The sequence below is a fragment of the Tasmannia lanceolata genome, unplaced genomic scaffold (genome assembly GCF_043159265.1).
Source record: "Tasmannia lanceolata isolate RefF3 unplaced genomic scaffold, GAP_Taslan_0.1 ptg000023l, whole genome shotgun sequence".
In the NCBI taxonomy this organism is placed as follows: domain Eukaryota; kingdom Viridiplantae; phylum Streptophyta; class Magnoliopsida; order Canellales; family Winteraceae; genus Tasmannia; species Tasmannia lanceolata.
Window position 1 is genome coordinate 1,918,301 of NW_027518700.1, and position 123,912 is coordinate 2,042,212.

At 39.0% G+C, this 123,912-nt stretch overlaps 5 protein-coding genes, 1 non-coding gene and 2 pseudogenes across 17 annotated transcripts; 5 read left to right on the top strand and 3 right to left on the bottom strand.

Annotated features, from left to right (window-relative positions):
• The first annotated feature begins 580 nt into the window (after window positions 1–580).
• LOC143856106 (WEB family protein At1g12150-like) lies at window positions 581–13,710 on the top strand. Of its 10 annotated transcripts, none has more exons than XM_077366174.1 (6): window positions 584–743; window positions 877–977; window positions 1,169–1,279; window positions 10,246–10,287; window positions 10,720–10,904; window positions 11,679–13,710. In XM_077366174.1, exons 5-6 carry the CDS (start codon window positions 10,734–10,736, stop codon window positions 13,452–13,454), a joined length of 1,947 nt encoding a protein of 648 aa, XP_077222289.1. In that variant the 5' UTR covers window positions 584–743; window positions 877–977; window positions 1,169–1,279; window positions 10,246–10,287; window positions 10,720–10,733; the 3' UTR covers window positions 13,455–13,710. The 10 variants fall into 10 exon arrangements, with proteins under 10 accessions (XP_077222282.1, XP_077222285.1, XP_077222284.1 ...); XM_077366175.1 differs by having other exon boundaries at window positions 1,214–1,279; XM_077366167.1 differs by having other exon boundaries at window positions 581–977.
• Window positions 13,711–18,721: 5,011 nt separating this feature from the next.
• On the top strand, window positions 18,722–27,309 carry LOC143856374 (tropomyosin). 3 transcript variants are annotated; one of them, XM_077366569.1, is made up of 14 exons: window positions 18,722–18,737; window positions 19,285–19,341; window positions 19,446–19,532; window positions 20,961–21,094; window positions 21,800–21,858; window positions 21,949–22,003; window positions 22,091–22,123; window positions 22,423–22,450; window positions 22,751–22,800; window positions 22,879–22,992; window positions 23,809–23,856; window positions 24,894–25,013; window positions 25,268–25,334; window positions 27,116–27,309. In XM_077366569.1, exons 2-13 carry the CDS (start codon window positions 19,293–19,295, stop codon window positions 25,328–25,330), a joined length of 840 nt encoding a protein of 279 aa, XP_077222684.1. In that variant the 5' UTR covers window positions 18,722–18,737; window positions 19,285–19,292; the 3' UTR covers window positions 25,331–25,334; window positions 27,116–27,309. The 3 variants fall into 3 exon arrangements, with proteins under 3 accessions (XP_077222684.1, XP_077222683.1, XP_077222685.1); XM_077366568.1 differs by lacking the exon at window positions 27,116–27,309 and having other exon boundaries at window positions 25,268–25,533; XM_077366570.1 differs by lacking the exon at window positions 27,116–27,309 and having other exon boundaries at window positions 25,280–25,533.
• A 480-nt stretch (window positions 27,310–27,789) lies between these two features.
• On the bottom strand, window positions 27,790–27,862 carry TRNAF-GAA (transfer RNA phenylalanine (anticodon GAA)). The gene has a single exon. It is a non-coding gene; the product is annotated as a tRNA-Phe (tRNA).
• Window positions 27,863–38,919: 11,057 nt separating this feature from the next.
• Window positions 38,920–55,542, top strand: LOC143856285 (phosphatidylinositol/phosphatidylcholine transfer protein SFH9-like). Its single transcript, XM_077366467.1, has 11 exons — window positions 38,920–39,160; window positions 39,260–39,288; window positions 42,089–42,172; window positions 42,261–42,314; window positions 43,515–43,592; window positions 49,299–49,352; window positions 52,116–52,175; window positions 52,245–52,340; window positions 54,206–54,307; window positions 54,626–54,706; window positions 55,027–55,542. Exons 1-11 carry the CDS (start codon window positions 39,106–39,108, stop codon window positions 55,345–55,347), a joined length of 1,014 nt encoding a protein of 337 aa, XP_077222582.1. The 5' UTR covers window positions 38,920–39,105; the 3' UTR covers window positions 55,348–55,542.
• Window positions 55,543–56,192: 650 nt separating this feature from the next.
• On the bottom strand, window positions 56,193–63,857 carry LOC143856624 (oligopeptide transporter 5-like). Its single transcript, XM_077366893.1, has 7 exons — window positions 63,779–63,857; window positions 62,122–62,567; window positions 61,562–61,659; window positions 59,890–60,462; window positions 59,276–59,537; window positions 58,414–58,596; window positions 56,193–57,231 (listed from the first exon to the last, which is right to left on the bottom strand). The coding sequence occupies exons 1-7, from the start codon at window positions 63,855–63,857 to the stop codon at window positions 56,608–56,610; spliced, it is 2,265 nt and encodes a 754-aa protein (XP_077223008.1). The 3' UTR covers window positions 56,193–56,607.
• A 24,593-nt stretch (window positions 63,858–88,450) lies between these two features.
• Window positions 88,451–89,080, top strand: LOC143856625 (protein TIC 20-v, chloroplastic pseudogene; annotated as a pseudogene).
• A 4,853-nt stretch (window positions 89,081–93,933) lies between these two features.
• LOC143856627 (oligopeptide transporter 1-like) lies at window positions 93,934–101,243 on the bottom strand. Its single transcript, XM_077366895.1, has 7 exons — window positions 101,165–101,243; window positions 99,509–99,954; window positions 98,773–98,870; window positions 97,168–97,740; window positions 96,552–96,813; window positions 95,746–95,928; window positions 93,934–94,557 (listed from the first exon to the last, which is right to left on the bottom strand). The coding sequence occupies exons 1-7, from the start codon at window positions 101,241–101,243 to the stop codon at window positions 93,934–93,936; spliced, it is 2,265 nt and encodes a 754-aa protein (XP_077223010.1).
• Window positions 101,244–114,974: 13,731 nt separating this feature from the next.
• LOC143856628 (protein TIC 20-v, chloroplastic pseudogene) lies at window positions 114,975–115,616 on the top strand (annotated as a pseudogene).
• Window positions 115,617–123,912: the final 8,296 nt, after the last annotated feature.

Consider the following 123,912-nt stretch of genomic DNA (forward strand, 5'->3'; position numbering starts at 1 on the left):
CTATGGAGGAACTGCATATTATTATTTATGGAAACCTCTATAGATCCGAGGCTAGGATCATCCAATGGAAATGATTTTTGATGGGTGGCATATTTATAGTGTGTTCCATCACATGGATAGTTTAGAACATCCTATGATGTGGTTAAAATACAGGACTATAAGGGCTTACACCATATAAAATCTCGATCATTTTTTATTGGCACCCACGGGTCCACTCGGCCCGGCCCAGTTTTGACGGGTCAAATGCCTACCGGCCCTATGGGCAGGCCGGGTGGACCTGCGGGACTGGGTCATGTTTTGCCAGGTAAAATGCAAGTGTAGTGAAAAAGAAAAAAAGCAATAGGGCCCACATATTTGGGTGATCTTAACCATTCATTTGCCGGGCTCCGACATAGATATGCTGTGCCCCGAAAAATCTACTTCATAGGGTGATCTAATTGGAGGGTGAGGATCATCTTATGAAGAAGAAAATACCCTGGTCTGAGGGGTATTATAGACATTTCATTTATAAAAGTAACTAATTAAGAAAAGTTACTGAAAAACTAGAGGTTCAAACCTCTTGTTTTCTGTGCTGGCATTCTCTCTCATCCCTTCAAAATCGACATTTTTGGACGGTGGGAAAAGTAGTCCTGGCGCTGCTCCAGACTTGCAGGGATAAATAATAACCCCCAAATACCACTTTCAAACTTTCAAAACCCCCCCTTTTTTCCTATTCCCACCCCATAATTCTCTTCCAAAACCCCGTACGTTTTTTTCTCAAGCTTCAAAGACCTCGATTCCTCCTCTGCTTTTTTGTTTCCGTTCCCACTTTTCGTTTCGATTTCGAAAATTTCTAGGGTTTTATATTTATCAGAGCTTGGTTTTAGGGTTTGACAGATGGTTTTGAAGCTGAAAAATGGAGATTTTGGACGTATCTAAGGAGCGAAGGATCATCATTCGAGGAATTTCCTTTGCACTCAATTAGGCGATTTTTTCAGGTAGGTTTTTATTGGATTGCTTGAGATTTCGATTCAATTTGATGATCAGAACAGGTTAGGGTTAATATACGTTTTGCCCTAGCTAGAAGAATTGATTTTTTGAAGTTAATGAATTGATTTTTTGAAGTTAATATTTACTAGCATCCTCATCTATTACTTGCCAGTTTATTAGATTCTAATTGCAAACGCAGATGGTTTCTGGAGCTCTATTTACTTCATTGATTTCTGTTGGTTAGGGTTTAGGGCTCGTCGCATTTCGCTTTTTTATGGTGCTTTATTAGGGCATTGATTGATTGTTTCAGGTATGTTTCTTGTTTGTTGTTTTATACCACTATAGTTACTATTTGTTGTCTTTTCTTTTCTTTTTTAATGATATTATTTGTTGTCATTAGTTCTTTAATTTTTTATTAATTGCTGCATTAAAGAGGGAAATAAGATGCTGTATTCTAGAGGGAGAGAAGAAAGTGTGCTTGGTTAAAGAGTGGAGAAAGAGAGAGACATGTTTATTAGGGTATTATGTGAGCATTTTTATACATGCTAATTTTTTCACACCAAAAGACAAAAATACCCTTCATCACTGCTCCTCAATCTGGACCATAGATATTGATCATGCCCAGTTTGCCACACGTATATTGAAAAGGACCAACACCCACAACTTTCCACAACTTTAGTAAATACATCACCCGGTTGATCGTCTGATTTTACATGAGGCATTACAATCTGAAAGCTTAAGCTGTTAGAGTTGGTGTTATTTAATCATTTATACTTTAACATTAATAAAAAGATCGCAATGTAAAAGCCAATATGGTTTGCTGTTAATTTTAATCCATCAATTGTTTGTTTTTCTGTCATCCTTGCCGTCATTGTTGTTGATTTTAATCCATCTCTTGTTGTTTTATTATTGTCCATGTTGAAACTGCATGTAAGAAATATCTATAGGTCAAAATCCGTACGAAATATGAACAGGTTCTATTGGGATATTTTAGTTAGGTGATCCCAAGTGTCGCACCTTCTGATTGAAGGGTTTGGTTTCCAAGACACTGGTGGACGGTTTGACACGGTAGTTAGCTTAGCAAGCTACCGTCACTACATTAGCTTTCCTGCTGGTGCGAACTATGAGAAAGTCCCCTATGTCTTTGATCAAATCCATGCTCTCTGCAAAAGACTTGAAAACCCATATACAGTATCTCATTGTTTGTAGGGCCCATCAAACTTTGTTGAGTAGTCCACCAACATCCCATTTAATCAGTATCATTGTACTTCTCTCCTCTTCCAACCTAGAAAAGGTTGGGGAATTGCCGCCTCAATGGCTCACATGTCATCACACCAAGCATCAAGTCAAAATAGGATAATCTACCATCACTTAACCTGCCTGATAAAGATCTCATAGGTTGATCGACACCTCATCCATTGGCTAGATTTTTTTCCTCGTCACCTTCTTAAGCTAAAAGTTGCTTCATCCACTCTGCTTCTCTATTAAGTAGTTACCTAGTATTGATGTTGCTTTGTAACCATCACCATCTCTAACGTGCAAGTTTACGAGATCTTATCTTCCAAACCCATGTCATTCCAACTTCAACTTGAAAGCCTCATCCATGCCACCAAATACACTCTTTCTTAGTCCTTGGCTCCAACCTAACAACAAACTCTTTTGCCGTATTTGTCAGCTTTTGCTATTAGAATCATATAAATTGACAAGTAACGATGAAGATGCTAGTACTATCAACTTTGATATCTGAATTCTTCCAGGCTAGGGCAGAAGAATTGAGACCAATTCAATGAGTGAGTTGTGGTTTCTATTGCACATGCTATGTTGTCAAATGGTGAATTTCGAAATTGACCGAAATCCGGAACAAAATGGTATAATACCCCATTTTGTTCTGGTTTTCGGCTGAAACCGAAAAGTTTCGCACATTTCGAACGAAACGAAATTTACAACTAAGACTCACCCCCTTCCTATTTTCTATCGGTACTGAGACTTTGAGTCGGATGATTGACATAGCTAAGAGTTTTGGGTTGGTTGCTGGTTTTACTCTGGGCTCCTTGGCCGTTGAGATCTCTCGCTGATAGGATGATAGCTTGCTTTTTAGCAATGCAGATGTGTGGAAAGTGATGCATCTCAAGGCTGTTGTGAGGTGTTACGAGGCTATTTTCGGGAAACAGGTTAGCTTTTCCAAATCTTTGGTGATGGGCATCAAAATGGAAGAGAGCAACTTTAGTAGGCTGGACGAAATTTTGGGGTTCCACATTGGATTGCTGCCCAATTCCTACTTGGAGCTTCCACCATGCATCGGGTGGCCACTGGCCGCCAAAGGTCCTTTTTTAATGACGGCACCCAAAGGTCTTTGCAACCCTGTGGTGAAGAGTGGAAAATAAACTCTCCCTTGGACGAAATGTTTCCTATCCTTTGGAGGGAGAATCACATGCATCTAGGCAATTCTGGAAAAAGATTACCTTTTTACTATATGTGTCTCTTTCGGTGCCCCATTATGCTATCCGATGCATCGAGCAGCTACAGAGGAGGTTCTTGTGGAATGATAAAAGGGCAAGAGATACCATCGAGTCAGTCGGGAATATATGTGCAAACCGAAAATTGTTGGCTGTTTGGGCATTCGTAGTCTATGAACTACGAATGGAGCTCTCTAGTGTAAGTGGTTATGGAGATTTGTGGAGAAACAGGAGCATCTGTGGGGGAAGGTGATTGTTGAGAAATATGATGCTAGTTTTGAAGATTGTTCCATCAAATCGATAATATAGTGGAGTGGATTGTTCATTTTCGCAGGTTGTTCTTCGATAGAGAGACCATTTCTATGGTGGCTTTGGTGTCTCAATCGGAGTATGCAATCTTTAAACGGATGGGGGATGATCAAAGAGTTTGGATTTGGAACATTGGGTGTGTTCACTGTTATGTCTTATAGGGCGCCCTATTTCAGCTCTCTAGCTGACTAGGCGTGCCTGATCATCTTTGGCGCCTCCTAGGGTGTGTGCCTTTTGCTGGATCGTCTGTCTTTACAAAATTCTGGGCATGGACCACTTGCATAATAGACACAGGGTTATATCCACTTTATGCAACATGTGTGGCTCAAAGGAGATGATTGACCATTGGTTTATCATCTCAAATTTGCAAGAGATGTTTGGGATTTCATTTTTGACCTCTTAGCCACATTGCCGAGTTGTTTGATGCCTGATCTTTTGTTCCGTAGTCATCTAGAGGGAAAAAGTTGTGTGGTCTTTCCCTTCCCACCACCTTGTGATTGATTTGGAAAGAAGAGTTGTTTTTTCAAGGGCTCTAGCATGAATCTTGGGCACACTCAACAACGGAGTTTTTTCCACTCATCCAGTGGGTGATGAGCATCCCACATTTCAAAGCTTTAGATTCTTGCACTCAATTCTCTTGGGATGAAATCAAGCACAATTTTATTCACTCTCTTGCCAAACCTTCTTGATGGATCCCTCTGTTGTTGGGGTTCTTCAAACTCAATTTTGATTGCTCGAGGTTGGGGAAACCTTGGCCCTGCTAGAACAGGCTGTCTTCTACGCTTTGTGAAGTTTGAGGTTAAGTGGGCCTACTTGGGCCCAATTGGTGTGGCTGACTCTCATGTCACAAAAAACGGCGAGAACATGATTTTGGTTCAACGATAAAAATAATTTATCGCGATATCTTCAATTTATCATGAGATATTGATTTTCTCATGAATTTACCGCGATATAAATTCGCGACTTGACTTTAAAAAAAAAATTCTTCATCTCCTTCACTCTAAAATCGTGATTTTAAGAAAAAAAATCTCAAACATCCAAAAATCTTCAACCTAACCCTAATTTCAGGTTAAAAAGTTTTATATTTTATATTGGGCAATGATATTTTCACCCCCTCTGCATTACGCATGCGCTCCCCTTATAATGTGATTTGACGTCAAAAAGCGTTAAAGTTACCCACTTTTCACGTCAAATCACGTTATAAGGGTAGTGTGCGCGTAATGCGGGGGGAGTGAAAATATCATCTCCCTTTATATTTTTTAATATTTTATTTTTACCGTTTTTTTCCAATATAAACTCAAAAAAAAAAAAAAAAAAAAATTGAAATATCCCGAGATTTTCCCTTGCCAAGAAATTCCCGAGAATGATATTTCATATTTGTGACATAGGTTGACTCTAATAGGGCAAAAGCCCTTGCACTTCTACAAGGCATTCATCTTATGGACCGTTCTCTTCTTGATTCTTTGGTCGTGAATGGGGATTCTCTCAATATTATTAGATGGATTAAGGAATAGAAAGGTTTTCCATGGAGGTTTGTAGATGCGATCGAGGAAATTTTGGCACCTATCGAGGGCCATGCCACTTCTTTCTAGCATGTTTATCTTTTATCGAAATGTGAGTTAGATGCTTTGGCCCACAGTGGAGTTGGGAGAGATGCTTTCTTTATTCTTTCTTAGCATGCCACTTCTTCTCTTTTTCTTTTTTCTCTGCTTGTTTTTTGCTCTTTATCTTTCTCGACCATCTTGGTCTTGGGTCTTGTTCTTTTGTTTGATTTTAATACACTTACGTTAAAAAAACAATTTGTATTTGTATTTAAGAGAAATGTGAAATCAAAGTAGGTGATAAATTAGCCATAAGCTTTTGCATGGGAATAAAGGATTAAAGGTACCATTTCAAAAATTGGAATTCTCTAGATAGAATATGCGCCTGCTTGCGATAAAGTAGCCAGATGCTTTTGCATGAGAATAAAGGCTTAAAGATGTCACTTCAACAATTGGAATTGTCTAGATCGAATATGGGCATGTTAAAGAAGATGGGTACTGAAGGGACAGTAGAATTCCTGCAAGAGGTACGCTCCTTTAAGGTGGAATTCTCTAGATAGAATGTGTGCCTGTTTGCGATAAAGTAGCGAGATGCTTTTGCATGGGAGTAAAGGCTTAAAGGTATCACTTCAACAATTGAAATTGTCTAGATCTAATATGGGTTGTTAAAGAAGAAGATGGATACTGAAGGGACTTAAGAATTTCTGGAAGAGGTACGCTCCTTGGCGGAAAAAAGTAAGATATTGTGGAATATATCTTTAGCCGACCCCAACTAGTTTGGGACAAAGGCTTTGTTGAGTCAAGTTGAGTATTGTGGAATATATCTTTCCTTGCAGTTATCTGGGTGTTGTAGAAAGAAATGAATGCTAGAATATTTTAGGGGTATGGTAAGGGTTCCTCATATTTATCCTCTAAGGTGGTGGCGCTAACTATGTTCTTGGCTAAATCCCTCTCATGCTTACTGGAAAGCAAAATCAATTATTGTTCAAACCCCAAGCGTAAGCTGACTGGAAACATTATCCAATGCCTTTGATGCCTTTTCTTGTTTCAGTCGCTGCCACTTCTTCGCCACCTTGCTCCATTTTCCTCCCTCCCTCTACTATTCAATCATTTTTTTTTGAAATTTTAATCAATAAGAAATACTATTCAATCATTTTTAAGTGCTTTGAATACGAACCATTGGTGGCTCCACCTATTTGTGGGCATGGGCTTATCAACATCCTTCAATATTTGAGGAGAACCGTTTTTGTTTTTTGCCTCCAGTGCTACTGATTCTTGTTTTCTTTGAGAAAGAGAGGAACAACAATTAGCGAAGCATACTTCATTTTCTTTGGGAAAGAGGTGAACAACAATTAGCAAAGCATTCTTTGAATGACGGGAAGAATGTGAATGTAGTACCCACAAACCCACAAAGGCATTACACAAAGTAGGGGATTTGCACGTTCTGTGTCGCCTAAAGAGAAAACAGAGAGAAATGATGGGGCCACGCATCATTTCTCTCCAATGTGGGTTGACAATTCAGCTAAAATGAACACGACGTAAAACCTAAACGGAGAAACTCCAACTATGAGATGTGCTATCCTATGAGGAATGGTTTTAAATTTCAACCAATTTCGGATTTCGGTGAGGACCGAAACCGAAACGTACTGAAACCGAAATTCTCAAAATTTACCAAATCTCGTTCGAAATTTTGGGAATTTCGTCGAAATTTGTAATAAAATAATATTTTTTATTCCGTTAAAGAATTTCAAACGAAAAATTCGGTCGAAATTTCGCCCTAAATTTCAGGATTTCGGCTGAAATTTCGGTTTCGGATAAGTCCGAAATTTTAGCCGAAACCGAAATTTAAAACCATGTTATGAGGTCCATAGGCATCTCTTCGATAATTTTCTATTTGTCTTGCAACGACTTGAAATTGCCTATTTGTAGGTGAAGCTAAGTAGAGAATGTTCGTTAGAGTTTCTGCAAACCAGTTGCTAATCCAGCGCTAGAAGCTTCGGTCGAGGTGAGATCTCTTTTAAACTTAACTCAACTAAGCCTTTGTCCCAAACTAGTTGGGGTCGGCGAGTTGAGATCTCTTTTAATATTTCTAAATTGGCAAAGGGAATTAGACATTTTCTCACTCAATCTTTCTATCCGCAGGCGTTGTGAAATGATGCTAACATTAGGGTTGATATACAATTCCTATATTATCTTCATATTAAATGCCCTAGAGCATTAAGCACGTCTCCTCTACCGTACTGCTCCGTCCCGCAAAGGGAATTCCTTTGCATATCTTCACATTCAGTTGGGGCCACTGCTCATTTTGCATTAATTTTACCTATGGGGCTTGGTCAAAGTGAATGCCAGGTAACTGATTCATCAGGGCCACTCCACATTTTATGAGCTTCGAAGGGCAAATAGGTGTTAGAGTTACACATTCTTCCAAACACCCCTGTAAACAATTGCCAATTCCATGTCCTTGTTTGTAAGTGATTCATCAGGGCCACTCCACTTCACATTTTATGAGCTTCGAAGGGAAAATAGGTGTTAAGACTCACACATTCTTCCAAACACCCCTGTAAACAACTCCCAATTCCTCATTTCCACCTCATTGTATTCTTTCCTTGAAGGTGGTGATTTTGCCTCTTGTGCTAGGGAGGGAGAGAAACTTTATTGCTGAGTATCGAGAAAGGGGTGGAATGACCAAGTTAGGGGGTGAAAATACAAGCGGATGGAAAAATGAGCACCCGTGTTTCAATTTTGTCATTTAGCTACATGAAATTGTCGGCAAGTTGGATCTTTCCATGATCCCAAAATCTGCCCCTTGTGTTTTTCTGATACCAGCACATTTCCCAATGTAAGTCTCATAGCTTGATGCATATCACGAAAGGGACATAGGGTGATTTTATTCTTTTTTGAGTTAAGTTAGTCTAGGTTGGTTTTTGTTTATGTTTTGGTAAAATTCTTATACTTTGTTTTATGTTTATTTATGTTTGAAGGATGGGGCACATCATTAATGTGCCTTAGTGGTATTTTATGTAATTAAGTGAAGTTGAATCTTATAAAAGGAATGGAAGCCGTGGGGTTAGGTGATCAACTCGCATGAAATATTTCCCCCCTCTCTTTGTTATTTCTTCTATTCTACTCCTTTCTTTTTCCTTCCTCTTCTTCTATAAAATTTACTTGTGAATGGTTAATTAAAAGTTCAACATGGTAACCCTAGCCTTACAATAACTACATCTTTCCACCTATAGAGTTCCTAAAACTTAACCCCAATTGTTTCTCTATCCTAATTCGAAACCCTGGCCATAAAACGAGTCAGAATCCTAGCCAAATCCTTGAACCCTAATTCCTGCCATTTTAAAAAATTCATGCCATTCTTGTAACTTAATCCTAATCCAAATCCTTAACTTCATTCAAACCCTAACCCCCTTCTTTTACTTGAACTCAAATCCACCCTTTGAGCCATTTGTGTTTGAATGCAGGGGTTTTAGTTTCGGTTAGATTTTGATTTTGGTCTCCACGGATACAGTCATACAGACACGTTTCGGTTTTTGTTAGAAAATTCGGAGGAAATACTATAAAATCACGGAAATATATGGAGACATATGCGTATGGTAGAATTTTAAGATCAAATTTCATGAAATGCTAGAATAAGCACAAACACACCCTTAGAAACCATCACATAAGCAAGATCACCATCCATAATGGTTTAACAAAATCAAACGCCTAGTTTGTTTTTTTTAGAGCTGTATATTCTTGGGTTCCATTATTGAGTTTCAACAATTTTTTTCCCGAACCCTAGCCTTTATCCTACCATTCCATCAATTCCCTTATTCTTGAAACCGTAGCACTTTTTCTTCTTCTGTGGACCACTCCTTTGTGAATTCTTGTGCTTTTGTTTGTGACTGTTGCACGTTCCTGAAGGGTGGAATGTTGCACATTCATGAAGTGTGGAATGTTGCACATTCGTGAGGATGCTATTGTCTCTTTCATGGACGTTGTGTTGTTGTATGAGGATTACTACACCTTTATGTTTGGACTGTGGACTACCCTCATGTGGAGTATACTACCTTGCTGCCCCAACCCATGACTGTGTTGTGTATATGAAAACTTGACCGCAATGCAGGCTACTTCGCTTGTCGTATGGACCGTTATGCCTTTGGATATTTATTTGTTCCAAGCTGGGCATAGATAATGTCTATGCTCCAGCTTGAGGGGAGTGTAGAGAGTTTAGTCTAGGTTTGCTTATGTTTATGTTTTGGTGAAATGCTGGTACTCATTATTTTGTTTATTTATGTTTGAAGGAAGGGCCCCATCATTAATGGCCCTTTGTAGTGTTTTATGTAATTAAGTGAAGTTGAATATTATAAAGAAATGGAAGTCGTATCATTCAAAAAAAAGAAAGAAAGAAAGAAAGAAAGAAGAAAGAAATGGAAGTCGTGGGGTTGGATGAACAATTCCCAAAAAATATTCAATCAATTAATTCCCTCTAATTCTTTCTTCTTGCTTCTCTTCTACTTCTTTAGTCATCTCCCTGTCTCTTTGTATATATGATTTGCATGTTGATTCATAATTAAAACTTCAACAAAATTAATAACTTACATACCCAGGCATTACCTTCTCTGAAATCAAAATGCAGTGTAGGGCACATTGTTTGCCAAATTTTCACCCATAAGAACGATGAACTAATATGTATGCTTGTGCTTCCATGATTCCCTTGTCTAACACTTCATGTACATTAAAGACAACACATGTCCATGTCAAAGTTACATAGATAGTGTAACAAATCATGAAGGGAACTGATATCTCGTATGCAGGAATTGCCTTATGGTAAATCAAACATTGTTTTGCGAAGCTCATTCTAACCAAATTTTTGGCAATGAGAAATGACTGATGTTTACCTAGTAATTGCAACTGTAAATTCCTTTCTTGATTCCATGGGATGAGTTGCAATTTGCTAACTGTGAACCTGAATGTCAAAATAGGCAACAGTGGTCTAGCCCATTGAAGCAGACTACTAGGCTGGGGTAAGCAAAACTTTCTTGGTCCGTCCAATTCGTCATTGAATGTCTGTCTGTGCCTATTTTTGTTAGCTGTCTATTCTCTGGCAACTGATTTGAGAGTGACAATAAAATTATTAGTGCAACTTTAGCTTATGGCCCGCCCATGGTGGCTCATGAAATGGATGATCTGGATCTAATACTCGTGTACCACATGCACAATTTTGGACTGAGGGGACATCAATATTTGGCATCCTTCATTGATCCCCCAGGCCGCCTTGTGTTTTTACTGCGTAGTATTCTGGAATCAGTTTCTCCCATTGATTGCTTCCCCTTTTTTATTCTAAAATCTGAATTAACTTGGGAAATTTAATATTCTAGAGTACATATAATTGTTATATTTTCCAATATCAGCTGACGATGCCGTGTTCTGATCCATTTGGCTGGTGTGCTTTGTAGAAAAAGAGCAGATAATGGGTATAAAAGCTGGTCAAAATGCCAATGATTCTTCAAAAGCAGTGGTGGGAGAGATTGACACCAGAGCACCATTTCAATCTGTCAAAGCTGCTGTCAGCTTATTTGGCGAAGGAGCCATTTCAGCTGAGAAAGCTACTGTGAAGAAGCCAAAGCCTCTCCTGACGGAGGTATTTTTTTATGCTAAAGTAATTTGTTGAAAATTGTAATAGGGTCAAGGTGTTTTTTAATCAATGTTTAAAAACTTGGACTATAACAAGGACTCGGTAAAACACTAAAACCTAGTCTACTCAGGCAAGTCGATGAAGTCAACTTTTCATTAACCCGTGCAGCTCAAAGGAGTTTTTGATTGACTCGGTAGGGCCAAACTTGTACTTTAATGAGAACCTGGTCAAGGCAAAACTAAGTTGACTTGGTTGAGTGACTAGCGGAGTTTTTAAATAATGTTTCTAATAACGATGCAGCGATCTGTTAGGTTTGTTACCACTGATTGGAAGGAATTAGTGAAATCACACTTGGTCTAAGAAACTGACAGAGATGCCCCTGGATGGCAATGAAAATATATGAACGCATTAGAAACTTGTACAGGCCCCGCTAAATAGTTCTTTCACTTCATCAGTGGTATGACTTGACACATCATCTAATATCAGGTCTAATGAGGTATTGCTAAAATATCCGATGATTTTGCAGGGTTTTCAGCAATATAATTGGTTTATAGATAATCAAATTACTTTGTTTGCTAGATAACCAGATTTCTTCATTGGCTAGTTTGCTCTTAAGTTTTCAATTTTATAGGAGCCATAAAACCCAAAAAGCATTTTACACTGGATTTTCCACGTACTTTATCCGGCAAAATAGTTTGATCCTGGAATTTTATGAAGTTTCTAATGAGGTACGCATGGCGTATAATTTCTGTTTCTTAACTTCTGATTGATTTGTAACAGAGAATATTGGCAAAGGAGACACAGCTCCACTTGGCTCAAAAAGAGCTAAACAAGTTCAAGGAACAGCTGAAGAATGCTGAGACCACCAGGGCCCAAGCACTTGTCGAGCTTGAAAAGGCTAAAGGAACGGTCGAGGATTTGTCCAACAAGCTTGGAACCATAAATGAGTCCAAAGAGTCAATGATCAAAGCCACGGAAACAGCAAAGAATCAAGCCAAGCAATTCGAAAATGCCAACTCTGGTGAACCTACAACCAATGGTGGTTCCTGGAAACATGAATTAGATAATGCAAGAGAACAATACTCAGTTGCCATAACTGAACTCAATTCTGCAAAACAGGAACTCTGGAAAATCCGACAGGATTTTGAGGCGTCCATGGACGCAAAAGTTTCTGCATTCCGTCAAGCAGAAGAAGCAGAGCATGTCACCGAGGCAAATGAGGAGAGGACCACTGAACTCTCAAAGGAGATTGCCTCTGTGCAAGAGTCACTTTTGCACATCCAGCTCGCGTCTGTTCAAACCCAACAAGAGCGCGCAAATATTCTTTCTGAAAAAGATGCTCACCGACAGTCCTGTAGACTTGCTGTGGAAGAAACAGAAAAGAAGTTGAAATCTTTGAAGAAAGAGTTTGATCCTGAACTGGCCAGGAGTCTAGAGGAGAAGCTCGCAGAATCGACGGCCGAGATTGGAAGTTTGCAGAAGGAAATGGAAAAGGCCAGGGTTTCTGATCAAGATGTGGTCCAAATTGTTACCACAGAGCTTGATGATGCTAAAGGGACTTTGCAGAAAGTTGCTGAAGAAGAGAGCGTTCTCAGAAACTTGACAGAGTCCCTTAAGCAGGAGATTGAGTGTCTGAAAAAACAACATTTGGAACTGAAGGAAAAGGAAGCAGAAGCTGAGTCCATTGCTGGGAACCTGCACGTAAAGCTCCGTAAAAGCAAGGCCGAGCTCAAGGACGCACTTGCTAGAGAAGCAAAGTCAAGAGGTGCGTCCGAAGATGTGATCTCAACCCTCCAACAGCTCTCGGCAGAATCTGAGAATGCGAGAATAGAAGCTGAAACAATGAAGAAAAAAGCCGAGGAGCTGAAAAAAGAAGCTGAATCAAATCGAATTGCATTAGAAGAGGCAGAGAAAAATCTACAATTTGCCATGAAAGATGCAGAAGAGGCGAAGGTTGCTGAGGCAGAAGCCCTCAATCAGATCAAAATCTTATCTGAGAAAACAAATTTAGCTCGATCATCTACATCGGAATCTGGTGCCCAGATCACCATTTCCACAGAGGAGTACGAGTCTCTAAGCAGGAAAGCTGAGGAATCAAATAAGTTGGTGGAAATGAAGGTTGAGGCTGCGTTGGCTCAGGTGGAAGCCATTAAAGCGAGTGAGAATGAAGCACTGAAGAAACTAGAAGCCACTCAGAAGGAAATTGAAGAGATGAAGGCTTCAACTGAGGAGGCCTTAAAGAGGGCAGAAATGGCAGAGGCGGCAAAGAGGGCGGTGGAAGGGGAGATGAGGAGGTGGCGCGAACGAGAGCAGAAGAGGGCAGCAGAGGCTGCCACTCGGATTCTGGCCGAGACCGAGACGTCTTCAGAGGCCTCTCCGCCGAGGTCCAGAGTTCTAAAGGCAATCCCATCAGAGAAGGGAGAAGGAGTTCAGACGATGGAGAGGACAGTCACAAAAAAAACTCTTTTGCCTAATCTCAGTGGCATCTTCCAAAGGAAGAAAAACCAGGTTGAAGGTGGTTCACCGTCTTATCTTCCCGGCGAGAAACCAATGTGAGTTCTATTTAAACAAGTTTAACTGTTTGCAGGTGTGATTGAGTAGGTAAAATTGTGTAGGCTTTCCTTGTGTATAGTTAAGGGCTGTAGAATCTCCTTCTGTTCTGTTTTTTGTATTGTGTAATTTAAATTCAATGCTGTTTTAAATCCAGATGAAGTAGAAATTGGTTCTGCCAGAATGAGAGCTCAAGTTTCTAAGAAGAAATGTGATGTAGGACGCTCTTATTATTGTTTTTATCTCCTTTTAGTTAGTTTAATTTTTGGGTCTCTCTAATAAATTAGTTTATTTTTTCCTTAGGCAATGTTCACTTGCCTTATTGAGAAAGCCATAGAAAGGAAAGTACCCATTTTTTTCCCGAGAATTGGGTTTTCCCACTGTTCTCTTCTTTACTCGGGAAAACTTCAAATATTAGGTGGCTTTTAATTATACTAACGTGGAAAATCCACTTTCTCGCCAAATACGAGATTCACTTTCTCGCCAAAACAGCAAGAAAATCATTTTCCTTTCCCACGCGAGAAAATTTGTCGGGGTTCACTTGAGTGAAACTCGTTTTTGGAGAAAAGAAACCCTAAACCCACATTCGTCTTCTCCGGTCAACCTCTCCGGCGATCGCCTCTTCTCCGGCCAGACTTCTCTCCGGCAACGCCCCCTCTCCCTCGAGACTGGTTTCCGTCAGGAGGTACTCCCCCGCTCGGTCTATTTGGAATATTTCTCCATATCTACCTACCATCACATTTTTTCAAATTTTTTTTCCTGCAAAAATGGGGGATCTGCCTCTCTCTCTCTCTCTCTCTCTCTCTCTCTCTCTCCTGTTTTTTGGAAACCCATTTTTTCATGAAAAGAATATAGTGTTTTTAACACAGATTTTTCCAGAAATGTGGTTTGAGTTGCTGCCTCCTTCGGCAATGGCAGAAATGGGGTTTGAGGTGTTGGGAAGAAATGGGTTGGTTCTATTGGGAAGAAATGGGTTGAATCTGTTGGGATGAAATGAGTTGGCTCTATTTCAAGAATGGGTGACTTCTTCTCAATGGCAGAAATGAGGTTTGAGCTGCTCTCTCCTTTGGCAAAAATGGGGTCCCTCACTGGTTCGCGTACATTTTTTTCTGAAAAAAAAATCCTCGGTTCACTTACATATCCCTCGCTTTCTGGGCAAGTGAACAGCTAGAAAGTAAGGAAAAATCAGTTTCTTTTTCTTTCTTTTCCATGTTGCCACGTCAGATTCCTTTCCTTTGTTGCAGCGGGAAAACAAGTGAACAGAGCCTTAAGAAATTGGGTTTGTCTTTTCCTCACGCCTCCGCTGCGTCAAAATCTAACTTGGTTGAAGAAAAATATGAAAGTGAACCGAAGAATGACTAACATTCACCAATACCCGCCTTTTCGCCTTCGAAACATGGACGGCAATCTACAAATCCTTCGGGGTTATGTGGGTAATGCATAACCGAATAACGAAGACACTCATCCACTGGAGTGGAATATTCAATGGATGCCTTGGACAATTGATGTGGTCTGCTGTTCCTATGCAATTTTGTGGCAATTTAGACTGAATGTAATTCCAGAATTTCCCATGGAAAGGTGAGGACATGGCAGCACGTTCTATTAGATATCAAGCTATTTATTATAGCGTGGGTCCGAACTTTGAAGAAATGGCAGAATTCCTTATTCAGTGGGGACGGTGCTACGACAGTGGATCACGGTGACCAAGGAAAGAAAGGTATCCTCTCAAATCACACCGAGAGGTGGTAGCTCGCTCGGTAATCCGAGTATGGCGGGTATCGGTGGATTAATCAGGAACGCTGAGGGGGACATTGTCATGAGTTTCTCGGGTCGGCTGGGATTTGTGAGGCAAACGTGGCTGAGGCTAAGGCATTATTAGTCGGCCTACAACGGTACATACCAACAACATTTTGGGGCCGTTGATCGTCGAAGGTGCTTCCGCTAATGCAATTTGCCTGGGCGCAGAATCGAAGTGGTGGGCCGTGGAGACTCCACATGATCCTTGACAAGATTTGGGATTTAGTTCAGGATTTACACGCTCAGTTACAACATCTGCGGAGATCTGCAAACTTCTCGGCTGATGTTTTGGCGAATGAGGGGGTGAATATACCTACCACTTGCTTTACCTACCGTCAGGGTGCTCCAACCGATCTGGATAATGTATTTACCATGTGAAACCTGTGGCTGTTGACACTGTAGTTCGTCTTATCATTCGGGACCTCTTGTCCCCTTTTTTGTAATGTTGGGCAATGCAAAAATAAATCTGCTACTTTTCAAAAAAAGAAAGAAAAAATCTGAAAGTATGAACCCGTACGGGGTTAGCATGTTTGCGGGTGTTGTGGGTTTGCTCCCCATAGATGCGAGTTCGAGTTCCCCGGACTTACCCGATGCACCTGTTTAAGGGTGTTTGTGTGTATCCGTAGTGATAAGTCCTGCCCTAAATGTTGTGGGGATACCAAGTCATAAAAAAAATCTGAAAGTGTGAGGTGCATTCGCAAACATAGCTTGAAATTGAAATATCTGTCCATGGTATGGGCACCAGGGATTTAGGCTATGTTTGACAACCTTGAGAGGATGGGAGTGAGAGAACATGAAAAGCTCCTAAAAATCAGGAAACTAAAAAATAATTTTATGGCTTATGTTTGGCAACCATGAATTTTTTTTTCAAGGAATATTAGTTTGCCAAATGGGAGAGGGAAAGGATGGGAGGGAGAAAATTGGGAGGGCAGTAGTGCAAAGTGCCTTAAAAACTAGGAAAAAATAAAACTCAATTTTGAGTATAGTTTTTCTTTTCCCTGCGTCCCCCAAAAATCAGCCTTTCATTTTTTTGCCAAGCGTTTTTCTTTAACACCCCCCCTCACGTGTGACCCCTGATTGGCCTACACGTGGCACAAATAGCCCTTCTTTTGGGTTGGCCGTTACATGTGGATTTTTAATATCAAGGAGTTTTGAACTCAGGACCTTTGTTTTGAAACCATGTGAAACAGCCAATTACTCCAGGAGCTTAAGCTTTTGGAGATGGATTATTTAATCTTTTATACTTTAACAATTCAAGTATAATTGTGAATCATTTTTTAATAATGTCAAAGCCGAATCATGGTGAAAATTCATAGGTCTAACAATATCACTCCTATTTATTCATTGATCATGAATGAAAAGGAAAGGAAAATACATATATCACTAATTGAGTACATACAAACATATACTTCCATAGGAAATTCAATTCAATTCAATCTCTATGCCTGTTAAGTTCTCCGGCAGCCTCGAAAATGCTGTGTGCAGTGAGCGCTCGCGGAGGAGGAGGTCGAGGGTGTTGGAGGCAATCAATCAGTCGTCGGACAAAGTCGAAGGCCGGCCGAAACCTCATTAAAATGAAACCAATTTGTCCGATCACTCCTCCGGTACATGCCATTATAGCTAGAGGCTCCATGCTTTGTAATGTAATCAAATCTTTAGAAGAGATTAGAGAGAAATTTAGTTGAGTTGGGAGAGATAGAGAGGTTTGATAAGTATTTATAGTGAACTGTTAAAAGGTTTTAAACTGTTGGGATAAAGGAGGTTTTAGGCTGGATAGCGTTTAAGCCTCTAAAGAGGTAACATCTTAGAAGAGCGTTGGTTTTATGTAACAGCTTTCGGTTTTAGGGTGTGTATAGTTAAAAATAGGGGGGCACGTTAGTTACTATGCCAGTTTTTACTACTAGCTTTTCGGTTTTGTTTTGTTTGGTTGTTGGGGCCCCAAGGTTAAGTAATTCAGTAACTAAATCTCTTGATTGTCTTATCTAGAGCTTCTAAATGGACGGCTCAAATAAAATTGCTTATGGATTTGGGTTAAAAAAATCTATTGGTTAGATAAGTAGGATCATCGGACATATTAATAAGGGTGTGATTCAGCCCATCTTACTAGTGGTCCTCCTAAATGTAGCAATGTAAGGCCCTTAAACACTGTCAAGCCTATAAGCCATTCTCAGAATTGCCCTGATTCTTCTACTCCTGGGCGTTTAGAAACATGGATTTATAAGGGAAATAATATCCCCCCACAATGGTTTGTGTGAGAATGGTTCACTGCTTGAAGATAAAATCACCCTCTTTAACGTTTTTCTTTGCCTTTAAAACTTATCGAATAACGTTAAGAGGGGGATATCATTTCCCTTTTATAAAACCTGGATTTTACTAGGGCTGCAACTCGAGCCGGATTTCACCCGATCCGAAAATAGCCTGGGTTGGGTTCAGGTTTCATGGGTTTCGGGTCGAGCCGGGTTGAGCATTCAAAAGCCCGCATGAATCTCGGGTCGAGCTGGGTTTGAAGGGGCCCGACCCGACCCGAGTTACATAAGTTATAGTATGTACATTTTTTTCTATTGTTAGTTAAAAGTTAAAAGTGAAAACCTAGGCATCCACTCTTATTGTATGTGAGTGTAATTTTTGCTTCTATGAGTTGAGTTGATTCAAGTGTTTGATTCAGCATTGTTTGATTGTAATTACAACATTGTTTGATTACAGCATTGTTTGATTCAAGTGTAATGTGAGTGTAATTACATCATTGTTTGATTCAAGTGTAATGTGAGTGTAATTTCTGCTTCTATGAGTTGAGTTGCCTTGCCAAATAAGAATTTTCCTTAAAAAATTGTGTCAACATGAAAAAACCCGACCCGACCCGGCCCAACCCGAGATTTATCATGGGTAGGGCCGGGTTTGGGAATCGTGGGTTTTCCGAAAAAAAACCCAACCCGACCTGACCCGAGATATTTCTCGGGTAGGGTTGGGTTATCCAAAACCCGACCCGCCCGACCCGAGTTGCAGCCCTAGATTTTACATACCCCAGTTTGAGAGGGCCTCAATTTGGATGTTGGACTAGATTCATTTAATTTAATTTTTGGTAATTTTTTCAAGTAATGTTTTTTAAGCAATTTTATAAGGGCTAATCATGTTGGCGCTTCCATGTTTTGATAATTACACCAACTCATTTGGTCTTTTAATATTTAAATAGACGTCAAAGGTCATTACAGTTATCAAAATGATCTCATTAAAGAAGAAAAGACAAGCTGAGTTTGGGCAATTATTAAAACAAGTTAGTGCCAATATAAGTATCTATGTACCATAGCAAATTGGTGAAATGAAATCACTCGGCTGATGTGCTATACGAACTTTTGATAGGCAAAAGGTACGTATGTTATTTCACTAATGTTGAAGGGTATTTTAGTCAAGATAAAATTACAATGAAGCCTATAAATACAGGGGCTTCTTGAGAAATTTTCTTTTTTCTTCCCCTTTCCGTTTCCAGAATTCCAGGTTTACATTTCTATTCTTCAAATTCCTGCAAATTTCACATACACCGATGAATTTATAGATAATAATTGAATTTTCCACCTCTTATTTTCATCAAATTCCTATTATTTTCTTCTTTTTAGTTTTAGTAAAATCGATCGATCTAAATTTTATCTATTGTTTTCTTCAAATTCCTGAAAAATTCAGATACATAGATGAATTTATAGACAATGAGTTGAATTTTCCCTCTCTTATTTTCTTCAAATTCTTGCAAATTTCAGATACATCGATGAATTTATAGATAGTGAGTTGAATTTTTAATCTCTTATTTTCTTCAAATTCTTGCAAATTTTAGATACATCGATGAATTTATAGATAATGAGTTGAATTTTTAATCTCTTAGTTTTTTTTTTCAATTTCTTGCAAGTTTCAGATGCATCGATGAATTTATAGATAAATATGTTGAATTTTTCATCTCTTATTTTCTTCAAATTCTTGCAAATTTCAGATAGATCGATGAATTTATTGATAATGTGTTGAATCTCTTCCGTTTTTTTTTTTCTTAAATCAGGACAAAAAATGGAGGAATATTTGCAGAACATGAAGAATTTACGTTCTCAGATGAATGGTGAAGCTTATATTCTCAAATTACTTCAACTTTCCGTAAAAAATAATTCCGTGTCTTTGCGATCTTTGAAAGGAATCTCTTGTTTTGTGTTTCTCGTGCTGTAGATTTTGAAGATCAAGCCACAAACATCTCCGTCGAAGAACAGAAACAGAAAACGGCAATTCAAACCATGGAAAATGACCTCCAATCAGGTTCTCTCTCTCTCTCTCTCTCTCTCTCTCTAAAAGGCGCGGGAATTTGATCCAGCTAACGTGCGCGGATAGCGCATGGGGTAAAACAAAAGCTGGAAGATCGTCACCGTTAGATCAGAACTACTTTGCACTGGTGCGGTGAACTCCTGTGTACGTTAGCAACTCGTCTAACATGCGCCCACTTATGATTTTTTAATGACACTAAAATGTCCTCTCCTCGTTAATGGCTGTCCAGCGACTGTTTTTTCCGGGAATGTGAGGGAAAAGGGGCGGGAATTTGCGTACAGCTAACGTGGGCGGATAGCGTATGGGGTAAGATAAAAACCGGAAGATCCGAACCGTTAGATCAGAACTGTGTGCACCGATGTGGTGAATAGTCCTGGTGCATGGTAGCAAAACACCTAACATGCGCCTACTTTGATTTTTAATGACTAAAATGTCCTCGCCTCCACTAGATGGTTGTCATGGTAAATATTGGCGTCTGTTAATTTTTTCCTTGAAAATAAAAGCTGGAAGATATGAACCGTTAGATCAGAGCTGTCTGCACCATATAAGAACTCCTTGAGAGGGTTGTCATGGTATATTTTATCTGTTGTAAGCCCTTTTAGTCCCATATTTTTCAAAAAGTACTATAGGGACCACACTATAGGATGATCCAAACCGTCTTGTGCCCCAAAAATCATTTCCATAGGATGATCCTAACCCTCTGATCTACATAGGTTTTGTTGGAATAACTTCTTTATGAAGGGGAATGTGTTAAAAAGTCTACTAATAAAAAAGATTTTAAGTGTGACTATGGATATTTCATAGACTGAATATGGGAGGAGAGATAGAGGAGAGGAATTTTAGGTGACAGAGTGGTTGTGAGAAGTCCCACACAATTACCAATAAAAAATTCTGACAAAAAATCCTGGAGAGTGAATATGTGATAGGAGAGATTCTAGGAATTTTTAGACTGAGAGTGGACATATCATTAGTGAGGGAGGGATGTGTGTTGGAGAGTGGAGGAAGTTTAGGTTTGGAAGTGAGGTCCCACTCAATAAACCATTCAATTTTTTTTTTCTTTTTCGACAAACCTGGGAAATACGATAGAAAAAAATGACAAATTGACACCTGTCAAACAAAGAGTTCAGTGCAGAGATCTTGATCCTTTCATCTTAGTATAATCTTACTATCTCTTCTCCATGATAGGGCGTACTAGATGAGGTTATGGATCATGCTAATTTCATGTGGGCGGGCTTAATTTAGGCTTCTTATAGTATCACTTTCAAAATTAAAATAGATGACTAGGGGTAAGTCACTTTAAAATTTGATGGCATTTTGGCGATTGTCACAAGATACATGTTAGAAGAGGAATTCATAAGCACCCAGCACTCCATGCTTTTGTTAGAGTTTCTCTCTATAAATTTCTGATGGTTTCCTTTGCAGTGAAATCCGAAAGCAGGCGTCTGAGAGAGGAGACGGATCGGATGCTGACAGCAAAAGCTCAGACACTCTCTCAAATAGTAGAAAAGAAGAAGAAAATCCTCAGTCTAGAAACTGAATCGTCGACCCTTTCGCGGGTTCTGCTTATGCTCCCTTTCTTATGCATGGATTTAACAACAATCTTTGTTGCTTTTAATAATTTCTTACCATAAAAATAAAATATAGCATCGGATTTAAATAGAGGCTTCCTATGATTTAACACAAAGTTACATACATGCATACAAATCTGCATGTGCGTGCATGCATATAACTATGCCCCATTTTCACAGCTGGATCCCATTGTAAGTCCATCAATGTGCTCTTGGATATGCTTGGCCATCTTTATTTCCAGCACTTCTGTTGCTTACTGGACCGAAAATTATTTGGTCCCTTGTCTATTATTGGTGGAATAGTGGGACTCATCACTCTCACACATGAACTGATAGAGACCGCCAATGTTCTATGTGCATCCCCAAGTGAAATATATCTCACTTATTAAGTACTTGATCCACTGCTTGATAAAGATCTCCAAGTCAAAACAACCCAATCAAGACTTCGGCGAAGGCCTTAAGAGCTTGATTTTATGTGACTCAAGAAGGCTTTAGTTGTAATAAAAAAGCTCTATGGATTATCTACAAACTCGACAGAGTACTTGACAATCTTGATTGAGAACTCAACATCAATTCATTTCATTATTTTGTTAGATATCCTAAACTGGCAATTTCTTCGCATGCCAAATATGATTTTAAAGCATGGTGATACTTCTATTCTTAATTTTGTTTTATGATTCTCTTAATGTGCAGACTTTGGAGCTTCTTCAACAAGAAAAAGTCTCTTTCTCTGCCAATCTCAAAGATAAAAGGTAATTATAGGGAATGAACCTTAAGAGTGTTTCATGAGTTTTGATTCTTTAGCAAGACCATGTTGGCTGCTGTTGCATATACTGGAACAGGACTTATTATGCCAAAGTCAAGGAGGACATAAATGCCAAATTACAAGAACAGCAGGTTAAATTCCTACTCATATGCACATAGCATGTAGGTTCACTTTCACAAGGTAAATGATTGAATTTTGGCTTTTACTGAATTGTGCAGGACTGGCTCAGCGCACAGAAGATCAACAGGAAGGTGAGAAAGCTCACATCAGTATAATTACCATCCTAGGGTCATGCTTATGTGTGATCCTATTGCAATAGAAATCACCGATTTCACGGTCATTGAGCACTGTGGAAATGTAATAAAGAATCTAACCAACAGATTCATGAAAATTTCATTTGTTCGATTTCCTCACTAAGTAATGAAGTCTGTATAAAGTTAAGGTGATTTACATCAAGTTTTTTGTAATATACTTCAAAATTCGCAATTTTGTTATGTAGCTCATGAAATTCGTTATGATCTCACTGATTAAAGAATGCAAATTCATGCAGGTTGAGGAAAAAACATATGGCCAAACTGGTATGACCTGTAACAGTTTAATTGTATATTGAATTCAGTGTTCCAGCTATCCTCATCGGGACTAACTGTCATGATTACAATGATCATGTGTTCTTTCCAGTTATTAGACTATATGCAGCAATAAGTTATAAAATAAAAGGGAGGAAGAATTTCATGTATCCCTTTCTCACATAGTTTGATACACATATTAATGTTAAAATACAAAGCATGTTAATAAATTTAACCTGCGGTAAATTCCTCCCTACGTTGGTCAACTTGAGAAGCACAGGTGTATTAAAGTATTTAAACTTTTTTGTGCAGGGAAGCAAAGCTGCGAGATACACTCCATCAAAGGGGATTTTGGCAGTCAGGTATGAAGTTTTTGGCAGAATTTATTGGATTTTTTTACTTGTCTCATTATTTTTAATGTAGTGGTAAAAATATAACAGGGAGTTGAAACAAATGAGAAGTACAAGGATCTAATGACCCGATTGGAGCCAGCAAAAGCTAAGCTTGAAGATATAACAACAAAAACCTCCAAACTTGCAACGGAGAACAGCGAGGTTTGCTTTTTATCAAATCAACATAGCATTTACTTCAACTCAACTCAACTCGACAAAGCCTTTGTCCCAAACTAGTTGGGGTCGGCTGAATGAATCCTTTAGAAAAAAAATTCATAAATAGCATTTACTTCAACATACTGAATATTATGTCGTATTTTAAATTAGATCTAATAGAAGGAAAACGAAAAATCAAATTTTAAGTCTGAAAATTAAAACTTCTTTCCTTTATTTAGATTTACTTATTTTATTAGCAATATTCTTTAGATATTTATAGAGGCATAATCACTGATGATGGCCATGTCCCTCATGAAAGGCTATATTAAAGGAATGATAATGGCACTATTCACTTTGTTCAACGTTTTTTTGACTGGGTATATTGATATCTTGAGTATCGAAACAGCAGTGAAAAGCTAATTATAGAAGTGTAAAACAAAATGATTGGTGCCATTATTAGTGCGGATATCAGTCTCCTAAAAGAAAATGACATCCTAAAGAACCCAAAAGGACTGCAAGCTATTAGACACCTCATACTCTACTGTAGGCTCGATAATTTCATAGTTAGTAATTGTAGGGGAACCAAAGAATATACACGGTATAGAAATTCAAATCATAATAATTACATAGAGTAAGCTATTGGACACCTTCTAATACAAAATCTTTGATCTACCTCAGAGATATATCCTTATAAGACCTTTGCAAGAAGGAACAAATCTCTGATCCTAGATCAAAATTCGAATTAATGTTTGTGGGCTTTAAGGCCAAGTAAGTTTTCCATTTCATGCAAAATTGACAATTGAATTTCTCATGTTCTACCAGAAAAAGGAGATTATCGAGCAATTTAAGCTTAGACTCCATAATTTTCCTGTAAGTAACGATCCCAAGTTTAGACTCCATATGAGAAAACGGTTTCTACACACAAGTGTAAATAAGTTATCTACACACTAGCTTAAAATACAGCGGGGGCCCACATTGTTTGGGTGATCCAAAGCATTCATTTGATGGGCCCTCACATAGATAGGGTGTGCCCAAAAAATCAGCTTCATAGGATCATCCTAACCATTCGAACCGTGGAGGCAAAAAATGGACAGATTTGTGAAGATTTATACACGTCCATTTTACCTCCACAAAGCATAGGGTTGGGATGATCCTATGGAGCTGATTTTTTGTGGACACTCTATTTATGTGAGGGCCAACCAAATGAATGGTTTGGATCACCCAAACAATATGCCCTCCACTGTATTTTAAGCTAGTGTGTACATATCTTATCTACACTTGTTTGTAGAAACCATTCTCTCTCTCTCTCTCTCTCTCTCTCTCTATATATATATATATATATATATATATATATATATATATATATAGAGAGAGAGAGAGAGAGAGAGAGAGAATTTATATGACGGGTGGCCGTGAAAACACGTGAAGTCTAAAAGAGTAGGTACGGCCCACTTTTTTTTTATGATCCAAACCGTTCATCTGTTTGGGCACAACGTAAATAGGGTGTGTCCCAAAAATCATTTCCATAGGATGATCTAACCCTCCGATCTGAACTGATCTTAAAATGGAGATTTCCAAAAATCATTTATGGAATCTTCTACAGATCGGAGGATTAGGATCACCCTATGGAAATGATTTTTGGGGCACAATCTATTTACGTTGTGCCCAAATAGATGAACGGTTTGGATCATTGAAAAAAGTGGGCCGTACCTACTTTTTTCAGACTTCACGTGTTTTCACGGCCACCCATCATATAAATTCTCTCTCTCTCTCTCTCTCTCTCTCTCTCTATATATATATATATATATATATATATATATATATATATATATATATATATATATATAAGTTTATTAGTCTTTTTATTTATTCATGGTTTCCTTTATGTCATGGATGTGTCACAATAGCCAGAGCTAAAGGCTATGGACATAGAGGCTTTGGAAGAGGAACACAAAGCTCTTTTGTCTGACAAAGCTGGAGAAATGGAGTACTTGCTGTCTCTGCTGGAAAGGATTGAACAAATCAAGGTAAGGAAATCTCACATTTCAAATTAGAAGGCTTTACTAGGAAAGGAAAAGAATTCTCATAGAGCTTCAATAACTGCAATTGATCTGAAAATCCTCGTTTGATATCATTGTAGAAAAATCGTAAGCAAACAATCATCCGATTAATCAATCATTTTAAATAGGGGGACTAATATCCGCACTACCATATTTTGATAATGGTACTACTCACTTTGTTTTACACTTTTCTAATTGAATGTTGATAGCATCTTTTGCAGGGCATTTCACAGGTAATTAACTGTCGTTGTGGGAAGAAGTACACGGTGCAGCTTAGCAGTTAGTTAGGTGAGTTGAATTGGGCTTTCTGTTACTGTATGAAAGTAAAAATTTTACTAAAACGAGTGAAAACTAAAGTAGAGGGGAATATCTTCAAACCCATTTGAACAGAAAGGTAAGTTTTTTTTTTCTAACTGTGAGAGGTTCCACGGTCTAGTAAGTTGAAATCTTGCCTTTGAAACCGGGTAATTTTTTCTCTAAATCAAAACCTCCCTGATATCTTCACTACCATATTTTGATAATGACACTACTCACTCTGTTTAACCTTTTTTATTTGCTTTTAACGGCTGTTACAATAGTCGGATCATAAAGAAAATGTAAAACATTTAGGGCTACCATCATCACGATATGATAGTGCAGATGCACGAATTTTTAAAAAAATAAGTACACGTGTCCACATTCAAACAATGGCCCAGCACATAGGAAGCAAAAGGAAAGATGTAGGGAATTTAACCGGGTAGAATTCACCCCTAAAAGCTAGCCGTTAGAGGGAGGGTGCCCATTCCCTTATAACCCATTCCAATCCATTTCGCTTATCCGATGTGGGACTATTTTGTGTTTGCAAGCAACGTGGACAATCTCACCCCTCCACGAGGTGGCAACGTGGGAACCACGAGATAACTACACCGGAGTATGTTCCCAACACATTATCCAAGGCAATTTTGTATTTGGTGAAGGGGCAATTCTGTAATTCCAAAAAAAATACTAAAGGGGTCTCTTGAAAGGGAAATGATATCAGCAAAACCATGTTTTAATAATTGCACTAACCCATCTTGTCTTTTATTATTATGAATCCAGGAGCTCAGTAGAGTATGTTCCCTATATATAAATATGGTGAACGGTCCATAATCCATATTCCATGAACAAAAGGATATTTCCAAGATGTCAAGAATCTTCCGTTTCACGTCATGTCTCTCTAATTTGCCATTTGGATACATGGATTTTATAATCCAGGATTTTACAAGCTAAAACCTAGATTTTACAAAAGAAGAGGAGTGCTACTATCAAAATAGGGAGTGTGGATATCGTTTTTAGAGTATACTACAAAAAAGGCCTCAAGATTCTGTTATTCGGGTGCATCGTATTATGAAAATCTTATGGCTACACTAACGTGCATGGTGCTGGATGCATGCATCTCAAGGGCCCACCATGCACCGTGATCATATTTCTATTACTTAGTAAATTCTGACACTGTTATTTCATAATTCAATCAAAATATTAGAAAAAACCTCAAGACATGACTGCACTCCTACATGCCAAGTTGTGATCGAGTTTCCTCAAATATAAAAGTAGAGACAGAGGAATTGATATTTCCACTCCATATTTAACCACCTCAGCATTTACCATCCATTGGATCCCTAATATGGCAACCCCTTGCATTGGCTTTATCTTTCGGCATAATGTGCTTTTGATTTATGGAAAATGATATGGTAGCCATGGTTTTAAATTTCGACCGAAATCTGAAATTTCCGATTCCGGTCAACCCCAGAACATGGTCAATCCGGAAACCGAAATCAGGGATACCCAAAACGTTACAGGATTTCGATCGAAATTCTGATCGAATTTTATTTTATTTTTTTCTGAAATTTTGTCCGAAATTTAAGTAAAATCAACTAAAAATCTCGTTTTTTTTTTCTAATTATTTAATATTATACCGAAAATTCGCCGAAATTTGATATGAAATAAAATAGATTTTTTTTAAAGCAGCATAGAATTCGATTACAATGTTCGGCGCAAGACCTAAGGGGCTAAATTACAATGAGCTTCAAAGAACTGTTCTTATGAACCAGGTCCGACAAGTAGCAGGTCGAAATACCATGGCACGAGATGGCTCGTCGGATGCTTTAACATGCAAAGCGGAGGTCGAGCCGTGAATCTGTAAATGCCCTGGGCTGAAAATCTTTTAAAGCAAATTGTGAGACAATCAAGTATAGAATGATCAAATTGTAACGAACTGTTATTATCAATATAAATTGAGCAAATGATGCGAGGTATTGTGTGAAATGGACAAATATTAATACTCAGAGATTATGCAATGTTTAATGAAATAAATAGATTAAGGGCTTCCCCGTTTGAAGAGATGACAGCCAAACTACGCCCTGTGTCCGACCTAGGAGAAGAAGGGAATCAGATGGAGGTTTTGTGGGGATGTATGAAGACTTTGAAGGCGAAGTCCAAGCCGCTGCCCGGTGTAAATGGCGAAGAAAAAAATGCATAGGCAATGGTGTTGGTGCCGTGATTATCCACAACAATTCGTACACCATATAAAGACTCTATGTACAAGGAAATGATATCCACACACTGTTTTAGCAACCTTCGATAGTTAACTGGAAAGGTGCAAAATTAATAGAGAACAAGAAATACAGGAATGGTCTAAGCCTGAGATTAATCAAAGTCTTTATAATGGCACTCTTTCTGTTATTTACTTGGATTGGATTTTAAAGAAAAGAGTAGTAACTTGTAATGCGGTGAGCGTGGATCGAACACGCGACCTTCAGATCTTCAGTCTGACGCTCTCCCAACTGAGCTATCCCCGCTTATTTGTTGTTTCGTAACAATCATAAACAATTAACCGACACATCATCTTTCAGCGTAATTTAAATTTTAGAGAGAAGCTGATTAGTATTATTAGGCGTATCCTAGCCATCCATTTGCACCCTACTGATCTAATCTAGGTGTTTAGATCATCCGTTGTGTGCAGAAACTTTTAAGTCATGCCATCTCCAGTGGTGCTAAGTGGGACCCATCTTTGGAAATCTTGGATTTTAGTCAGCCCAATTAGTGTTACTAGGTTAGTTTCATCTCTCTCTCTCTCTCTCTCACACACATAATAATGGTAAAAACCAAAGAGAAGCGGTGATTTCATCTTCCAAGAGACTTCCAACTAGTGCAATAAGGCTGTTTTCTTTCTCGCGAATCACCGGAGTAGATTATGTCAAGTGAGCAAGGGAGGTTTTGGGCGTGTTTGACTACCATGAATTGTTTTTTCACGATCTCCGAGTGGAGATGAGGGTGAAGTGGCTAAAAATCAGGAAACCAAATACATGAAACTAGTGTCTCCGTTCAGGGACGGAGCCAGGATTTTGCTCTAGGGGGGGGGGGGCAAAAAATAGTTGTTACACAATAATAAGCAAATCATTATAAAGTAAAAAATAATAATTTAAAATTTGCACACAAATTTTAATTCAAATTAGTTTCAATTTAAAAATCATTTATATTGAATTTAAAAAACATGTATATTTTTTTTTCCTGCTTGCAGACAATTTATTCAATTATATTCGGCAATTTATCATAGTTAAGAAGATTAGATTTGTGAATAAATTTGTGAGACGAATGCTTTTTTATCGTATTTATGAAGATGGTTGAAGAATATTAAGAAAACTTCAACTATTTGTCCATTTAAAGCATATTTATTCTTAATACAATGTTTCTCTAGGACCTAAAAGGCGTGCTTTTAAGGTCATGTTTGGCAACCATAAAAAAAAATTTCCATGAAATACAAGTGGGGGCTGTTCTGAGAGATGGATGCCAGGATAAATTAGAGAGAGTGGGAGTGAGGGGAAGCTGAGAAGAATTTTTTTTTTCTCAATGTTTCTTAATTATTTCTCATGTCTACTATCCTCTTGTCTCTCTAATCTGGTACCCTCTTTTAAGTCTCTTCCCACAAACATTCCATGAAATAATTTTTCATTTTTGTCAAAGATGGCATAAATGATTAGCCGACCCTAACTAGTTTGGGACAAAGGCTTATTTGAGTTAAGTTGTATGGCATAAATGATTCTTCCATGATCATAGATTTAGTTTAGGAAATGCAAATAGAAGTTTGGAAATTTATGGAAAGGGGTACAAAACTAGAAATATCATTTCCCTTGTATCATTTTCACTCCATTTTCTTACTGGGGACAGCCCCCTCTAGTACATTTATGACTCCTCTTTTACACTAAATGGGCTGTCGCAAGTAATAAAATGGGCCGATCTATCATACCCCCTATTTTAAATCGCAAACTTCTCATCTGGGAACCGAAACCAAGTCCTCTTATTAAGCTTATCACACGTCTTGATTTTGGGGAACAACTTTTCGTCCAAAACAGGAAACAAATTAGGCTACCTAAACTCGGATCTATCCAAATCCCTTAAAACAGGAAACAAAAATCTCTACTCAAAATCCTATCAACTAGTGTCAAGATTTTTAGCCACCCCACCCTGATCTCCACTTGTAGACACCGATTTATCATGAAAAACAATTCATGGTAGCCAAACGTGCCTATCAAGAAAGGAAAATGATATGGGAACCGACGGTAAGACCGAGAAGGCAATCAACATTTTCCATATATACCAAAAAATTAACTTTGTGGCAATTTGCCAATTTAACTTAAAATTGAGGGAAGCCTTTGTTGGTCAAAAAGGGATTTGCTTGGGTTCGTGAGTGATTATAAAACCGGTTTCCCTAGCGTTATGTCTGCTTGGGTTCTGCCCTTGTTTCTCATCCTGGTTGTGGTTCCAGCCAACAAGGAAAAATGCATGAGTGGGGCCCACCATTTTACACCTCGTGTTTTGAAATGTTAGGGTCAACCATCTCTATCCAAACCCTTGCATACGGTGGAGCACACCATTTTAGACCCATTAGGGGGCCCATATAGGGGTGCAACTTGGGTCGGGTCTGGTTGAGCTTTTGCTAAAAGTTGAATAGGAATCAATCCAAACCCGCCCTGATTTTAAGGTAAAAGCCCAACCCTAATTCCAAAAAATCAACCCGAGTTGCGCCCCTAGGCCAATCATCTTCACCCAAATCAATGCACTATGTGGCCCTCCATTTTACCTCATGTTTTGATGGTGTTGGTCCTCCGATCTCCACCCAACCCACATACAGGGTGGGGCCCACCATTTTACACCTCATCAAGCCACGGGCCCATTATTTTACAATATGCATGAGATTCATAAAATATTAAAATGGTTTGAACGCGTCAATCAAACATTTCCCCACACGGTTTTGGGTGTGATGTATGGAGCCCTCTAAAGTTGAAATCTACCATGGAAAGTGATTATTCTCGATAACTGTTCAACATCTGTTCAACGTGGGGCATCTTCAAATTCGCCAAACATAAAGAAAATTCGATTCCCCCCTTTCATTTTTTCTTTCCACCTTAAGAAAAGTGTTAGATCTTGACCTTTCCTTGAAAAGTTTCTACATTTTATATATAAATATGGTGAACGGTCCATAATCCATATTCCATATTCCACAAACAAAAGGAAATTTGCAAGATGTTCTTATGTCAAGAATCTTCCCTATCATATCATATCTCTATTATTAGCCATTTGGGTACATGGATTTTATAATCGGGGATTGTAAAATCCTGGAATTTACAAGCTAAAACCTTTTTTTTTTTGGTAGGCAAGCTGGGGTTAGGCGGACCCCTACCATAGGTAATTATAAAAGAACTGAACAATACATAAGGGGGGCCACGAGGGCAGCTACAAGGGAAATAAAGAAAAAATCATACAAGTTCCCAATACCACAATAACCTAGTCAAAAAACAGACTAGCCAAGGCACAAACAGCAGCTGGAGGGCGTTATGAACGAGTGTAAATTGTGCCGGAGAAGTCGGATCTGATGATGTTTATCAGATCAAGAGGGAGTGTAACTATCAAAATAGGGAGTGTGGGTATCATTTTTAATTGGGGTGTAAGAATTGGAGTATACTAAAGAAAAGGCCACAAGATTCTGCTATTCGGGTGCATTATATTATGATAATCTTATGACTACACTAACGTGCATGGTGCTGGATGCATGCATCTCAAGGGCCCACCATGCACTGCCATCATATTATATTACTAACTAAATTCTTTTTTTTTGAAGAAAGCAACAGAATATATATTTATATATATGAATAAGCAGAACCGAGATGATCCTGTCGGAACAATGAGCAAATAAAATAGCAAGACAATGACTCAAGGGGGGAGATAGTCAAAACACTCCAATTCGGCCCGGGAAACACCACTCTTAGCCAGAGAGTCGGCTGCCACATTGGCCGATCTCCGGACATGCTGAAAGACCATGGAGTAGCCCTTTCCTCTATCCTCTATCTCCTCAAAGAAATGCACAAATCTCCAAGGGGGAGAAGCGTCTCCCGAAAGCCAGCGAATAACATATTACTAACTAAATTCTGACAATTATATTTCATAATTCAATCAAAACATTATAAAAAACCTCAAGACATGGCTGCACTCCTACTCATTTACAAAATAAAGTCAGGGTAAAGTTGGAAAGTCGGCCTAATACGTGTTTAATACTTTCAAAGCGCGTTTCAAACTTGTTTAAAACATTTTCACACCTTAAAAGTTTTAAACTGCAAACCAATAAAATGTGTTTTTTCGAAGAAAAAAAATACCGTAACAGGGCTTTGCTAACTATAAGTCAGCCCGACACCTCAACCCGAACCCGACCGACTCGAACACAACCCGACCTGTAATTTTTTCGGGTTGAACCCGACCTGAGTTAAAATCAAAATAACAATAAAAAAAAAGGTACAGGGGTGAGGAGCCTATGGGATCGAGGTCAGGCTCAGCGTTTGTAATCATACAGTAGGGAACTAATCCATCGTTAAAATCAATTGATCTGATAGTTAGGATCATACAATATGGCATGAAGAGGATGTACAATATAGTTTACTATAAGCAACATAACTGGGGCTGCATCTTTCAGATTTCCAGTAATAAATCCAATAGTACTACTTGTGAGTTGTAACTCATTCCAGAAAAGAGTGTCATTATCAAGATAATAAAGAATTTCATTGTCACGCCTCATTTTCTCTATCCAGCTAACAATCTGTCCTAAAATGTAAGATATTGGTATATTGTAGATAAAATACAGAAGAAACCAATGAGAGTACAGAATTATAACAAATGAAATGTAAAGAGAGAAGATCTCTACTTTTAAAACTTCAGTAAGAAAGTGATGTTGATCCTTGATATATTTTACTTAACCAAACACTAAATAGATTTTGGAAAATATAACATGGCTAGTGGCAAAAGTTAATCACAAACAACACAGGGACCAAAAATCTCTGGATAATTGCTTCGTGTAGCCAAGTAAGGTGGTGGAGGTAATTATTGACTAACGTTTGGTTGCCGGATTTTTTTTATTCTTGGGACTTTTGTGGAATTTCCGCAGGAAACCCACGTTTGGTTGGTGGGCCCAAAATAATCTCAGGAACCAAAATAACCCCGCACGAAACCTCAGGAAGGAAAAAAAAATACTCCCAAGAATCAAAATAGTCCAAGGAACCAAAAATAAGCTTGCAGAAGAATTTTTTTTTCTTCCCAACAGTTCAAGCAACCAAACAAAGCCGTTAACATGGGAGTTTTATTTTACCGGATACTTCCAGGGAGTTTTTTTTCCCACCAATCTCCCAGGAAGTTTTTTGTTCCACAAAAATTCCAAGAAAAAAAAAATTCCGGCAACCAAACGGATGATTGAGGTTTGGAGGAGACTTGACACATTATGCGTGTGGAGCTTAGTCCTTTAGCTTATTGATGCTGCAATCCATATTTTGCAAAAAAAAAAAAAGGAGGAAAGAAAAGAAAAGAAAAGGTGGGCCAAAAACTTACTTTTCAAGGTCAGCATATAAAGAAACGCAAAAGAAACGCATCTATTATAATAGATATGAGAGAGATTTTAGGAACCTGAGAGAGAGAGAGAGAGAGAGAGAGAGAGAGAGAGAGAGAGAGAGAGAGAGAGAGAGAGAGAGAGAGAGAGAGAGAGAGAGAGAGAGAGAGAGATTTTAGGAATATATGTGAGGAGACTTTTTAGGGATATAAGTTTTAACGGACCATAAGGAAGGGTACTCTAAACGCTTATTTTGAAAAGGCAAGGCTTGTGAGAGGATGCAACGTTTGAAATTCTCAACCACATGTAGGACAGAAATATCAACATGGCAGGAGGAGGGACTGTCCACATCAGCCGTGAACAGTAAACCCCCTTCCTCTTTATTATATTCTAGTAAGAACCCCGTGCGAGGACGATTTTCAAATATTTTACAAAGCCAAGAAAGAACAATGAATGTGTAACTTTAGTGTAAATGTTGGATTATGTAAGGATCATTCAGACCCCAAAAAAAGAAGTAAAAAAAATCAAGGAATCTAATAAAAAAACCACAAAAACACCATGTATAACGCCTTGTATGTCTTGCGAGCAAGGGCGGAGGCACATATAGTGTGGGGGTGGCCACAGAGCAACCCTGCAATCTTAGTAAGCTACGTGCAAACCCAACAACCACGCCCCCCCTTTCAACCCACGCGCCCCCACGCACCCACACACACACACGACGAACGCAGGCAAAGTGTAAATTAGTCACCCCGGCCCCAAGTGGAAATTCCTGGGTCTGCCCCTGCTTGTGAGACCTTGAAAAGTATGTTTCCGGCACAAACTTTTTTTTTTTTTTTTGGGAGCACTATATTTCACACAAAGAGGGTTCTAACATTCGGACGGTGTCATTTTAATGAGATGATACTTTTTCCTGTAGGCATTAAAACTATACACCACTACTCATAGACCAAGGACCATAGGGATACTTTTCCAAACACCCGTTGTTTCGAATGCAACTGCCTTCAGGCTATGAGGAACCATAAGGTCACTCCAAGTTCTGAACTTCACGGAAAAATTTCTGAAGAAAATGTTTTCTTTAGAAAAATTTCCCCAACATTTTTTGGCTCTGTTTGAACTCCAGAAATTTTATGAAAAGTTAGGAAAGGAAAAATATTTCTAAAAGTTTGTACTTTTTTCACATATAAAAAATGTCTTGAAACCAGTATGGTGTCGCTCTTTGGCTTAAGTCAGTGGTATGCTCTCCATTGACGCGAGTTTAAATCCCCCCGGCCTTACCCGATGCATGTGGTTTACGGGTGATTGCGTGCAACCGTAGGGAATAGTCCCACCCTAAAAATTAGTGTGGGGATACCTTATGTCATAAAAAAAATGACTTGAACCAGCCTTTTCAATTTTTACTTAGAAGGGCCGTCAATTTAATATAATATTCCTTTAAATGAAAATTTAGTTGCAGGGTCAGGATCATCCTATGGAGAAGATTTCTTGGGCACACCTTATCTATGTCAGGGCTTAGCAGAGGAATGGTGTGGATCACCCAAACAATGTGGGCCCCATTGTATTTTTGGGCTTTGATGGGACATAAATACGGCGCTGCTCTCAAATCTCGCCACGTGTTGTCCATGCACCAATAAAGCCTAACCATCATGAAGAAAGGCGTTGGGAAACGGCAAGACCATACGATCACGACACGTGTCACTCTCTCGACGTCCAGACCTCATCATCACAAGTTATGGAAGAAATTATCCGGCAAAGCCACGCGCGCCGACGGAGCAGGAGAACGGCCCAATCTTGTAAAGGAAGGTTTTCTCTCCGTAATGATGAAAAGGTCCGCACGCCACCCTTTAAAAGGGAGGGGAAGGGAAGAAGTTGAGATCCGCATTTTCTTGAAGACTTCCTTTTTTCAGCTACCACAAAACAACCGGAAAAGAAAGAGGCGAGGCAACAACAGAGGAGGCCGGGAACTTGATCCCACTCTCTCTGTTAGTCCCCTCCGACCCATCCACCCACACACCAAGAAAAGAACCTGCGCCCTGGCCTTGGTAAACCTGATCAAACCCTCTTCTCTTCTCGCTGTCCTTTATATTGACTGGTCGAAGAATCTGACTTGGGTATCGAAGTGGTCATCCGGGACCCACCCCGGACCCCCCTGACCCCATTTGTTTTGTGATTGCAGACCCCGCAGAGGCTCTCTACCGACCTCGCGATTGCAGACCCAGATTCAGACGCCATCAGGCTTCACGTTCATGCACCGCCGTCCAACATATAATTTCTCCTTTTAAATTAACTATAATCATATCATTTTCCTGTAAATCCTGGAGACAAAAATCTTCCCAATAAAAAATTTTCAGTCAGAAATGGTTTTCTTGCAATCGAAATAGGGCATTAAGGAAAATTACGACACGTCCCGAGCCACAGCTGCTTTTGGCGGGTCGTATCCCGGATCTCAGGAAAATTACGCCCGAGGCCATATCTGGATGCTGTGGATCTTCTCCCGACAGTATTCATCAGGATCATGCGCATGCAATTCCCGCCTCCTCTTCTTACTGATAACGCCATTAAATGCAATAATAAGTGGATTCAGTAGGGGTGCAATGACCAAATTCTCCTAAAATTGTCTTGAAATAACATGATATACTTACTGTTGTGTAAAGTTATGTTACCACTTCAAGTGAAATGGCACGGCCCATTGCCTCCAATTGCATTGTGATATGAAGGCCCTAAAAGGTTGATTAATCCATTGATAAAGAAGATGTAATTATAACTTATAAGAGAGTAAGACCCAATATGGAACTAAACAAATAGCCTCTTCACACATTAGCAATCTTAGTTCCTTTTTATTATGCTTCTTTTTAACCTTGAAATGGCAAAACTACCCCTCCTCCTATGCCCTTGTGGCATGTAGCGATTTGTTGGGATCCACAATTGGTTAGGTAACCAGTTTCCGTATTAGCACTCTTGATTTAATTGTTTTTAGGGTTGTTTTTAGTGTGAATTGCTTTGGTTTATTGTTTCCTTTTTTTATATATAGACTCTCACCTAACTTCAAAAGGAGTAGACAATTCATGTGGAAGGGTATTTTTGTCTTTGATTATGAAATTAATGAAATAGAAGAGAAAACGTCAAACCCTTGGAGTTTTTTGGATTACAAAAAAATAAAACATTTCTTGTGAATTGTTTTTTTTTTTTTCTTGTTTTCACAATTTAGAAGGAACTGGTATGGGTAGGGGTGAGCATTATTCGGTTATAACTGAATAACCGATGGTTCGGTTCGGTTTCGGTTAGTTTTTTTTTTTTTTTTTTGGAAATACGGTTATTCGGTTCCGGTTTTGGTTATCTAAAAAAAAAAAATTCGGTTAACCAAAATTATGATAAAAACCATTTTTTCCAAAAAAAAAGGGCTATATGTGCACTTCGTAGGATCATCAAAACCGTCCATTTGATTGATCACAACTTAATTAGGTTGTGTTCAAAAAATCATTTCGATCAGATGATCCTAGCCCTCCGATCCAAACCAAGATTTTGCTTTTTTCCCTCTTTTTCTCCCACAATTCGGTTATAACTGAATAACCGATTTAGATCATCAAAACCGTCAATATAATTGATCACAACTTAATTAGGTTGTGTTCAAAAATCATTTCGATCGGATGATCCTAGCCCTCCGATCCAAACCAAGATTTTGCTTTTTTTCCCCTTTTTCTCCCACAATTCGGTTATAACCGAATAACCGATTTTTTTTTTTTTCGGTTCGGTTTCGATTCCCGAAATTATTTCGGTTACCAAATTTCAGTTATTTCGGTTCGGTTATAACCGAATAACCACCATTAGATATGGGTATGGATTGTTTAGAGAAACATCATTATTTAGAGGGGAAAATGGACGGGTTAGTGGGCAAATTTTTAACCGCCCATTTTCCCCTCTTTTACCTTCACAGGTCGAAGGGTTGGGATGATCCTATGGAGCTGATTTTTTGGGCACCCCCTATCTATGTTAGAGCCTATCAAATGACCTGTTCGGATCACCCAAAAAATTTGGGCCCACCATGTTTTTAGCGTTCACCTCATATAGGGGCCGCTCACAATCACTTTCCTCTATTATAAATTGTAGGTCCCTATAAATAAAAATTGAGCTACAGTAGCTCAAGTTGCTTTAATATGCGTAGTAAAAAAATAAATAAATTGGAAAATCAATAAATTCTATAGAAGTTCACTATTTTCAAACTTTATAGAAGAACTTTTCAAAATTTTATGGATTTCCATTGGTTGATTACACAAGTAAGAAACTAACTTGAGCCACGAGAGATCAAGTTCTATTTATAGATATTTACCCTAAAGTTTTATCATTTTTCTCTAAATGATAAACTCTCGTGCTTTTCTTACTCAATCCCTTTCTCTAGTGTTTCAATAGATTCCTATTTCTCTTCCATGGTCACATCTCTCTTGCTTTTCTATTTGGTATGAAATCAATTCAAAAAAAAAGAAGTGAGAATTATTAGATTTCGTGTCCAATGTATAATGCCCATCGTGAATCACATGCCTATTGTACATTGCCTAATTTATTCTTCCACATATGCGTTTTAGGTGCAATAGGTATCCCTCAGGTGACCAAATTCTATAATTAGGTTGTATTTGATGCGAATCACATGCAATAGGGGGAGGACAAATGGCCCTATGGATTTTTCGGGAGGATTTTTCGGGAAAATCCTACCTTCGGTTGTAATCTTCCTTTTCTTTAATATATTCTGGTTGGGGTCTACTTAACCCAAAGTACTTACCAAAAAAAAAAAAATGGCCCTATGGACGAGATTTTTCGGCCACATGAGATCCAAAGCCTAAGTCTGTCATATGGACGGTTAAAATTACTCAAATGTAGGACCTACTACATTTGTCCCTTCTCTCTTTCCTTTCCACCAAAGGGAGGCAATGAAACCCGTACAGGTGTGGCTCTTTGGCTAAAGTCTTGGGGTATGCTCTCCAGTGACAAGAGTTCGAATCGCCATGGGCTTGCCCGATGCGTGTGGTTTACGGGTGATTGCACGCATCCGGAGGGAATTAGTCCTGCTCTACAAAGTGGGGTGGGGACACCCTACGTCATCAAAAATAAAAAAGGAGGCAATGAAGCGGAGGCATAATTAAGATCTCCTTGACAAAATCATGAATAAGTTGTTCACTGTGGGTAGAACAAGCTGGGCTTTATTTTTATCCTTGAATAGACTTACTTTCCTCCATTTATCTAAGACATTTTTCATGGATAAAATATTTCTAGAACAAAATTGGTGTACAACGAAACAAGTAAATTTTAAGATAAACTTATCCAAGCAGGATAGTCAATCCTTTTTTGGTAAGTAAACAGGGATTAAACACAGAGCCTTCATGAACTGAGCTAGAGGCCCAATCCCCAGGATAGTTAATCCTGAGAACAACTTATCCGAGAATTTCTATATCCGCATGAACAACACCCAAATCGTGCCTCCAATCAAGGCAATAGATTGGACTCAATTGACCCGACCTAATTTCCTACCACGTCTTTACACGTGGCAATTGGGCATTAATGTTAGTACTGTTCTCCGAGAAATCCTTGGATTTGGCTATCCAGGCTGGATTATTTTTTCTCGACTAAATCTTTTGGGTTCTGCCAATCCAAGAATAAAATAAACCCCAGATTGGAATCCTCGTGAAAAAGGGCATATATTAGGTGCGTCACCAATGCACGTAGGACCGCCTTTGCTTCCAAATACCGACAAATTACTATTTTCGGACAGCAGTTTATTTTTATATTGTACAATAATTTTTTCGCCCTCCGTAGGATAATGCGCCCCCCTCCTTAACGTGATTTGACCTCAAAAACCGTTTAGTTGATTCCTGGGAGTATTATTAATTCACGCCAAAAGTGGGGCGCATTATTCTACATTGGGGGAGCGAAAAAATCATCTACCTTTATAATTTATCTCCTTTTTTGTTTTAATTTATTTCACGCGCTCTTAAAAAGATGGAAAGCCCAGAGCTTCAATTTCAGAGGGAAGAAAATCTCTCTCTCTCTCTCTCTCTGTCTCTCTGAAAATTTTCTGTTCTTACTGTAAAAGAGAGTTAAAGAGACAAAAAAGGGGAAGAAACCAAAAAATAAAAATAAAAAATCTAATTTTCCTTATTTTGGTTCTTTTTAATCGAATTTTTGAAAATGGGGATTGTATCTCAAGATGCAATCAAGCAGTTCAAATCCCTGATAGATCAAGGTCAGTTGCAATTTCCTTTCTTTTTGAAAAAATAGAGTTTTTTTTTTTTTGGGTTTCATTTACTTTTTGATCTTCAAATGTTATTTTTCTATTTTGCAGTTGAAGAACCGTTGCAGAACACGTTCAAGGTCTGCATTGCTCCGATCTCTGAAAATTTTACATAAATTTTGTTAGAAATGAGGATCTGGGATTTTTTTTTCTTTTTCTTTGATGCTTTCATCTGTCTCTAGTGTGTTGTTCAGCTCTAAATGTGTTGTTTATTTCTAGGGTTTGATTTCATATTTATTTATTTTTATTTTAAATTTGAAGTCTCTCAGTAGATGGACTAGTTGATTTTAGCTTTGAGAGCAAGTCAAGTTTTTTTTTTTTTTTTTTTTTTTTTTTTTGACTATTTCTGTAAGAAAAAAAAACCATGATGCTGAATGTTGCAGATCGTTTCTTGGTTTGTTTGATCTATGTATTTAGGTGCATTTTGGGTCCCTACAGGTTTTTTTGTGGATTGTAGGTCTCAGACATTGGATTTTTTGATTTTTGGTTACACAAGTCTAGAAGAATAAATGGCATATTTGGTTCGGATTAGGCTTCATTGCCGTTTCTTAAAGTCTTAAACCAACCAAATGTTGGCATAGTTCTCTCAGCTGAATTGGGTCATTGGATCCATTTGTGGTACAGTAGGTCGATGTAGTACATGAGTACCTGATTTGGATTACAATCAGTTCTCGTGGTGCAAGAAGGAATTGAGTCATTCCTTTGGAGTTTTATTATAACTTCTGCTACTTTTTGTTGGGTGATTTGTTACTTTGTATGCTTCCCCTTTCCTCCTGGTGGGTAAGCTTCAGTAGTCCCACCTGAATCATGTTTCTTTGGTCCCAAAACGATGGCTGTGGTGCTAACCTCATTGGTCTTACTGTCTTACTCTTACCAGTGGGCTAATAAGTTGATACTGTATTCTTCAAATATTTATTGATCTTGAGAATGTAGAACACAGTTGGTCTTTTCCTCATAGAAGACTTGTTAATGATCTTGAGGATGTAGAATACGGCTAATTGGTCTTTGCCTTATATAAGACTTTTGCTTTGTGGGAAGAGTTCCCCATCGAAATTCAGACTGATGGTGCAAATTTCAAGTGCGAATTTGAGTAGCAGCGGATCTTAACGAGTGTGATTGATAAAATTTAAAGTGGAAATTTGAGTAGCAGTGGATCTAAACAAGTGTAATTGATATAATTTCTAAAAAATTTAAATGGTATGATCTTATATGTTCCTTCACATAGGGTTAGTGAAGTTCTATAGTTTTGGAAGGAGGCGTTTGTTTGGTATTGCATTTTGTTTATACTTTATACTCACCAATATTCATGGATCAGTAAACTAGTCAACACCCATTGGTGATTTTCACTGTGTATGGTTAATATGTATGCTAATATGGTACAGATTAAGTTGAAGAGTATCCTTAAGTTTGTCACCCCTCTTCCCTTAGCTAAAACAGCCAGTGTAAAAAGTCTAAAAACCTCCCTATATTTTTCCACATAAAATCCACAATGTGTTTTGCAAGATGTCGAGTATAAATGCACTCGCTCTTTTCCATTGGAATATTACTGGTGGATCCCATCGAGGGCATCTTTACAAAAACAAAGCAGGCAAGAAAAAGAATTGTAATAATTGTAAATTTTAAGTTACATAAACAAAAAGAAAGTAAACAGAAGGAGAAAGGTAGAAAAAAGGGCAATGATAAAGAAAAATAACAAAGATAGTAACGTATCTAAGATCAAGTCTTCAAAAGATTGTTGCAGTTTGTTTGAATCTTCCTCCTTTCATCCAAATGAACTCAAAACAACTTTCCATCGGTGTTTGGATGGAAAATATTCTGTTGAAAAATTGATAATGACTTCTTCGACTTTCCTCTAAACCACTTAAACAGAATCAACATGATGTTGAACCATTAAAGTTCCAAAGATTTTAGAAATCTTGTTTTCCTAGTTTAGAGGGGTAACGAGTGAAATCCCCAACTCATTTCCCATAATTGTTTTATACAAACTAGGGGTGGCCATTCTTGCATAGATTTGTGGAGACTCGTTTGAGCACTAGCGGTCACTAGGTGACCAGGTCAATTATGGTATAACCTTAAACCCTTGGTGATTTCCCAGGTCCATTATGGTATATTCAGCTTAACACGAGGTGATGGACCCAAGTCTGATGGTCTACGACTCTACACAGTCACCTGTGACAATAGTGCTCCGAAAGCTTTCCTAAATTCAAATTAATAGAGGCGATGCGGATACCCTGTCTAGCCCAACCCTTGACAGGTGTTCTAGGGTCACATTCTTTTCATATCTCCTTTTGCAAACTGATTGCATGCGAGAATCTTATCCTTCATAGCGAGTCACACGACAAAAGGTTAGACATTTTGAGATACTACAGAGCTTCAAGTGCTGCTGACAAGGGGCAATAAGGCCAGTATTTGCTATCAAATTGTACAAGGATTTACCCGGATGGGGTTGGCACGTCAGCTGGTGTCGTGGGTTTGCTCCCCATAGACGTGAGTTCGAATCCTCCCACAGTTACCCCCAATGCATGTGGTTTACGGGTGATTGCGTGCATCTGTAGGGATTAGTCCTGCCCTTAAAGAGGGTAGGGGATACCCTATGTCATAAAAAAAAAAAAATTGTACAAGGATTTCACCAAGATGATCCCACTGGATGCCTTGGTCCAGTTTGTGTTATTTGGATTGCCCCAATACTACATAAAATGCTTGTAGTTCTTATTAGATTAAGTTCCATTAATTTTCTAAATGATATGTTTAAGGTGCTCACATAAAGTCTTCTATCAAAAGTGTTTAATGTTGTGCTTGGTTAAATCTCTTTTCTATTTATGGGAAAGGCCATTTTCCACATGGGTTGGGTACCCACGACCTGGTTTGCTTGATTTTCAGAATATGCATCAAGGATTTCCAATTGAAACATTGGTGCGATTCCTCAAGGCGAGAGACTGGAATGTTGCCAAAGCCCATCAAATGGTAACTGTGTGGTCATTTTAATGAAAAACACATTTTCGTTTTTGTTTCCATCTCTTTCTTATGGTAATGATGTCCATGTGTATTGTAGTTGGTGGATTGTTTAAATTGGAGGTTACAAAATGAGATCGACAATATATTGACGGTGAGTCTTCATGATACTTGTATATCAATTTTACGAGATTTTATATGGTGTAGGCCCTTATAGTCCCTTATTTTCCAAAAAGTACTGTATGGACCACATCATAGGATGATCCAAGCCGTCCATAAGATGAAACGCAATGTAAATAGGTTGTTCCCCAAAAATCATTTTCATAGGATGTTCCCAACCATCCGATCTATAGAGGAACTGCATATTATGGAAACCTCTGTAGATCAGAGGGCTAGGATTATCCTATGGAAATGATTTTTGGGAACATCCTATTTACGCTGTGTTCCATCTTATGGACGGTTTGGATCATCCTATGATGTGGTCTGGCTATTTCCCCTTCCAGTTCTCCCGGTTGGGCCAAACTAATGAGCCGTACAGTACTTTTTGAAACACATGGGACTATAAGGGCTTACACCGTATAAAAACTCCAATTTTACAGCTTATTGTACAGCGAATGAAGATTTGAATTTGAGGTCATTTCAATGCTTCATGCTCATGCACTATTTTTTTTATCAAATTTCCTTTGTTTTGCTGTTCTTAATTTTTTTAATGGTTTGTTTGCTGTTCTTTTGTTATCCAAAATACTTGTAATGACTGGAACATGTATTTTTTGCACACATACATCTCTTAATCATAGAATACAAGTGATAATCTAGCATCGATAGTATAGCTATTAAACCACGGGTGTACTACTGATTGACATTTAACACCCCATAAATGCCATAATGACTAAGTATTTTTATGCAATTTTCAGAACAAATGAGGGCAATGTATTTAAATTTTTCATACAATGTTGGGGCTAGATTTGTCGTGTTTGCAATGTTTACAAATTTTCAAAATAAAGCTTTCAAAAATTACCAAGATGAACGAAAATGTTTTCCTTGTACAAATTTTCTAAAGTAACCATAGAATGACTAAGACAACCTCATATTCTACAAAACTAAAACCATGGAAGTGAAGGTTACGTCATTTTTTAACAAGGAAAAGTACCACTTTTGTCTTTTAGGGGGTTATGTCTAAAAGCATGGAAGTGAAGGTTACTACATTTTTTTAACAATAAAGGTACCACTTTGGTCTTTTAGGGGGTTATGTCTTAAGAGCTGTACATTTTGACACTTTAGTTGTGCATAACCCTGTAAATAATATTGTTCATTTTTTATTTGTTTCTAATTTCACCATTCTTTCTTATTACAGAAGCCTATAATTCCGACTGATCTATACAGAGCATTACGTGACTCACAGCTCATAGGATTGTCTGGATACTCAAACGAGGTGTGCCTCCCCACTTTATACTTGGGAGCTTTTAGTGTATCCATTGTAGCATTTAATTGTAGGCTACAGTATTTGCATGTGTAATAATGTCATCAAGTTGATTATAGTTGATCAATTTATTTATGGATAACAGTAATTTTCTCTTTTAGTCTATTGTCCTAGTGCATAGCAGTAATTTTTCATGTCTATATGAATAGAAAATGCACTCCATACTGGATTTTTGTTATCAAGTTTCTTTGTGTTGGGAAAGTTGCCTTATTTCCCACCCATGTGGGGTTGCTTGGGTGGGAAGGCAAAAGTGAAATAGAAAGTGTCTTTTTTGGGGTTTTGTAAAACCTATAAAAAGGCATCTTGGTTGCACTCTTGTGTGGGTGGAAACGAGAAAGAGAGAGAGAGAGAGAGAGAGAGAGAGAGAGAGAGAGAGAGAGAGAGAGAGAGAGAGAGAGAGAAAGAGAAAGAGAAGAGAGAGAAAGCAACTTTGTTCTTGGGTTCTTCTCCTTGGTTTTGGGTTCTTCTTTTGGGTTTTTCTTTTGGGGTTTTTCTCTTGGGTTACTCTCTTGTATGGTCTTGGGTTGAGAAGTAAGGAAAGGGTTGCAGGTTGTGGGTTTTAGATTAAATCCATTGTAATCCTTGTATATTGTTTTCTCATAGTGGAAGATCGTGTTTCTAGGCTGTGGACACAGGCTTGACCGAACCACGTAAAATCTTGGTGTTCATCTTGTGGCTTGTTTTATTGTTTTACTTTTCTGTTTAATTTGTGCTCTATCGGATCAGATTTGCCCGATGAATTTTGCTCGACAAGCGGTATCAGAGTTGTGGTCGGAGCGATTGTCGAGGTCGGGAGGAGTGATCGGACTGTTATGGTTGGATCGCGGTTAGAACGATTTTTGAGAGTGTAAAGATTGTCTAAGAAAAAATTCTCGTTCGAGGTGGAGCACTACACCAAGAAGTGCGGAGTAATATGAGATGACAGTAAAATCAAGTTCTACCCAATGTAACATCGACAAATTTGATAGAAAGGGTAGTTTCACCCTATGGCAGATGAGGGTGAAGCCGTGAAGGACATCCTAGTTCAATAAGGAACTGCTCAGGCATTGAAGGGAAAGGATGGGAATTCAGAGAAGATGACGGATGCCAAGTGGGAAGACATTGAGTCGAAGGCGGTCAGCACGATTCGGCTATGTCTTGCAGATAATGTTATGGAAGAGGAAGAGGCGCCAAAATTATGGGAGAAGTTGGAAAAGCTTTACCTGTCAAAAGGCTTGGCCAACCGGTTCTATCTGCATCAGCAATTGTTCGGGCTGAAGATGTAGGCAGGCTGGAATCTTTTGGAACAAATCACGGGCTTGTGGATCAACTCCACAAGGTTGATGAAAAGTTGAAGGAAGAAGACGAGGCCCTTTTGCTTCTTACTTCGCTTCCTGATTCGTAAGACAACTAGTGACGATTTTATTGTCTAGTAAGGATACGATAAAGTTGGAGGAAGTCATAATGTCACTCTTATTGAATGAGATGCGGAAGAAACCTGTTATTGGTGGAAGTGAAGAGCATGGGTTGGTTGTTTATGGTGGGAATCAAAGAGGAAGGTCATCTGACAGGGAGATCAGGAAAAGGCAGGTCAAGATTCAGGGTCGGCGGAAAGGGCGTGCAATACTACCATTGCAAGAAATATGGCTATATCGAGCGGGATTGTCCAAAGCGAGCTGACCAGGCGGACAATGGTACTACGGATACTGAAGTGGCGGTAACAGATGCACAGAGCGGAGAGGTTAGAGACGTTCTCATGGTTCTCCACATGTAATCACGCTTCGCCTTATGATGAGTGGATTCTAGATTTATGGTGCTCTGTTCATGTATCAGGAGGGAATATTTTGATATGTTCCCGAAGACCATGGTTTCAAATTTTAGTTTCGGAATGCATTTCGGTCCTCACCAAAATCGAAATTTCATTCGAAATCCAACGAAATACAATAAAATAAGATTTTATCCCGTATAGAATTTCAGCTGAAATTTCGAGAAAATATTAAGTAATTATCCAAAATCTAGATTTTTGGGTGAAATCCCTTAAATTTCGGAGGAAATTTTGGGATAAGCCAAATTTCGGTCGAAATAAACCATTATTTCGTGTATATCCAATTTCGGAACGAAATTTCAGATTTCGGTCGAAATTTAAAACCGTGCCGGAGACAAGGGCGGGTGTAGTGTCCTTGGGTGACAGGTCAACTTGTGACGTCACGGGAGTTGGCGCAGTGAAGATCAAGATGTTCGATGGAGTGGTTAGTACATTGGATGGTGTGGCGTATGTCCCAAAGATGCGAAGGAATCTAGTATCTCTTGGCTGGTTGGACTCTAGGGGTTGCAAGCATTCAATTGCAGGTGGAGCCATGAAAATCACACGCGGCTGTATGGTTTTGATGAAAGGAGAGAAGTGTAGCGGACTGTATCGTCTGGTTGGGGGGCACGGTGACTAGTGTTCCTAAGATCTCAATGGTTAGTTGGAAACAGAGTGGTTGTGAGTGCAAACGTAGGGTCTCTTTCACAGTTGGCGCAGAGACGGGTTTCCAGGTTGCAAACGATGGTGAGAGAATGACAATACCTGCGTTGGGGAGGATGGATCGAGATCCCTCTCCAGGATTGATTAGGTGAGTCAACGGGTTGGCAGCTACACATGTGCATTGGCCGTGTTGATCGAATCAGAGGCAGTCAGAACCAGGATGATTCGAGGGTGTGTAGCTAGTACTTCAGAAGGCCAATGGTGATTTGTGGCGACAACGGACCGGTGGCGACATCAACGGAAAATCTTCAGGTGGCTTGGAAATAAGCCAGGTGGAGATTTTTGGAAAAATTGCCTTATTTCCTACCCACATGGGTTGCTTGGGTGGGAAGGCAAAAGTGAAATAGGAAGTGTCTTTTTTGGGGTTATGTAAAAACCTATAAAAAGGCATCTTGGTTGCACTCTTGTGTGGGTGGAAACGAGAGAGAGAGAGAGAGAGAGAGAGAGAGAGAGAGAGAGAGAGAGAGAGTTTGTTCTTGGGTTTTTTTCTCCTTGGGTTTTCTTCCTGGGTTCTTCTCTAGTACGGTCTTGGGTTGGGAAGCAAGGAAAGTGTTGCAGGTTGTGGGTTTTGGATTAAATCCATTGTAATCCTTGTATATTGTTTTCTCATAGTGGAAGATCGTGTTTCTAGCCTGTGGACGTAGGCTTGGCCGAACCATGTAAAATCTTGGTGTTCATCTTGTGGCTTGTTTTATTGTTTTACTTTTCCGTTTAATTTGTACTATCGGATTGGATTTGCAGGGCGGATTTTCTCAACACTTTGCACATACTGGAATTACGTGTTTGTTAGTGTTGTTTTGTTTTAAGATGTATTGTATATACTTTTTCCATTTGATGATTTGGGAAGTCAAATGTTGTTCTGCAATTGAAGCAAATACAAATCCTACCAATAGTGAACCATACCCCACTTCTTGGTATCATCTTGGCAATCTTATGGCGTTTGTGGTCACTATCAGTTCTGGTTATAATAGCAAGTGGTGATTTCTAAGATCTACAGCAAGCATAGTGAGTTTTCTATGGCATACTTTATTTTTGATTACCTATTCATTAATGAGCATCTCTCTATCCACGTATTCTAAATTCTGGAAATACTTGCTAGTATCCTGTCTTGCAGCCCTTCCTAAGCTAAGAAACAAGAATAGAGTGGAAGGCTCGTATGTAGGAATATACGACCACAATTTAAAAACTTCCAGAATCAATAGTAAACTTACCCGAGTCGACTCCCTTTTACCTTGACTGTGTTCTGACCTGAGTCCGAGTTTTTCCTTACCAAGCTAATCAAAACTCATTCCTCTCGCCAAAGTTAATGAAAAAATGACTGCGTCAATCATTGACTCTCCCGAGTTGACTCCATTTTACCATGATCGAGTTCTCCTTTGCATTTGAGTTTTGAAACACTGTATTGGACCACTTTGTTATCTCAAACTCTTTGCACTTTGAATCCAAGCACACAATTTTGCTTTACAAGGCATAGGTATGCTATAATAGAATGAGAAAATATTTCCAAACTCCAACTTGATAGGAGCACCCATCAAACCAAGAGGAGGAGGAAGAAGATGAAAGAGGAGGAGAACGAATATGAAAAGGGAGAAGAAGAATCAAAGGGATGGACCCCACAAATTGTGTGATGGAAGATATGGAGATTTTGGGTTGTTGATTCTTTATGTTAATTACTTATATTTTTTGAGAATTTTTAAAAAGTCAAAATTTTGTTCTGTATTTTTGGTGCTTCAATTCTGTTAACTTACCAACTTCTTCAAAAGCTTAAGCTGTTGGAGAAAGGCGTTATTTATCTTTTACACTTTAACACTCTCCTGCACGTTTGGCCCACTTGGCAAACGCGTGGCACATTTGGTCCCACTTTGGGCCGACCATTGCATATGGATTTTTGCTATCCGGGAGGTTTGAACTCGAGACCTCTGGCTCTGATACCATGTTAACTTACCAACTTCTCCAAAAGCTTAAGCTGTTGGAGAAAGGCGTTATTTATCTTTTATACTTTAACAAATTCTATCCTAAATTTTAGGGTTTAGATTGGGCACGCATTTCGGTCGTGATGGAAATGGAAACATGTTGGTTTCGGATGGAAATTACAGTGAAAATCTTATAAAATTACAAAAACAATAGAAACATATGCAAATGGTCGAACAACTAGTGACATGCATGATGTCACTATCGTGCATGTCTGATAATTCAGTACATACCACATTTCATGTGTAATTCGTATAAATATTTATCCATACAACTCATAAATATAATTATGTGACACATACTAGTACAATATACTACTAAGACACTTACAGTTTTAGTTTCGCTATGCATTTCGATTTCGGTATGTATTTCGGTGGGGATAGAAACAGAAACATTTTGGTAATTTCTGTTATAAATTTAGGCCCTAAACAGCCCACACCTGTAAGCCGTTAACAATCCAAACACAAAAGTGTGTTTTCAGTTTTGTGTGTTAACAATATGCAATGTTTGTTGAATATCGAAGTGCAAGACAATCACATATAAAGTATAACATCTTAACCTTTGTACTACCTGGTTGCTTATACTTGCTCAGAGTAACATGTTCCATGTCCACCTAATTTAACATTTAAGTGTAAAGTCTGCACTCAACATGCACTCATTCTGTACTGTGTCATATCGAGTAACATGGCTTTTCTTATCTGAAACGGTTTGTGATAGGAAAAGCCACCTCATGTTATACTTGCAACCCATCTTTGATTTCTTGGTTGTTGATCTTTATTTTTGAAAGATGGCAAAATTTTCATTAAAGAAGGCAAGACCGAGGAGGTCAAACCGAGCAAAATACAGCATCAGATATTCAAAGAAAGAAAAAGATAAAGGCTATACAAACAGCGAAGAGAACAAAAAAAGAACTATCAAAGCGGCAAAAAGTGACAAAGCTCCAAATCTTCCTTCTCCACCCCTTGCCTAGCAAGCCCATCAGCCACTTCATTAGCGGAACGCCGCACATGCTTGAATACCATAGTTGAAGACCCCACCCAATCTTGAATCTCAACAAAGAATTTAGCAAATCTCCACGGATAAGGATACAAGCGTTTGACCTTTATAAAACAATGTTTTTTTCAATAGGTGATATTTTTCATGTCATTTTAACCTTCATATTTCATTTTTCCTGTTGGCAGGGCCTTCCTGTTTTTGCTATTGGTGTTGGACTGAGCACATTTGACAAAGCATCTGTAAGGATTATTTTCAGTACTTTATTATTTGAACACAATTAATAGTTCTATGTATACTGAGTTGCCACTATGCAGAAAAGTACGTTGTCATCCATTGTAGGAAATAGTGTATAATCTGTAGAATTCCTTGTTCGAGCTGGCTTGGGCATTTTAGTTTATATTTAAGTGCTACATATATTGTTGGATATAAATATTTAGAAAGGTATTGTAGAATCCATTATAGGAAATCGCGTGGTTACATCTATCATTCATGCATATATGTGCTGACACTGTCATAGTATCAGAGCTATCAAGATTCATCCTTTGTAGACTAAAGAATATTCAAGAAAGCTCCTACCTTAGGATCTCTTCTCGTTCTTTTCTCTTCTCTTAATACTTCTTGTGCTTCCTCCCTCCCATTGAATGATGTTTTTGTGGTTCCCAATCTCTCTGTAAACTTAATTATTGCAGGATGGGTAATTGACCAAAATTCCTGTCTCAATCTCTTCATCTTGTTGTGTCATAAAGGATCTGCCCGCGAGGAGGGTGATAGAGACGGTGTATAAGCATGGGCGTCTTTATCTCATTGACACTAACAAGGAGATTAATTCCTCACTTGTATGTTTACTTCTATCTGTTCCATGGTCTCTGTGGCATATACGTTTAGGGCATGCACACAGAGAGTGACTGCTCTGTGTTCCATTCTGGATTAATTATGAATAAAAGCAATGTCTCTCAAGTTTTATCTACTCCTTAAATTGTGGTGCCTGTTCTTTTAGTAAAAATACTCATTTATCTTTTCCTATTAGTACCAAAGTCATCAAGGCACCTTTTGATTTGATTCATAATGATGTTTGAGGACCCGCTCGAGTGTCATTAATGACCATACATGGTTTATAGGATTATACTTACTGTGGAAGGAATATGATATCCTAAATTTATTTCGAGTGTTTGTCAAAATGGTCCACACACCGTTCTGGTCGAGAATAAAACTTCTTCAATCATATTCAGAGGAGAATACCTTTACAATGACTTTCAATTTTTTTTACAATATGAAAGCATAGACATCTTTTCACACAAAAGTTGCTGTCACTTTCCTCAACAAAATGAAATTGCTAAAAGAAAGAACAAGCATCTTCTCTCCATTATCCGTGTCGTAATCATTGAATCAAAGCTCCGATTATCTCTGGGGTGAGGCTGCTCTTACTATTGTTCTTCTTATCAACTGTCAGTACTTTGACATATGAAAAACAAATCACGTTATCTTTGCCTCTTTGGGAGACCCCTGACCACTACTACTTACACCACTCAATCCATACATAAAGATCTTCTTTACCTTTAAGCCACTCGTGATAAATCTGGGGTACTGGTGGAGCTCTTTGTTTATGTTAGAGATGTTACCAAGTTAAAAAATGAATGAGTGAACAGAGTGCATTTTTAGGAAACACATTAGAACTCTGATTGCAGACCCCACTTTTATGATCTCTGCAACCATGCAAAGCAGACCCTTTTAGATTGGCCTTTGAGTTGTACTTGTGATCATATATAGCTTGGTATTTATCCATTTTCAATGATGGAAGGATATGCTTTACACCTGCCTAAGTTCCTTTGTGAAATGTTGCATCTACTTCTTTGAAGTTGACTTTCAGAGAATATTCGGGTTTATGATATTCAAACCTATTTCAATGCCATAGTCAGGCTACAAGGACAATAAATATGATCTGTGACAGATAATACCAGGTTTAGCACATTTTTGATGTCCCTAAGATAACTTTTTTCTTGTGTATGTCTCATGGCCATCCTATTTCTTCTTTGCCTTAGTGCCTTAATCACACTTTCATAGTCAAAGAATCAATCTAAGATGCTAATAGTCAGAGAATCAATCAAACCAGAAGTACGGTGTATGGGATCAACCTCAGGCCTTTTTCATTTCAGGTTTTGGTTGCAATTATGCTAATTTTTATTCGCATCATCTAAGCATTTTTCTGCGCATGATGCCTTCCTAACAACGAATGTGAAACTAGCAACCACCATGGCCATGGGAAGGTAGATTCCTGTCATTCCAATGCATGGTTTTTTGGTGAAGGTGAAACTGCCAATTTTCTCATCTACTTGATGCCAATTTAAATTTCCAAGATTGGTGGATTCCAAGGTAGAGAACTCTTAATATCTGTCTGGTGGAGTGAAAGAGCAGGAAGAACAAGTTAATGTGGTGGTTAGAGAAAAGTTGGCACTTGCAAGTCAGAGGTGGAAGAAGGTTTAGGTAAATTCTGCCTGGACCAAGGGAAAGGCAGTGGCTATAATGGAGTTCAATTAAGTAAATTTTGAGTTAGAATGCTGCCACAAGTGGTCTTTTCAACTTTATCACAGATCAAGAAAAATAGTGGAAGCTTATAGTCCTTAGTTGTAAGGCTATTTGATGAGATCTGAAGATACCCTGATATTGTTTTTTTTTTCCAAATGACCAGTTTTGCTTTATTATTTCCTCCCTTTCTATATGCCTTTGGAGGAAAGGGTAGAATATAGTTTTTCGCTCAGTACAATAATATTTTCTTACTGAAAGAAAAAAACTATTATCGCAAATGTCAAAATAATTATGCTTCCTTCGGCAGCTCATGGAAATCGGATTTACCTCATGCACCATATCTTTTTTTGGAAATGGACCTCATGCACCATGTTAGATTATTGCTTGGTGTTTAAATGCATTTCTCCACTTACTATCAAGAAATTTTTAGAGGGTGTTTGCAAATGCTCCATTTTCCTAATATTCCTCTTTCGTTGTAGGTTCATTACTACGTGCAGTCACACATCCAAATTAATGAATATCGAGATCAAGTAATTCTGGTGAGTGTGTGTTTTCATGCTTGTAAAAACATTTATATCCATCTTTCTTACTTCATTTTTTTTCTTCAGCCTTCTGCGACGAGGAAACATAAGCGCCATATTGGCACCTGTTTGAAAGTTTTGGATATGACTGGTCTAAAGTTTTCAGCTCTGAGCCAAATAAAGGTGCGTCCTTTTTATTTTGTTTGGTTCAGTTCTCTTCCCACATTTCCAGAAATAACGATTTGGCAAGTTTCCTTTGAAAACCCATAAAACTTTCATATGAAACATCAGATCTCTTGAGTGAAAAAGCAGAAACCAGGATTTTTAGGTACTTTCCTCTGCAAAACCAAGTCAGCTCTGACAAGTTTGAAGTTTACCAATGAGTTTAGTACATAGAGTAAAACTGTTATTTGGTCCAAGCAGATTAGGTGGCATGATGGCTACCTAACAGAGTCGAAATAAATCTATCACAAAGGTTCCACAAAAATTGCAGAAGGAAAAAAATTATAAAATAACCTTTTCAAGGGTTTTCCATGAATTAAAAGAAAAACAAAGACAATTTACCCTCAATAAATGGAAATATGGATAGTTCCATTACCGACTCAAAATTTCCTTCTTGTTCTTAGTGGTGGCTCATATCATCTGCTTGTAGACTCTTAAGAAAAAGATGTTCTGTTACTTCTGTAACTGTTCTAGTTTCTATTTTTCTTACTTATGAAATAGAGGAAAGTGTTCCTGCGCTGCAGCGCAGGGAGCTCCCTCTGCTTTAGTGGCTTATAAAGCCTCCCATTGGTCAGTTTTTGTGGACCCGCAAAGGTGGACCCGCTATGCGAACCAATGGGAGGCTTTATAAGCCACTAAAGTGCAGGAACGCTTTTCTCTATGAAATATGCTTTTACTTATTTTAATCTCTAGTATGCCTTGCCTAACTATGGACAGTGTGACTAGTAGGGGTGGTTATTCGGTTATAACCGAACCGAAACTGAACCGAAAATTTTCAAAACCGAACCGAAACCGAACCGATTAAAAATTCGGTTATTCGGTTATAACCGAATAAACCGAATAACCGAATAGTGGGAAAAAAAGAGGGAAAAATGCAAAATCTTGGTTTCGATCGGAGGGCTAGGATCATCCAATCGAAATGATTTTTGGAGCACAACCTAATTAAGTTGTGATCAATCAAATGGACGGTTTTGATCATCCTTTGGAGTGCCCGTATCACACTTTTTTTTGAAAAAATAATAATTTTTATCATTATTTCGGTTAACCGAATTGTTTTTTGAGATAACCGAAACCGAAAACCGAAAACCGAAATTTGGCATCCATGAAAACCGAAACCGAACCGATTGATCTTCCAACCGAACCGAAATAACCGAACGAATTCGGTTCGGTCGGTTATTTCGGTTAAACCCGAATAATGAACAGCCCTAAGTGTGAGAACAAATAAAAATACAAAAGATTATGATATTATAAGCAGGCCAGAGTACCCATTCAGAAAAGAAAAAAAAAGCAGGCCAGAGTGTTTGTAAATACTGTCACATGCCTGACATGTATTTTTGCACTTGTTACTGAGGTCATTAATGTCTTGTTCTGAGGTTGGGCTAGTAGCTCAATGGTTTTTTTTTTTTTTTTTTTTTCAAATTAGCTCAATGGTTGAGGCTTTGTATCTCAACCTAGAGGTTGCAGGTTCAATCCCAGCTTGCCTACCCAAAATAAAAAATAAAAAATTAATGACCTGTTCCTGCATTATCAATTCTAGCTTATAATGGTGGTGGCCATGGCGTCTGCTTATTGAATCTATGCCAGATGCTTTGTTTCTGCTTCTTGTCCTTTCAGGGTTTTTTTTTTTTTTTTTTTTGAAAATGCCTTTCTGTAGTCATTAAAAAAATGCCTTTGCTGTAATCTAATATTTGATGTGACGTTTAGACTTGCCTAAATATGGGTATATGTATCTGTAACCACTTTGGTCTAAAATGTTTGGCCTGTGCTCTTCTTGCTTAGTCCTTGAAAGATTTGTTGACATTTCTTTGTTCATTCTTTCAATGCAGCTATTGACCATTATCTCTACCATCGATGACATGAACTATCCGGAGAAGACGGACACATATTATATTGTTAATGCCCCATATATATTTTCGGCGTGTTGGAAGGTGAGTCTCCATGTTTCTCTGTGGAATTTAATTTTTATCTAAGATTTCCCTTACTATCCGGAGAAGACGGACACATATTATATTGTTAATGCCCCATATATATTTTCGGCATGTTGGAAGGCGAGTCTCCATGTTTCTCTATGGAATTTAATTTTCTCTAAGATTTCCCTTACAATCTATATAGGCTCTTTGTTTATCGTCCACTATCGTAAAATTAGATTCTTACTGTGAAGCATAAGATAGCCTTTTTTTTCTCCTTGTGACAATCTATACCCTCTCTGGCATTCGATGACCGGTGCCTCTGGAAATTTTTCGCAGGTTGTGAAGCCTCTTTTGCAAGAGAGAACGAGGAGGAAAGTGCAGGTGTTGCAAGGTTGTGGCAGAGACGAGTTGTTGAAGGTAAGAAGGCGGTTTCCATATTTTTCAAAAAAAAGAAAATGACATACATGGCATCATCTCTTCATTGAGTACACAACTGAACGTTTGAAATAAATGTTCTGGAGGCTAATATAATGACTATTGTAACATTAATAATGACAAAGAATATAAATTACATGATCCAATATATGTGATTCTCCCATTCTAAGAACATGGTTTGAAGTGACAGATGCCTGCCTAGTGCTTCTTCCAATGTTACCAAATTTCTTTTTAGTGGTAGGATTTATTTAATTTTAGTTTATGTGACCAGAGCTGTGGTTTTGTTGATTTGGAATTTGCAGATGATGGATTATGCATCTCTTCCACATTTCTGTAGAAGAGAAGGCTCTGGGTCATCTAGGCATTCGAACCCTGGTACAGATGACTGTTTTTCTTTAGACCACACCTTCCATCAACAGCTTTACAACTATATCAAGCAACAATCATTGAGCTTCCAAACTGTTCCACCCATCAAACAAGGCTCTTTCCATGTTGATTTCCCTGAGCCCGACCCTGAAGGATCGAAGATTGCTCAGACTATAGAATCCGAGTTCCACAAATTCGGGGGCCAAAATGGGCTTTCCCATTCACTAAGTGACCTAGAAATCAATGGGGGCGACTGAAATCAGGAAAGCTGAGAGAATATGTAGAAGCATTGTAACCTATGATATAACAAACATAACTAGTCAATTTAGAGCGTTTCTGCGCTTCCCTTTTGATGATGTTTGGGCAGCGATAAGTATGTACTGGATGTAATAGATATCATCCGCAATTACTTGATGCGGGTTTTTAAGGAAAAGTTAATATGGCTTATTTAACTTGTTATACTTTTATGATTAATCAGTCTGAGAATGTTGGGAAGGAAAGAGTTATCTATTGCCATTCAAAAAAAGGAAAAAAGGATGAGTTATCTATGTGGAGCTAAGAATATGTGAAAAAAAGGAAGAGAATTGAAATGCCAATCTTGATGGCAAGTTTAGGATTGTCTGCTGGCACAGGAAGCATTACAATTTGTAGTATAAAAACAGAAGAATCTGAATTTTCTGCAAGTCACTATGAGCTTTGATGTGTTTATTCCCTGGATGTGGCTGTATGTAGTAATGCTCAATGCCACTGTTCCATTGTTCCTGAGCAACTTGGAGCGGGCCTTCTTTACGCACTATCATGGATAGGAAAATAATTGAAATTTTGGATATTTAATAGTTAGGATTCATAAAAAATAGAAAAAAAAACCTTTCTTTCAAGGGATCAGATTGGTTTCTAGCTCTTCCTAGCAGACTGTAAGAACCCGACGAGACATTGTTAAGATTTTGTTCTTATAAGCCAGCAACTATATTTGATATGAAGTGCTAATTGTCTGAAATGTCATTTGGTCCATAAATGGAGTGTCATTAGTCATTACTATCATGTTCCAATAATATTAAGGTGCTGTTTGTTTTGGATTTTGAGAACGGAAAGTGAGTCCAAAACTGATTATTGGACTCAAAATTAAATGCAATTTTGGGTCCACTTCTCGTCTTCCATTGGGCAAATTGTAGGGACCAAAATCACACCACCATCACCTCACAATGTGACAACCATATTCAATACAAACAAACAACTGAACACTTGATTCCAATTTGCATGACTTTACTTTTTTGAGAAGATAAATGAAGGTCCAAGAGCGCACCCAGTGCCCAAGGACACGCTATAAGGCATACAATATCCACCCCAGTCGTGCTGACAACATCTCCCCACGGGCGGGGATGCAAAACTTCACGTAGATACGCACATATTTTAATATAATGATTTGCAAATGAACACCGAAGTGTAGAACAAAATGGCCCCTCAAAGCGATTATGAACGAGAAATGGGCATCTTGCCTAGAGTGTTGATATAAAAAATCAATGGAAAATAGGGCACCCTTGTACCTCTATACCAGGGGCAGTAGGGCAATGTGCAAGAGGACAATGGTCACTGAATTCCAACCCCCACCAGCTGGGCCCATATGTACCCCTTGATTGTATAGCTAAATAAAGCAAAATCCCCACAAAAGCAGTCCCAGCATCAAGCCCAGCTGATAAAATGTAAGTGTACCTGGCCCACCACGCCTTATACTTTCTATACAATATAATGTTGAAGAGTATGCCCAAAGTTAACCAAGACCAAATGTTTACTGGTGTCGCTGGGGGCATGTGAGTTGCAGCACTGAGTATCAGAGGAGGACATATGAGTTTGATCCACTTCTTCTTAGGGAATTTACGCGAAACTACCCAAACCAATATGGGGGCAATTGCTCCAAAGATGAAGAAATAGTACATCTTTGAGTATTGGCCGTGGGGGGCGAACATTTTGCCTGGGCCCATCACCCCCCATACGAGTGTTGAATCATAGAATGTGTTGTAACTAGCACACGTCCATGGACTCCCCTTGGGCAACTTGGATTGATCACATATATTCGGCACGGATGTTAACAGCCACCATGCCGTAAAGAAATTAACAGTCGATGAGATCACTGTGCCGCCAACCTGTGTCATGAGCATGGTTTTAAAAGTTGGTTTGGGTCCCAATTTCGGCCGAAATCCTGAAATTTCGGCCGCCGGTAATAGAAAAAAGTAATATTTTATTATATCGAAAATTTTGGCCGAAATTCTATATTTTAAAAAAATAAAATTCAATTTCACAAAATTTCTGAAATTTTAGATTTCATGAAATTTAAGTTTCGGTTTCAACCGAATTCCAAAATTTCGGATTTCGGCCGAAATTTAAAACCATGGTCATGAAAAAGAATGTAGTGTAGATTGAGTGGCACAATTCATATACCATAAGAAACACATTGGTTTTGTAATCTTTGTATTTATTCTTTTTAATAGCCTTGTACTTTGTTCATCTTGATCTCTAGGGCGTTTCGCAGGTTTTCTTTTTGTTTATAAATATAATTCTTTGCCGTTAAAAAAAATTGAATCGACTTAAGTATAGAATACAACCTGGGTCGGGTCGGATCGGATCGGGTCGGGTTGAGCTTTTGTTAAAAATTGAATTGGAATCAACATAAACCTGACCCGAATTAATGGTAAAAGCTCAACCCGAATTCCCAAAACTCGACCCCAGTTGCACCCTTACTTAAGTGGGATATCTTTGTTACATCCAAATGTGCACTTGTAATCCTTTCTTTTAATAAAAGGTATCTTTATTTTAAAAAAAATTATTGATTAGATGGTTATGATCATCGTCTGAGATCGAGTTTTGGACCATGAGAGCCGAGACCGTGTATCAGAGGGTGTGGAAAGATCAATCCAAGGTGGCCACATGTTCAGTCGTAGGTGATCTCCCCATCGATATGAGCTAGATTATTCTTGATTTTTTAGTAAAACATTTAGGGGCCGTTTGGATACGCAGATTTTAGAATCCGAGATTTCTTCAAAATTGTAGCTAAGAGACAAGAGAAGAAGCTAACCAGCTGTCGTTTTTTACTTCTCGCAATTCTTTCCGTCAGCAAGAGAGTAGCAGATCCTTCCATATTTTCAGAAATCTCAGGATGCAGGAGAGATTTTTAAAACCTGAATTTCACTTAAAATCCAAGAAACCCTTTCAGGACAGCATACATGAGCTTGATCGTTAACCTTCTTTTACACTGTTTTCAAACTAAAAACTTGGATTCTAAAATCCGCATATCCAAACGGCCCCTTAGAGTAAGATGATTTAATTACCTGAGTAAAGAAGATTGATTTAGGTGGAATCTTCATGTAATGGGCAATCTTGAAATCAACGATAAATTCGACGGCATGGGCGAGGCTGATATAGCTGTAGACCTTGTAAGTCAAGCTAGCAAGTGGTTTTCCAGGGAAGAGGTACCCAACCATTAACTCGTGGATTTCAGCAGGTAGTCGTCCCTACAAATTCAAACATGCAGATCAATTACCCTCTCTTTATCTATCTATAATCTATCTATATTATCTGTAATATATACTAAGTATGTTTCTTTCCATTGTCATTTGATTTTTTTTCCCTGCAAATTTTTTTATTGGAAGAACCTTTTCTACCCTCTCTCTCCTCTTTGTTTTCTGTCTTTTCACTGTTATTACTAATTTATTCAACTCAGCATGGTGGAGACTGGAGATCACTATTTTACACCTCATGCTATGATGGGTGGGGCCCAATAATTTAGATGAAGTGGGTCAACCATCTCCACCCAAACCCATGCATACATGTTATTGATAGATGGGGTCACTGCTTTACACCTCATGTATTTTATGGGTGAGGCCTACCATTTTACACCTCAGGTTTTGATGAGGTGGAGCCCATAATCTCCACTCAAACTTGCATAAGGTGGAACCCACCATTTACCCCTAATGTTATTGACGAGTAGGGCTCACCATCTTTACCCAAACCTATGCATTAGCGTAGGGACAACAATTTTACAGGTGTTTGCTAAGTTTTTTTTTTGGGAGATGATATTTTCACTCCACCCCCCCCCCCCCCCCCCCCCCCCCCCCCCCCCCCCGCGCATGCTCTCAATAGTTGAAATATGATTTAGGAAGAATAGATTACCAAGTTTCTTTTTTAGTTTACCTGATTTGTAGTGGCTACCATAACTGATACGGGGATTATAAAAATCATGCCCATACCACATGCTAGTATAAGCCCCCAGTAAGGAAGTTGGAGTTGTTCTCCAAAACCGCTACAAGTGATGACTGAAAGGATGATCATTGAAACTAAGATGGATAAAAACCACCACTGAGGAACACGCTCATACTTTTTCATCAACCTGTTATGAACATCGCCGCTTTGGTTTTTGCCATGGAAGGCGTCTTTATAATGCCGGAGAATCGTACTAAGTAAAAAAAAAAATAACATGATGATTAATAGCCTTGGCTTCGTATAAGAGATAGAAACATATCAAAATAAATAAATAAATAAGTCAAGATTTTTTATAGTGAAATGTTATCACCGCTACTGTATTTTGATGAGGGACTCTCACTTTATTAAAAGTATAGTATGGCCCGTACGATAGGATGATCCAAACCGTCCATTAGATGGGCCACAGCCTAAATAGGTCGTGCCCCAAAAATCATTTCCATAGGTTGATCCTAATTGCACCCCTAGTCGTACCCCATTACGTGTAGCTACATGTCTAGACCATATAATTTTGAATAAATCAATATAATGAGGAAGAAGAGTTTCACCTTCCATGGAAGAAAGCAACATAAGTCAGAGTTGAAGAGCAAGCCGCGAATCTCAGCCCGTAACAAAATGCATAGAAGGTGCTGAGATAAATCGGCGAGTACTCATCGTAGCCTTGTTGATTGAAACTGAAGGTTTTCGCGTCTAAAACCCGCGAAATGTTGTAAATTTGCCCATCAGAATCAAACAGATGGGAAGTGAAAATTGGAAATTTCTTGGCACCCATTATGTTATTCCAATAAAGAACGGGGTTCATTATGTAAACGACTACTATAAATCCAGCCATGAAGTTAAGGAGTGTAGAACCAGGAGTGGCAAAGGGACTTCCTGTGTAACCAGCAATGGTAGACCAGTCTAAGCCAAAGGAGCCAATGCCAAGACCAAAGCGACCAGAGCCAATTTGTTGCGCAGTTACTGAATCCTTCCAAATCCAACAAACAAATGAGAGTACAGATATAGAAGGAAAGAAGTAATTAGGGATGACAGCATACGCGAAGCTCGAGATTAATGCTATAAGAAAGAATTGGAGTCTTGTTAACTGTCCCTTCGACCTCACTTCGTCCTCGTGTAATGCCCTACACAAGTAAAAGAACATGGTTTCCTTGTCATGCTCGAAGACTCCTGGATGTTACTCTAAATCCCGGGGTGGGACACATCACAAACCTCAAAGAGTACACTAATATTCCACAAATAAAGAAAACAATAGCATTCAGAGTGCTATTTCAAAAAAAAAAAAAAGTATTTAGAGTACACTAATAATCCACAGATAAAGAAAACATTTGGAAAGAAAGAAACAATCGAATATAAGGCGAAAAGAACAAGTGCTTGGAATGGATTGGGATTGAAGTGAAGGTTGAACTAATTTCATGGGTGAAGAACATCAAATGGGTAACATATGGAATAGGGGAAATACTTAGGAACTGGAGTGCGGTTATTCGGGAAAGAAAGCTACCAATCAAAATCACTATTTGGGAAAGAATGCTACCAATCAAAATCACCCAAAATGGGTTCCTCCACAAGGGGATCGATGAAACTTAACTTTGATGGCAGCTCGATGGGAAACCCCGGAAAGGCTGGGATCGGTGGAGTAATCAAAGATGACCGAGGAAGTATTGTAATGTCATCCTCGGGTCCAACTGGTGTGTGTGATGCGAATGAGGTGAAAGGGCTCTACTGTTTGGCATAAAATGGTAAGCAATTTTTCCCACCCACTAATTGTTGAAGGCGATTCATCTAATACGATCGCATGGGCCACAGAAAAGTCTAAAGGGCCTTGGAGACTTCGGACTTATATTGCAGAAGTTAAGGACCTGATACGCTTGATCTGGCCAAGTATTAACCATAGAAGGCGTCATGCTGGAGTCTATGCAGATTTGTACCCTGGATAATGTAATGGGGAACGGGAATGGACAGTCCTAGAAGGGCTTTTGCGTTTTAGACCATTGTAATGTTTCTGGGCTCTGTTTCTTGAGGCCCTTTTGGGGACATCTTGTCCCCTGTATGGTTTTTCTTTTGGATTAATAAAAGTCATCTTTCAAAAAAAAAAAAAAACAATAGCATTCAGAGTACACTAATAATCCACAGATATAGAAAAGAATAGCATTCAGAGTACACTATAATCAACAGATATAGAAAAGAATAGCATTCGTCAAACAATATTAGAGAAAGAGAGACCTGTAGAGAGACACATCAAGTAGGGTTGAAGGCCACCACATGTATGGATTGTCTACAAGGAACTTCATAAGTACACCAGCACATCCGTACCCCATCAGCTATAACAAGTATAAAACATAATACTAAAATTCTTCCACTCATTAGTAAAACGAGTTAGACTCCGTACGTAAAACCAAAAAGCCTTTCAAAGTTGGTAACTTAGAACTATTGGTATATATTAAAAATATGGGATTTTCCAGGCAATTTCGCTGAAAGCCATTTCGCGGCTGACTTTTGCACCAGAGAACAGCCACATATGCTCACATTTATCAGATTTTGTCTTGTTAATTTTAGTCATCTGAGGTGGTTGTTCTCTCCTGCAAAAGAACCGCGAAATTACTTTCCACAAAATCCCCTAGCAAATCCCATATATATTTATATATTGAGTAAAATTCGTTTTGCCATATCAATCATTGTGAATTCAAGGTCTAGAAGACAGTACTGATCTTCCTACTTCATGCTGAGCTTCCCATGGACTCATTAATACATACAGGTAGGAAGAGAAAAGGGAGTTTCCTTACCTGAGATGTTTGAGTCAAGAGCATGGCAACCAAGGGATTAATCCCCCTATGATAAAAAGCTTTCACTACGGAAACCGCTGCCAATGCATAAGGAGAACCTGCAGAGTGAGCTAGGATAGTGATAAGGACGTGCTCTTTCATGTTGAAAGGCCCTGGATTCAGTGAGAATGTCCATTTTATTCCAGGGATTCTGATGGATTTTGTTGGAAGAGTTGCTGCCATCAATTTTCCTATTGGAAGCGCCGCAATTTGTACACACAAAGAAGAAATTCCAATTGGGTTTTGTCGATAATCGAAGAACCGATTCACAAAAGATAGAAGAGCGCAGCTCGTAGCTCCAAGCACCCATGTTCTGAATGTTAATGTTGGCAATGTCGGATCGTCTTTAATTGGAACCGTTAACCTTACTTGCTCGATCGGAGAATCGTTGATCTCTTCTTCTACACCTATGTGACAAGAATATTAGGTAAAAAATTAGCTAGAAATGAGTTCTTGCAAGCTCAACCCCTTCACAAGTCGAATTCTGATTGGCTTCTGTATTTTTCACCTATAAGGGTGTGAACGGATCCTCTTCGGATCAGATCCACCTATTCTTGGTCATGATCTGTTTGATCTCTTATCGGCACGATCCTATTAGACTTCTTTTTGGATCTTACTTTTTGAGTTTGGTAATTAGTAGGGGTGCAACTTGGGCCGGGTTGGGTTGAGCTTTTGGTAAAAAAAATGAACTGGAGTCAACCTGAACCCGATCCGATTTTAAGGTAAAATGTCAACCAGAATTCCCAAAAATCGACCCGAGTTGCACCCCTAATTGGGTCACGATCCATTTTAAGTAGGACAGCCCATTGGAGTGTCCTATTTACGTTGTATATGGGCTTAGGGTTATGGGAAAGAAGGAAGAAATTCGAAAGAGAGGCGGATTATCATCAAAATGAAAAGCTAGAAAATAAAATTGTTGTTGAGTAGATTTTTAAATCTTACGAAAATACACTTCATAAATAGACATGAGCCTATTTTCATACATTGGCACCGTCATTTGGATTTATGACGATGCACCAGATTTCCTGGTTATGTCTTAGTCACGATCCGAAATTTATTTCAGACCGTATCCAACCTTACGATACCGATCCAATGGACATGCTTCGGATTTGGCTGTTGTACCCAAATCTTTTCCATTAACATTCGGATCCTTTGTATCCTTCGGACCGTCGGTTTCTATTGACACTCCTGTTCAACTGATCCCAACCCAACAAAGAATTGGTTGATCTTGGATACCAAGCACGGTTGCCAGCAAACTTTGATTGATCTAGGCCTAAAAATCATTATGATATGATTGGATGATTCTAACATTCTAAAAGCCTTTGAGTAATTAGCCATTGGAATTCAATGTGCATGTTAGATAAAAAATGGCAACACAGTGGTGGGTCCAGGCGAAAAATGGTTCGGAACAATGTCTCGTCCCTAACCCAACCATGTAGATTGGGAAGAGCCACCTACCTTTTCATATATTAGGGGCACTCAAACCCAAAACAAGAATAATAAAGGAAAGATGAGGGAGAAAATCTTAGTCGTTGGATCACATAGTGCCCCCTATATACTATGAATCTAACGGCTCAGCTTGTCTAGAGAGAGAGAGAGAGAGAGAGAGAGAGCTGACCTTTGGCATTCTCTATTTGATCTTTGGCATTGTCCATTTCTTTTGAATAGTCCATTTGATCATCTTTGGCTTTCTCCATGTTTTCTTGAAGAAAGGGAACTATATTTAGAGCGAAATGATATTATAGATTCACATCAATTGGGAGAGAGAACCCGGAGTAAACTGAGTCCCTCGATGCCCCAAATTTAGCTTACCAGATCATTGACACTTCAAGGGACCTTTGGCATCCTCCATGAGTGAGAAACAATTAGAGGGTTTGGTCTTGTATATATGCTGATTCTGTTGTACTCAACTTCAATTTGGAAAATTCTTTATAATCGCAAGTGAAGCTTATTAGCTCACGCATATCCACGTGGTAAAATACTACTAAAATGGTCTTTTGCTTTTGTACCGGGGCCTTAGGCAGACCCACCAAAAAAATAGATAGACAAAAGACAAGCCAGAAAAATCAAAGGTTTAGCCTTCCTGGTGATGGAGAGATAAAAGACATTTAGCTTAATTCTAAGCAGATAGTATACTGGATTCACAGTTTTAAGAATGATTCGGTAGCTTTCTTCCAAACCGGACCGGCAAGGGGAATCTGAGTGTGACCTCTTGGTGATGGAGTAACGCAGCCGAAAGCAACATTTTGACAAAGTAGTTCAGTGAGATTCCAATATAGAAATAGTGAGTAGTAGCATGTTCTTGATGGAATTCCCACTATGTCCACCTGTTAGGAGTTTAGGAGGCTGTCGATTTGCCAAAAGTTTTGGGCTATGTGTTAGAATGTACAGTTGGGGCTCTTATATTTTATGTTCGTGGTGGCTTTTTTTATATAAAATATCAGAGAATATTAAGTATTAGAAAGTAAGTCTATCACCACCACCCCTTTTTGGTATGGAAAACACTTGGGGCGTGTTCGGCAAACCTCTAAAAAATAGATTCTACCTATATTTTAGGTGCGGGAATGACTATAGCACAAAATAATTGGAGAATCTTGTTCTGAAGGGTGACATATGAAGAGTCCGTTTCCGATAGTTCCCATTTTTTAGGGCTGACTGATGAAATTTTACGGAGCGACATATTTTCGCTTCCACAATCCGCTTCTACCCAATTCTATAGGTGAGAATGGGAAGCGCTACCGAACACGCCCTTAATTTCCCTTTTTATTATGTGTAAAGGGACATTACCCGTTAATTGATTTTAACAAAGGCATTTTATCTATGTTTCAAGAACTAAAAGCCAAGAGATGGATGAATTTAATTAGAGTTTTCTTAACTACAATAGTTATGAAATTTTCTATGAGCCGAAATTCTCTACAAATAAGGTGGTAGGAAGTTACAGTTAATTCGCCTCAATGCTTGGAAGGAGTCAAGCTTGGATATATGACAATGATGATGAAAACTGAAACTATTTCTAACAGTTCAAACACCAATCATAAGGCCGATACATTACCTTCTCCTACGTTGGACAACAGTTCCCAAGAAGATACTCGCTTATACCTTATATCACTAGATTTTTCTATTTAAGTATTAGAAATAAGAGATTATAAATTACTAACCTAGGATCAATATGCCCGTTCCTGGTTTGAGCATAGGATATAAGAGATTATAAATTTATGGAGCATTAATTATAAGAGCTCCAACTGTATTAGATCATATCTAAAATATCTTCAAGATCTGACTGTTGGATTGTTATGGTGGTAGATTACGTAAGTTAGCGGTTAGTTTTTAGTTATGTATTTTGAATTTCAAATACAGGTAGTTTTAGTTGTCTAGGTCCGATAAAAAATAATTTTGATGATAGGGATCTGAAATGTGTCTATGGATCCTGTCAAATTCAGATTGCAATGACCCGTGAGACCATCTGGGTCCATTGACACTCCTACCTATCCAATCTAGGATGGGACCCAATGGTGACAGTGTAGATCACCCAAAGATTGGTAATTTATAAGGGAAGTGATATATTCACCCCCTTTTCTTCATTGGGTAACCTCCTGTAGGGTATTTGTGACTATTTTTGAATTTTTACACTAGAAAGTGGAGGCCCAAGGAAGAAAACGGGGTGAATAATCATTTCTCAATTATGCAGATACGGGTTATGGATCCACTTCGGATCGTATCCACCTATGTCCCAGTCATGACCCATTCAAATTTCTTATTGGTCGGATCGGATTCGAAATGTTATTTGGATCCTACTTTTTGTGTCACAATCATGGTCCATTTGAAATCGGACCGTCAATCGGAGGGTCCTAGTTGGTCTGTCTTATATTTTTCACGGTTAAAATTCTCAAAAAAGGGCAAGGGAGAGGGCGAGCACAAGCATGACTTGTAGTTTCGAGGGCAAGTTGCAATGGCGGTGACGCTGTGGGCTATGGACTTTTGGTTAATGGTTAGAGCAAGAAGAGAAGAGGGCAACACGAGAATTGAGATATCAACGAAAAAATACTAAAAATAGGAATCGTTTAAAAAATGCATTTGACTCATTTTTACTAAACTACCCTTGAAATAATAAAAATTATACAAAATTAGAGAGTACTTCCATAAAATAGTATAATAAAGTCAGATTTAAGACTGTCTCACGGGCTTTTGTTAGTTATTAATTGTAGGGGTGCAACTCGGGTCGGGTTCAACCTGAAAAAAAGCCGGGTCAGGTCTGGTTGGGCAACCCGACCTGAGTGGAACCCGACTTATTTTATAATTTATTTTTTTGTAAGCTAAAAAACTCAGGTTGGGTCGGATTGGGATCAGGTTGGGAAAAAAAGGGTTCCTCGGGGCAGGCCGAGTTCGCTTTGGAAAAGTGGGTTCCTTTGGTCGGGTCGGGTCGGGTTGGTTGGCCAGAGTTGCACCCCTAGTTATTTGTAATAAATTCCGGATCCTATGATAGGTCCCAAAACGTTTCCATGGATCCTGGTAATGTGTCAAGATCCTGTTCATTTAAGTTCGGATTCCAGATGGTCCATCGGACTGTCAGGGTATCTTTTTTTTTAATGGGTAATTTGGAATTAGGCAGACCCCGACCAGCTTCATTAAGAAAAATAAACGATTACAATCGAGCATAGATCATTCCTGCAGAATCATTCAAGATGATCTAATAGAGGTCTCTTGGAATAGAGTTAGGAGGAATGTCTCTCCCTTTACAAGGATAATTGAATTTTGACAAAAAATATGCGGCATCAGCATGGTTTCCTTCTCTCCAGCTGTGAGAGATGGACCATTCTTTGAATGACAAAATATCAGAATTTATCTTGTTAACACCTGGAATCATTTTTTTCAGGGGCATGGCTGCTCTTTTCTGAAGGTCTGAACCGCACATTGGGAATCAGAGTCGATACACAAACTGCTATTCTGATAAGTCTTCGCACATTCTATTCGAATGATGATCGCAAGGATTTCTAGCTCATGGATGGAGGTAGGGGGAACATTCAAAGAGAACAGGAGGAGAGCTTCACCATTTCTGTCCCGAAGAATTCCTCCAACAGCAGCTCGATCTTGATCCAGAGAACCGTCTGTATTAACCATGATTGTGTCTGGCTGTGGTTTCTGCCATTGGCAATAGTTGACTTTTTGGGTATGGTGGACACTCATACGGTAGAAGTTTTTCGCCATTTCCAAGTTGCTGGGGGTATCAGAGTCAGAGAGATGAAGATACTGAAGTCTAATTCTGATAGCATCAATGATTTTTGCGAGAGTTAATTGCTGATGGCACCGCTTGTTTTCAATTATCCTGAGATTTCTCTCAATCCATATGAAGTAAATGGTAGCAGAGAAAGCTATTTTCAGCCCCATTGCAGCTTGACCTCTTCCTTTAGCTTTGGTTCTGAACCAGTGAATTTCAAGGAGGAGCTTCCTGGTAGGTCTTCTTGAGAATGAGAACTTCCTGAGAAGGGTACGCCAAATCCAAGCATAATAAGCACAAGAAAAGAAAAGATGGTCCACATTCTCTCTGTCTTGATTGCATAGAGGGCAAGTTGAGTCACTAGAATTTGAGAGGAATAAAAGACGATCCTTTGTGCTTAATTTATTCATCACAGCTTGCCATGTGATGAAGGAAAATTTTGGGATATGCCCTGGAAACCAGATAGTATTTGCCCATTCAAACTTTTGATGCTTCTGTTTGATTTCCAGCCAGGCACTCTTGATTGAGAATTCCCCAGAATTTGAGGGTTTCCATATTAGTTGACCGAAGTGAGAAGTATCAATGAGTGCAAGGGGAAGGATAGTCTTAAGGTCTGAGAGTAAGGGTGTCAATTTTGGCTCGGGCTCGGAAGCTCGCTCGAGCTCGGCTCGAATCCTCAACGAGCCGAGCCGAGCCGGCTAGCCAGGCTCGTTAAGTTTAACGAGCCGAGCCCAATTTAGGCCAGGCTCGGCTTGGCTCGGCTCGTTAAGAATTTAATATATTTAAATATATATATTATATATTAATTTATACATTAAAAGGGTTGTCCAGGGAGTGAAAGGGGGGGGGGCAAAATATGTCACTTCATTTTTGGAACCCCATTTGTTACTAGGACCACCCCCCATAGTGTAAAAAAAGTAGTCAAATTACACTAGTAGGGCTGTCCAGGGAAGATGAGGGGTGTGAACATAATATAACCCGAGCTCGGTAAGGCTCGCGAGCCTGGCCGAGCCTGACCGAGCCGAGCCGAGCCGAGCTGAGCCCGAGCCTGGTTCGAGCCCGAGCCGAGCTTTTGAGCTTAACGAGCCGAGCCGAACCTAGCCAAGCTCGGCTCGGCTCGTTTACACCCCTATTTGAGAGGATGGCTTTTCAAAAGCTTTGTCCCAGACTCCATTTATAAGAAGCTTATCCAGAGGAGAAGGAGGTCCCAATGGATCCGATAGAGGTTTGAGATGAGATCACTCCATTAGGATGCCAAGGGTGGCGCCAGAAATCGATACCTTTTCCTTCAGCAACAATGTAGCAAATAAAGGGTTTTGGATCTTCACGAATCTGGAAAATACTTCTTATTCCCCAGGATGGGTTGCTTGGCTTATTTATGACCCAAAGATTTCTTCCTCTCAAATATTTTTTTATCAAAGCAATCAGACCAGGTGCTCCTTTTCCTGCAAATTAACTGCCAAAGCAGTTTAAATTGGAAAGCTTTACTAATATCTCGAAGAGAACGGATACCAATGCCTCCTTCATCTTTAGATTTACACAGCAGGTGCCAGGCAACAGGATGATACTTCTTGCTTAGATCACACCCTACCTAGATAAAATCTAAGAACAAATTTTCAATGCCGTCCAGAATAGATTTTGGAAAGTTGAAAGAGGCAGCCCAGTAGATATGAAATAAGTTGACAACCGTCTTTACCAGCTCAATCCTCCCTGCTCTAAATAAGTGCCGATTAGACCAAGTAGCAATTCTGGTTCGAATTTTTCCTAGAAGAGGAAGACAATCAGCAGCTGTAAGTCTTGAAGTAATGAGAGGAAGCCAAAGATATTTGACTGGAAGAGTCCCTTCTTTGATTTTCAAGCTGTCACAGATTCTTTCCCTGATTGTCGCATTGCAACCAGCAAAGAAAAGCTCACATTTTCTAGTGTTAATTCCCATCCCCGAGCAGGTTTTGAATTTGGAGAAACAATCAAGAACTCCCGGAGCACAACTGGGATTGGGATCAATGAAGAGCATCACATCATGTGCAAACAAGAGGTGGGTGATTGATAGGTTATCTCTTGAGAAGGGGGTGGAGATAATCTTTTTATGGTAAACTTCTATAAGGATGACAGACAACATTTCCATAGCTGTGCAGAAAAGGAGAGGTGAGAGAGGGTCACCTTGCCTTAACCCATTTGTGGACTTAAAGTATCCCTTTGGGGAGCCATTAACTAGAACAGAGAAGGAAGGTGTATCAATGCATTTGCTTACCCACTTGCACCATTTTTCAGGGAAGCCTTGTTTGCTCATGAACAAGAGGAGGCCCGGACGGTTGACACTATCAAAGGCCTTTTGAAGGTCCATCTTAATACATAAGGCAGGCTTGGCATTTTTCCTATGAAAGTTGTGGACAAGATCATGAGTGAGAAGAATGTTGTCCTGAATTTGTCTCCCTTTTATGAAAGCAGATTGAGGGGGGGATTAACCTATCCATGAAAGGTCTGAGACGATTGGCCATGATTTTTGTTATCACTTTATAAAGAAAGTTACAGAGAGAAATTGGCCTAAACATGTCTGGGGTGCTTGAACCATTTGTTTTGGGAAGTAGAGAAATGAAGGTGGAGTTGGTTTCAGGCAGCATCTTCCATTTGATAAAAAAATGCTGGATTGTTTGAGTATCATCAATGCCTATAAGATACCAGAATTTCTTAAAAAATTCCCCATTGAAACCTCAGGACCTGGACTCTTGTTTCCGTCAGAGAGCCTAATGACATCTTCAACATCAGATTTTGAGACTTCCCTAATAAGTAAGGAAGCTTCAACATTATTCAGGATGTGAAGAGGATTTGGAACCTCAGGGTGGTCTTGGTGTTGATTTAGAAGGGAACTGAAATGTAACCATGACATTGCCAATTTGGAAGGAATCCGATGATAGGGTACCATCCTCCATGGTGATGCCGTGGATGGAATTTCTATTCCTTCTCGCATTGATTGCTGAGTAGTAAAAAGCTGAATTTGAGTCTCCTAAGTTCAGCCAGTCAACCCGAGATTTCTGCCTGAGCATGGATTCTTCATAACTTCTAGTTCTGAGATAATCCTCCTTCGCCCGAACCTCGAGATTTCTGAGTTGAAGATTTGTTGGATCAGAGACCAGCTGATTTTGGATTTCATTCAGCTCATTTCTTTTAATTGGAAGATTGATGTCGATGCGGCCAGAAACATCACGATTCCAAATTTTGACGGCACCTTTCACAGTTTTCAATTTCTGGGAAACTTTGAACATGGGAGTTCCTTTTGTTAGAGGTAATTAGGTCAAGCAAGAGGTGCTTGAAGCATTACACCTAAGGTATCTATTTTGGAATACCAAGTTTGTTGCCTCCAGCCCCTATATATATTAGATACACTAGGGTTTTAATAGGTTAGTGGGCTCTAGCCCAAATAGGCCCACTACACCGGTCCATTATCTTATTGGGCTTATATTAGAACATACACGGGTTATATTATATACCCAACAATCTCCTCCTATGTTCTACATATAACACAATCCAATAGATAGATAGTGTAATGTTCAAAACAAAATATTGAAACATCCACATCACCATATGGTCTATATCATAAAAGATCTGTAATCCAACTGAAAACATGAATCATTTTATGACAAACCAAGAGTTCTAGATATACAACAAGCTAAACTCAGCCAAAAGGTAGTTTCACATATAAGTGAACCCCACAGATCTTAGAGGAATTCATTCATGGGGTATGATTCTCATCGAGATCCAAAATAAAGTTCCACAAAAAAGTAAACTCTATACATACTGAAATAAAAGCATAGTCTTTATGACTTTAGAAGATTTAAGTAAGTCATCTTCATCAAAGTCCAAATCAAGACAAGCTCCTCCTTTTTCGCCAATCCCTGTGAATTACCAAATATGGATTGCATGAAAATGAATCCAACCAATAGTGTAAACATGAAAGTATCTAGTTCTACCTGAAGAAGAACTTAATGCAATTCCATAATTCACGAAAGTATCTAGTTCTACCTAAAGAAGAACTTAGTACAATTTCAAAATGGCTGAAAAAGTATCAGTATCACTCTCTCCATAAGTATCATTGTCAAGTTTCAATAAAGAACAAGACATAAACAACTTCTTTTGCAAAGAACCATTCATCATTGTTTCTTTTTGGAATGTTACAGTCATCTTATTCATATTTGAGTTAAGCTGTATCATCAAGTTTGGAATGTACAACCTTTCCCAAAAAGAACATGTCATCAAATGTGGAATGACACACAACAACTGTAAACATCATCAAAACATATCAAGTGCCTATTTTGGTCAAAAGGGAGATTCAAAAATTCAAAATAACATGAATATAGGTTAAGTCTTGTCTATACATACTTTAACCCCATCTCCCCCACAGTTTTGAATATTTGATCTTTGTTCAGTCCCTTGGCGAGAGCATCGACCATATTATCCTTCGATCTCACATCAATCAAAGTGATATCCCATATTCAATGAGATAATTCAGCATGGCATGTTTCAGCCTAAGATGTCTCCTCTTACCATTAAAGAGTGAGTTCTTCACAATCGTAATTGTAGCTTGATTATCACACAACACACTTAAGGAACTAATCCTTAACTGGGTCAGTGGAATGTCCATAACCATAATCAAAAGCTTTATCTCCTCTGCTTTCATTTGCAACTGAAGCTAGAGCATAAAGTTCCAATTTGACTTCCACACAACAGCAGTAGATTTGCTGTCCCCTGATTCTGATCCCCATGATTCATCAGAATATTCTTCCACGAGAAGTGGATGGCCACCATAGTTTTGAGCATACTCTTGAGTACATGAAAGGTATCTCATCAGCCTCATAAGGGCATCTCTATACTCATGGCCAGGATTGCTAGTAAAACGACTCAGCATGCCAACTATAAAGACTATATCTGGCCTAGTGCAACTCATAGCATACATGAGACTACCAATCAGTTGAGAATAAGCTAACTGATTCACACTGTCTCCTTCATTAGAGACCAGCTTCTTGGTATAATCAAATGGTGTCTCAATCGGTTTGCACTCACTACATCCCTATAAAGAAAGTAGTTTTTCAAGATCATAGGCTTGGCCAAGGGAAATCCCTTGCCTTTCAAAACTTACTTTTATACCAAGAATGGTGTCAACAACACCCAGGTCTTTCATGTCGAATTCTTTACCCAAGGTTAGTTTCACATTACTCACGAGAGAGAGAGATTGGAAACAAGAATAAACATCTATATACAAGCAAATATCATGACCTTATTCGACACAAAACGATAGTAAAGGCATTTATCCGAGTAATTGATTAGAAAACCCAAGCTCTTTACTACATTGTCAAATTTTTGATGCCACAATTTAGGTGCTTGTTTAAGACCATACAAAGATTTGTGTAACATACAAACTTTGTTCTCGAAACCTTCAATGACAAATCCTTCAGGTTGGTTCATGTAGATTTCCTCTGACAGTTCTCCATTGAGAAAAGCTGTCTTTACATCCATTTGATACACAATAAAATGTTCAATAGATGCCAAAGCAAGAAGAATTCTTATCGTGGCCAAATGACAGACCGGTGAAAAGACATCAAAGTAGTCTATCCAACTCACTTGAGTATAGCCCTTAGCTACTAAACGTGCTTTATATCGAGCTATGGATCAGTCAGGATTAAGTTTCTTCTTCAATATCCACCTACAGCCCACAGTCTTAGCCCCTTTTGGCAAATTGACTAGCTGCGAAGTTAGATTTTGCAACAGAGAGCTCATTTCATCATCAATGGCTTCTGCCCACAACAAAGAGTCCCTAGATCTCATCGCTTCTTTATAGGATGATGGATCATTCTTTAAATGGTAGGTCACAAAGTCCTCACCAAAAATTTTGGGTACTCTATTTCTTGTAGAAACTCTTACAGGAACGGAATTAGAAATCAGATTGGGACAAGTGTCAGAAGTAACTAGTTCAGACTCAACCGACAATTTTGTAACCATCTCTGTATCGCCTGATATGGTCAAACCCTGATCTCAGAGAAATTTATTCTCAAAGAAAACTGCATCTCGAGATTCTATAACCATATTGGTTGATAGATCCAAAAACTGAGCAGCAGCACTTCTTCTACACCTCCAAAATAAACACAAGTGTTTGTTCTAGTTCCCACTTTAGGTCTCCTAGGGTCTGGTATCTTTACATAAGCAATACAACCCCAAATCTTAAGAGTGTCATATCTACAAGGATGCTTATGCTATAACTCATACGGAGTGGAGGAGCATGTTGAGTTTGGCACTCTATTCAGGATGTGATTTCAGTCAAAGCTGCCTCTCCCCAAATACAACTAGGCAGGCCAACTGACATTAACATGGAGTTGAACACTTAAGTTAACGTCCTGTTCGTACACTTAGCTATGCTATTTGATTGAGGCGAGAGAGGAGCAGAAGTTTCAAGGATTACGCCCTGAGAGGCACAGAATTCCTTGAACCCTGTCAATGTGTATCTTCTCCTTCTCTATCCCTCCTAACTCTCACACTTGTCAAATGTAATGGACATATATAATGGTATCTTATGAGTATTAGTAAGTGGAGACCATTTTCTGATAGTGCACATGTCCCAATCGGTTGTGTAACAACTTAGGAGCAATTAGCGATGAACTATCCTAACTAACAGTCTCATAATCTAAACTCAAATCAAACATACCATTTATCAAATATGCACAATCAAAATAGTATGAGTTAACAATCAAAAGTCACTCTACCACACAGAAATGAAGTACATATGCAAGCATAGTCTAAAAGACTAATATAAATTAAATTCTATTGAAGAGCAATAACTACTTTAACATTTTTTTTAAATTAGTATTTGTCTTAAAGAAAGGACCAAGTTCGCAGTACCAGCGTGAGTCACCTCTACCTCTGCTTCACTGGCCACTGTAACGGTCTCTTTCGCGGCAACAACATCAACTAGTAGTTTCTTGAAATTACAAACATGACAAGTGGCTCCTGTATCTAACCACTAGTCGGAAAAAGTATTGGCCTTACCGTTGCCCAACATAGCAACAAAACCTTTAGGCTCAGCACTGCCCACCATCATATGAGCTTCCTTCTGTGGTGTGTCAGATTTAGCATTCTTAGGTTGTTGACAATCTGCTACAAAGTGACCATATCTCCCACAGTTGTAGCACTTTCCCTTCTTTTTCTTAAAGACAGTCTTTTTGGCTTCCAACTTGGGGATATCACTCTTAGGTGACTTGGATTTTCGAGAAAAATTCTTGGGATATGTTACCGCGTTAGCAGCAGACTGTTGCTGTCTAACCATCTCCAAGTTATTCTTGGCTCGATTCTCATCTTTGATTCGAAAGAATCGTTTGAGATCATCCAGTCCCACTTGCACCTTTTTCCTATACTTTTTATTTTTTAAAGAATGCCATTGAGATTCATCAACTTCTTCATTTGAGGCAGCAAAGGTACTCAAGACGGTGTAAAAACAATTCATATATTGTAGACCGAATTAAGTCTTTCGCGTCCATGAATTAAACTCAGTCCCACCAAATAATTGAAGTTTGACCATCTCAACCAGAGCAGAATTCTTTTTTCATAGAATAATTTAGAGAAAAATAAAAATTGGAAAGAGTGCACCTGATTGGCGAAACGTAGAACCAAATCCAAGACCTGAACCGCGAGAACCGCAACGAACCGTGTGAACCGGAGGAAAAAACCGGCAAGAACCAGCTAGAAGAACCTGCGCAAGAACCAAGTTGAAGCCGAATCCAAGAAACAAAATAAGAATTGGTGGCTCAACAACTAGTCGGCGGCGAGAAAATGACCAGCGGCGAGAGGAGGCCGACGGCAAAAATTTCGGCTTCGGCAAAACGGCAAACCCCAACGGAGCAGCATAGAGATTGTCGGAGAAAAGAAACAATATCTCTTTGTTCGAACAATAGAGAGGGAGAGAGAACCACCAAAATTTTCAAAGCCCTCTCAATTGCTAACAACACCACCATTCTTTCTATAATTCTTTTGAGAGAGAAGACAAATCCACAGCTAATTCAATTTCTGTGTGTGAGTATGTGAAGGAACCCACGCCCAAAACTATTTCTGTGTGGGAATAAACCCACGGCCAAATAGTAACTTGATCGGTTCAAGCAAGGAATTGAAAGCCGATTAAACGAATTGATTTGACAGAGGGCTGCCAATTGGGGCGTGTAGGTGTGAGAGAGGCAGACGCGTCTCTTTTTTTGTTCTAAAAAAAAAACGTGAGTTGCAGAGAAAGGCACAAGCGAGAAGAAACCCACGTTATTAAACACCCTTCTAATTGGCTCTCTACCAGCCCTTGTAGGAATTGAATCAATGGAGTATGGCTTCTTGAGAGAATACGTTCAGCTTTAAAGAGGCATACGTCTCGCATAAACTCTTCAAAAGATTGAGGCACTTCCGAGGAGCCCTCAACGTGATTTCAACCCCAAAATTCCCACACCCAGATTGTGATTGAGATAGAGACAAACCCCAATCAAGTCTCTTTGGCTGGTCTGAAATCAGAGACAAACCCCAATCAAATCTGCTTTTTTCTTAGTTGCCCTCCAAACAGAGACGACGCTAGAAGATAGTAAGAGACAACACGTCTGCTTGTGGGAGTTTAGAACGTTCCCAAAAAATGGGGTTAGCATCTGTATATAATTCGATTGGGATTTCTTTTCTGAGATGTGAAAAACTTTGCAAAAAAAAAAACAGAGCATGAGATGAGAGACAAAACCAACGAGTAGGAATCGAGGGCAAGGAAAGCTTGCTGCACAAGTTTCGACTGAGAAAACCCAAACCCAAACCCAAAAGGGAGAAGAAAACCCACGACCAAAATTAGGGTTTTTAAAATACTGCTTCAAGATTGTTAGAGGTAATTAGGTCAAGCAAGAGGTTGCTTGAAGCATTACACCCAAGGTATCTATTTTGGAATACCAAGTTTGTTGCCTCCAGCCCCTATATATATTAGATAGACTAGGGTTTTAATAGGTTAGTGGGCTCTAGCCCAAATAGGCCCACTAGAGTGGTCCATTATCTTATTGGGCTTATATTAGAACATACATGGGTTATATTATATACCCAACACCTTTGAAGTTTTGATTCCAAGCTTGTTCAACAATCGGATAAAGGGAGAGGTCATCGAGCCACATATTGAAGAACTTAAAAGGTTTGGGACCATTGGAAATGGGAGGGAGAAGGAGAATGACAATTGGTGAGTGATCAGACGGACCAGAGTTTAGAAAGGTGGCTGAGGTATGGGAATGGAGGTTAATCCAATCCTCGTTTACAAGCACTCTGTCTAATTTTTTCAGTTTTGGGTTATCAAGGTGCGAATTATTATACCAGGTAAAGGAGTGCCCAATAGTTCGGAGATCAGATAAGCAGCAGGAAGTAATGCAGGCATTTAGTTCACAAATGTGTAAGAGGTTTGGCTGAGATCCCCCAAAACTTTCTTTAGAAAATCTAATGCAGTTAAAATCCCCAATCACTATCCAAGGTTGATGAATATTCAGAGCAAGGTTGCAAAGAGATTCCCATAGAGATCAACGATCAGTGCCTTGATTGTGGCCATTAACCACAGTAAAATAAGAGATTTCCCCGGAGCTGACAGAAGTGATTTCAGAGTGAATGTGCTGATAGGAATCTTCAATGCAGTTGACATGAAAGTAGCTTGGATCTCATATGAGCCCGATGAGACCTTTGGGAGTGTGATCATAATTCGCAACAGCATTCCAGCCGGGGCAGATTGACACCCCTATCTGCAGAAAACGTAAGTGATAATGCCCAGATACTTCAGATAAACGTGTTACTCTCTTCCTCCCTCTCTCTCTCTCAAAGTCCGAGACAAACTTTTTTCTATTAGGTGAGGTGGTGGTGGTGGTGGTGTTTTTGCTTATTTCTGTGACCCAAAGACTTCCATGCCCAATCAAATGGCTACTCTCTTATCCTTCTCATTCACCCCTCCCTCCCTACCTCAGAAACCCATCTCCCTTACTCTCTACGTTCCCTCCAAAAAAAACCCTCTTTTCAATCCCAACAACACCAAGAATCTCAAAAACCAAACCATACCCAAAACATTTATCTCAGCCCAAAACAAACCCAGCAATTCTGCAGACCCCCCAGACCGCCTAATCTCAGCCATTTGTTATTTCTACCCTTTCTTTGATGGAATCCAATATGGAAAATATGTCATTACCCAATTCTCTTTTGTTCAAATCCTTTTACAACCTATAGTCCCTGCTATTAGGGTTTTTAAGGGCTTCCCTTTTAATGGGTTCTTGGTCTTTCTTACCCTTAACTTTGTTGTTGTTAGAAACCCGTATGTTAGGTTCAATACAATGCAAGCTATAGTTCTTAATGTGTTGCTCATTTTTCCTGACCTTTTGGAGAGGAGTTTTTCCCCCAATGATGGTTTGGGTTTGGATCTTGTCATGAGCTTGGATAGTACTCTTTTGTTATGTTGTTTGGATGGCAGATGCTATTGGATTTTATGTTGTATATTTGAGTGTATCGAAATTCGGCAATTGGGTCTGATTTGTTTCTTAGTTACTATTTTGTGATGATGCTGTGATGGTTAATTTAGATGATATATAAATTTTATGTTGTATATTTGAGTGTATCGAAATTTGGCAGTTGGGTCTGATTTGTTTCTTAGGAACTATTTTGTGATGATGTTGTGCTGGTTAATTTATATGATTTTTACATTGTGGTTGTAGGATTAAACAGTTTCTCCATCTTTTTCATTATTTTTTTATGCATGTATGCATGGTTATTCATGGGATGCCACTGAATTCTTTGTTGGTGGGCTCTTGTTTGTTTCTGTGATTCTGCTGTCTAACATTGTTGTCAAGCATGTGCTTAATTTATTTAATATATCTTGTCTGCCATTGGATTTTCCTTTCTGTTGTTTTCGATGTGATTCATCGTAGTGTTGTCAGTGTGTTTTTAAGATAGGGAAAATGACCAAATAGAAGGGGTTTCTACTGACTATGACATTTGAAGAGGGGTGTTTTGTAAATCACCAATCAAGAGTGCATATGACTAAAATGCCCTTGATTCTCTCTCTCTCTCTCTCTCTCTCTCCCTATCAAATCACCTTTTTGAAATGATTACATTTAGAATACAAATCCCAAAACCCACCTTTTTCTCTCTTCTTCTTCTTCCTCCCACCTACGTACGTATGAAAAACCCAAAAACCTCCATTTTTGAAACCCAAAAACCTCCATTGTTAGATGCCAAAAGCTCTATTCTATTGCTGAAAACCTCATTTTTAGATGTCAAAGCCTCTCTAACCCTTCATTGCATTGGAAAACGCCTCCATTTACAACAACTATTGCAAAAAAACGTTATTAGATTCCGAAATCGCAAAAATCTTCACTGTAAACCACCATTCCATTGCACAAAGCCTTCATTCAATGGAAATGTGTGTATTTCTAGCCCTCTCCCTTCTCTTTCAATTATAAGGCATGTTTATAAACTTGAATGAAAGTTTTCTATGTTAAACTACTGTTTTCCACTTTACAATCATTGTTATTTTACTGTAAACCACTAAGTTCTTAAGTTAAACTACTATTTCACTATGATAAACCACTACTGAAGTGGGTGTTTATAAGTAGTTTATATAGCTTTTTTGGTTAAGAATCCTCAGTAGTGGTTTATTAAGGCTTATCAGTGGTTTATAGTGTTTATAATTGGTTAAGGATTAACAATGGTTTAAAGTATTTATAAGTGATTTATACAGGATGAGCAGTAGTTTATAGTGTTTATAAGTGGTTTATACAGGCTTATCAGTGATTTAGAGTGTTTACAACTGGTTTATATAGGGTAAACAGTGGTTTATCTAAGCTTATCAGTGGTTTAGAGTGTTTATAAGTGGTTTATATAGGCTTATCAGTGGTTTAGAGTGTTTATAACTCATTTATATAGGGTAAACAGTGGTTCATCTAAGCCTATCAGTGGTTTAGAGTGTTTATAAGTGGTTTATATAGGCTTATCAGTGGTTTAGAGTGTTTATACATTGTTTATACAGGGTAAACAGTGGTTTACAGCGTTCATAAGTATTTTATATAATCGTAGCAGTGGTTTAGAGGATTTATAAGTGTATAATATATGGTAAACAATGGTTTAGAGTGTTTATAAGTTGTTTATATAAGCCTAACAGTGGTTTAGATTGTTTATAACTGGTTTATATAGGCTTAACAGTGGTTTAAAGTGTTTATAAGTTGTTTATACAGTATACGCAGTGGTTTATATAGGAGTAAGCAGTAGTTTAGAGTATTTACAAGTGGTTTATATAGGGTAAACAGTTGTTTAGAGTGTTTATAAGTTGTTTATACAGTGTAAGCACTGGGTTAGAGTGTTTATAAGTGGTTCATGTAAGCCTAGCAGCGGTTTAGAGTGTTTATAAGTTGTTTATATAAGCCTAACAGTGGTTTATAAGTGGTTTATATAGGCTTAACAGTGGTTTAGAGTGTTTATAAGTTGTTTATACAGTGTAAGCAATGGTTTATAGTGTTTGTAAGTGGTTTATATAAGGGTAAGCAGTGGTTTAGAGTTTTTACAAGTGGTTCATATATGGTTCATATAGGGTAAACAGTTGTTTAGAGTGTTTATAAGTTGTTTATACAGTGTAAACACTGGTTTATATAGGGGTAAGCAGTGGTTTAGAGTATTTACAAGTGGTTTATATAGGGTAAACAGTTGTTTAGAGTGTTTATAAGTTGTTTATACAGTGTAAGCAGTGGTTTAGAGGATACCAGAGAGAGGTGCACGAACCTGCGGGGCATTGTGACCCTCTAATGGACGGTTGGGATCATCCCATGAGAGAAAGAGGGCATTATGGCCCTCTAATGGACGGTTGGGATCATCCCATGAGAGAGAGAGAGGGGCATTGTGGCCCTCTAATAGACGGTGGGACCATCCCATGAGAGAGAGGGGGCATTGTGGTCCTTTAATGGACGGTTGGGATCATCCCATGAGAGAGAGAGAGACAGGGGGCATTGGGGCCCTCTAATGGACGGTTGGGATCATCTCACGAGAGAGAGAGAGAGAGGGGCATTGTGGCCCTCTAATGGACTGTTGGGATCATCCCATGAGAGAGAAAGAGAGAGGAATTGTGGCCCTCTAATTGATGGTTGGGATCATCCCATGAGAGAGAGGGGGCATTGTGGCCCTTTAATGGACGGTTGGGATCATCCCATGAGAGAGAGAGGGGGGCATTGGGGCCCTCTAATGGACGGTTGGGATCATCCCACGAGAGAGAGAGAGAGGACATTGTGGCCCTCTAATGGACTGTTGGGATCATCCCATGAGAGAGAAAGAGAGAGGAATTGTGGCCCTCTAATTAATGGTTGGGATCATCCCATGAGAGAGAGAGATAGAGGTGATGGTATTTTTAAAATGAGGGTATTTTTGTCCTAAACCCATGCAAACCAGTCACCATCACTGTATATTGGTTATTTCCAAGTCTCCCCTCTTCAAATGTCATAGTCAGTAGAAAGCCCTTTCATTTGGTCATTTTCCCTTTAAGATATCATCCGCAGTTACTTGATGTGGGTTTTTAAGGAAAAGTTAATATGGCTTATATAACTTGTCATACTTTTATGATTAATCAGTCTGAGAATGTTGGGAAGGAATGAGTTATCTATTGCCATTCACAAAAAAGGAATGACTTATCTATGTGGAGCTAAGAATATGTGAAAAAAAAGAAGAGAATTGAGATGCCAATCTTGATGGCAAGTTTAGGATTGTCTGCTGGCACAGGAAGCATTACAATTTGTAGTATAAAAACAGAAGAATCTGAATTTTCTGCAAGTCACTATGAGCTTTGATGTGTTTATTCCCTGGATGTGGCTGTATGTAGTAATGCTCAATGCCACCGTTCCATTATTCCTGAGCAACTTGGAGCCGTGCCTTCTTTACGTACTATCATGGATAGGAAAATAATTGAAAAATTGGATATTTAGTAGTTAGGATTCATAAAAAATAGAAAAAAAAAACATTTCTTTCAAAGGATCAGATTGGTTTCTAGCTCTTCCTAGCAGACTGTAAGAACCTGACAAGACATTGTTAAGATTTTGTTCTTATAAACCAGCAACTATATTTGATATGAAGTGCTAATTGTCTGAAATGTCATTTGGTCCATAAATGGAGTGTCATTAGTCATTACTGTCATGTTCCAATAATATTAAGGCGCTGTTTGTTTTGGATTTTGAGAACGAAAAGTGAGTCCAAAATTGATTATTGGACTCAAAATTAAATGCAATTTTGAGTCCACTTTTGTTGATGTCAAAGTGTCGTTCGTCTTCCATTGGGCAACTTGTAGGGACCAAAATCACACCACCATCACCTCACAATGTGACAACCACACAAACAAACAACTGAAACACTTGATTCCAATTTGCATGACTTTACATTTTTGAGAAGATAAACGAAGGTCCTAGAGTGCATAAGTGCAACAAGGACACACTATAAGGCATACAGTGTCCACCTGTGTGCCGACAACATCTCCCCACGGGCGGGATGCAAAACTTTACGTTGATACGCACATATTTTAATATAAAGATTTGCAGATGAACACCGAAGTGTAGAACAAAATGGCCCCTCAAAACGATTATGAACGAGAAATGGGCATCTTGCCTAGAGTGTTGATCTAAAAAATCAATGGAAAATAGGGCACCCTTGTACCTCTATACCAGGGGCAGTAGGGCAATGTGCAAGAGGACAATGGTCACTGAATTCCAACCCCCACCAGCTGGGCCCATATGTACCCCTTGATTGTATAGCTAAATAGAGCAAAATCCCCACAAAAGCAGTCCCAGCATCAAGCCCAGCTGATAAAATGTAAGTGTACCTGGCCCACCACGCCTTATACTTTCTATACAATATAATGTTGAAGAGTATGCCCAAAGTTAACCAAGACCAAATGTTTACTGGTGTCACTGGGGGCATGTAAGTTGCAGCACTGAGTATCAGAGGAGGACAAATGAGTTTGATCCACTTCTTCTTAGGGAATTTACGCGAAACTACCCAAACCAATATGGGGGCAATTGCTCCAAAGATGAAGAAATAGTACATCATTGAGTATTGGCCGTGGGGGGCGAACATTTTGCCTGGGCCCATCACCCCCCATATGAGTGTTGAATCATAGAATGTGTTGTAACTAGCACACGTCCATGGGCTCCCCTTGGGCAACTTGGATTGATCACATATATTCGGCACGGATGTTAACAGCCACCATGCCGTAAAGAAATTAACAGTCGATGAGATCACTGTGCCGACAACCTGTGTCATGAGCATGGTTTTAAAATTCGGTTTGGGTCCCAATTTCGGCCGAAATCCTGAAATTTCGGCCAAAACCCGGTAATAGAAAAAAGTAATATTTTATTATATCGGAAATTTTGGCCGAAATTCTCTATTTAAAAAAAAAATTCAATTTCACAATATTTCTAAAATTTCAGATTTCATGAAATTTAGGTTTCGGTTTCAACCAAATTCCGAAATTTCGGATTTCGGCCGAAATTTAAAACCATGGTCATGAGAAAGAATGTGGTGTAGTTTGAGTGGCGCAATTCATATACCATAAGGAACACATTGGTTTTGTAATCTTTGTATTTATTCTTTTTTAATAGCCTTGTACTTTGATCATTTCGATCTCTAGGGCGTTTCGCAGGTTTTCTTTTTGTTTATGAATATAATTCTTTGCCATTAAAAAAAATTGAATCGACTTAAGTATAGAATACAACCCGGGTCGAGTCGGATCGGATCGGGTCGGGTTGAGCTTTTGTTAAAAATTGAATTGGTATCAACATAAACCTGACCCGAATTAATGGTAAAAGCTCAACCTGAATTCCCAAAACTCGACCCCAGTTGCACCCTTACTTAAGTAGGGATATCTTTGTTACATCCAAAGGTGCACTTGTCATCCTTTCTTTTAATAAAAGGTATCTTTATTATAAAAAATTATTGATTAGATGGTTATGATCATCGTCTGAGATCGAGTTTTGGACCATGAGAGTCGAGACCGTGTATCAGAGGGTGTGGAAAGATCAATCCAAGGTGGCCACATGTTCAGTGGTAGGTGATCTCCCCATCGATATGAGCTAGATTATTCTTGATTTTTTAGTAAAACATTTAGGGTCGTTTGGATACGAAGATTTTAGAATCCGAGATTTCTTCAAAATTGTAGCTAAGAGACAAGAGAAGAAGCTAACCAGCTGTCGTTTTTTACTTCTCGCAATTCTTTCCGTCAGCAAGAGAGTAGCAGATCCTTCCATATTTCCAGGTTTTAGAAATCTCAGGATGTAGGAGAGATTTTTAAAACCTGAATTTCACTTAAAATCCAAGAAACCCTTTCAGGACAGCATGCAGCAGCTTGATCATTAACCCTCTTTTACACTGTTTTCAAACTAAAATCTTGGATTCTAAAATCCGCGTATCCAAACGGCCCCTTAGAGTAAGATGATTTAATTACCTGAGTAAAGAAGACTGATTTAGGAGGAATCTTCATGTAATGGGCAATCTTGAAATCAATGATAAATTCGACGGCATGGGCGAGGCTGATATAGCTGTAGACCTTGTAAGTCAAGCTAGCAAGTGGTTTTCCAGGGAAGAGGTACCCTACCATTAACTCGTGGATTTCAGCAGGCAGTCGTCCCTACAAATTCAAACATACAGATCAATTACCCTCTCTTTATCTATCTATAATCTATCTATATTATCTGTAATATGTAATATATACTAAGTATGTTGCTTTCCGTTGCATTTGATTTTTTTTCCCCAGAAAATGTTTTATTGGAAGAACCTTTTCTACCCTCTCTCTCCTCTTTGTTTTCTGTCTTTTCACTGTTATTACTAATTTATTCAACTCAGCATGGTGGAGACTGGAGGTCACTATTTTAGACCTCATGCTATGATGGGTGGGGCCCAATAATTTAGATAAAGTGGGTCAACCATCTCCACGCAAATGGTAGGTCACAAAGTCCTCACCAAAAATTTTGGGTACTCTATTTCTTGTAGAAACTCTTACAGGAACGGAATTAGAAATCAGATTGGGACAAGTGTCAGAAGTAACTAGTTCAGACTCAACCGACAATTTTGTAACCATCTCTGTATCGCCTGGTATGGTCAAACCCTGATCTCGGAGAAATTTATTCACAAAGAAAACTGCATCTCGAGATTCTATAACCATATTGGTTGATAGATCCAAAAACCGAGCAGCAGCACTTCTTCTGCACCTCCAAAATAAACACAAGTGTTTGTTCTAGTTCCCATTTTAGGTCTCCTAGGGTCTGGTATCTTTACATAAGCAATACAACCCCAAATCTTAAGAGTGTCATATCTACAAGGATGCTTATGCTATAACTCATACGGAGTGGAGGAGCATGTTGAGTTTGACACTCTATTCAGGATGTGATTTCAGTCAAAGCTGCCTCTCCCCAAATGCAACTAGGCAGGCCAGCTGACAATAACATGGAGTTGAACACTTAAGTTAACGTCCTGTTCGTACACTTAGCTATGCTATTTGATTGAGGCGAGAGAGGAGCAGAAGTTTCAAGGATTACGCCCTGAGAGGCACAGAATTCCTTGAACCCTGTCAATGTGTATCTTCTCCTTCTCTATCACTCCTAACTCTCACACTTGTCAAATGTAATGGACATATATAATGGTATCTTATGAGTATTAGTAAGTGGAGACCATTTTCTGATAGTGCACATGTCCCAATCGGTTGTGTAACAACTTCGGAGCAATTAGCGATGAACTATCCTAACTAACAGTCTCATTATCTAAACTCAAATCAAACATACCATTTATCAAATATGCACAATCAAAATAGTATGAGTTAACAATCAAAAGTTACTCTACCACACAGAAATGAAGTACATATGCCAGCATAGTCTAAAAGACTAATATAAATTAAATTCTATTGAAGAGCAATAACTACTTTAACATTTTTTTTTAAATTAGTATTTGTCTTAAAGAAATGACCAAGTTCGCAGTACCAGCGTGAGTCACCTCTACCTCTGCTCCACTGGCCACTGTAACGGTCTCTTTCGTGGCAACAACATCAACTAGTAGTTTCTTGAAATTACAAACATGATAAGTGGCTCCTGTATCTAACCACTAGTCGGAAGAAGTATTGGCCTTACCGTTGCCCAACATAGCAACAAAACCTTTAGGCTCAGCACTGCCCACCATCATATGAGCTTCCTTCTGTGGTGTGTCAGATTTAGCATTCTTAGGTTGTTGACAATCTGCTACAAAGTGACCATATCTCCCACAGTTGTAGCACTTTCCCTTCTTTTTCTTAAAGACAGTCTTTTTGGCTTCCAACTTGGGGATATCACTCTTAGGTGACTTGGATTTTCGAGAAAAATTCTTGGGATATGTTACCGCGTTAGCAGCAGACTGTTGCTGTCTAACCATCTCCAAGTTATTCTTGGCTCGATTCTCATCTTTGATTCGAAAGAATCGTTTGAGATCATCCAATCCCACTTGCACCTTTTTCCTATACTTTTTATTTTTTAAAGAATGCCATTGAGATTCATCAACTTCTTCATTTGAGGCAGCAAAGGTACTCATGACGGTGTAAAAACAATTCATATATTGTAGACTGAATTGAGTCTTTCGCGTCCATGAATTAAACTCAGTCCCACCAAATAATTGAAGTTTGACCATCTCAACCAGAGCAGAATTCTTTTTCATAGAATAATTTAGAGAAAAGTAAAAATTGGAAAGAGTGCACCTGATTGGCGAAACGTAGAACCAAATCCAAGACCTAAACCGCGAGTAACCGCAACGAACCGTGTGAACCGGAGGAAAAAAACGGCAAGAACCAGCTAGAAGAACCAGCTAGAAGAACCTGCGCAAGAACCAAGTTGAAGCCGAATCCAAGAAACAAAATAAGAATTGGTGGCTCAACAACTAGTCGGCGACGAGAAAATGACCAGCGGCGAGAGGAGGCCGACGGCAAAAATTTCGGCTTCGGTTCGGTTCGGCTTCGGCAAAGCGGCAAACCCCAACGGAGCAGCTTAGAGATTGTCGGAGAAAAGAAACAATATCTCTTTGTTCGAACAATAGAGAGGGAGAGAGAACCACCAAAATTTTCAAAGCCCTCTCAATTGCTAACAACACCACCATTCTTTCTATAATTCTTTTGAGAGAGAAGACAAACCCACAGCTAATTCAATTTCTGTGTGTGAGTATGTGAAGAAACCCACGCCCAAAACTATTTCTGTGTGGGAATAAACCCACGGCCAAATAGTAACTTGATCGGTTCAAGCAAGGAATTGAAAGCCGATTAAACGAATTGATTTGACAGAGGGCTGCCAATTGGGGCGTGTAGGTGTGAGAGAGGCAGACGCGTCTCTTTTTTTTTCTAAAAAAAAAAACGTGAGTTGCAGAGAGAGGCACAAGCGAGAAGAAACCCACGTTATTAAACACCCTTCTAATTGGCTCTCTACCAGCCCTTGTAGGAATTGAATCAATGGAGTATGGCTTCTTGAGAGAATACGTTCAGCTTTAAAGAGGCATACGTCTCGCAGAAACTCTTCAAAAGATTGAGGCACTTCCGTGGAGCCCTCAACGTGATTTCAACCCCAAAATTCGCACACCCAGATTGTGATTGAGATAGAGACAAACCCCAATCAAGTCTCTTTGGCTGGTCTGAAATCAGAGACAAACCCCAATCAAATCTGCTTTTTTCTTAGTTGCCCTCCAAATAGAGACGACGCTAGAGGATAGTAAGAGACAACACGTCTGCTTGTGGGAGTTTAGAACGTTCCCAAAAAATGGGGTTAGCATCTGTATATAATTCGATTGGGATTTCTTTTCTGAGATGTGAAAAACTTTGCAAAAAAAAACAGAGCATGAGATGAGAGACAAAACCAACGAGTAGGAATCGAGGGCAAGGAAAGCTTGCTGCACAAGTTTCGACTGAGAAAACCCAAACCCAAAAGGGAGAAGAAAACCCACGACCAAAATTTGGGTTTTTAAAATACTGCTTCAAGATTGTTAGAGGTAATTAGGTCAAGCAAGAGGTTGCTTGAAGCATTACACCCAAGGTATCTATTTTGGAATACCAAGTTTGTTGCTTCCAGCCCCTATATATATTAGATAGACTAGGGTTTTAACAGGTTAGTGGGCTCTAGCCCAAATAGGCCCACTAGAGCGGTCCATTATCTTATTGGGCTTATATTAGAACATACATGGGTTATATTATATACCCAACACCTTTGAAGTTCTGATTCCAAGCTTGTTCAACAATCGGATAAAGGGAGAGGTCATCGAGCCACATATTGAAGAACTTAAAAGGTTTGGGACCATTGGAAATGGGAGGGAGAAGGAGAATGACAATTGGTGAGTGATCAGACGGACCAGAGTTTAGAAAGGTGGCTGAGGTGTGGGAATGGAGGTTAATCCAATCATCGTTTACAAGCACTCTGTCTAATTTTTTCAGTTTTGGGTTATCAAGGTGCGAATTATTATACCAGGTAAAGGAGTGCCCAATAGTTCGGAGATCAGATAAGCAGCAGGAAGTAATGCAGGCATTTAGTTCACAAATGTGTAAGAGGTTTGGCTGAGATCCCCCAAAACTTTCTTTAGAAAATCTAATGCAGTTAAAATCCCCAATCACTATCCAAGGTTGATGAATATTCAGAGCAAGGTTGCAAAGAGATTCCCATAGAGATCAACGATCAGTGCCTTGATTGTGGCCATAAACCACAGTAAAATAAGAGATTTCCCCGGAGCTGACAGAAGTGATTTCAGAGTGAATGTGCTGATAGGAATCTTCAATGCAGTTGACATGAAAGTAGCTTGGATCCCATATGAGCCCGATGAGACCTTTGGGAGTGTGATCATAATTCGCAACAGCATTCCAGCCGGGGCAGATTGACACCCCTATCTGCAGAAAACGTAAGTGATAATGCCCAGATACTTCAGATAAACGTGTTACTCTCTCCCTCCCTCTCTCTCTCTCTCAAAGTCCGAGACAAACTTTTTTCTATTAGGTGAGGTGGTGTTTTTGCTTATTTCTATGACCCAAAGACTTCCATGCCCAATCAAATGGCTACTCTCTTATCCTTCTCATTCACCCCTCCCTCCCTACCTCAGAAACCCATCTCCCTTACTCTCTACGTTCCCTCCAAAAAAAACCCTCTTTTCAATCCCAACAACACCAATAATCTCAAAAACCAAACCAGACCCAAAACATTTATCTCAGCCCAAAACAAACCCAGCAATTCTGCGGACCCCCCAGACCGCCTAATCTCAGCCATTTGTTATTTCTACCCTTTCTTTGATGGAATCCAATATGGAAAATATGTCATTACCCAATTCTCTTTTGTTCAAATCCTTTTACAACCTATAGTCCCTGCTATTAGGGTTTTTAAGGGCTTCCCTTTTAATGGGTTCTTGGTCTTTCTTACCCTTTACTTTGTTGTTGTTAGAAACCCGTATGTTAGGTTCAATACAATGCAAGCTATAGTTCTTAATGTGTTGCTCATTTTTCCTGACCTTTTGGAGAGGAGTTTTTCCCCCAAGGATGGTTTGGGTTTGGATCTTGTCATGAGCTTGGATAGTACTGTTTTTCTATTCCTTTTGGTGTGTTTGATATATGGGTCTAGTTATTGCTTGCTGGATCAAGTGCTCAGGTTGCCAATTGTCGCTGAGGCGGCCGAAAGGCAAGTCCCATGAATTATTATTTGATTCTATTTTTTGTATCCACCCTCTCTTTCTTATGTTGTTTGGATGGCAGATGCTATTGGATTTTATGTTGTATATTTGAGTGTATCGAAATTCGGCAATTGGGTCTGATTTGTTTCTCAGTTACTATTTTGTGATGATGTTGTGATGGTTAATTTAGATGATATATAAATTTTATGTTGTATATTTGAGTGTATCGAAATTTGGCAGTTGGGTCTGATTTGTTTCTTAGGAACTATTTTGTGATGATGTTGTGCTGGTTAATTTAGATGATTTTTACATTGTGGTTGTAGGATTAAACAGTTTCTCCATCTTTTTCATTATTTTTTTATACATGTATGCATGTTTATTCATGGGATGCCACTGAATTCTTTGTTGGTGGGCTCTTGTTTGTTTCTGTGATTCTGCTGTCTAACATTGTTGTCAGGCATGTGCTTAATTTATTTAATATATCTTGTCTGCCATTGGATTTTCCTTTCTGTTGTTTTCGATGTGATTCATCGTAGTGTTGTCAGTGTGTTTTAAAGATAGGGAAAATGACCAAATAGAAGGGGTTTCTACTGACTATGACATTTGAAGAGGGGTGTTTTGTAAATCACCAATCAAGAGTGCATATGACTAAAATGCCCTTGATTCTCTCTCTCTCTCTCTCTCTCTCTCCCTATCAAATCACCTTTTTGAAATGATTACATTTAGAATACAAATCCCAAAACCCACCTTTTTCTCTCTTCTTCTTCTTCCTCCCACCTACGTACGTATGAAAAACCTAAAAACCTCCATTTTTGAAACCCAAAAACCTCCATTGTTAGATGCCAAAAGCTCTATTCTATTGCTGAAAACCTCATTTTTAGATGTCAAAGCCTCCCTAACCCTTCATTGCATTGGAAAACGCCTCCATTTACAACAACTATTGCAAAAAAACGTTATTAGATTCCGTAATCGTAAAAATCTTCACTGGAAACCACCATTCCATTTCACAAAGCCTCCATTCAATGGAAATGTGTGTATTTCTAGCCCTCTCCCTTCTCTTTCAATTATAAGGCATGTTTATAAACTTGAATGAAAGTTTTCCATGTTAAACTACTGTTTTTCACTTTATAATCATTGTTATTTTACTGTAAACCACTAATTTCTTAAGTTAAACTACTATTTCACTATGATAAACCACTACTGAAGTGGGTGTTTATAAGTGGTTTATATAGCTTCTTTGGTTAAGAATCCTCAGTAGTGGTTTATAATCCTAAGTAGTGGTTTATTAAGGCTTACCAGTGGTTTAGAGTGTTTATAATTGGTTTATAAGGATTAACAATGGTTTAAAGTGTTTATAAGTGATTTATACAGGGTGAGCAGTAGTTTATAGTGTTTATAAGTGGTTTATACAGGCTTATCAGTGGTTTAGAGTGTTTACAACTGGTTTATATAGGGTAAACAGTGGTTTATATAAGCCTATCAGTGATTTAGAGTGTTTATAAGTGGTTTATATAGGCTTATCAGTGGTTTAGAGTGTTTATACATGGTTTATACAGGGTAAGAAGTAGTTTATAGTGTTTATAAGTGGTTTATATAGGCTTATCAGTGGTTTAGAGTGTTTACAACTCGTTTATATAGGGTAAACAGTGGTTTATCTAAGACTATCAGTGGTTTAGAGTGTTTATAAGTGGTTTATATTGGCTTATTAGTAGTTTAGAGTGTTTATACATGGTTTATACAGGGTAAGAAGTAGTTTATAGTGTTTATAAGTGGTTTATATAGGCTTATCAGTGGTTTAGAGTGTTTACAACTGGTTTATATAGGGTAAACAGTGGTTTATATAAGCGTATCAGTGATTTAGAGTGTTTATAAGTGGTTTATATAAGTTTATCAGCGGTTTAGAGTGTTTATACATGGTTTATACAGGGTAAGAAGTAGTTTATAGTATTTATAAATGATTTATATAGGCTTATCAGTGGTTTAGAGTGTTTACAACTCGTTTATATAGGGTAAACAGTGGTTTATCTAAGCTTATCAGTGGTTTAGAGTGTTTATAAGTGGTTTATATAGGCTTATCAGTGGTTTAGAGTGTTTATAACTCATTTATATAGGGTAAACAGTGGTTCATCTAAGCCTATCAGTGGTTTAGAGTGTTTATAAGTGGTTTATATAGGCTTATCAGTGGTTTAGAGTGTTTATACATTGTTTATACAGGGTAAACAGTGGTTTACAACGTTCATAAGTATTTTATATAATCGTAGCAGTGGTTTAGAGGATTTATAAGTGTATAATATATGGTAAACAATGGTTTAGAGTGTTTATAAGTTGTTTATATAAGCCTAACAGTGGTTTAGATTGTTTATAACTGGTTTATATAGGCTTAACAGTGGTTTAAAGTGTTTATAAGTTGTTTATACAGTATAAGTAGTGGTTTATATAGGGGTAAGCAGTAGTTTAGAGTATTTACAAGTGGTTTATATTGGGTAAACAGTTGTTTAGGGTGTTTATAAGTTGTTTATACAGTGTAAGCACTGGGTTAGAGTGTTTATAAGTGGTTCATGTAAGCCTAGCAGCGGTTTAGAGTGTTTATAAGTTGTTTATATAAGCCTAACAGTGGTTTATAGTGTTTATAAGTGGTTTATATAGGCTTAACAGTGGTTTAGAGTGTTTATAAGTTGTTTATACAGTGTAAGCAATGGTTTATAGTGTTTGTAAGTGGTTTATATAGGGGTAAGCAGTGGTTTAGAGTTTTTACAAGTGGTTCATATAGGGTAAACAGTTGTTTAGAGTGTTTATAAGTTGTTTATACAGTGTAAGCACTGGTTTATATAGGGGTAAGCAGTGGTTTAGAGTATTTACAAGTGTTTATATAGGGTAAACAGTTGTTTAGAGTGTTTATAAGTTGTTTATACAGTGTAAGCAGTGGTTTAGAGGATACCAGAGAGAGGTGCACGAACCTGCGGGGCATTGTGACCCTCTAATGGACGGTTGGGATCATCCCATGAGAGAACGAGGGCATTGTGGCCCTCTAATGGACGGTTGGGATCATCCCATGAGAGAGAGAGAGGGGCATTGTGGCCCTCTAATAGACGGTGGGATCATCCCATGAGAGAGAGGGGGCATTGTGGTCCTTTAATGGACGGTTGGGATCATCCCATGAGAGAGAGAGACAGGGGGGCATTGGGGCCCTCTAATGGACGGTTGGGATCATCTCACGAGAGAGAGAGAGAGAGAGAGAGAGAGAGAGAGAGAGAGAGGGGCATTGTGGCCCTCTAATGGACTGTTGGGATCATCCCATGAGAGAGAAAGATAGAGGAATTGTGGCCCTCTAATTGATGGTTGGGATCATCCCATGAGAGAGAGGGGGCATTGTGGCCCTTTAATGGACGGTTGGGATCATCCCATGAGAGAGAGAGAGGGGGGCATTGGGGCCCTCTAATGGACGGTTGGGATCATCCCACGAGAGAGAGAGAGAGAGAGGGCATTGTGGCCCTCTAATGGACTGTTGAGATCATCCCATGAGAGAGAAAGAGAGAGGAATTGTGGCCCTCTAATTAATGGTTGGGATCATCCCATGAGTGAGAGAGAGAGAGAGAGGTGATGGTATTTTTAAAATGAGGGTATTTTTGTCCTAAACCCATGCAAACCAGTCACCATCACTGTATATTGGTTATTTCCAGGTCTCCCCTCTTCAAATGTCATAGTCAGTAGAAAGCCCTTTCATTTGGTCATTTTCCCTTTAAGATATCATCCGCAGTTACTTGATGTGGGTTTTTAAGGAAAAGTTAATATGGCTTATATAACTTGTCATACTTTTATGATTAATCAGTCTGAGAATGTTGGGAAGGAATGAGTTATCTATTGCCATTCACAAAAAAGGAATGACTTATCTATGTGGAGCTAAGAATATGTGAAAAAAAAGAAGAGAATCGAGATGCCAATCTTGATGGCAAGTTTAGGATTGTCTGCTGGCACAGGAAGCATTACAATTTGTAGTATAAAAACAGAAGAATCTGAATTTTCTGCAAGTCACTATGAGCTTTGATGTGTTTATTCCCTGGATGTGGCTGTATGTAGTAATGCTCAATGCCACCGTTCCATTATTCCTGAGCAACTTGGAGCCGGGCCTTCTTTACGTACTATCATGGATAGGAAAATAATTGTAAAATTGGATATTTAGTAGTTAGGATTCATAAAAAATAGAAAAAAAAAACATTTCTTTCAAAGGATCGGATTGGTTTCTAGCTCTTCCTAGCAGACTGTAAGAACCCGACAAGACATTGTTAAGATTTTGTTCTTATAAACCAGCAACTATATTTGATATGAAGTGCTAATTGTCTGAAATGTCATTTGGTCCATAAATGGAGTGTCATTAGTCATTACTGTCATGTTCCAATAATATTAAGGCGCTGTTTGTTTTGGATTTTGAGAACGGAAAGCGAGTCCAAAACTGATTATTGGACTCAAAATTACATGCAATTTTGAGTCCACTTTTGTTGATGTCAAAGTGTCGTTCGTCTTCCATTGGGCAACTTGTAGGGACCAAAATCACACCACCATCACCTCACAATGTGACAACCACACAAACAAACAACTGAAACACTTGATTCCAATTTGGATGACTTTACATTTTTGAGAAGATAAACGAAGGTCCTAGAGTGCATAGGTGCAACAAGGACACACTATAAGGCATACAGTGTCCACCTGTGTGCCGACAACATCTCCCCACGGGCGGGATGCAAAACTTTACGTAGATACGCACATATTTTAATATAAAGATTTGCAGATGAACACCGAAGTGTAGAACAAAATGGCCCCTCAAAATGATTATGAACGAGAAATGGGCATCTTGCCTAGAGTGTTGATCTAAAAAATCAATGGAAAATAGGGCACCCTTGTACCTCTATACCAGGGGCAGTAGGGCAATGTGCAAGAGGACAATGGTCACTGAATTCCAACCCCCACCAGCTGGGCCCATATGTACCCCTTGATTGTATAGCTAAATAGAGCAAAATCCCCACAAAAGCAGTCCCAGCATCAAGCCCAGCTGATAAAATGTAAGTGTACCTGGCCCACCACGCCTTATACTTTCTATACAATATAATGTTGAAGAGTATGCCCAAAGTTAACCAAGACCAAATGTTTACTGGTGTCACTGGGGGCATGTAAGTTGCAGCACTGAGTATCAGAGGAGGACAAATGAGTTTGATCCACTTCTTCTTAGGGAATTTACGCGAAACTACCCAAACCAATATGGGGGCAATTGCTCCAAAGATGAAGAAATAGTACATCATTGAGTATTGGCCGTGGGGGGCGAACATTTTGCCTGGGCCCATCACCCCCCATATGAGTGTTGAATCATAGAATGTGTTGTAACTAGCACACGTCCATGGGCTCCCCTTGGGCAACTTGGATTGATCACATATATTCGGCACGGATGTTAACAGCCACCATGCCGTAAAGAAATTAACAGTCGATGAGATCACTGTGCCGACAACCTGTGTCATGAGCATGGTTTTAAAATTCGGTTTGGGTCCCAATTTCGGCCGAAATCCTGAAATTTCGGCCAAAACCCGGTAATAGAAAAAAGTAGTATTTTATTATATCGGAAATTTTGGCCGAAATTCTCTATTTAAAAAAAATTCAATTTCACAATATTTCTAAAATTTCAGATTTCATGAAATTTAGGTTTCGGTTTCAACCAAATTCCGAAATTTCGGATTTCGGCCGAAATTTAAAACCATGGTCATGAGAAAGAATGTGGTGTAGTTTGAGTGGCGCAATTCATATACCATAAGGAACACATTGGTTTTGTAATCTTTGTATTTATTCTTTTTTAATAGCCTTGTACTTTGATCATTTCGATCTCTAGGGCGTTTCGCAGGTTTTCTTTTTGTTTATGAATATAATTCTTTGCTATTAAAAAAATTGAATCGACTTAAGTATAGAATACAACCCGGGTCGAGTCGGATCGGATCGGGTCGGGTTGAGCTTTTGTTAAAAATTGAATTGGTATCAACATAAACCTGACCCGAATTAATGGTAAAAGCTCAACCTGAATTCCCAAAACTCGACCCCAGTTGCACCCTTACTTAAGTAGGGATATCTTTGTTACATCCAAAGGTGCACTTGTCATCCTTTCTTTTAATAAAAGGTATCTTTATTAAAAAAAAAATTATTGATTAGATGGTTATGATCATCGTCTGAGATCGAGTTTTGGACTATGAGAGTCGAGACCGTGTATCATAGGGTGTGGAAAGATCAATCCAAGGTGGCCACATGTTCAGTGGTAGGTGATCTCCCCATCGATATGAGCTAGATTATTCTTGATTTTTTAGTAAAACATTTAGGGTCATTTGGATACGAAGATTTTAGAATCCGAGATTTCTTCAAAATTGTAGCTAAGAGACAAGAGAAGAAGCTAACCAGCTGTCGTTTTTGACTTCTCGCAATTCTTTCCGTCAGCAAGAGAGTAGCAGATCCTTCCATATTTCCAGGTTTTAGAAATCTCAGGATGTAGGAGAGATTTTTAAAACCTGAATTTCACTTAAAATCCAAGAAACCCTTTTAGGACAGCATGCAGCAGCTTGATCATTAACCCTCTTTTACACTGTTTTCAAACTAAAATCTTGGATTCTAAAATCCGCGTATCCAAACGGCCCCTTAGAGTAAGATGATTTAATTACCTGAGTAAAGAAGACTGATTTAGGAGGAATCTTCATGTAATGGGCAATCTTGAAATCAATGATAAATTCGACGGCATGGGCGAGGCTGATATAGCTGTAGACCTTGTAAGTCAAGCTAGCAAGTGGTTTTCCAGGGAAGAGGTACCCTACCATTAACTCGTGGATTTCAGCAGGCAGTCGTCCCTACAAATTCAAACATACAGATCAATTACCCTCTCTTTATCTATCTATAATCTATCTATATTATCTGTAATCTGTAATATATACTAAGTATGTTGCTTTCCATTGCATTTGATTTTTTTTCCCCAGAAAATTTTTTATTGGAAGAACCTTTTCTACCCTCTCTCTCCTCTTTGTTTTCTGTCTTTTCACTGTTATTACTAATTTATTCAACTCAGGATGGTGGAGACTGGAGGTCACTATTTTACACCTCATGCTATGATGGGTGGGGCCCAATAATTTAGATAAAGTGGGTCAACCATCTCCACGCAAACCCATGCATACATGTTATTGATAGATGGGATCACTGCTTTACACCTCATGTATTTTATGGGTGAGGCCTACCATTTTACACCTCAGGTTTTGATGAGGTGGAGCCCATAATCTCCACTCAAACCTGCATAAGGTGGAACCCACCATTTACCCCTATCTTTACCCAAACCTATGCATTAGCGTAGGGACAACAATTTTACAGGTGTTTGCTAAGTATTTTCACTTCCCCCCCCCCCCCCCCCCCCCCCGCATGCTCTCAATAGTTGAAATATGATTTAGGAAGAATAGATTACCAAGTTTCTTTTTTAGTTTACCTGATTTGTAGTGGCTACCATAACTGATATGGGGATTATAAAAATCATGCCCATACCACATGCTAGTATAAGTCCCCAGTAAGGAAGTTGGAGTTGTTCTCCAAAACCGCTACAAGTGATGATTGAAAGGATGATCGTTGAAACTAAGATGGATAAAAACCACCACTGAGGAACACGCTCATACTTTTTCATCAACCTGTTATGAACATCGCCGCTTTGGTTTTTGCCATGGAAGGCGTCTTTATAATGCCGGATAATCGTACTAAGGGAAAAAAAAAATAACATGATGATTAATAGCCTTGCTTCGTATAAGAGATAGAAACATATCAAAATAAATAAATAAATAAATAAGTCAAGATTTTTTATACGGAAATGTTAACACCGCTGCTGTATTTTGATGAGGGACTCTCACTTTATTAAAAGTATAGTATGGCCCGTACGATTGGATGATCCAAACCGTCCATTAGATGGGCCACAGCCTAAATAGGTCGTGCCCCAAAAATCATTTCCATAGGTTGATCCTAATTGCACCCCTAGTCATACCCCATTACGTGTAGCTACGTGTCTACACCATATAATTTGAATAAATCAACATAATGAGGAAGAAGAGTTTCACCTTCCATGGAAGAAAGCTACATAAGTCAGAGTTGAAGAGCAAGCCGCGAATCTCAGCCCGTAACAAAATGCATAGAAGGTGCTGAGATAAATCGGCGAGTACTCATCGTAGCCTTGTTGATTGAAACTGAAGGTTTTCTCGTCTAAAACCCGTGAAATGTTGTAAATTTTCCCATCAGAATCAAACAGATGGGAAGTGAAAATTGGAAATTTCTTGGCACCCATTATGTTATTCCAATAAAGAACGGGGTTCATTATGTAAACGACTACTATAAATCCAGCCATGAAGTTAAGGAGTGTAGAACCAGGAGTGGCAAAGGGACTTCCTGTGTAACCAGAAATGGTAGACCAGTCTAAGCCAAAGGAGCCAATGCCAAGACCAAATCGACCAGAGCCAATTTGTTGCGCAGTTACTGAATCCTTCCAAATCCAACAAACAAATGAGAGTACAGATATAGAAGGAAAGAAGTAATTAGGGATGACAGCATACGCGAAGCTCGAGATTAATGCTATAAGAAAGAATTGGAGTCTTGTTAACTGTCCCTTCGACCTCACTTCGTCCTCGTGTAATGCCCTACACAAGTAAAAGAACATGGTTACCTTGTCATGCTCGAAAACTCCTGGATGTTACTCTAAATCCCGGGGTGGGACACATCACAAACCTCAAAGAGTACACTAATATTCCACAAATAAAGAAAACAATAGCATTCAGAGTGCTATTTCAAAAAAAAAAATATATATAGCATTTAGAGTACGCTAATAATCCACAGATAAAGAAAACATTTCGAAAGAAAGAAACAATCGAATATTTGGCGAAAAGAACAAGTGCTTGGAACGGATTGGGATTGAAGTGAAGGTTGAACTAATTTCATGGGTGAAGAACATCAAATGGGTAACATATGGAATACGGGAAATACTTAGGAACTGGAGTGCGGTTATTCGGGAAAGAAAGCTACCAATCAAAATCACTATTTGGGAAAGAATGCTACCAATCAAAATCACCCAAAATGGGTTCCTCCACGAGGGGGTGGATGACACTTAACTTTGATGGCAGCTCGATGGGAAACCCCGGAAAGGCTGGGATCGGTGGAGTAATCAAAGATGACCGAGGAAGTATTGTAATGTCATCCTCGGGTCCAACTGGTGTGTGTGATGCGAATGAGGTGAAAGGGCTCTACTGTTTGGCATAAAATGGTAAGCAATTTTTCCCACCCACTAATTGTTGAAGGCGAGTCATCCAATACAATCGCATGGGCCACAGAAAAGTCTAAAGGGCCTTGGAGACTTCGGACTTATATTGCAGAAGTTAAGGACCTGATACGCTTGATCTGGCCAAGTATCAACCATAGAAGGGCTTTTGCGTTTTAGACCATTGTAATGTTTCTGGGCTCTGTTTCTTGAGGCCCTTTTGGGGACATCTTGTCCCCTGTATGGTCTTTCTTTTGGATTAATAAAAGTCATCTTTAAAAAAACAAAAAAAAAACAATAGCATTCAGAGTACACTAATAATCCACAGATATAGAAAAGAATAGCATGCAGAGTACACTATAATCAACAGATATAGAAAAGAATAGCATTCGTCAAACAATATTAGAGAAAGAGAGACCTGTAGAGAGACACATCAAGTAGGGTTGAAGGCCACCACATGTATGGATTGTCTACAAGGAACTTCATAAGTACACCAGCACATCCGTACCCCATCAGCTATAACAAGTACAAAACATGTCTATGTAAGTTGAAACATCAATCTAATAGAGAAGCTAAAAAAATACTAGTAGAAAACACACAAAATTTACGTAGTTCGTCATGTTAAGTAAATCACTCCACGGGCAAAGGCCTTCCAGGAGCCTCCACTATAAATAAGGATTATTAAACATAATACTAAAATTCTTCCACTCATTAGTAAAACGAGTTAGACTTATCAAAACTTGCAAGTACGTAAAACCAAAAAGCCTTTCAAAGTTGGGAACTTATAACTATTGGTACATATTAAAAATATGGGATTTTCCAGGCAATTTCGCTGAAAGCCATTTCGTGGCTGACTTTTGCACCAGAGAACAGCCACATACGCTCACATTTATCAGATTTTGTCTTGTTAATTTTAATCATCTGAGGTGGTTGTTCTCTCCTGCAAAAGAACCGCGAAATTACTTTCCACAAAATTCCCTAGCAAATCCCATATATATTTATATATTGAGTAAAATTAGTTTTGCCATATCAATCATTGTGAATTCAAGTTCATCTATGATGTAGAAGACAGTACTGATCTTCCTACTTCATGCTGAGCTTCCCATGGACTCATTAATACATATAGGTAGGAAGAGAAAAGGGAATTTCCTTACCTCAGATGTTTGAGTCAAGAGCATGGCAACCAAGGGATTAATCCCCCTATGATAAAAAGCTTTCACTACGGAAACCGCTGCCAATGCATAAGGAGAGCCTGCAGAGTTAGCTAGGATAGTGATAAGGACGTGCTCTTTTATGTTGAAAGGCCCTGGATTCAATGAGAATGTCCATTTTATTCCTGGGATTCTGATGGATTTTGTTGGAAGAGTTGCTGCCATCAATTTTCCTATTGGAAGCGCCGCAATTTGTACACACAAAGAAGAAATTCCAATTGGGTTTTGTCGATAATCGAAGAACCGATTCACAAAAGATAGAAGAGCGCAGCTCGTAGCTCCAAGCACCCATGTTCTGAATGTTAATGTTGGCAATGTCGGATCATCTTTAATTGGAACCGTTAGCCTTACTTGCTCGATCGGAGAATCGTTGATCTCTTCTTCTACACCTACATAGACAAGAATATTAGGTAAAAAATTAGCTAGAAATGAGTTCTTGCAAGCTCAACCCCTTCAAAAGTCGAATTCTGATTGGCTTCTGTGTTTTTCACCTATAAGGGTGTGAACGGATCCACTTCGGATCAGATCCACCTATTCTTGGTCATGATCTGTTTGATCTCTTATCGGCACGATCCTATTAGACTTCTTTTTGGATCTTACTTTTTGAGTTTGGTAATTATTAGGGGTGCAACTTGGGCCGGGCTGGGTTGAGCTTTTGGTAAAAAAAAATGAACTGGAGTCAACCCGAACCCGATCCGATTTTAAGGTAAAATGTCAACCAGAATTCCCAAAAATCAACCTGAGTTGCACCCCTAATTGGGTCATGATCCATTTTAAGTAGGACACTCCATTGGAGTGTCCTATTTACGTTGTAGATGGGCTTAGGGTTATGGGAAAGAAGGAAGAAATTCGAAAGAGAGAGGCCGATTATCATCAAAATGAAAAGCTAGAAAATAAAATTGTTGTTGAGTAGATTTTTAAATCTTACGAAAATACACTTCATAAATAGACATAACCCTATTTTCATACATTGGCACCCTCATTTGGATTTATGACGATGCACCAGATTTCCTGGCTATGTCTTAGTCACGATCCGAAATAATTTCAGACCGTATCCAACCTTACTATACCGATCCAATAGACATGCTTCGGATTTGGCTGTTGTACCCAAATCTTTTCCATTAACATTCGGATCCTTTGTATCCATCGGACCGTCGGGTTCTATTGACACTCCTGTTCAACTGATCCCAACCCAACAAAGAATTGGTTGATCTTGGATACCAATCACGGTTGCCCGCAAAATTTGATTGATCTAGGCCTAAAAATCATTATGATATGATTGGATGATTCTAACATTCTAAAACCTTTTTGAGAGTAATTAGCCATTGGAATTCAATCTGCATGTTAGATCAAAAATGGTAAACAGTGGTGGGTCCAGGCGAAAAATGGTTTGGATCAATATCTCGTCCCTAACCCAACCGTGTAGATTGGGAAGAGCCACCTACCCTTTCATATATAAGGGGCACTCAAACCCAAAACAAGAATAATAAAGGAAAGACGAGGGAGAAAATCTTAGTCGTTGGATCACATAGTGCCCCCTATATACTATGAATCTAACGGCTCAACTTGTCTAGAGAGAGAGAGAGAGAGAGAGCTGACCTTTGGCATTCTCTATTTGATCTTTGGCATTGTCCATTTCTTTTGAATAGTCCATTTGATCATCTTTGGCATTTTCCATGTTTTCTTGAAGAAAGGTAACTATATTTAGAGCGAAATGATATTATAGATTCACATCAATTGGGAGAGAGAACCCGGAGTAAACTGAGTCCCTCGATGCCCCAAATTTAGCTTACCAGATCATTGACACTTCAAGGGACCTTTGGCATCCTCCATGAGTGAGAAACAATTAGAGGGTTTGGTCTTGTATATATGCTGATTCTGTTGTACTCAACTTCAATTTGGAAAATTCTTTATAATCGCAAGTGAAGCTTATTAGCTCACGCATATCCACGTGGTAAAATACTACTAAAATGGTCTTTTGCTTTTGTACCGGGGCCTTAGGCAGACCCACCAAAAAAATAGATAGACAAAAGACAAGCCAGAAAAATCAAAGGTTTAGCCTTCCTGGTGATGGAGAGATAAAAGACATTTAGCTTAATTCTAAGCAGATAGTATACTGGATTCACAGTTTTAAGAATGATTCGGTAGCTTTCTTCCAAACCGGACCGGCAAGGGGAATCTGAGTGTGACCTCTTGGTGGTGGAGTAACGTAGCCGAAAGCAACATTTTGACAAAGTAGTTCAGTGCATGAGATTCCAATATAGAACTAGTGAGTAGTAGCATGTTCTTGATGGAATTCCCACTATGTCCACCTGTTGGAGTTTAGGAGCCTGTCGAATTGCCAAAAATTTTGGGCTATGTGTTAGAATGTACAGTCGGGGGTCTTATATTTTATATTCATGGTGACATTTTTTATATAAAATATCAGAGAATATTAAGTATTAGAAAGTAAGGGTATCACCACCACCCCTTTTTGGTCTGGAAAACACTTAGGGCGTGTTCGGCAAACCTCTAAAAAATAGATTCTACATATGTTTTATGTGCGGGAATGACTATAGCACAAAATAATTGGAGAATCTTGTTCGGAAGGTGACATATGAAGAGTCCATTTCCGATAGTTCCCATTTGTTAGGGCTGACTGATGAGATTTTACGGAGCGACATATTGTCGCTTCCACAATCCGCTTCTACCCAATTCTACAGGTGAGAATGGGAAGCGCTACCGAACACGCCCTTAATTTCCCGTTAATTGATTTTAACAAAAGCATTTTATCTGTGTTTCAATAACTATAGGCCAAGAGATGGATGAATTTAATGAGAGTTTTCTTAACTACAATAGTTATGAAATTTTCTATGAGCTGAAATTCTCTACAAATAAGGTAGTATAAAGTTACAGTTAATTTGCCTCAATGCTTGTGCATGTGACAATATGGCCGATACATTACCTTGGAAAGGAGTCAAGCTTGATATATGATAATGATGATTAAAACTGAAACTAATTCTAACAGTTCAAACCCAATCATAAGGCCGATACATTACCTTCTCCTAAGTTGGACCTATATAGTATATGTACTATGAACAACAGTTTCCAAGATACTCGCAACTCACTTATACCTTATATCACTTGATTTTTCTATTTAAGTATTAGAAATAAGATATTATAAATTACTAACGTAGGATCAATGTCCGTTCGTGGTTTGAGCATAGGATATAAGAGATAATAAATTTTGGGAAATGATTTCAGCACTCCACTATTTTCATAAGATTCGCGAAAGCAACTTGTCGTTTAGCATTTAGAGGGCTTGTAAGAGCTTTTTGAGAATGATAATATTCTTATGACAGCCCCTTAAATGCTACAGCCTACACCACAAGATATGTCGCACATCTTATAAAAACATTGTGGTGTTGATACCATTTCCCTAAATTTATGGAGCATTAATTATGAGAGCTCCAACAGTATTGTATTAGATCGTATCTAAAAAGATCTTCTAGATCTGACCGTTGGAATGTTATGGTGGTAGATTAGGTAAGTTAGCGGTTAGTTTTTAGTTATGTATTTTGAATATCACATACTGGTAGTTTTAGTTGTCGATCCCTATCTGGATCGTGTGAAGTTCAGATTCCAATGACCCATGAGACCATCTGGGTCCATCGACACTCCTACCTACCACATCTAGGTTGGGACCCAATGGTGACAGTGTAGATCACTCAAAGATTGGTAATTTATAAGGGAAGTGATATATGTTGGAAAAAATTGAGGGTACTGTTGTTGATAGAAAACAGAAACTTGTTGCTTCAAGGCGTGATATCACTTTCCTTAAGACAAGATTCGCCCCCACTAGTAGTGTGCAAAGGGGATCCGCGAATTGCCTCCAAGATACAATGAAGTCTAGTGGGGAAGCCCTACTAATGTTTGATGATGTGTAGCACTAGCGGAATCAAACCCGAAATGCCCTTCCGAAATTTCAAGCCTTAAGAAATTTCTAGATACAGTTTCTGCAGAAAAACAGTATCTACAACAGTAAACAAAAGAAAAACAGTATGTATAAATACTTGGGGATTTTGTAGGAGTGTAGAAGAGAGTGTAAAGTCTGTTAGAATTGCCAATTCGTTTTCCTATTATGAAATGACTGAATTCTGCACATTTTGTAGACCACCTGGTGTCTTTTCAATGTGAAAAACACCTCTACAGGGCACCTTTCCAGAATGTTTGAAATCTGACCGTTAGATCGCACCCATTAATATTGAACGGTCCTGATCGATCCTAGAGATGCAAAGTGCGTCTAAAAAAGCTCCAATAAAGCACCACTATGCGCCCTATAACCCATTGCCCACGCCGCGCGTGCGAACCTATAAGTTCTTAGTTATAGAACCTAATGATTTCATAGATGTCAATACCATAATTGAGTCTAGAGATGCATTTTTCTATGAAAATAGGTTCACTTCAATTCCTAAAGAAATTGAACCTACAACTTCTGTAGATCATCCTTTAGAATCACAAACAGAAGTTGGTGAACCTAGTATACAACCTAGTAAAATAAGAAGAAGTTCAAGAGATAGAAGGGATAGGAGTTTTGGCCCTGACTTTGTAACCTACCTGGTAGAAGGGACAAGAGAAAAACTCCAAGGTTCTGTCTTGTTAAACTTAAGCATAGAAAGTGACCCTCAAACCTATGGAGAAGCCATAAAGTCACAAGATACTGCCTTTTGGAAAGAAGCAATTAATGACGAAATGGATTCTATCATGGGTAATAAAACTTGGATTTTGGTTGATTTACCACCTGGGTCTAAACCTATAGGATGTAAATGGATCTTCAAGAAAAAGATCAAAGTAGATGGGACCATAGAAAAGTTTAAGGCAAGGTTAGTTGCCAAAGGGTTTACTCAAAAACCCGGTATTGATTACTTTGACACATATGCACTTGTTGCTAGAATTTCTACCATTAGAGTGTTGATTGCCCTTGCTTACATATACAAACTTCACATTCACCAGATGGATGTTAAAACCGCATTCTTAAATGGTGAACTTGATGAAGAAGTGTATATGGAACAACCTGAGGGATTTATTCTGCCAGGCCAAGAGCATAAAGTATGTAAGCTTATCAAATCTTTGTATGGGCTTAAGCCCCTAAACAATGGCATGAAAGATTTGATAAAGTCTTAGTGTCAAATGGTTATAAGATACATCAGTCAGATAAATGTATATACAGTAAATTTAAGGGTGGCAAAGGTGTTGTTATTTGTTTATATGTTGATGACATGTTAATTTTTAATACTGATATTGAAAGCATTCAAAGTACTAAATTATTTCTTTCTCAAAACTTTGATATGAAAGATATGGGTGAAGCTGAAGTGATTTTGGGTATTAGAATCATAAGACAGGATAATAGTCTTATTCTAACACAATCACATTATATTGAGAAAGTTCTCAAAAAGTTTAACCATTTTGAATGTTCACCCATTTCAACACCTTTTGACCCAAATATAAAGTTGTATCTTAATACTGGCAGGAACACAATCACATTATATTGAGAAAGTTCTCAAAAAGTTTAACCATTTTGAATGTTCACCCATTTCAACACCTTTTGACCCAAATATAAAGTTGTATCTTAATACTGGCAGGACTATTTCTCAACTAGGGTATGCTAATGTAATTGGTAGTCTTATGTATGCTATGACTTGTACTAGGCCAGACATAGCATTTGCTGTAGGTAAACTTAGTAGGTTTACCAGTAATCCTAGTTTTTCTCATTGGAATGCAGTCTATAGAGTTTTAAAATATTTAAAGAAAACTATAGACTATGGTTTATGTTATAGTGGGTATCCAACTGTAATAGAATGATACACTGATGCTAGTTAGATAACTGAGCATATAGACCATTTATCAACCAGTGGGTGGATTTTCACCCTTGGTGGGGGAGCAGTCTCCTGGGCCTCTAAGAAACAGACATGCATAACAACTTCAACTATGGAAGCAGAGTTTATAGCTCTGGCAGCATGATGTAAAGAGGCAGAATGGCTTCAAAATTTGTTATTGGAAATTCCGTTATGGTCTAAACCAATGCCATCGATTTATGTCCATTGTGATAGTCAGGCCACACTATCAAGGGCATATAATCATGTTTATAATGGTAAGTCCAGACATATAGGACTTAGACATAGTACTATAAGAGAGTTACTTACTAATGGAGTAGTAACTATTGATTTTGTGAGATCGAGCCAAAACTTGGCGGATCCATTCACTAAAGCTCTTGCAAGAGATCTGGTGTGTAAAACATCATTAGAGATGGGGTTAAAGCCATTAACCAATAGTCACCAATGATGGAACCTCAACTCAACACTTGAATAAACATCAAGTCTTGAGTTCAATGAGTCCAAATACATCATATGGAGTGATTGCAAGCACTATAATCTGTATTATTTGCCATCCCAAGGTAAAGTGCTTGGTACCTGTAATGTTTAAAAGGAGAAGGCTGAGTATTTAAACTCTTAATAGGCTTATAACATAGTGTTGGAGTGTTTTAGTTACAGGGGCACTCTTGATAAGCCTACCTATGTGAGTGTGGGAGTGGTGCCGCTTCCTATGAGACCTGGCTAGTCTCTAGAGCGCTCATGAAACCAAGATATAGACACAAGGCCAGTACATGTGTCGGTTTTAGAAATTGCCCAAATAGGTGAAATCTTATGTGTGAGACGTATCCGGTTAACCAAATAGAATAGCTAGTTCAAAGATACGTCTACTATGCAATTCTGGTTAACTTTGATGTGTCCTCACTAAGTGAAGGTTCAAATCGAGAGATACCTTCATTTATGCATAAGATTTCCAAGCCTGATGAGAAAATTTTCTTTGATTTTGAAAATGGTGGGGGATTGTTAGTGATTTTGGATTTTTAAAATCATGTATTAGTGTTTTGGAAAATATTTTATAAAAAGCGTTTGGAAAAAGAAAATATTTTCTTGGAAAGATTTGCTTTTACAAAAGGATGTAGAAGTATAGTTGAAAAGATAGTCTCGTACCGGATGAGAGAAAAGAAAGAGAAGGGCTTATAAAGCACTACACTTTTCTATTACTTGTTTGATTGCACTTTGGGTTGAACCCATGGTTGGACCCGCGGGACGGTGCAACGCACCGTTCGCACACGCGCACGCGCGCGCGGCGTGGGCAATGGGCTATAGGGCGCCTAGTGGCGCTTTTTTAGGCGCACTTTGCACTTCGCACGTACGCAACGTCGCGAGGAGCGATTGGAGCCTTTAATTTTTCCAGATTTGATCTGCACCGTTGGATCAAGATGAAGGTGGACCGGTTGGATGGGTGTGGGCCAAATGGTTCGTAGGCCCATCAAGCCGACCGGTTGGGTTGGGCTTCGGTTCGGGCCTAACGGTTGGCCCAACGGGCCCATAACTCCAACGGTCATAGGGTGTGATCAAATGGGTTGTGTCCCTTCCCCCAACGGTCAAGTGCCAAGGGGGTGCGATCCACACCATAGATGGTTGATCTAACGATGACTGGGTTGGAGAGAGGTTTTACTCAAACCAACAGTCACATCTAGGATCGATCAGGACCGTTCAATATCAATGAGTGCGATCTAACGGTCAGATTTCAAATATTCTGGAAAGGTGCCCTGTAGAGGTGTTTTTCACACTGAAAAGACACCATGTGGTCTACAAAATGTGCAGAATTCGGTCATTTCATATAGAAAAATGAATTAGAAATTCTAACAGACTTTACACTCTCTTCTACACTCCTGCAAAATCCCCAAGTATTTCTACATACTGTTTTTCTTTTGTTTACTGTTCTAGATACTGTTTTTTCTGCAGAAACATTATCTAGAAATTTCTCTAAGGCTTGAAATTTCGGAAGGGCATTTCGGGTTTGATTCCGCTAGTGCTACGCGTCATCAAACATTAGTAGGGCTTCCCTACTAGGCTTCATTGTATCTTGGAGGCAATTCGCGGATCCCCTTTGCACACGACTAGTGGGGGCGAATCTTGTCTTAAGGAAAGTGATATCACGCCTTGAAGCAACAAGTTTCTGTTTTCTATCAATAACAGTACCCTCAATTTCTCAACATTTATCTTGTTAACACCTGGAATCATTTTTTCAGGGGCGTGGCTGCTCTTTTCTGAAGGTCTGAACCGCACCTAGGGAATCAGAGTCGATACACAAACTGCTATTCTGATAATTCTTCGCACATTCTATTCGAATGATGATCGCAAGGATTTCTAGCTCATGGATGGAGGAAGGGGGAACATTCAAAGAGAACAGGAGGAGAGCTTCACCATTTCTCCCGAAGAATTCCTCCAACAACAGCTCGATCTTGATCCAGAGAAGCGTCTGTATTAAGCATGATTGTGTCTGGCTGTGGTTTCTGCCATTGGCAATAGTTGACTTTTGGGGTATGGTGGACACTCATACAGTAGAAGTTTTTCGCCATTTCCAAGTTGCTGGGGGTATCAGAGTCAGAGAGATGAAGATACTGATAGCATCAATGATTTTTGCGAGAGTTAATTGCTTATGGCACAGCTTGTTTTCAATTATCCTGAGATTTCTCTCAATCCATATGAAGTAAATGGTAGCAGAGAAAGCTATTTTCAGCCCCATTGCAGCTTGACCTCTTCCTTTAGCTTTGGTTCTGAACCAGTGAATTTCAAGAAGGAGTTTCCTGGTAGGTCTTCTTGAGAATGAGAATTTCCTGAGAAGGGTACGCCAAATCCAAGCAGAATATGCACAAGAAAAGAAAAGATGGTCCACATTCTCTATCTTGATTGCATAGAGGGCAAGTTGAGTAACGAGAATTTGAGTGGAATAAGAGACGATCCTTTGTGCTTAATTTATTCATCACAGCTTGCCATGTGATGAAGGAAAATTTTGGGATATGCCTTGGAAACCAGATAGTATTTGCCCATTCAAACTTTTGATGCTTCTGTTTGATTTCCAGAGAGGCACTCTTGATTGAAAAGGAGGTCCCAATGGATCCAATAGAGGTTTGAGATGAGATCACTCCATTAGGATGCCAAGGGTGGCGCCAGAAATCGATACCTTTTCCTTCAGCAACAATGTAGCAAATAAAGGGTTTTAGATCTTCTCGAATCTGGAAAATACTTTTTATTCCCCAGGATGGTTTGCTTGGCTTATGACCCAAAGATTTCTTCCTCTCAAATATTTTTTATCAAACCAATCAGACCAGGTGCTCCTTTTCCTGCAAATTAATTGCCAAAGCAGTTTAAATTGGAAAGCTTTACTAATATCTCGAAGAGAACGGATGCCAATACCTCCTTCATCTTTAGATTTACACAGCAGGTGCCAGGCAACAGGATGATACTTCTTGCTTAGATCACACCCTGCCCAGATAAAATCTCGGAACAACTTTTCAATGCCGTCCAGAATAGATCTTGGAATGTTGAAAGAGGCAGCCCAGTAGATATGAAATGAGTTGAGGACCGTCTTTACCAGCTCAATCCTCCCTGCTCTGGATAAGTGCCGATTAGACCAAGTAGCAATTCTGGTTCGAATTTTTCCTAAAAGAGGGAGACAATCAGCAGCTGTAAGTCTAGAAGTAATGAGAGGAAGCCCAAGATATATGACTGGAAGAGTCCCTTCTTTGATTTTCAAGCTGTCACAGATTCTTTTCCTGATTCTGGCATTGCAACCTGCAAAGAAAAGCTCACATTTTATAGTGTTAATTCCCATCCCCGAGCAGGTTTTGAATTTGGAGAAACAATCAAGAACTCCCGGAGCACAACTGGGATTGGGATCAATGAAGAGCATCACATCATCTGCAAACAAGAGGTGGGTGATTGATAGGTTATCTCTTGAGAAGGGGGTGGAGATAATCTTTTTATGATCAGCTTCTATAAGGATGACAGACAACATTTCCATAGCTATGCAGAAAAGGAGAGGTGAGAGAGGGTCACCTTGCCTTAACCCATTTGTGGGCTTAAAGTATCCCTTTGGAGAGCCATTAACTAGAACAAAGAAGGAAGGTGTATCAATGCATTTGCTTACCCACTTGCACCAGTTTTCAGGGAAGCCTTGTTTGCTCATGAACAAGGCTTTTTGAAGGTCCATCTTAATACATAAGACAGGCTTGGCATTTTTCCTATGAAAGTTGTGGACAAGATCATGAGTAGAAGAATGTTGTCCTGAATTTGTCTCCCTTTTATGAAAGCAGATTGAGGGGGGGGAGGTGAGGGGAGTTTAACCTATCTATTGGGAAAGTTGCCTTATTTCCCACCCACGGTGGTTGCTTGGGTGGGAAGGAACGGCAAAAATAGATATTTCTATTTTTAGCTTTTGGGGAAAACTAAACTATAAAAAAAGAGAAGTGTTGTTCTCTTTGGTTGCAGCGAAGCAAGACGTCTTTGGTGTGTCGGCTGCCAAAGGAGAGAGAAGAAAAAGAGAGAGAAAGAGAGAAGACGTTTTTCATCTCGGGGTTTTCTCTTGGGTTCTTTTTCGGGTTTATCTCTTGTGTACGGTCTTGGGTTTGAGAAGCAAGGAAAGGGTTGCGGGTTTATGGGTTTGCGATTAATCCATTGGAATCCTTGTATATTATTTTTCTCATAGTGGAAAATCATGTTTCTCGCCCGTGGAGTTGGCATGGCCGAACCACGTAAAATATCGGTGTTCATCTTGTGGCTTGTTTGTTTATTTTACTTTTCCGTTTAAGTTGTGCACGATCAGATCAGATTGCCCAGCGGATTTTCTCAACAAGTGGTATCAGAGCTTAGGTGGAGCGATCGTCGAAGCCGGGTGGAGTGATCGTGGGTGTTGTGATTGGATTGCGGTAAGAGCGATCTTTAGGAGTAGAAAGATTGTCCAAGAAAGATTCTTGTTCAAGGTGGAGCGCTACACCGAGAAGTGCGAAGTGATCTTAGATGGCAGTAAAATCAAGTTCTACTCAGTTTAACATCGACAGATTTGACGGAAAGGGTAGTTTCACCCTATGGCAGATGAGGGTGAAGGACATCCTAGTTCAACAGGGCTTGGCTAATTCGTTGAAGGGAAAGGATGGAAAGCCGGAGAAGATGACGGATGCCGAGTGAGAAGACATAAAGTCGAAGGCGGTCAACACGATTCGACTATGTTTGGCTGATAGCGTTATGTTTAACGTTATGGAAGAGGAAGAAGTTGGAAAAGCTTTATATGTCAAAAAGCTTAGCCAACCGGTTGTATCTGAAGCGGCAATTGTATGGGCTGAAGATGCAGGAAGGCAGAGATCTTCTGGAACACATTACGGTGTTTAACGGGCTTGTGGATCAACTCCACAAGGTTGACGAAAAGTTGAAGGAAGAAGATAAGGTCCTTTTGCTTCTTACTTCTCTTCCTGATTCGTATGACAACCTGGTGACAACTTTATTATATGGTAAGGATACAAGAAAGTTAGAGGAAGTCACGGCGTCGCTCTTATCGAATGAGATGCGGAAGAAACATGTTCTTGGTGTAAGTGAAGAACAAGGGTTGGTTGTTCATGGTGGGAATCAAAGAGGAAGGTTGTCTGATAGGGGATCAGGAAAAGGCAGGTCAAGATCCATGGTCGGCGGAAATGGTGTGCAATGTTACCATTGCAATAAATATGGCCACATTAAGCGGGATTGTCCAAAGAGAGCTGACCGGGTGGACAATGGTGCTACGAATACTGTGGTGGCGGGAGAACATAGCGAAGTGTTTGGAGACTTTATCACAGTCTCCTCAAGTAATCACACTTCTCATGATGAGTGGATTCTAGATTCAGGTTGCTCTGTTCATGTATGCTCCAAGAGGGAATATTTTGATACGTTCCAGGAGACAAGGGCTGGTGTAGTGTCCTTCGGTGACGGGTCCACTTGTGACGTCACGGGAGTTGGGACGGTGAAGATCAAGATGTTCGATGGAGTGGTTCGTACTTTGGGTGGTGTGGCGCATGTCCTAAAGCTACGGAAGAATCTAGTATCGCTTGGCCGGTTGGACTCCAGGGGTTGCAGGTTTTTCAGCTGCAAGTGGAGCCATGAAAATCACGCGCGGCTGTATGGTTCTGATAAAAGGTGAGAAGTGTGGAGGATTATATCGTCTGGTCAGGGACACGGTGACTAGTGTTCCTAAGATCTCGATGTCTAGTTGGAAACAAGGTAATTGTGTACACACACGTAGGGTCTCTTTCACAGTTGGTGTAGAGACGGGTTTTCAGGTTACAAACGATGGTGAGAGGATGACAGTACCTGCGTTGGGGAGGATGGATCGAGATCCCTCTCCAAGGTTGACTAGGTGAGTCAACGGGTTGGTAGCTACACACGTGCATTGGCTGTGTTGATTGAATCGAGAGGAGTCAGAACCAAGGTGATTCGAGTGTGTGTAGCTGGTACTACGGAAGGCCAATGGTGATTCGTTGCGATAGCGGACCGGTGGCGACATCAACAGAAAATCTTCAGGTGGCTGGGAAATAAGCCAAGGTGGAGATTGTTGGGAAAGTTGCCTTATTTCCCACCCACGGTGGTTGCTTGGGTGGGAAGGCAAAGGCAAAAATAGAGATTTCTATTTTTAGCTTTTGGGGAAAACTAAACTATAAAAAGAGAAGTGTTGTTCTCTTGGGTTGCAGCGAAGCAAGACGTCTTTGATGTGTCGGCTGCCAAAGGAGAGAGAAGAACAAGAGAGAGAAAGGGAGAAGAGGTTTTTCATCTCGGGGTTTTCTCTTGGGTTCTTTTTCGGGTTTATCTCTTGTGTACGGTCTTGGGTTTGAGAAGCAAGGAAAGGGTTGCGGGTTTGTGGGTTTGCGATTAATCCATTGTAATCCTTGTATATTGTTTTTCTCATAGTGGAAGATCGTGTTTCACGCCCGTTGAGTAGGTTTGGCCGAACCACGTAAAATATCAGTGTTCATCTTGTGGCTTGTTTGTTTATTTTACTTTTCCATTTAATTTGTGCACAATCGGATCAGATTGCCCGGCGGATTTTCTCAACACTATCCATGAAAGGTCTGAGACAGTTGGCCATGATTTTTGTTATAACATTATAAAGAAAGTTACAGAGAGAAATTGGCCTAAACATGTCTGGGGTGCTTGCACCATTTGTTTTGGGAAATAGAGAAATGAAGGTGGAGTTGCTTTCAGGCAGCATCTTCCCTTTGATAAAAAAAAATGCTGGATTGCTTGAGTAACATCATTGCCTATAAGATACCAGAATTTCTTAAAAAATTCCCTATTGAAACCATCAAGACCTGGACTTTTGTTTCCGTCAATGGCATCTTCAACTTCAGAATTTGAGACTTCCCTAATAAGTAAGGAAGCTTCAACATTATTCAGGATGTGAAGAGGATTTGGAACCTCAGGGTGGTCTTGGTGTTGATTTAGAAGGAACTGAAATGGTTAACCATGACATTGCCAATTTGGGAGGAATCCGATGATAGGGTACCATCCTCCATGGTGATGCCGTGGATGGAATTTATATTCCTTCTCGCATTGATTGCTGAGTAGTAAAAAGCTGAATTTGAGTCTCCTAACTCCAGCCAGTCAACCCAAGATTTCTGCCTGAGTATGGATTCTTCATAACTTCCAGTTCTGAGATAATCCTCCTTTGCCTGAACTTTGAGATTTCTGAGTTGAAGATTTGTTGGATCAGAGACCAGCTGATTTTGGATTTCATTCAGCTCATTTCTTATAATTGGAAGATTGATGTCGATGCGGCCAAAAACATCACGATTCCAAATTTTGATGGCACCTTTTACAGCTTTCAATTTCTGGGAAACTTTGAACATGAGAGTTCCTTTGAAGTTCTGATTCCAAGCTTGTTCAACAATCGGATAAAGGCAGAGGTCATCGAGCCACATATTGAAGAACTTAAAAGGTTTGGGACCATTGGAAATGGGAGGGAGAAGGGGAATGACAATTGGTGAGTGATCAGACGGACCAGTGTTTAGAAAGGTGGCTGAGGTGTGGGAATGGAGGTTAATCCAATCCTCGTTTACAAGCACTCTGTCTAATTTTCTCAGTTTTGGGTTATCAAGGTGCGAATTATTATACCAGGTAAAGATGAATGGGCTGAAAATCAAAGACAAGAACTCTCCAAGAAACATATCAGCGGCCACAAATCTAAAATACAAACACATCCCTGACGATCCTTCTAGTAGATACTGCTCTTGGTCTCCACCAAAAGAAGATGAACTGAAGCTGAATTCGGACGCATCTTTGGATTCATTTGGAGGAGGTCTGGGGGGCCTTATCAGAGATAATCAAGGTATGATTAAAAATCTCTTCTCAATCAATGTAGACAAAAGGGAAATCTATGAGCTGGAATTGCAGGCTATTGAAAGAGGGATCGACCTTGCCCTGTCCATGAACTGTCTAAAATTATGGATCGAATCGGATTCAAAACTCGCGGTGGATATCATCCTTGGAAATGTACTTGTCCCTTGGAAGCAAAAACAAACCCTTAGACAAATCAGAAGCTATCTGGAACATCTGAGTTGGCGAATATCCCATTCTTGGAGAGAAGGAAACTGCCCTGCGGATCAACTGTCAAAAAGGAATTACCCACATAAAGGCTTTCCTTCCACTGTTTTTTTGGCTACTCAAAGCCTCCTTTCAGCTGTATTGAAGACATGAATGGATCATTGTATGTTAGATTGTAAAGGCTGAAGCCCGGCCTGTCGGCCTTTTTGATCTAGCCTCTTGGCCCCCCTTGTTATGATTCTATCTTTTTAATGATATCTGGTAGGGGTCTTGCCTAACCCCAGCTTACCTATCAAAAAAAAAAAAAGGTGTGAATTATTATACCAGGTAAAGGAGTGCCTAATAGTTCGGAGATCAGATAAGCAGCAGGAAGTAATGCAGGAATTTAGTTCAGAAATGTGTAAGAGGTTTGGCTGAGATCCCCCAAAACTTTCTTCAGAAAATCTAATGCAGTTAAAATCCCCAATCACTATCCAAGGTTGATGAATATTCAGAGCAAGGTTGCAAAGAGATTCCCATAGAGATCGACGATCAGTGCCTTGATTGTGGCCATAAACCACAGTAAAATAAAAGATTTCCCCGGAGCTGACAGAAGTGATTTCAGAGTGAATGTGCTGATAGGAATCTTCAACGCAGTTGACATGAAAGTAGCTTGGATCCCATATGAGCCCGATGCGACCTTTGCGAGTGTGATCATAATTTGCAACAGCATTCCAGTCGGGGCAGATTGACACCCCTATCTGTTAGGGTCTATTGACACCCCTATCTGTAGAAAACGCAAGTGATAATGCCCAGATACTTAAGATAAATGTGTTACTCCCTCCCTCTCTCTCTCTCTCTCTCTCTCTCTCTCTCTCTCTCTCTCTCAAAGTCCAAGACAAACTTTTTTCTATTACTTTGAGAACAATCTCTGTAGGTGAGGTGGTGGTGGTGGTGGTGGTGGTGTTTTTGCTTATTTTTGTGACCCAAAGACTTTCATGCTCAATCAAATGGCTACTCTCTTATCCTTCTCATTCGCCGCTCTCTCCCTCCCTCACAAAACCCATCTCCCTTACTCTCTACGTTCCCTCCAAAAACACCCTCTTCTCAATCCCAACAACACCAATAATCTCAAAAACCAAACCAGACCCAAAACATTTATCTCAGCCCAAAACAAACCCAACAATTCTGCAGACCCCCCAGACCGCCTAATCTCAGCCATTTGTTATTTCTACCCTTTCTTTGATGGAATCCAATATGGCAAATATGTCATTACCCAATTCTCTTTTGTTCAAATCCTTTTACAACCTTTAGTCCCTGCTATTAGGGTTTTTAAGCGCTTCCCTTTTAATGGGTTCTTGGTCTTTCTTACCCTTTACTTTGTTGTTGTTAGAAACCCTAATTTCAGCAGGTATGTTAGGTTCAATACAATGCAAGCTATAGTTCTTGATGTGTTGCTCATTTTTCCTGACCTTTTGGAGAGGAATTTTTCCCCTAAGGAGGGTTTGGGTTTGGATCTTGTCATGAGCTTGGATAGTACTGTTTTTCTATTCATTTTGGTGTGTTTGATATATGGTTCTAGTTCTTGCTTGCTTGGTCAAGTGCCCAGGTTGCCAATTGTCGTTGAGGCGGCCAAAAGGCAAGTCCCATGAATTATTATTTGATTCTGTTTTTTGTATCCACCCTCTCTTTTGTTATGTTGTTTGGATGGCAGATGCTATTGGATTTTATGTTGTATATTTGAGTGTATCGAAATTCGGGAATTGGGTCTGATTTGTTTCTCAGTTACTATTTTGTGATGATGTTGTGCTGGTTAATTTAGATGATATATAAATTTTATGTTGTATATTTGAGTGTATCGAAATTTGGCAGTTGGGTCTGATTTGTTTCTTAGGTACTATTTTGTGATGATGTTGTGATGGTTAATTTAGATGATTTTTACATTGTGGTTGTAGGATTAAACAGTTTCTCCATCTTTTTCATTATTGTTTGATGCATGTATGCATGTTTATTCGTGGGATGCCATTGAATTCTTTGTTGGTGGGCTCTTGTTTGTTTCTGTGATTCTGTTGTCTAACATTGTTGTCAGGCATGTGCTTAATTTATTTAATATATCTTGTCTGCCATTGGATTTTCCTTTCTGTTGTTTTCGATATGATTCATCGTAGTGTTATCACTGTGTTTTTAAGATATCATCCGCAATTACTTGATGCGGGTTTTTAAGGAAAAGTTAATATGGCTTATATAGTTTATTATACTTTTATGATTAATCAGTCTGAGATTGTTGGGAAGGAATAAGTTATCTATTGGCATTCAAAAAAAGGAAAAAAGGAATGACCTATCTATGTGGAGCTAAGAATATGTGAAAAAAAAGAAGAGAATTGAAATTCCAATCTTGATGGCAAGTTTAGGATTGTCTGCAGGCACAGGAAGCATTACAATTTGTAGTATAAAAACAGATGAATATGAATTTTCTGCAAGTCACTATGAGCTTTGATGTGTTTATTCCCTGGATGTGGCTGTATGTAGTAATGCTCAATGCCACTGTTCCATTATTTCTGAGCAACTTGGAGGCAGGCCTTCTTTACGTACTATCATGGATAGGAAAATAATTGAAAAATTGGATATTTAATAGTTAGGATTCATAAAAAATAGGAAAAAGAAACATTTCTTTCAAGGGATCAGATTGGTTTCTAGCTCTTCCTAGCAGACTATGTAAGAACCCGACAAGACATGGTTAAGATTTTGTTCTTATAAGCCAGCAACTATACTTGATATGAAGTGCTAATTGTCTGAAATGTCATTTGGTCCATAAATGGAGTGTTATTACTGTCAGGTTCCAATAATATTAAGGTGGTTTGTTTTGGATTTTGAGAACTGATTGTGAGTGATTATTGGACTCAAAATTAAATGCAATTTTGAGTCCACTTTGGTTTGTATCAAAGTGTCGTTGGTCTTCCATTGGGCAACTTGTAGGGACCAAAATAACACACCATCACCTCACAATGTGACAACCATATTCAATACAAACAAACAACTGAACACTTGATTCCAATTTGCATGACTTTACTTTTTTGAGAAGATAAATGAAGGTCCAAGAGCGCACCCAGTGCCACAATGACAAGCTATAAGGCATACACTATAAATATTTCCATATAATGATTTGCAAATGAATACCAAACTGTAGAACAAACTGGCCCCTCAAAACGATTATGAACGAGAAATGGGCATCTTGCCTAGAGTGTGTTGGATATGTTCTAAGTAAAAGCCCAATAGATAGTGGACTAGGTGTAGTGGGCCCATATGGGCTGGAGCCCATTAGCCTTTTAAAACCCTTTAATATTTAACTTGATTAAATAGGGGCTGGGGGCAGCTGGCATTCTATTCCACACCAGATGGCTTGTTAGCAATGCTTCAAGCACAACCAGGTTATCTTCTCCACCGTTCCAACATTTCTTGAAGCAATTTTTTTACTCTCACAAGAACCAGTAAGTTACGTTGATTTCTTTGTGGCTGAAACCCATCCTTTGAATTGAAACTAGGGTCGATTGGGATGACTCTAACTGTAACGTGAGTTTATTTTTAGTGGTTTTGAGCAACCCTAAAACCAGTTACGGGAATTTCTTGCCCTAGCAACAAAGGAAGAAGGGTGCGAATTTCAAGATTGATATTCGGTTCTTGTGGACGGTCCCTCATCCAATTCTTACTCCTTTGTGTTGAATTCACACACAGAGAGGTGTGAGACTCTCGGCAATAAAAAGGGGTTTGTTGGGTTGAAGGTTTTGGATGAGGATTTTGTCTTTTGCCTGAGTGCTTGTGGTTGGCTCTTGATCGTGGCCATCGTTGTTGGTCCATCTTTGTTGGCCGAACCCTCTTGTGGCTGATTATTGTGTTGTTTGAACGTGGGTTTCTCTTCTCCCAAATTTGGCCGTGGGTTGTGGCTGTTTACTGTGGCTGGCTCTCGGGTTGAGTGATTATTTTGGTAATCGTTTCGGGTTCCTCTTGCCGCCGGGTTAGCAAACATTTTTTTCGCGATTCGGCTTTCGCGATTTGATTCTTCAGCTTAGGTGTACTCTTTCCAATTTATGTTTTTGTGATTATAAAATGGAAAAGACTGCTATTCCCTTTGAGATGGTCAAACTTCAATCCTTTGGAAGATCTGAGTTCAGTTCCTGGAAGCGAAACACTCAGTTCGGTTTGAAATATGTGAATGCTTTCTATACTGTTCTGAGTACCTTTGCTGATACGGGAGAAGATGTTGATGAATCTCAATGGAAAAAGGATGAGGATTTCTGTAAAGACTTCTTATTGAATTGTTTATCAGATCGTCTTGCAGAAACCTACAGCAAATTTGGCACTGCTAAAGAAATCTGGGATCATTTAGATGCTCAATTCAAAAAGGAGGAGGAATTGTCCAAGACTCATCTTGTGGAATCATGGATTTCAAGTTCCAAGAGAACCTGGAAATTACTCCTCAAGTATCTGATTTAGAAATTTTGAGATCTAAATTGGCCAATGAGAACATTCTTTACCTGATGCTTTTCTAGTGGGTGCAATTATATACAAGTTACCATCTGCATGGCACTCTTTCAAAACAGAAATGTACAGAAAGAAAGTGCAAGTGGGACTGGATGATCTCAAACGATTCATTCGAATCGAAGATGAGAATAAAGCTAGGAATAACTTGGAAATTGTTAGACAGCAACAGTCAGCTGCTAACACTGTGATATATCCCAAGAAATTTCCTAAGTCATCCAAGTCAACCAAAAGTGATACCCCTAAGTTGGAGGCCAAAAAACCTATCTTTAAGAAAAAGAAGGGCAAGTGCCACAACTGTGGGAAGTGGGGTTACTTTGCTGCAGATTGTAGGCAACCTAAAAGGGTTAAATCTGACACACCACATAAGCAAGCTACTATGATGGTAGATAAGGCTGAGCCTAAAAGTTTTGTTGCCATGTTGGACAAAGGGAAGGCCAGTACTTCTTCTGAGTGGTGGTTAAATACAGGTGCCACTTGTCATGTTTGCAACTCAAATAAACTTCTCACTGATATTACCCAAGTAAAGGAGACTGTTACAGTGGCTAGAGGAGCAGATGTAGAGGTCACTCACACTGGTACTGCGAACCTGGCCCTTTCTTCAGGTAAAATACTAACTTTAAAAGTTGTTAAAGTAGTTCCTACTATTCAAAAGAATTTGATTTCCATTGGTTTGCTTGACAATGCTGGCATGTGTACATCTTTCTTGGATGGTAGAGTAACTTTAACAGTTAACTCTTATTATTTTGGATGTGCTTTCTTGATAGATGGTATGTATAGATTGAGTTTAGCAAATGAGACTATTAGTCAAGTGAGTTCACCTTTGATTGCTCCTAAGTTGTTACATAACAGACTGGGACATGTGAACTATAAGAAAATGGTCCAACTTGCTAAAACTTATGATATACCTTTACATATGTCAAATGATTTTGACAAGTGTGAGGTTTGTGCTCAAACTAAGATCACTAGAAAATCTTTTCGTCAGGTTTCTAGGAGCACACAACTTCTTGAATTAATACATTCTGACCTCTGTGACTTTAAAAGTTTTACTACTATAGGTGGTCGGAAGTATTTGATCACATTTATAGACGATATGTCCAGATATTGTCATATTTATTTGTTAAAATCAAAGGATGAAGCTTTTGCTAAGTTTAAAGTTTTCAAGAATCGAGTTGAATTGCAACTGAACCTGAAAATTAAGAGAGTTAGAAGTAATAGAGGAGGAGAATACACTTCGATAGAATTCAAGGAATTCTGTCCCTCTCAGGGCATAATACTTGAAACTACTGCTCCTTACTCGCCTCAATCTAATGGTGTAGCTGAGCGTAAGAACAGGACATTAACAGAAATGTTAAACTCCATGTTATTGACAGCCGGCATGCCTAATTGCTATTGGGGAGAAGCAGCTTTGACTGCAAATCACATCCTGAATAGATTGCCACACTCAAAATGTTCCTCCACTCCTTATGAGTTATGGCATGGACATCCTTGTAGATATGATACTCTTAAGACTTGGGGTTGTATTGCTTATATAAGGATACCAGATCCTAGGAGACCTAAAGTAGGACCTAAAACAAACACTTGTGTTTACCTAGGAGGTGCTGAAGATAGTGCTGATGATCGGTTTTTTGATCTATCAACCAATATGGTTATAGAATCTCGAGATGCAGTTTTCTTTGAGAATAAATTTCTCAGAGATCAGGGTTTGACCATACCAGGCGATATAGAGGTGGTTACAGAATTGTCGGTTGAGTCTGAACCAGTTACTTCTGACACTTGTCCCAAATTGATATCTGAGTCAGTTCCTGTAAGAGTTTCTACAAGAGATAGAGTACCCAAAAATTTTGGTGAGGACTTTGTGACCTACCATTTAGAGAATGATCCATCATCCTATAAGGAAGCGATGAGATCTAGGGACTCTTTGTTGTGGGCAGAAGCCATTGATGATGAAATGAGCTCTCTGTTACAAAATCTAACTTGGCAACTAGTCGATTTGCCAAAAGGGGCCAAGACTGTGGGCTGTAGATGGATATTGAAGAAGAAACTTAATCCTGACAGATCTATAACTCGATATAAAGCACGTTTAGTAGCTAAGGGCTATACTCAAGTGAGTGGGATAGACTACTTTGATGTCTACTCACCGGTCTGTCATTTGGCTACGATAAGAATTCTTCTTGCTTTGACATCTATTGAGCATTTTGTTATGCATCAAATGGATGTAAAGACAGCTTTTCTCAATGGAGAACTGTCAGAGGAAATCTACATGAATCAACCTGAAGGGTTTGTCATGAAAGGTTTTGAGAATAAAGTTTGTAAATTAAACAAATCTTTATATGGTCTTAAACAAGCACCTAAATTGTGGTATCAGAAATTTGACAAAGTAGTAAAGAGCTTTGGGTTTCTGTCAAGTTACTCCGATAAATGCCTTTATTATCGTTTTGTGTCGAATAAGGTCGCAATTATTTGCTTGTATGTAGATGACATGTTGATTCTTGGTTCCGATCTCTCTGTAGTGAGTGACGTGAAACTAACCTTGGGTAAAGAATTTGACATGAAAGACCTGGGTGTTGTTGACACCATTCTTGGTATGAAAGTAAGTTTTGAGAGGCAGGGAATTTACCTTAGCCAAGCCCATTATATTGAAAAACTACTTTCTATATGGGGATGCAGTGAGTGCAAACCGATTGAGACACCATTTGATTATACCAAGAAGCTGATCTCTAATGAAGGAGACAGTGTGAATCAGTTAGATTATTCTAGACTGATTGGTAGTCTCATGTATGCTATGAGTTGCACTAGGCCAGACATAGCATTTACAGTTGGCATGCTGAGTCATTTTACTAGTAATCATGGCCATGAGCATTGAGATGCCCTTATGAGGCTAATGAGATACCTTAAGGGTACTCAAAATTATGCTCTTTGTTATAGTGGCCATCCTCCTGTTTTGGAAGGATATTTTGATGCATCATGGGGCTCAGAATTAAGAGACAGTAAGTCTACCAGTGGTTATATGTTTACCCTAGGTGGAGCTGCTGTTGCGTAGAAGTCGAAGAGACAGACTTGCATTGCCTTGTCGTCTATGGAATCAGAACTTTATGCTCTAGCTTCAGCTGCAGATGAAGCAGAGTGGATAAAGAATCTGATTATGGACATTCCACTTACTAGGTTAATGATTCATTCCTTAAGTGTCTTCTGTGGTAATGAAGGTACAATTACGATTGTGAAGAACTCACTCTTTAATGGTAAGAGGAGACATCTTAGGCTGAAACATGCCATGCTGAATTATCTCATTAAACACGGGATTATCACTTTGATTGATGTGAGATCGAAGGATAATATGGCCGATGCTCTCTCAAAATGATTGAATAAAGCTCGAACATTCAAAATTATAAAGGAAATGGGATTAAAATCTGTAATGATAGAGGAAAATTAAGTTAAAGCCTTTATAGAAAAGACTTAACTTATATTATCCAGGTTATGGACTTAATCTACATTCTCCATGTTCTTTTGAATTTTTGAATATTCCATGTATGGCCCTAGATAAGCACTTGATATGTTTTATTTATGTTTAAAGTTGTTGTATATCATTCCACACTTGATGATATACCCTCTTTTGAGATAGGTTGTACATTCCACATTTGATGATACAATTTAACTCAAACTTTGTTATCCTGTTTGGGAAGGGTTGGACATTCCACACTTGATGTTTCAACTTGACTCAAATATGGATAAGATGACTTAACATTTTATGGAAATATGAAATAGTTGTTTGCAAAAGAAACCAATTTTTTGGTCTTGTTCTTTATTGAAACTTGAAACTTATATTGAATGGTTCTTTGCAAAACAAGCTATTTTGGTCTTGTTCTTTATTGAAACTTGACAATGATGCTTATGGTGAGAGTGATATTGATACTTTTCAGCCATTCATGTGTGTAATTTATGTTTTACACAAATTGTTGGATTCATTCTTATGAAATCCATATTTTGGTAATTCACAGGGATTGGCGAAAAAGGAGGAGCGCATCGTGATTTTGACTTTGTTAAAGATGACTTACTTGATGAGTAAATCTTATAAAGTTGTAAACACTGAGTGTCTTCTTTCAGTATGTGTATAGAGTTCACTTATATGTGAAACTTTATTTTGAATCTTGATGAGAATCATACCCCATGAATGAATTCTTCTTAAGAGCAGTGGGGTTCATGTATATATGAAACTACCTTTTGGTCGAGTTTATTGTATATGAAACTCTTGGTTGTTCATAAAAGTATTCGTGTTTTCAACTGAAAACATATCTTTATGATAATGTGATGTGGATGATTCAATATTTTGTTTGAACATCACACTATCTATCTATTCGATGGTGCTATATGTAGAACATAGGAGGAGATTGTTGGATATGTTCTAAGTAAAAGCCCAATAGATAGTGGACTAGGTGTAGTGGGCCCATATGGGCTGGAGTCCATTAGCCTTTTAAAACCCTTTAATATTTAACTTGATTAAATAGGGGCTGAGGGCAGCTGGCATTCTATTCCACACCAGATGGCTTGTTAGCAATGCTTCAAGCACAACCAGGTTATCTTCTCCACCGTTCCAACAGAGTGTTGATCTAAAAAATCAATGGAAAATAGGGCACCCTTGTACCTCTATACCAGGGGTAGTAGGGCAATGTGCAAGAGGACAATGGTCACTGAATTCCAACCCCCACCAGCTGGGCCCATATGTACTCCTTGATTGTATAGCTAAATAGAGCAAAATCCCCACAAAAGCAGTCCCAGCATCAAGCCCAGCTGATAAAATGTAAGTGTACCTGGCTCACCACGCCTTATACTTTCTATACAATATAATGTTGAAGAGTATGCCCAAAGTTAACCAAGACCAAATGTTTACTGGTGTCACTGGGGGCATGTAAGTTGCAGCACTGAGTAACAGAGGAGGACAGATGAGTTTGATCCACTTCTTCTTAGGGAATATATGCGAAACTACCCAAACTAATACGGGGGTAATTGCTCCAAAAATGAAGAAATAGTACATCTTTGAGTATTGGCCGTGGGGGGCGACTATTTTGCCTGGGCCAATCACACCCCCCCCCCCCCCCCCCCCATATGAGTGTTCCATCATAGAATGTGTTAAAACTAGCACACGTCCATGGGCTCCCCTTGGGTAACTTGGATTGATCACATATATTCGGCACGGATGTTAACAACCACCATGCCGTAAAGAAATCAACAGTTGATGAGATCACTGTGCCGATGACCTGTGTCATGAGCATGGTTTTAAAATTCGGTTTGGGGCCCAATTTCGGCTGAAATCCTGAAATTTCAGGCAAAACCCGGTAATAGAAAAAAGTAATATTTTTTTATATAGGAAATTTCAGCCGAAATTCTATATTTTTTTCAAAAAAAATTTAATTT

Coding starts and splice junctions, on each gene's coding strand:
- LOC143856106 (XM_077366167.1), top strand. CDS start 10,734: ATGGGTATAAAAGCTGGTCAAAATGCCAATGATTCTTCAAAAGCAGTG. Junction 10,905..11,678: donor CAAAGCCTCTCCTGACGGAG/GTATTTTTTTAT, acceptor GATTTGTAACAG/AGAATATTGGCAAAGGAGAC.
- LOC143856374 (XM_077366569.1), top strand. CDS start 19,293: ATGGAGGAATATTTGCAGAACATGAAGAATTTACGTTCTCAGATGAAT. Junction 21,859..21,948: donor GCCAATCTCAAAGATAAAAG/GTAATTATAGGG, acceptor ATACTGGAACAG/GACTTATTATGCCAAAGTCA. Junction 22,004..22,090: donor CCAAATTACAAGAACAGCAG/GTTAAATTCCTA, acceptor TGAATTGTGCAG/GACTGGCTCAGCGCACAGAA.
- LOC143856285 (XM_077366467.1), top strand. CDS start 39,106: ATGGGGATTGTATCTCAAGATGCAATCAAGCAGTTCAAATCCCTGATA. Junction 39,289..42,088: donor CGTTGCAGAACACGTTCAAG/GTCTGCATTGCT, acceptor CTTGATTTTCAG/AATATGCATCAAGGATTTCC. Junction 42,173..42,260: donor TTGCCAAAGCCCATCAAATG/GTAACTGTGTGG, acceptor TGTGTATTGTAG/TTGGTGGATTGTTTAAATTG.
- LOC143856624 (XM_077366893.1), bottom strand. CDS start 63,857: ATGGAGAAAGCCAAAGATGATCAAATGGACTATTCAAAAGAAATGGAC. Junction 62,568..63,778: donor TCAAATAGAGAATGCCAAAG/GTCAGCTCTCTC, acceptor CTTGTCACATAG/GTGTAGAAGAAGAGATCAAC. Junction 57,232..58,413: donor AATCAATCTTCTTTACTCAG/GTAATTAAATCA, acceptor CTCATGACACAG/GTTGGCGGCACAGTGATCTC.
- LOC143856627 (XM_077366895.1), bottom strand. CDS start 101,243: ATGGAAAATGCCAAAGATGATCAAATGGACTATTCAAAAGAAATGGAC. Junction 98,871..99,508: donor TCTTGACTCAAACATCTGAG/GTAAGGAAATTC, acceptor TACTTGTTATAG/CTGATGGGGTACGGATGTGC. Junction 94,558..95,745: donor AATCAGTCTTCTTTACTCAG/GTAATTAAATCA, acceptor CTCATGACACAG/GTTGTCGGCACAGTGATCTC.